Source organism: Nuphar pumila, chromosome 1 (assembly GCF_984573655.1).
Source record: "Nuphar pumila chromosome 1, dmNupPumi1.hap1.1, whole genome shotgun sequence".
Taxonomy (NCBI): domain Eukaryota; kingdom Viridiplantae; phylum Streptophyta; class Magnoliopsida; order Nymphaeales; family Nymphaeaceae; genus Nuphar; species Nuphar pumila.
Window position 1 is genome coordinate 5,865,086 of NC_143249.1, and position 119,240 is coordinate 5,984,325.

General features: G+C 38.8%; 7 protein-coding genes and 1 pseudogene across 7 annotated transcripts; 4 read left to right on the top strand and 4 right to left on the bottom strand.

Annotated features, from left to right (window-relative positions):
• The first annotated feature begins 8,801 nt into the window (after positions 1–8,801).
• On the top strand, positions 8,802–11,609 carry LOC149847789 (gamma-glutamyl peptidase 5-like). Its single transcript, XM_090002201.1, has 4 exons — positions 8,802–9,128; positions 10,388–10,549; positions 10,901–11,068; positions 11,199–11,609. Exons 1-4 carry the CDS (start codon positions 8,802–8,804, stop codon positions 11,295–11,297), a joined length of 756 nt encoding a protein of 251 aa, XP_089858327.1. The 3' UTR covers positions 11,298–11,609.
• Positions 11,610–21,375: 9,766 nt separating this feature from the next.
• On the bottom strand, positions 21,376–23,450 carry LOC149847790 (pentatricopeptide repeat-containing protein At2g03880, mitochondrial pseudogene; annotated as a pseudogene).
• A 5,781-nt stretch (positions 23,451–29,231) lies between these two features.
• LOC149847791 (ubiquitin receptor RAD23b-like) lies at positions 29,232–47,571 on the top strand. Its single transcript, XM_090001154.1, has 12 exons — positions 29,232–29,435; positions 30,852–31,013; positions 31,507–31,545; positions 41,833–41,900; positions 41,998–42,060; positions 43,981–44,158; positions 44,254–44,412; positions 44,519–44,584; positions 46,029–46,076; positions 46,158–46,267; positions 46,808–46,886; positions 47,119–47,571. Exons 1-12 carry the CDS (start codon positions 29,370–29,372, stop codon positions 47,233–47,235), a joined length of 1,155 nt encoding a protein of 384 aa, XP_089857280.1. The 5' UTR covers positions 29,232–29,369; the 3' UTR covers positions 47,236–47,571.
• A 1,058-nt stretch (positions 47,572–48,629) lies between these two features.
• Positions 48,630–55,606, bottom strand: LOC149847792 (peroxidase 18-like). The gene is made up of 4 exons (XM_090002227.1): positions 55,400–55,606; positions 55,033–55,212; positions 54,781–54,946; positions 48,630–49,045 (listed from the first exon to the last, which is right to left on the bottom strand). Exons 1-4 carry the CDS (start codon positions 55,604–55,606, stop codon positions 48,630–48,632), a joined length of 969 nt encoding a protein of 322 aa, XP_089858353.1.
• A 2,734-nt stretch (positions 55,607–58,340) lies between these two features.
• Positions 58,341–70,715, top strand: LOC149847793 (protein TIC 55, chloroplastic-like). Its single transcript, XM_090001259.1, has 3 exons — positions 58,341–58,845; positions 69,225–69,327; positions 69,446–70,715. Exons 1-3 carry the CDS (start codon positions 58,421–58,423, stop codon positions 70,562–70,564), a joined length of 1,647 nt encoding a protein of 548 aa, XP_089857385.1. The 5' UTR covers positions 58,341–58,420; the 3' UTR covers positions 70,565–70,715.
• Positions 70,716–75,815: 5,100 nt separating this feature from the next.
• On the top strand, positions 75,816–78,642 carry LOC149847794 (mitotic-spindle organizing protein 1-like). The gene is made up of 2 exons (XM_090009480.1): positions 75,816–76,124; positions 78,301–78,642. Exon 1 carries the CDS (start codon positions 75,864–75,866, stop codon positions 76,083–76,085), a length of 222 nt encoding a protein of 73 aa, XP_089865606.1. The 5' UTR covers positions 75,816–75,863; the 3' UTR covers positions 76,086–76,124; positions 78,301–78,642.
• A 1,177-nt stretch (positions 78,643–79,819) lies between these two features.
• On the bottom strand, positions 79,820–81,749 carry LOC149847795 (cinnamoyl-CoA reductase-like SNL6). The gene is made up of 5 exons (XM_090002238.1): positions 81,590–81,749; positions 81,331–81,497; positions 81,065–81,253; positions 80,371–80,524; positions 79,820–80,276 (listed from the first exon to the last, which is right to left on the bottom strand). The coding sequence occupies exons 1-5, from the start codon at positions 81,747–81,749 to the stop codon at positions 80,080–80,082; spliced, it is 867 nt and encodes a 288-aa protein (XP_089858364.1). The 3' UTR covers positions 79,820–80,079.
• Positions 81,750–87,960: 6,211 nt separating this feature from the next.
• LOC149847796 (GTP-binding protein At2g22870-like) lies at positions 87,961–110,840 on the bottom strand. Its single transcript, XM_090001363.1, has 5 exons — positions 110,701–110,840; positions 93,465–94,010; positions 91,902–91,971; positions 88,647–88,809; positions 87,961–88,340 (listed from the first exon to the last, which is right to left on the bottom strand). Exons 2-5 carry the CDS (start codon positions 93,952–93,954, stop codon positions 88,122–88,124), a joined length of 942 nt encoding a protein of 313 aa, XP_089857489.1. The 5' UTR covers positions 93,955–94,010; positions 110,701–110,840; the 3' UTR covers positions 87,961–88,121.
• Positions 110,841–119,240: the final 8,400 nt, after the last annotated feature.

Consider the following 119,240-nt stretch of genomic DNA (forward strand, 5'->3'; position numbering starts at 1 on the left):
TCTCTTACTTCTTGTTACTTCTCACTAGTTTCTTCTACCCTTCATATATTTTTCATATTACAAAGATAATATTTTTTTTATAACAAGCTTGCATGTTGGTTTTATATTATTTTATACTTGTATTCATGTCAATTTTTGTTTGCTTATTTCCTTTTCATTTTTCATGTGCTTACGTAATCGCTTCTCCCCTTCCCGCTTCATACTACTTAACAACATACCTTCCTCGCTTCGGCTTCGGCTTCATGCATAGCTTCTCGCATCCATTTCATTTTCGGTGTTGCAACCACAGTGACTATTTTTGTCCACACCTACCATCTTTTCCAATTTTATAAATATGATGGAATATAATATTCCATTATAAAAAACATTGCTGGTGCATGGTGGCCGTGGTGCTTTCAGGCAAGGGATCCTGGTCATAAAAATAAAAAACAAATATGGTATGTGTCACCTTCCAAAATACTGGTAGGTACGAACTCAATCCATATTATTCTAAGGAGAGAGAGCATGAGAATCAGGTGCTTATATATGTGAACGTTGGTAGTACTCATTTGTTCCTTAGCCTGGTCCGTCTCAATGAACAAAATGGCAAGCCAGGTTTTCTTGAGCTGCTATAAGTCTGTAAACGGGCTGGATTTGGCCATTACCGAGTCCGACCTGATCGGATCTGACATAATTAGATTCGGAGGAGTCGGATAGGATCAGACAAAACTGAATCTGGATCCAACTAACTTAAAATCTGATAATTACACATAGAGGTAAAACTCAATACCGAATCCAGATCCAATTATTAATTGAATCCAAATTTGGCTACTCATGAATACAACGGATTCAAATTTGGTTCGGGTGTCAGATTACAACCAACCCTTTGACAACCCTGAGCTGCCATCTAGAACTGGTAATATGGATCCAGATCCAGGTCGGATCTTGACTCACAAACCGTGTAAGAGTATAGTAAACCTGAAGGGCTCCGGGCCAAGTTTGAGCCTGTTTATGAAGGAATTTTGACAATTGATTGACACACAAATGAATCCCACGTGGATGATACTCAAATTTTCGACCCTGATTTGATAGAGTCAAACAGATTGCCTTTGAGAAAATTTCTTACCCGGTGCATCAGAATCCCGCGAAGGTCAAATATTGGCCAGGCGGTGACGCTGACGTTGACTGAATGAAACGGGCCAGGTCAATGAAGCCTATAAAAACCTACCGAATCTCTTTGCCCCGTCAGTCACTTCACTTCACTTCGGAAGCCTCTCTCGACAGGATTCTCTTTTCCTGATTTTCTTCTCCATGGGAGATCGAGGGAGAGATGTAAGAGATAGAGTGAGCTTCATCAATGCCGTCCATGGCCGCGGAATCTGAAAAGATCTGGACACTCAGATCTGCCATCGCCAGACTCAACCAGATCATGTTAACTACACCCTTGCATTATTCATGATCTTCTTTCTTCACGATGAGGCCCATAAATAACCTCATTTTTGGACTATTTTATTTTATTTTATTTTATTTTTATTATAAAAAAAAATTGCCCTCTTTAAGCAAAATCATGAATCTGCCACTGGTTCTAGGCCCAGTCAACCTTGACACCCTAAGTCTGATTTTATGATTAAATCCTCTGGTTAACTCCAATTTACTCATGGAGTACGTAGTTCAACCTACATCCGGTCTCAAGTTTTGATGTGATCCTTCTTTATGCTAAGAAAAATATTTGTTACTAATGAAGGTAAGGAACTAATTAATGAGCTAGAAATCATAGGTGCAAGTTGTATCGACTCAATCTAACTACATAGATGTGTTCAGCATTGTTTGTTTGTTAGGGATTAAGCCTTGGATTGTGCAATGTAAAAATGTGATATTTTGAGTTATGAAAATTTGACACAATGTGGCCCGTTGATTTTTGGACCCTTCAAAAACTTAAATACTTGTCATAACCACATCATTCAAAATAATTTTCCTACTAAGCAAATCATGTAGATGGCATCCATCTACAAAAAATAAAAAATTATTGAAAAAAAAGTGATTTCTACTCATTAGTTCCTTACCTTCATTAGTAGCCAATATTTACCCTATATTTATTTATTGTATTTTGATATACTTATGTGAGAAGAGGATGGTCCTACCCCTTTTTTCCTTAGGTCCCGTTAGAACCCTCCAAAAGTCATACTTTCATGTATTTTTTGCTTGGTCCGAACTATTAGTTGTGTTTAGCATTGTTTACTCAATAGAGAACATGTCTTTGATTAAGATTTATTATTCTCAGATATATATTTCAAAGCTGTAAAAAATCAATAGTTGATATTATACTAAAATTTGATGATAAAATATTTATATTTTTACATCAAAACAATTTGAAAGAAAGCTTGTTTATTAGTGAATAAGCAATAATAAACACACCTATCAGTTCAGATTGAGGAAAAAATACTTGTAAATACAATTTTTAAAGGGTTCTAATGGGATCTAACAAAAAAAAGGAGTAGAGTCATCTCCCTTCTTGTTATGTGTTTATATACCATTACTTTCCCCACATTTTCCCAAGAAAAACTTGGCTTTTCAAACACTACAAGAAAAATGTGGATTAGCGATGGACGCTATCCGTCCCTAATCTGTCGCTAAACAATTTAGCGACAGATTGGTGACGGATTAGCTACGGATAGCGTCTGTCGCATAATCCTGGTCGCTAATTAGCGACGGAACTTATCTGTCGAGCCCCAAGGCGTGCGCATCATACGCCTTGAGGTGCACACCTCGAGGCGTGCGCATCATACGCCTTGAAGTGCACACCTCGAGGCGAGGCGCGCCTCAAGCCGAGGCATACACGCTTTGAATTTTTTAATCAAATGAGGGTCAAAGTCCTCATTTGACAAAAAATTAGGGTTTTTTTAATGCAGTTTTAACTAAGCTGCTAGTAAAAAATCGGGTATAATCCATAAGAAACCGGGTCTCAAACATAAATCCAAGAATTAATTTGGTCAGGGGGCGCTGCCCCCCGAGCCCCCCGCCAAGAGCGGCCTCCTCTGGACCCCCGCTGAGGGGGAACCCCCGACCCCCCTCAACAACCAAAAAGACGATAAAGTAATTGTTGTAGGGCAGCGAGCTGCTCCAATAATTCCTCACTATCCATGTCTCTTATTCTGTTGTGCCCCTGCCACTCAAGGAGTGTGATCATTGGACCTATGTAATTCCAAAATTGGCAGAAATCTGAGAACAAACCGGAGGAATTGCAATATTTAACAAGTGTACCTTCTCTTGCCCTTGTACAGGCCTTAAACGCTCTGTCTCGACATCATACCTCAATATTCTGAAACATTCTAATCTTTCCTCCAGATAGAAAGCATAGGTATGAACCCATGCAGAACAATCTCAAGCTGGGAAAGAAAAAGAAAAAGAAAATGAAAGTGCAAAACCACAAATTTATGCCAATTATGTATTCCTATACAGGTGAATAGTGGATATAAATATTACTTCACTAACCAATAGGACTTGAATCATCCTTGAAATTAGACATTTGGAGAATGTGAGCCTTTTGTGAAAAATTTAGCATTCTTCCTTGAAAGTAGGGTCACCATCTCTTAGCATCCTATGGATAACTATTAATGTTTTCAATATAACCTGCAAAATGCCACCAATTGTCACCAGAACAGGAAACCATATTAAAAGATGCATCTCATCAACCATTAGTTTGACAAAACAAGGGCTCAGAACAAAATGCCATCTCAAATTGTGTCTATCATCTGAAAATAAAAAAAGTCCAGTTCCAAAAGCAAACCTAAAACATCTCAAAAAACACTATCGTCCTCCCTTGAACTAACAAATCAAGACCTCTAGAACATAAGTTGTCAATGGACACATTATATGTCATCTAATCAACTTCTCATATGACCAGCCAAAAGGTTTAGAATTGTTTAAAGGCTAAAGCAAGGAAACTCTAGACTTAAGCATCTTCGAATCTCTTAGCAACAGGGGAGTAAGGAGCATACTCACTTTTAGTGTGAGTATAGTAGCACGGCCTATTTATGCAAAATGATCTAGACAAAATAGGCAAAAGGATACACAAAATATAGATGCACAAAATCTTGTTTTGAAGTACAAAATAACATCGAGCAAGAGCAAAGCCATCACAACAAGAAAATACCATCTCAGGATTAGCCCAGTGAATCCTACACGCAAATTGCCACAAAGAAACACTTATTTTATATACAGGTAAATAAAAATTATTTGAGGGCACAAGTAAGCGAAGCATTTAGCACAACCAACTGAAAAGAGCTAAGACTTACCTTTGGCAAGCTCTCAAAGTAGACATCAGGTATCTCCATTTTTGCTAGTACACTGCTATTTATAGCCAAGGAAGCCTTTAGAATTTGAGTCAAGCAATTTTTTGAGTGTTGCAACTTCTTTCTTGCATCAGCAGACAACCCACTGAGCGGGACTTGCGGACATGGAAGGCACCATTTTTCCTCTTGTTGTTAGTAAGACCTCCTTTTGGAACAACATGGATCACCACCATCATCAACCAGTATCCCGCGATCAACGTACCAAAACTCTGTTTCTCGAAAACTATCGAGTATTCTCTACAAACCATCAATTGTGATATCCAATCACTTCAATTCCACATATATTGAATTCAAGTAGGAATTAATCACTATAACCTTACGCAGGGCATCACTCTAGGATCTTATGAGTAACATTGCATCAAGCTTCCTAAGTGTAGGTAGGTTAATGTACAAATTCGATCGAGGGCGGGTTATCATCACCTGAATTCACCACACACAAAATGAAATCCTCAATGATCCAATGCTGCTTATTTGGATGAGATCAAGAACAAAACACAGAACCATGAATGTGTAAAAACCTCTAAAGTCTTGCCACCAGGAAACTCCTGCAACGCAGGGATAAGCTCGATAATGGAGTCGCTAACACATAGTAACCAATCCATCTTGCGGTGCCACAATGCCTTCTTCTACAATGGCAATGGCTCCAGCCTCCACAGCTTTCCAAACACCGTTTCTATTAGCACATGCATACGGTTTCATCATATCAGTTAACAAAAATCCAGAATATGCAAAAGTCTTCTAAACAACAACTACCATCACCTAGGAGCTAAGTTTAAATGGAAAATCAGGGTTTCCAGCAACACAAAAATGCCCATTCGATGGTTGAAATGCGATGCTAAAACAGATCTCAGATTGATGACGATCGAACGAAATTGGCACGAAAAAGGGGAAGAGAAAAAAATGCAAAAGAGTATGTGGGGTGAAACGACGTACCAGAGAGGTTGGTGATGGCGTTGGAGATGGCGAGGGTCGTACCAACTTTCTTTCCTCCGCCAGACATGTCTTTCTCGAGGAGAAGCTTCACGAATCGCTCATTCATCATCTTGAGCTCTGCATTTTCCCGCCAACAAAGGACTTCTTCAGAGCAAAAAGAACAAAAAAGCAAGAGTTAGCCAGAAAAGGGACTAGACAATGACATACCGGATGGATCGATCTTTGTCTTCTCCCTGAGCTTCTCCCCCTCCTCCCCCCACAACCCGCCATTTCCGCTGTCGACAACCGAGAGAGGAGGCACCATGGCAGGATGACTCGACGGATCATCACGATCATCGGATCGGAGGGGAGGGGATCATCAAGGGCATCAAGGAAGAGATCGGGAAGGGATTCCTCCTCCCCTAGGGTTTCCACCATTGACGGTATGGTGGAGGATCTTCCAGACAAAAAGGGAAACACAGAAGAAAGAAAGGAAGAGGGGAAAAGAAGAAGGGAAGGGAAATAAGAGAGGAAGGAGGGGAAGACAAGAGTCAGCCGATGGGGGTCGGTAACGATGTGGATTCGACCGGTCTGTTGACGAGGAAGAGAAAGGAGAGGAAGAGAAGGCTCGGGGGGCGGTTGCTTACAGTGAAAGGGTAAAAAGTGCAAAGGGGGTGGGGGTGAAAAAAATTTACCCGGTTTAAACCGAAAACTAGCGACGAAACAATTCTGTCACTAATCTGGCATAAAGTTGCGACAGAGTTTGACACGAAACTTTTTCGTCGCTAATTAGCGATGGATTTTGAGACAGGATTGTTTTCGTTGTTAATTCCGCATCGAATTTCAATTTTAGCGATGATTACTTTTCTGTAGCTAATCCGTCGTAAATTTGCGACGGAAATAATCCATCATAAATTTTCGTCTCTAATTAACGTTTTTCTTGTAGTGAAAAATATTGCAAGATTTTCCCTTACTCAACGAGATTTTCGTCTCTGATCTGACCAATTGACGAAGAAGATGTTCTTTTCTTATATGCTGCTAAGACTTTTTTTAATATTTACACACCGCCCCCAAAATCAGAGACCTAGCCACGGGGCCGTACTTACCATCAATGTCCTGGCAGCATAAAACTTTGTGGGCTTGCCTCTTACCCCCAGGGAGTTGCCACTCTTTGGCTTGGGCAAGGGGTGATGCCCATGTGATTTGAACTTAGACTGCCTGCCTAGCGGCCTAGGCCTCATCCCACTACCTCAAACCCCTTTGGGGGCCTGGGGCTATATGCTGCTCAGACCTATTATTCGCTATTCTTACTAAGCCTGGTTAAGAAAGAGTTATGGGAATTAAGGTGTTAATTTGTTTCACTGGACAATTATTTCCCATATGGAAATAAAGCAATTAAGCAGCTCCATGCAGGGACAAAGTGGTTCCCGTGAGGATCGCTTTGTCCCTGCCATTATATTTTTATAGAGGGAGCGTCCTGGACAAGTGAGTCTTATTTCGAGGGGTGTGACTTATGAGTTTTAGACAATTGCTGGCCAGTGCATCTGGGATGTCTTGGTCCTGGCAATCAAACACTACGTAAAATACGGGCTGGGGCACTCACTGGGGTTTACTATCTAGGAGGGGAGCCGTTCCTAGGCAGGTTCCTCGTCATCCAAAAAAAGGAGTCTGGATCGGGTGCAATCACATGGCACAATTTTTGTGCATTAAGCACCTGATCACCCTCCATCAGGTCTTGGCCCTCAACACCTGACAGGCCCTGTGCCAAGATGGAGGGTGATCAGGTGCTTAATGCACACATTGCCATGTGATTTGCACCTGATCTTTTTACCAAAAAAGAGATAATATTGTGATAAAAACATGATGTTTTTAAAATGAGTGACATTCTGAAATATCATATTCTTTTTTAAATTATATTGGTTTTTGAAAATCTCATGATGAATCGCAAGATTTTCGGGACAATTTTTTACTACACTTTGTAGTGAGCCCCTTGTCTTGCACATAACATTTAGTTTATGTTGTTTCCGGATCTACTGGTGAATATGTCGTCAGATGGAATAGTTCTTTAGATGCCATCCACCTTTTTTTTTGAGAGAGAGAGAGAGGAATGTCATCCACCTTTATTATTAGAAGTTATTCGCATAGCATCAAAAATTCCCAACAAAACTTCAACCCCAACAATTTGCTAGAGGTAGGCATACCAAACAAATTCTTGTGGTGTGTACCAACGGGGGCTCAGCTTGTCTGGTAGGAGCAGCTAGTTCACGCCACCTTGTGTTGAGACGTTGCAAGTTCGAATCCCAATGGTATCATTGTATAACTGGTAGGAGTCTGCCTAACCCCAGCTTGCCTTTAAAAAAAAAACCTGTGGTGTGGTACCTCTCATGGTTACGGCTAACCAATTAAACAGGACCTGTGTTATTCATTTCTATGAGTATTTGCTGCTATTCTTCCGGCTGTCTAAAGGCAGCAGTTTAAGAACTAAGCAGAAGCAGAGTATTTTACCCAAAGATGAGCCAGCTTAAGTCTTCGGCACGCATGTCCACATGGTGTTAATGAGTCGAAACAAGTTGTTTTGACTCGATCTGACACTGTAGATGTGTCAAATTGCTAAGGATCAGTCCTTGGACGTGCATAGCTCAAAACCCCGGGTGGGGCCCCACGACCACCCATTATTAGACGATTAATGTTCCCATTCATTGTTATATGAAATTTATGGTAAAGTAAATCCACTGTGAGAGCTAAATTAGCAGAGTTGCATTGTGTTAACTGGTGAGCAGTCTAAAGTTCGATCACAGTAGGGCCTAACCCAATTGTTGCGTAGCAAAATAATAAATGAAAGAAATGAAAGTTGTCAAAACTAAACAATTCCCAGCTTGGTCATTCAAAATAATAATCATACTTCCATCTTTAATTCTTACGTATTTTGATTGGAAGTGAATAGTGTCGGTGCTATCACCCAACTTGGATAACATAAATTTAATTAAAGGAGAGAGAGAGAGAGAGAGATCAAGGATATGTTTGAAATTTTAGAATGGGTAAAGGGGCATGAAAAGAGTTCGGATCCACTCATCCCTATAGTCATCCCTATCTTCATACCCCTCTTTGGGATTTCATTGATTCAAGTGGTTTTGAACAAATTGGACTCCATATAAATGTGATCTACATAGTCCGTTTAGTGAAAATCAAATTTGAATCGGGGAATTAAAATCCGACTTTTTTGCAGGATTTTTGTGACAATTTAAAAATCAACGTCTGAGAAAATGCAAATTTTTGTGATTTAAAAAATCATATTTTTTTTTATCAAAAAGTAGATCCAACGGCAGATTCTTATTAAATCAACCATGCTGAATCCATCTATGAGGTCGTATTTGATCAGAACAACTTGCATCAAAAAGATTCAGAGGGGTATGGAGGTGGGTGATGAATCGAACCAAATTGCACCGTTGACATCTTGATCGCTTTCTTTTCCTATATAAGAGGCACAGAGTTAGACCTCCCACATCCTCAATTTATCTGTGTGTGTGTGTGTGTGTGAGAGAGAGAGAGAGAGAGAGAATGGTGATTGAAGGGGTCAATGGAACCAAAAAGTATGCACTTCTATTAGCTGCTGAAGACTCTGACTACGTGAAGAAAATGTATGGTGGCTACTTCAACGTATTCTTTGAAGCCTTCGGAGAAGAAGGCCAGCAGTGGGATCTTTACAGGGTTGTGAGGGGAGAATTCCCAGACTTTGAAAGTCTTGAAGAGTATGAGGGGTTTGTTGTAAGTGGCAGCCCTCATGACGCCCATGGAAACCAGGCCTGGATCCTAAAACTGTGCTTCTTGTTGCAGACTTTGGATGCCATGCACAAGAAAGTCCTTGGCATATGCTTTGGTCATCAGGTTATTCTTCTCTTCTCTCCTAGTTTTGGCAATTTTTTTGAGTTGGTACCTGAGAGGGCCCCGGTCATCTGGTAAGGGCGACTTGTAAATTGTCACCAAATTGACAGGATGTTTCAGTTTAGGAAGAACTATTTATTTCTTTCGCTTCTATAAATTGAGGGAGCGATACTCCTCCCGAAACTAATCATCATTATCGTCATCTTCGTTTTAGCTGTCAGATAAGAAAATATTTGAGAAAAAATCGTGAAAAAAAAATCATTAGTTGACAATGCTTTGGTGACATGATTAGGCAACGATCATCTGATTCTGTATATAGATTTATTCAAAATTCGGGTTGCTTTCTGCAAAATTTTATGATTATCTCCTCTTGAACCTAATCGTTCATGGTTTCTTGACTTCAGTTCCTGGATTTTTCTTTATATGAAATTGAGCGTTGAGGCTTACTAAAAACCATTGACATATATTCTCTCCATTTTTTTGTTTCGACATTTTCATCATATGGGTTGCTCTGGTTGCCAATGATTTATCTTGGGGCATATATAGCTGCTGTTCTGAAAAATGATAAGCGGTTTGTGTTGAGTGGCTTGCTGCCATGAGATGTTCAGTGTTGCTGGATATTTTATTGTCGAGTTGAAAGGCTGGATTAGTGCATTAGAAATGAATTGGCCACACGATATGATCACATGAAACATGCTTCGACCTCTCTGATTGTCAAATGGTTTGTTAAAAAATTGAGTGCTTCCTGTATTAGCATTTTTACTGTTGAATATCGTTGTTAGCCTGCATTTTTGCAATGAATAATATAAAATTTCAAGTAGCCTAGATTGCCAGTGAAGTTTCTGCTTCATGTAACTATGGATCCTCTAGAAATAAGAATTGACACTGCTGAATGTCTCCAATTAATGGCTTTCATCTAGTTTCTCGGTACTTGAAATAACCAAACTTAAGGTAAATGATTGGTCAATAGTGCTGTGTATTGTAACATGTTATGTTGTGTGTGTGTGTATGTGCATGTCTGTACTTGAGAAACATTAAACTTATTTGACTTAGCACATCATTTGAAGTTGACTTGGGTAAGCCGCTTACTGGTATGGATTCAATGACAGTTTGAGCGAATAAGGTGGTTTTTCCCGGTTATCCAAAAAAAAGAAAAAAGAAAAATTGAGTTAGTGAAAGTTGGTATTTTTTTTACTGATCTTTTAGTCTTGTCATATGGTTTGATGCATTGTCAGTGGTATATGCTTTCTGCTACTTTTTAGGTACTATGCCGTGCATTAGGGGGTAAGACTGGGCGAGCCCAAGCAGGATGGGATATTGGGCTAAGAAGTGTCATGATAATAGATGAATTGCCACAGTACAACTACCTGCAAGGATCTAACATCCCCCCTTCGATTTCAATCTTAGAGTGCCATCAAGACGAGGTAATGACATTTCAATTTCAAGCTAATTTGATATTCTGCTTGTCTTCGTAATGTGCACATTAATTGAATTGGTAGATATGTGGCTATCAATGATAAGAAGAAAAACTTATTTGTTTATATAGAGCTTCAAATAAAATTAGCCTGTTTCTTAAGCCAACTCTAATACAGTGCTCATTTTAGCTACCGCAAGAGTGATTAAGTTGGTTAACAGGTCACTTAAGGACTTGGCCGAGTCGGTCAGCGCCCGCTTGCAAGTGTTTCACTCATGACATTCCCATGTCAATGGCTCATGTAATTAGGTTAAATCATCAACTCATATCTAACTACTAAATGTTCTGATTGAATTAATAGGTTTGGGAGGTTCCTGTTGGAGCAGAGGTGATCGCATACTCTGAGAGAACAAATGTGGAGGTGTTCACTTGTGGAGACCATATATTGGGGATTCAAGGGCACCCTGAGTACACCAAGGACATTCTGTACAGCCTTATTGATCGGCTTCTTAACAACAACGTTATAGAGGTAAATGATTCAATTTATGTAGCTATTACCAACTTGTCAATATTGAGCTCAAGGCTTTAATATTAGGAAACTCTTGTGCACTATATAGTGAAGTAATCTCACTTGTAAAATATAATTGATTGTTTTGTAGGAATCAGTTGCTGAGGAAATTAAAGCCAAGTTGGAGGTGAGAGAGCCTGATAGTGATATATGGCTCAAGATATGCAGGAGTTTTCTGACCAGCTGGTAGTTGCTCTCGCTTAAAAAAAAAAGGCTTTAGCCACATTAATATATATATATATATATATATATATATATATATATATATATATATATATATATATATATATATATAAAGTGCCGGCAAAACAGCTTAGCGGCAGTAACCTAAATGCCGCTCCTATGTCGCTATAGCTACTATTTCTTGTACTGTTTGTGACTTCCTTGCAGATTAATTCGGCATAGAAATACTCAAAAAATCAACTGTTGTATATATAGCGTGAAGGCCATCATGTGCGGGTTGCATTGTAACTTTTTACTTGAAGGAAACCCATTATTAAAGTCAAGTCTCTCTCTCTCTCTCTCTCTATATATATATATATATATAGAGAGAGAGAGAGAGAGAGAGAGATATAGAGAGAGAGAGACTTGTAAGTATAGTTCATACAAAGGAGTCTTGATTGATAATTGAATAAGCACACACAATCAATTCTTTTTCCATATTAGAATCCTCCAAAAAAATACCTACAAGCTCTAGTCAAATCCAACTTTGAAGGATTTTGTAGGTTCATTGATGAGGATTTGATTGGAGTTACAAATCAAGAATTTCAATCAATGTCATGAATCGTGGGCTGAATCTTTTTGAATCGCTCAACTTTTAACCACAAAAGACGTGTCAAAATAATATTAAAATAGCTCACAAGGGCTCAGCTAATCTCGTATGAGTGATTTGTGAACCGGACATCACAAGTTCTAAACCCAAGGGTGGCATCCCTTGCAAAAAGGTCTAAGCTAGGTCCAGTGGGCAGGGGGGACCTCAAGGGTTTTACCAACCTGAGGCCTGACAATGTGTGGTACTTGATGGGGGTTTTCTTTTGGATTGTTCAAAAGAAATAATATTAGAAAACCTTTTTTTAGCATTTTTCAGATTTTTTTTTTAAAAATTAGACAGTTCAGGCCAGTTTTGTATTCATTTTCTGATCAAACCGATTCGCACCAATATTAATTGATCTCAATTACTTGGGGAATCATATCAGTTGGTGGAACCTTTTTATTAGAAAAAACAATGTTGTGTATGAATCAATTGCATATTCCTGTCAAAAACTTTTTCTTCATTAGATAATAAAAAAAAATCGAATATAGTATCTAAAGATACAATCTTGATCTCGAAAGATGAAAAGATATGGAGTGCCTTGCACGGCTGCCATGGAGGTGCCTAAAACGTGGATTACATAGAACCATCAGCTGAGGCTTCAACCTTGACTTTCAGTAGGGTGCTTGGACTTTGGGATCTATTATGCGAGTGCCTTTTGTTGGCTCCAAATCAAACCTCACTAAAAGCTTTATTGCAGCACTATTTTTAACTTTATTAGACGTAGGAAAGTGCCTTTTTTCCACAAACATAATTGGTACAATAGGACAATCATTACCAATTCCCATGAAGTAGATTTCTTTTTATATTAGGCATAACCTGTTAATTAGTCAACAATAAACTATCACTCAGCAAAAAGCTGGTGAGGTTTAGGACTCGAGGATTTTTTTTAGACTGCAAAGAGTACAAGTTCCAAATACAACAAATCAGGGTAGGCAATGGGTGGGAGTGATCCTGGTCTGACTCATTTTTTGCATCTGCTGGATCCTGTAGTTTGTATCTAACAGGATCATGACATGGATATATTTTTTGGGCATAGTTACTCATATCTAAGTCCAGGTAAGGCCTATTGAACAAAGAGCTGAATCCACTAACTTTTATTGAAAAATTTCACCTTATTTAGTAGGTCACACAACCGAGATTGAACCAGTGAGCTCAGAGGCACGCGTAAGAGTGCGGTCTTTCAAGCGATAGTTGCCCCACTTAGGATCAAGTACTTGGTGCAATGAGTACTCGTGCAACTATGCTCTCAGGATACAATTGAGCTTTTGCCTACTTGCAAAAAATCGGTCCACGCCCTGGACTGAGTGAGATAGATAACCTCGACATGAATCACTTTGAACAACCTCTTGACAAGGATATGAAGATCTAGATTCTAATTGGATATTGATCCTAGGTATAGATATGGATCCCAATTGCAACTGGATATGGATCTGAACTTCAACTAAATATGGATCGGAACTATAGCTGGATCTAAATTTGAACATCAACTGGATCAAGATCCGAACTATAACTGAATCTAGATATGAATAGCAACTAAATCAGGATCCGAACTGTAATAGGATCAGGATCTGATTTGCAACTGGATCTAAATCTTGAGTAGCTTCTGGTTTCCAACCTTTATAGTCATCATTTGTAGAACTATCGCATGAAACTTGTTGAAAAAATTTACCTTACTTAGTGGGTCAGACAACTCAGATTGAACCAGTGAGCTCGGAGGCTTGCATAAATGGGCTATCTTTCAAGAGATAGTTCTCCCACTTAAGATCAAGTTCTCGATGCAATGGGTATTCATGCAACTATGCTCCCAGGATACAACCGAGCTTTTGCCTACTCACGAAAAGTCGGTTCACACCCTACACTAGGTTAGACTGATAACTATTAAAGTTAAGATTCGATTTTTGGACAATTAAGACTATTAAAGTTTTATGCAAAAACGTTAGGCATGGTCTTAGATCCGTACCAAGTATTAAAAAGATAAGTCAAATCCAAAGTCCAAAGTCCAAAGTCAAAAGTCAAGAAAAAAGTGATGCATAAGCCCAAGATCTAATGCACTTGGCGGTCAAGAGTCAGGAGTCAAGAATAAAGTGATGCACAAGCCCAAGATCTAATGCTCTTGCCGATCAAAAGTTAAGAATCAAGAATAAAATGATGTACAAGCTCAAGGTCTAATGCCTTTGTCCGTCAAGAGTCAAGAATAAAGTGATGCACAAGCCCAAGATCTAGTGCTCTCGTCGATCATAAGTCAAGAGTCAAGAATAAAGTGATGCACAAGCCTAAGATCTAGTGCCCTTGCCCGTCAAGAGTCAAGTGATGCACAAGCCAAAGATCTAATGTCCTTCCCTTTAAGGCACCAATCCTCTATATAAGGACAAGAGTTTTCTCAAAAGCCTTCAATGTGGAACTAAACTTTTGGCGAGAACTCATTACCCACAAACCTAGGAGAAAATAAAAAATAGAGAGAAAACTTAAAAATTGTTTTGAGTCAAATGCCAACAACTTTTGTACATATGTGCTCTTTAACGAAAAGAATTGATCATGCTAAAGAACCTTAAGATGCATTTGTCCACTTAGATCTTATTCTTGATATCTAAGGATTAGAGACGTGAGTATCTCTAAACCAACCCCAGTGTTGGATGAGAGCGTATATGTAAGCCCCAAAATTGGTGCCATAGTGTCTCACAATAGGAACCCCAAGAGACACCAACGTACATTAGTTTGTAAACTGTGGGAATTAGCATTAACGGGGGCTCCGCTTGTCTGGCAGGAGCAGTTAGTGCATCACCTTGTGTTGGGAGGTTGCAAGTTGGAACCCCAAATGGTATGGTTATATAACTGGTAGGGGTCTGCCTAACCCCAGCTTTCTCTGTCCAAAAAAAAGAAAAAAAAAACTATGGGAATTAGCAGAGGTCTTATGCGAAGCCATAACTCTCATGTTAAGTGTTAAAAACTTGGCGACTACCAAAGGCTCGCATATATGCCATAAAGTTGGACAACACGTCTCCCTCTCTCTCTCTGAACGAGTTTTTTTTGCTTTTAACAATGATGCAGATGGCACTCATTTTTAGCACAATACCATAACTTACCACAAACTAAAAAATATAACAAAACATGATCAATTTACTGTTTTCTTGACAATTTTGTTCTTTTGCTTGCTCGAAATCATGGGGTCTGATTTTTTCAGGCGACAACTTACATAGCACTTGATTTTTTCGAGTGACAACTTAGATACGTGGTTCGACTAAGGTGCCTATTTTTTCAGGTGAAAAAAGGGTAAAACCGTCAAGAAAAAAATCAATTGAATAGATGTCATATTCTTTCGGTCCCAGCCAAAACATGGAATGGTACCAGCAGTGAGGGATATTTATACATCTCTGTCGATTTTGTTTTTGGAACAGACGAGACGACATTGTGAGATCATAAAAATATTTCATGGACCAATGTGTCGGTGAAAAATATTGCTAAAGCGTCTTCTTTATGGGGAATGTGGTCTAAACACGAAAACCACTCAAATACAATGGAAGACCTCTTTTTAGAGACTTTATAAAGATAATTTTATTGGCAAGCATGGAGGTTAAAAAGTGTTTGAAGTTAGGCATATGACGCACGATTTGGCTTTAGGTACAGGCTTGACTGAAAGGTGCCCACTATCATAGTCCACTCACTTTCTAAGGTTAGCCTAGTCCAGGTCAAGACGAATATGGCAGGCAGTACGATTGTTGCCGGCCACAGTTGTCCGGGTTACATTCGATCACGTTAAGCTTCATTTCTTTAAGCTGATCAGGATTAGACCAATTCAATTAAGACTGGACCACAGTCATTTTGAGTAGGTGCAGGAATCCTTGCAGTTCCAAGAGCCCGTCTTTTGTTTGATTTGGTTTAAGCCTCATTTAAGTTGCATTTATTTGCCAATAGAAATACCACATATATTGTTGGACCATTGATATGGACGTATCACTGGAGGAAGCAGATCAGGTCATGCTGAAAATGAGCGTTTTTGCTCATGCTGACATCGTGGCCATCCGATTTGCATTTTAAAAAGCTCAAAAGTTAACAAAACCACGTGGCATTCATCCAAAATGCAAACAGACGGCCACGATGTCCGCATGAGCAAAAACGCTCATTCTCAGCATGACCTGATCTGCTTCCATCACTGGAGACATATCCACTCTAGTTCAGTTCTTTTGCAGAAAGAATTGTTGACAACTGGTCCAGGACAAACTTGTGCTAAGGCAACCTTGTCTTGAACAAGCTGTCCTTAACCAGATTTTTATCGTGTTTGAGTTGACAGGAAAATTTGTCCCAAACAAATAAATCTTTGTTCAAGTTGGCAGGACAACTTGTACTGGACAATGTAAGTCGTAAGGGAACATGCTCCCCTCTTCAAATCATGCATTGTCCTCGGCGCCATCTGTTTCGTGATAAGCTCTGACTATAGCCCGCACGTTGGTTGTTTATTCGGAATGCAGGCTCCCACGTTGGTTTCATGTTTTCTCCCACTGCACCAAGTATTTCTTCGCCTCCCCCAAGTAGTTGACCTTGTGGCGAAGGATCTAACTGAGGTGCTTTTCGGCCCGTTGTGTTGTCAGGGCCCTCTGCATGATGGGAGCGTGTTGTGGCACACTGTGTTCCGGGTCTCCATCATCCGGATGGAACTGCTTGAGGTTGCACACGTGAAACACTGGGTGCACCTTGAAGTCTGGGGGCAACTCAAACTTGTATGCTAGATTGTCCACCTTCTTTGTGATGGTGAATGGTCCTTTATACTTTCTGAGCAGTCTGCGGTGTCGCCCGTGGAAGATGCATGTACGACAAGGATATAGCTTCACCAACACTTGGTCTCCAACTTGGAACCCCGCGGGTCGACGATGCTTATCTGCCCACTTCTTTATTCTCTTTGCCGCCTTGTATAAGAATGTCTTCGCCAACTAATTCTGCTTGTGTCAGTCGCGAACAAACTGACAGGCGAAGGATGGCATTCCCTTTTCTTGTACGGCAAGAGTGTGCGGGGTTAGTGGCTTCTGCCTCGTGGCTATCTCAAACGGGTTGTGGCCTGAAGACTCGCTCTTTTGCAGATTATAACAAAATTGTGCTACATCAAGGAGCTTCACCCAATTTTTCTGATTGGCACTAACAAAGTGCCTAAGGTACTGCTCAAGTATCGTGTTGATGTGCTATGTCTACCCATCTGTCTGTGGATGGAAGCTTGTTGAAAATAGCAAATCAAAGCCAAGTAGCCAAAATACTTCATGCCAGAACTTGCCCATGAAGCGAGCATCGCGATCACTCATAATGCTCTTTGGTATGCCCCAATGCTTCACCATATATTTTACGAATAACTCTGTAGTCTTCTCTGCAGGGCACTCCTTAGAAGCTGGGATGAAGGTGACATACTTTGAGAAATGATCCACCACAACCAAAATAGAACTGGGGCCCTCTATATTTGGCAGACTAACAATAAAGTCCATGGAGATGCTATCCCAAAGACGTTCTGGAATTGGTAGAGGCTTAAGGAGATTGGCAGCCTTCTGGTTTATCCCCTTATCTTGTTGGCAGATGAGGCATGTCCACACATACCCCTCAACGTCGTCTCTCATCTGTGGCCAATAGTAGTCGTGCTCAAGGAGTGCTAAGGTCCGCTTTTAACCAGGATGGTCGGCCCATAGTGTATCATGGCACTCCTTAAGTAGTTCTCGACGAAGGCTTCCCCATCGCGGTACGAAGATGTGTCCCCCTTTTGTTACGAGGAAGCCATCATGTAGCCAAAAGCACCAAGTCTTCCCTGCCTGCGCTAGAGAAACAAGGTGTTGTGCAGTTGGATTCTGCTGCATACCTTCACGGATGCAGCTCAGCAATGCGCCCTCCAAGTGCACTTCAGAAGGCTCCGCGCGTGCAACTGCCAGTTCGTCCTTACGGCTCAGAGCATCTGCCACAACATTGGTCTTTCCAACCTTGTACTTAAAGGCAAAGTCAAACTCAGTCAAAAACATCTGCCATCGGGCTTGTTTAGGCGTCAACTTCTTCTACGTCTAAAAATAGCTCATGGTCACATTGTCCGTCTTGACGACGAACTCAACGCCCAAGAGGTAGTGCCGCCAGATCCTGAGCCAATACAAAATGGCAGTCATCTCACGTTCATGCACTGTGCAACGCCTCTCTGCATCTTTCAACTTGCGGCTTTCATATGCGATCGGATGGTCATCTTGCATAATAACTCTGGCAATGGCAAAGTCTGAGGCATCTGTGTGGACTTTAAAGGGTCTTGAATGATCAGGCAGTCGCAGCACCGACTCTCACTAAGGCTTTCTTCAAGCTATCGAAGGTATCTTGGCACGCTCTTATCCAGAGTCATACCTGATTCTTCTTTAACAAAATTGTGAGAGGTGCAGCAATAAGGGAATAGCCTTTGATGAAACGCTGATAATTGTTTGCCAAACCGAGGAATAACCACAATTCTGGCACTTTGCTTGGCGGAACACATTCCTGGATAGCCCTTATCTTCTGTCCATCCATACACAGCACACCATGCCCCACAACGTAGCCAAGGAAGCTGATCTCCTTCTATCCGAAGAGACACTTCTCTCGTTTGACATAGAGGTCATTCTCCTTCAGCACTTGAAACATTGTTCGCAAGTGCCCGACATGTTCCTCCATGTTGCTGTTGTAGATCACGATATCATCTAGGTAGACTACCACGAACTTGTCTAAGGGTAGAAGATCTGGTTTATTAAATTCGTTAATGTGGCTGAAGCATTTGTCAACCCGAATGACATTACTAGAAATTCGTAAGCACCATAGCAGGTGACGCAAGTTATCTTCGGCTCATCACCTTCAACAATCCTCACCTGCCAGTAACCCGATCGCAGATCTAGCTTAGAAAAGATACGGGTACTACCTAGCTGATCGAATAAGTCCGCTATCAGTGGCAATAAGTACTTATTCTTTACTGTGACCTTGTTTAAAGCACGGTAATCCGCACATAACCATTTGGAGCTATCATGTTTCATCTGAAAAAGGACTGGGGCACCAAATGGGGCTTTTGATGGACGAACAATGCTTACGTCCAACATCTCGTCTAGCTTTCTGCGTAGCTTCTTTAGCTCAGTTGGCCCCATACGGTATGGAACCATTGCGGGAAGCTTTGCTCCCGGGGTCAACTCAATCTTGTGGTTGACCTCACATCTTGGTGGAAGATGCTTCGGCAATTTCGGAGGCATCACCCCTCGAAACTTCTCTAATAGTGGGGCTAGAGTCGGCGGCATTGCTGCTTCTACCTTTCTTTCTTCTGTGCGCACTGCAACTAAGAATGTTTGCTCCCCATGCTTGACACCTTTCTTCAGCTGCATTGCCGATAACATTGAAGACTTGCCTTTCTGCGTAAGGCACTGCATTGTGTGGGACAGGTCTGACCCCCATGATCGTCAACGTGTTGTACTTTGGCAGCATCATAACATTCTGACTTCGCAGAAACTCCATACCCACAATCACCTTGAAATCGTCTAGGGGCACCACAGAGAAGTTGGCTTTGCCGACCCAACTCCCCACTTGAGCAGCCACATCTTTTGCTTCGCCAAGGATGGGCTTGGCCTTAGAGTTTACTGTCTTGATGGTCCTTTGCTTTGACCCAGGCTTCAAGCCCAACTGTTCTGCCTTTTCTTGCGAGACAAAGTTATGTGTGGCCCCGGAGTCTATCATTGCTGAAGTAGACTTTCCATTCATAATGACTTTCAAGTATATAAGTTCCTTACTGACCTGCATGTTCTTAGTCGTGCAACTTCTAGCCACGTTAATCAATCGCATGGCCGCCATCCTTGGTTGCATTGCTTCAGTGTCACTGCATTCAGTATTGCAGCATTGGCTTGCTCGTCATCCTTTATGAGGCACTTTGGGCACTGCTTGGCGATATGTCTATCACCACAGAACCAACATGTTGCAACCGCACCCTTGTTGTTGTTGTTGTTATGCTTTGTGAAGTTCTATTTCTTTTCTGATTAATGGTGTATCGATGTCTCACCTTTATCATTGTATTGCTCATCCTTCTTGCTTCCGTGGTGAGGCTTTTTCTCAACTTTAGTTGATGGGGTGAAAGGCTTGCGTTGAGTGTCAACTAAGCGCTCGGCCGCCACATATGCATCTTTCAAAATATGGGGGTTGCTCCTTTCCACTTCAGACTGTGCCCATGGCTGAAGTCCCACAATGAACCAGTTGAGCATATCATCTTCTGGCATGTTAGGTATCTCCAGCATAAACTTTTGAAATGTTCTAACATAGTCTTACAACAAACCAGAGTGTTTGAGCTCACAAACCATCTGGTATGCCTGCCTATGTGCATTTCTTGGCATGAAATAGTTGTGTAGCTCCATTTTGAAGTCGTCAAAGGTGTCTATCACACATTGACTCTTCTCCTTGTCGTTACGCTTCTGCCTCGACCAAGCGATAGCATCTTCATCAAGTAAGGTCATTGCAGCCTTAATCCTCAGATCTTCAAGGGTTACATTTTGGATATCCAAGTAGTCTTTTACTTGGAACAAGAAGTTCTCAATGGCCTTGCTGTCACGAGAACCATTAAATTTCGTGGGTCTTGGCACATCAATCCTTGATGACCTCTCACCATTTTTGCCATTTAAAGTCACCTTCCACTGCAACGTACGATTTTTCAACTGAAGCTCTCCTACTTCAGTCTGCAAGTCGGCCACTCTAGTCGTCAACGAAGTGACCTGCCCCATTAGTAAGTTTACCTGCTCTTGTAGGCTTGCCACCACATCATTTAGTCCACTGAATGATTCACATGCGCGTGAAATCGCTTACTCGTGCGAAGTCACATCTTCCACCAGCTTGTTAATAGTTGCAGCCAACTCTTCTTGGCCCCGAGGTGAACCCATCTCCTCAGTTTCGGCAACTGCCTTGCCTTTGGTGTTGCGCAAGTTTTGATAAGGCACCATGATATCTTGCTCACAAATCTCAGCTTGTCGGTGTGTCTGTCGACACCGACTCCGGAATCCCTTCACCAGCACGAGAACAAGCTCTGGTACCACTTGTCATGGGCCTATTTTCTTCAATGGGTCAGCACGACGCGACGATCCTTCCTCACCACTGCAAGCCTACTTATCAGCTCGCTTGTCGATCGCGAAAGTTTGTAATCAGAGAGCAAGAGAAAATAGAGGGAGAAAAATTATAATCAAAAGAAGCAATCACAACGAGGGTGAACAAAAGAAAGCTCAATGCATTTAATTAATTCACAATTTTGCCCGCAGGCTATTATAGTTCAAGTATACGGGCTTCCCCTTCGGGGTATTGATTCACCTAAACTGGGCAGCTTACATCAGACTCAACAAAAGCAAAACAAACTCTAAGCGCAACTGTACAATGTAAGTCGTAAGGGAACAAACATATTCATGTATATTAGTTCTATATATCCAATCCTCTATAAATATGCATATTGTGCCCAATCAATTAACTACCAATAGTCCCCACAAGAGCAAGAACCACTTTTGAAATGGTGAAAGCGATTTGTATCTCTCATTACTATGTCCCTGCCAATTGCTTTACTTAGGAACATGAAAGTTGTATGGCAATCCCCACAAGTCCGAAGGTTCGTCATGATCCGAATGGTATCCCCACTTGGAACATTCATTATTGCAAACACCATGGCAACTTTCTCACTGTGGTAAGAGAGATCCTTCTCTTTAGTCTCTTCATCCAGATTATGCAACACAAACTCAGTATCAGGAACATAACCCATCCCTCTAATCTGCTCCATTAATATCTCAAGTTTCTCATATATCACTTTTGCCTGAGGATGTGACCTATCTTCAGCATTGAATGCATGCACTCTGTTCTTCACCTCCACCCAGCTGCATCCAGCTACCTTCCTTAGGCCTTTGTCCAGCATTATCCTTTTCAGTTTTGCTCGATCATCCCATTCACCATGAACAGCATACATGTTGGAAAGTAGAATGTATGTTGAATGCTCTTCTGGCTCTAATTCTAGTAAGAACTTGGCAGCCTATGTCACATGGACTCGGCAAACTGGGTGCCACACCCGTGTCGATGCGATGCGGGTGTGGGTGTGGCACTCGGTGCAGTCAACCTGACCCTGGGTGTGTTGACCGCACCCAGGGTCATTTATGTTCAATTTTTGGACTTTATATATATATATATATATATATATATATATATATATATATATATATATATATATATATATATATTTGCCGCACCCTCGCACCCAAGTTTTTTGAAATTGCCGCACCCCGCACCCGCACCCATGTGACATAGTTGGCAGCATATTTGGCCAAATCCATGCCTCGATGCACCCTGCATGCACCAAGCAGAGTCCTCCACACCATTGCATTAGGTTTAAATGGCATAGAATCAATAACCATTTTTGCTCTGTTGAGCGGACCAGCACCACCAAAAAGATCAACTGCACAGGCAAAGTGTTCCATTCTAGGCTGAATGCCATATATAGTATCCATAGACCTGAGGTAGTATGATCCTTCTTCAACTAAACCAACATGACTACATGAAGACAGAATACCAACAAAGGTGATGTGATCTGGCTTTACACGTGCTTCTTGCATTAATTCAAAGAGATGCAGATTTACACAGTCCATGTTGTGCATAAGCAAATATAATTGAATTCCATGCAACTGAACCCTTTTTGAAGCTTCGTCAAATGCCTTGACAATTGAAACGTGAATCTGTTTTCCCCATTGTAAAGTTGCTACGTTAGCACAACATCGAAGCACACTAGAGAATGTGTATTGGTCAAGCTTGACACTATGAAACAACATTTGGGAATAAAATCTCATAGCTTCCTCAGCAAACCCACTTTGAGAATACCCTGATACAATTGAATTCCATGAGACACTATCTTTGCAATGCATCTTATTAAACATTTTAAGAGCATCATCCGTGTAATCAAATTTGACATACATGGCTATCAACGCATTTGAAACCGGAATTGGCTCCTCTAAACCAACTTTTATTGCTAACCCATGGCAGGTTTTTACCTTGCCCAGCATGCTCAAATCTGCAACCTGCACCTGCACTTATTATGCTAGTGTAGGTATACACGTCTGGTTTGACATCGTGGTATTACATTTCCATAAAAAGTCCCAAGGCCTCGGTACCTTGATCATTGCACACGTAACCTGCAAGAATGGCATTCCAAGTCACCAGGTCTTGGATCTCTATTTCATTGAAGACCAATCTGACATCTTGAATTGACTCACACTCAGAATATGCAGTTATTGCAGAATTCCCCACAACAACATCAAAAGTAAGTCCATGTTTCACAATCTTCACATGGATTTGTTTCACTACCATAAGTAATTCAGGATCACCCAGTGATGAAAGAACGCTTGCAAGTGTAGCTTGATCTGGAATCATTTCTTCATGCTCCATCTGGTTAAAGATCTGCTGAGCTCTTTCTCCTTCATAATTCTGAACATAACCATAAATCATGGTGTTCCATGAAACCGAATTTTGTTCCGGCATCAACTTGAACACCACTTCTGCATCCCCCATCCTTCCACATTTTGCATACTTATTTTACATTCAATCATTTATTAAATTATCATATATATATATATATATATATATATATATATATTATGAGCGACAAGGCAAACAGAATGATTGTACCTACCACGTGCATCAGTTCTACTGGTTCCAAGCACACCAGTGATTTCTGGAGGATGCAAATGACATGTTTGATTATATGCATTTCCAAAAATTCTTGAAGATCACACCATAAAAAATCAGTCACCCCCTTATAGAGGTTGTTGTGCAATTATGGAATGTAATAGCAACGCATTTCAGTTCAGAGATATTTAGATGACCATCGCATTTGAAGACGTGACACAAATCACCAGATTTAGGTGTCATGGAGAACTAGTGAGTGAATATCGATGGGGAGACACATGTGTGATATTTATTTGGGAGTGAAGGATGATGCGTTCCTAGGGAAAAGGTTGAAGTTATCATGGCTGAGGAATCATTTGATCCCAACAAAACAAGGAGAATGAAGAAGAAACTATCATGTATTGGAGGGAAGGTCGGTACCAGAAATATCTTAGATAAGAAACTGAGAGCATTCTTGATCTAATTCATTGATACATGTATATTCATCGATAATGGTGGAGAGTCGATCCATAGTTCATATATTGAATTGGTGAGAGACTTGAATCACATTGAGCAATACATATGGAGAGTTGCCGCACTTGCACACCACTATGTATGAGTAAGGACTTGAAGAATAAACATCACTGACATATTGGTGTTGTTGGAGGTAGTTATTTCATCATTTATACCTAAATTATTGATTTAAATTAAAATATTATTTAACATTTTATGTAATATTTTGTGTATTAATATGTGTTAATCCTTGTATGAATGCTTACAAGTTTAGATATGAGAGAACATATCTATTGAAAGGCCTCTAAGATGACACATTCTCTCTAAATTTTTGTGTTGTAATGTGAAGTCGGTCAAGCAACAAATAAGAGATTTATCGAAGAGCGTCTGGTTATCATATGAACAATGCTCATTACTTAAAAATTATTGTGAACAATGACTAAGGCAAATGTAATTTTTTTTATAATATTTCATACTTATTTATAAGTAATACAATATAGGACTAACCATAGATGAATATTCGTTATGTAGATAAAGTGGTGCCCCTACGAAGAAAGCAGAAGAAGGAGAATCAAGATGTGGTTGTGTAAACAAAGACCATCATGAGAATGAATATTTGGTTGCACAATATGAATGAAATTGAGTGTCAAATGACCAACAAAATTGTTTGATAATTTGGCTATGTTCAACAACTAATTGGTCACCATTGCGCAATTAGCAAAACTGGTTCGCTGACAATAAAGGATAGGACAAATGATTACCTTATCATATTCTTCTCTGAACTTGAAAACAAGCGTGATGGCAGTGAAGATATCAACTTGTCATCCATGGTACTTGCCGACAATGACAAGGATGTAGTTGCTTAATCCTAGCATTTTGCTAATAATCCTTGCAAAAAAGAGGGCCATTGAAGAGGAGGATGAATATGGGATGATGAGTTAAAAACACAGAAGGATTGCATGTGAAGCAGATGCAGAGTTTACCCTTGCACAGAACAAAAATCGTGTGTTGAAGGATATGCTTATTGTAAATGAGTCGATTATATGAAATCAAATTGAGCTTATCAATAACTATGCTAAGGTCATCGAGGAGCTATGAGTGTGTCCGAGGCATCTACAACCGTGAACATTGTTTTGTAATTGTAAATCATTGCAATTAAGTAAACAATGCTTTATAAATGTCTGTAAATGCAAATGTTTATTGAATTATAATAGAAAATGTCTGCTAAATGTTAGAGTTACAGAGGGTTGAATAAAGAAATATATAGCTGTGTATGTATTATGCTTTAAATGTTATGTTTCTTGTAGGGCTTTAAATGTAAATGTTGGAGTTATGGAGGTTCATTGTTTAATGAATAAAGTGAATGTGAAGTATGGTTTAAAATTAATGACAAATATGATTTAGAATAAATGAATGTCATAATTGATTCATATTGAATGCAAAAAATGAATTGTTAAATGTCAAGATTTTATGATTTTATGAACATAAAGAATTTTGGGACTTTCGTAAAAAATAATTTGCGAACAATGATGATTATGCTAATTTTTTATGTTTTTTACATGTCCTTTACAAACATACAAAATTTGCAAAATATTAAACCTGAAATATTCAAATAACAATGACAAAACTCATGATTTATATCCTTAAAGTTTGACAAATTTAAACTCATTAAACATGAAAATTTTAATTAGCTATAAGTTTTGGACCAGTTAAATATGAAATATTTAAAGAACAAATTTAAACTCATAATTTATATCCTTAAAGTTTAACAATTCATAAATTATAATATTAATCAACAAATAGTCCACATAGTTGCCCACAAATCCAAATCATCCACCACTACATCATCCATCTTTGTAGCATTCATTTCCACTGTATCTGTCTTTGCAACCTCCACCTTTTTAGTATTTGTTATTTTCTGCTGAGATATTTTTTGTTCTTTGTCTTAGCATTCTTTTTCATTTTCTTATAGAATAAGATCAAATGATTTATACAGTTTGTGTCATAATTCTAAAAAAAAGGTTATTAGTAAAAACTAATATAGCTTAACTCTCATAAACATCAGAGACAAAGACAAATAAATATATACCTTGGATGATGGTCAATTCCTTGTTTTTGCCCAAATACGACATTTATAAAAAGATAAATATACCATTATCATACCTATAACAATCATATTCCAAATAAACATGTACAAAACATTAATTAAATTAACAAACCTATAAACAAAATAACTACTCATGTTTTTTTACTGAGGAATATCATCCACAAGTAAGCCCATCAACTCGGAGTAACAATTGTAGTCCATCCATGTTCTAGAAAATTTAGTCTGCAATAAAACATTGAACGCTTTTGCCTAAGTATCTTCATAAAATTCATACTCTTTCAACTTATTTTGGCTTTCCTCACCAATCTTTACAAGTATCTTGGGCACCACAATTGCTTTCTTGCTTGGGGATAGGGGTTTGAACGACTTTTTGCTGTGATATTTTCGGTATGGTTTTATAATTATTCATCTCGAACTACCTATGATATACATACAAGACATAAGATGTTGAAGCGATTCATTAAAAAAACTACATAGATATAAAGAATAAATTCATTAAACAACTCCTAATAAAAACAAATTTTGCAAACCATCCTTCCACCCGTTATTTATGCTTCTGCAAACCATCAATACAGATTTACAAATAATGACAAATACATGTGATTTTAACCTAATTATGCTAATTTTCTATGTTTTGCAAAAGCTAATATTTTTTAAGACAACTAAAAATCTTCAACTACGATTATTAGCCAGACGATAGTAGTTTAACAAATACTAAGGTCATCATTAATTACATACTCAGAAAACAAATAAGCATTACACCAACAAACTCAACCCTAGCCCCATTATACCAACACAAAAACACTGAAAATTAAATAAAGAACAAGCAAACACACATAAATTATCTACAACACACACACACACACACACACACACACACACACATATCCCTAAACATAATAAATCCTAAATGTTAAATCATATGAAAAATATTAAATAAAACACAAGAGAAACAAACAACCATACATAAATATGCATGGGCCTAGATAATGCTCATTTCTACAAAAAAAAAGAAGTTCAGAATGAAAATAAAATAACACACACACACACACACACACACACACACACACACACACACACACACACACATATATATATATATAGAGAGAGAGACGTAGTTGTGCAACCCTTAGGTGCGCAACTACCAATGGGATGTGTGTGGCCTTCCATCAAAAGGCGTGATGGATGACCATAGTCAAAAAAATGCAAAAGGGGCAAAAACATAAATTTATGCATTTTTGCCTCTTTAGCAACAATTTTTTACTATCGCTAAATACAATTTTACTAATGATGCCTACATCCTTACGTGAGCGTTCAACGAAGGTCGAAAATCATCGCTAAGGGCAAAAATGTATAATTTCACATTTTCCCCTTTTTTTGCAGTTTTTTGGGTGTCAGTTCATCATGCCCTGTGATTGCATCCAATGTCGTTCCACTGTACCTACACACCTAAGGGTTGCACAACTACCACTTTATATATATATATATATATATATATATATATATATATATATATATATATATATATATATATTGTTTGTTTGTATGAAACTCACCTTTCGACCTAATCGGGGTTGCAACCTCGTCGAAATGCAACGATGAAGTGCTGCCAATCAATCATAGAAAAAGAGTAGCCAAAAATAGTTTTTGAAAAGGTCACTGGATTTTTTGCAGAAGAGTAAGCAAGTTGTGGACCACAAAAAAACCTTAAAAAATGCAAAAATAGCCATGGAGTGTAGATAATCGCTTTTTATACTATGAAACACCACAAACATAAAAATCACATTCTATAAGTACCAGATATATGTTATTTTACTAAGGTATTTGCAAAGTTACGATCGTAAGGAGGTTCACAAAACTTATTTTTACTCAAAAAAAAGTATGAACCTCCTTTTAAGTGGGAGTTTGAGATACTCGATGAGCGAAGTGATATATCGCTTGAACTTTATGAGTTTCACACATGCAAAGAGTAAAAAGGTCTTAATGAAGTTGGCTATTTGTTGTTTTGGTCGTTGGGCAAAATTTTAAAAATTAAAAGGTTTTTAGAAAAAACAAGTCATTTTTATTTTACACTACGATTATTTTTTGTTTTTTTTAGAAAGAAACCAATAAGAAGTAAAAATTGTAAATCTGCCTGTTTAGTACTTTTCCTTGTCATGTACGTTGAGGTTTTTCTTATGCTATGTAACTTTGATAAAAGGGCAGGCATAACATCTTGACTTGCTCCTTGTCAACATTATTTTTCACTTATGGCCTTTCATTGCACCTAATATAATGATCTCTTTTTTTTATTCTTTTATTTATTGGATATTTTAGAATCTGTATGCATTTTATTCCCTATTCTATTGCAACTGGGCTTTGCTGGTGAAAGTCAAGTTTCGCTTAAACTTATAGGCAAAACTCAGTTTTGCTGGCAGTCGAGTTTAGCTGAAATGTGAGATTCACTAAAACTATATATGCGAACCTCAATTTTGTTGGCGACAAGTTTCGCTGAAATGATGCGTTTCACTGTTTCATGTTGTGGCGAAGGCGTAAAATCATCAGAAATGCTCCCATATTTAGCAAAAATCAAGCGGGTGAGTATGCGACAAATATTGAGATATCTTGTGTTTTTTGTAAAATATCATTATTCTTAAGGGTAGTACGGTCACTTTTGGTAACATCAATATAAACTAGAGATAGATATTGTTAAGCATATTTATTATTTATTTGTTTATTTTTCCTGATAAGCACGTTTACCTAACTTTAGTAGAAATAAGTTCCGTCGTCTTTTGAAAGCAAACATATGATAGTGGTGATTAATGTGGATTTCCACTGGTTAAGGCTTGACTATGAGATCTAATTTTAAATTATTTATTTATTTTTAAAAATGCAATAAATATGATGGGAAATGTATTATTTATTTTTCCATAAAGGGCATATCATTGTGATATGAGCTTAGTGCCCAGCTGTCCTTGGAGATGTAGGGCCCCATGGTTATAAAGTTAGAATCCTCACTCACAGTAAAGAAACTCAAGACTCTCTCTCTCCCTCCGATCCGAGCGGTTCATCTAAGGTTTCGTTATCGGCGTTTTGGGTTTTGTGGGAATCGGAAGACAGCCCTAATCCGTCGATTCCGTCAGCATCCCGTTGTTTCTGAGAGGGGATCGTATCCGTTCGTCCGGCGGTTTCCGGCGACTTCTGGTGGTTTTCCGGCGGTCACGATGAAGTTGACTGTGAAGACGTTAAAGGGGAGCCATTTCGAGATCAGGGTTCAGCCTAGCGATACGGTGAGCTTTCCCCCTCCCTTTTCCTCAAAGAAAATCGTGGTTTTCGTTTAGTTCCATTTGCTTCGGGATCTCTTTTTGTTTTTGTTTATATAATTTTCGAGAAATATATATATTATTCTTTGTGGGTGTTGGGTTTTTAGATTGGTGGTTGAAAATTTGGGCTTTCAGAGTCCCTTGGGTCGTGTGGTGTGAGAGCTATAATTAGGGCAAAGTGGAAACAGGAGAGTTTGAAGAAATTGTGACTTGGCCTTTGCTCAATTTTGTCGAATATTGCTTCCATTGCATTTCCTTTTCCTGTTTGAGAGATGGGATCGTTATATCTTTTTTCTTTTTGGTCCAATCCAAGCTGCGAGTGCCGGCCAAGAACCGTAATTAGTTGCTATACCCGATTGGTTGTTGTTTTCTCGCTGTTGAATTGCTTGCCCAGTGATTGCAAAGCGAAGAACTTGAAGTAGCCGAAGAGTCCTTGGCGGAGCGATTGCACGTAGTTTATGAATGTAGCAGATTGTGGCAATCAATTTCCATCTTTTTTACTACTACGGATGGCTTCGCATTTTGGTATCCGGTATGGTATAATGTGCCCAATTATCACTATAGTGTCTGATCATGTTAGATAGCTTACCAGAACACCAAAATTCTTCCCCTTGACTGGTCTCTCGAGCCATTACCACATTTTGCTGCTAACATCCTCGGGCACGCACTTGTCTCGCCTTAGCCTTAACTCCATGTAATTATTTCCATTTTCACGGATCCTCACTCTGTTATCTGATTTTGCCACTGTTTAGCTCTTTACACACTTGGGAAGGAATTCCCTTTCTTTGGAATCAATCTAGGAACTTTAGGTTTCTCTGATACCAAGTTAGGTACCTAACCAATGCACCAGACAACCATAGAGTGACTGAGAGGCATAAAGCTATACCCTTTGACTGTTAGCGTCATAAAAACTCTATTCAGGTCATATTCTTTGCCACCCCATGTAATGCCATACTCTTGTTTACATTGGTGATGTAAATTCATTCCGTGCTGGCATGGGAATATATTGATGAGTTCTTAGTACATGAGTGATTAAGTTGGATTACAAAGTTGATGGTTATATTTGTAATCATCTCTTTATACATATGCAATGTTCAGCAGTTCTGTTACATGGTTTATTTTTGCATTTTGTAGTAAAAAGATGCATATACTTAACAAATTAGTGCTGAATAACTGTAAAGTGTAAAAGGTGTATCAAAATGAACAAATTATTGGCAGGTTGACTGTCTCACCGTTTCAAATCTGAATCTGCGATTGATTATTCACTATTTTCCTTTTGGTGGCTGCATTTGTTTATCTTCTCACTACCTCTTTTTTTTTTGAGGTAAATCATGAATAATTTTCTCTTTTTGGTTGGATTTTAATCTAGTATGTTTCCTATAGGTTATTGCTGTTAAGAAGCATATAGAAGAAATACAAGGGAAAGACAAATTTCCATATGCTCAGCAGTTGTTGATTCACAGTGGCAAGGTCTTGAAAGATGAGACAACTTTGGAAGAAAATAATGTTAGTGAAGATGGTTTTCTTGTTGTCATGCTCAGTAAGGTATATATATATTTGGCTTTTGAAAGATGCTATTAGTCTGAATCCCTTTAAGCTTGTAAGATTCTACTATAATAAATAAGGCCTCTTTTTGTTATCATGTTATTTACTATAGTTAATGCATATTGTGCAAATTGGGATCTTCTTTTTGTTCATGTTCTATGAGTCCTGTTTAGGATACTTTTTTCTAACTTATTCTGTAATAAGTTGAAGACTTAAAGTCATGATTTGACGATCTTATGCACCCAAAAAAAAGCATAATATCTGCAGAATCCTTAGATGTGTGATGATTTCAACATGTCCCATTTGCATAACCAGGCTTTGATTGCAAATTTATCAGGATATCCCGACTTTATTTGATGCTTTTCTGCCTCAGCTGCATCAGCAATTTTTTCTCTCTGTGGTTTTGAGATCCATAATTATGTTGGTCATGTCATATATTCTACATTCTTTAACTTAGCTTTGTTTTACTCTCTCTCTTGTGTTTTTACTGCAGAGCAAATCCTCTGTGCAAGGAGGAGACTCTTCTGCTCAGGTATCTATAGGGGTCTCTGTACCCATTGATTATGATACATTATGTCCTTATGATTGTTAAAATATGTTCATGTATATGTAACATGTATATATAGATATAGTAATATATATATATACATATTGTTATGTACATATTTTTATGTTCATGTATATATATATATATATATATATATATATATATATATATATATATATATAAAATATTTTGTTATCTTATAATAGGAAATACCTACTAGGGGTAATTATGATCAATCTCTTGATCACCAACTAAGGGTTCTTCTAGTGAGGAGTATTTGTCTAATGCGTTTTGAGGTTTTTTTTGCTCATGCCGGGTATAAACACGTATATCTTTTGTAGGCCTTTCATCTACTTTATCACTAACTTTAGTAGAACCATCATTAAGTTCTGCACTTTCATCATTAGGATGATCATTAGTAACAATAACTTCATCATTCTAGGACTTATCACAACTAGAACCATATTTTCTAGGAGAGAGATCAAATAAAAAGGTATAGTCTACTCCCTCTTTTCTATTATCTTTATAAAGACTATTTTCATTTTCTAAGGTCACATCATCTATAGCCTTTTTGGCTTTTCCCATAACCAATGAAAACACATTCAATGGCTTTTGGAGATAACTCATTTTTTTTGTGTAAAAGAACAAAACATTTGCAATAAAAAACTCACAAACGTTTAAAATCAAGCAAATAGTTTTTTATATGGAGAAATATTTTGCAAAGGTGATGAGAGCATAATATTTATCGAATAGGTTGATGTTAGAATGACATCAGCTCAAAAACTCCTTGGAATATCTTTAGAAATGAGTCGGTCCTAGCTGTTTTCATAATATGCCTATGTATGTTTTCTTTCGGGGAGCCCATTTTGTTGAGGAGTTTTAGGACAAGTTTTTTTTATGACAAATTCTATTTTGTTTTAAACTATGTCAGAGGGACTCAACATAGAGGTTGTCTCACCCAAGTCAACGTGACGTAGGTGCGGCACCCGGTGTGGTCAATGTGACCTTGGGTGCAGTTAACCTGCACCCAAGGTTATTTTTGTCCAAATTTTAAGAAAATAAAGCGGCTCGAGAGTACCTCAAGCCTCCCCCCGAAGGGGTACCCCGAAAAGATGCTTCATGCCGAAAATTAAAAAATATTTAAAGTTTTTTTCCAGCGTCAGTCGCGTATTTTACAAAGCTTTGAAACATGCATTAAATGCTATGAGCCACATACATTCTTTTACTATTTTTACAAAGCTTTGTCATAAAAGTTGAGCCATCCCAACATCAGCCACATATTTTACAAAGCTTTGAAACATTGTGCATTAAATGCTCTCATCCACATATATTCTTTTATTGTTTTTACAAAGCTTTGTCATAAAAAACTGAGCCATGTACATTCTTTTATACTTTTTACAGAGCTTTGTCATAAGTGCATTAATAAAAAAAGTGAAAATTACATTGAAATAGATTTCTGTATTAAATGGGGAGAGGTATGCTCTAATTTCAAGCAATTGTTTTATTGTTGAATGGCTAAATCCACTGGTAACCCGATTAGGTTACATACCTGATGCAGTGAGAGAACCACAACCTTCACATAATGGGTGTCGACGTTGGGCTGCTCCTTCCAATTCACGATCGTGCGGCACACAATAACCCAATGGCCACGTTGAAGCAAAGGCTCAGATCAATGGATCTGAGCAACAATTTATTATAAGATTGATAATGCTCACAGTGAAAAGAAACAAATGACTAGCAGAAAACTGAACAAAGTAGGCTGGAATGAAAACAAAACAGAAAAGAAAGAAACAACAATTAACGTGCGGTTGAATGAAAAAAAATAGGAAAAGAAACTTTGAAGATTCCCACAATCTGTCCTGCACACAACCCTAGGTTGGGTATTGAAAGTGTTCAGCTGGATTCGGGTCTCGGGTCCAGCCCTGGACTCGAGACGAATCCTGTTTGTTGCTGGATCTGGGACGTCCAGGCATGTGCTCGTCTGGAGTAGGTGCGCAGGGGGACATCATCCCTGCGTCTTGATACCGTGATCTGGATCGGATCCACTACTTGGGTCCGATCCTCGATCCCTTCGTGCATGTCTGGTTCTCTGCTTGGGTCAGGTTGTATGGATATGGGTCGATCCTGGCTCTGCATCATTCTCTCCTGGTTGGAAAGAAGTCGGCTCTGACGACTTGTTGTCTCCACAGTAAGCATATAGATCAGACACATTGAAGATAGGCGAAATGTGCCAATCTTCGGGCAGTTCAAGGAGGTAGGCATTCAGTCCCAATCGTCGAACAATCTTGAAAGGGCCATATTTCTTAGGACTCAACTTGCCGTAAGTACCCACTGGGAAATGCTCAGGACGTAGGTAAACCCATACTAACTGACCAACTTGGAACTGAACATCGTGACGACCTTGGTCTATGAAAGCTTCGTAACTCTCCACAAGCTTGGCTCGGACTTGCCTATGTATATCACACATGTACTCAATGGCATCAAACGCGTCTGGGGCTAGGTCTGGGAGACTAGTCACAGGTGCTAGATCTACTACATGAGTGGGTGACCGACCATAAACCACTTGAAAAGGAGACTTGCCCGTGGATCGGTTGATGGCTGTTATACGCGAACTCGGCTTGAGGCAAGACTAGGTCCCATGTTTTGACATTCTCCCCCACTAGACTCCTTAACAAGTTCCCAAGGGTGCGGTTCACAACCTCGGTTTGGCCATCGGTTTGTGGGTGGTAAGCACTACTGAGTTGGAGCTTGGTTTTCAATAAGGCCAATAACGATTTCTAAAAATGACTCATAAAACGCGTGTCACGATCTAAGGTGATCGTGTGAGGCAATCCATGAAAACGGGCTACGTCCTTGAAGTAGTATGAAGCTACTAACAAGGCGTCAGTGGTTCGCTTACACGGGACAAAAATAGTCAATTTGGAAAAACGGTCAATCACAACTAAAATGGAATCAAAACGATGCGAGGTTCTGGGAAGGCCCATAACAAAATCCATGGACACATGTTCCCAAGGTCGCTCAGGGATGGGCAACGGAGTATACAAACCAATATTCTATCGTCGACCCTTAGACACTTGACACACTCGACAACTCTGAACAAACTTGACAACATCTTTGCGCATTTTTGGGCCAAAAGTAGCGTTCATCTAACAGAGCGAACATCTTATCATGTCCAAAATGCCCAGCTAGTCTCCCTTCATGTAACTAGGAAATCAGCTGGAGTTTAAGAGAGAATGCAGGCACACATAACTTATTACCTCAAAAAGGTAACTGTTATGTATATTAAACCGTGGGTCGGCTGTGTTATCAAAGGAGAGGCACCCTTCCCAGACTTGCTGGAAATCAGGGTCCGTTGGGTACAACTCCTTGCACTGCTCGAACCTAATGACCTGCACTGATATAGTCATCAAAAGGCTATTCTTCCTGCTAAGTGCGTCAGCTACCTTGTTCAGAGTACCTGATTGATAACGAATAGTGAATGTGTACTCTTGCAAGAAACTGACCCACTTGGCATGACGAACACTCAACTTCTTTTGACTATTCAAATACTTTAACGCCTCATGATCCTTGTACAAGACAAACTCCTTATAAATAAGATAATGCCTTCATTAACGAAGGGCTTGTACCATGGCATAAAATTCAACATCATAAGTGGAGTACTGACACCTGACTTGAGTCAACTTTTCACTAAAGAAAGCAATGGGTCTACGGTTTTGACTCAAGACTGCACCAATTTCCACTTTAGAGGCATCACACTCAACCTCAAAGACTGCGTTAAAATCAGGGAGGGCTAAGACGGGGCACTAGTCATTTTCTCTTTGATGAGCGTGAAGGCCTTTCCCGTGGCAGACGTCCAATGGAAACTAGTCCCCTTTAGGCACTCCGTGATAGGGGGCCATGAGGGTGTTGAAGCTTCTCACAAAACGACGATAGAAAGTGGCTAACCCGTGGAAACTACGAATCTCTCCTATAGTCTTTGGGGTAGACCAATCTACAATCGCACAGACTTTGGCGGGATCTGCCTTAACTCCATCAGGCGACACAATAAAACCCAAAAATACAACACTTGACGTCATAAACTTACACTTCTTGGCATTGACATACAACTTTTCCCTCCGTAAAATCTCTAAGACCTGACGCGAATGACTCAAATGATCAGACAAAGACGAACTATAAATCAGAATATCATCAAAATACACAACGACAAACTTCCCTATACAAGGACGCAACACTTGAGTCATCATGTTCATGAAAGTACTTGGGGCATTTGATAACCCGAATGGCATGACTAACCACTCATACAATCCATCACGTGTCTTGAATGCCGTTTTCCACTCATTCCCCTCCCAGATACGGATTTGGTGGTACCCACTTTTTAAATCAATTTTGGAGAAAATAGAGGCACCAACCAACATATCAAACATATCATCCAAACGAGGAATGAGAAAACGGTATTTGACAGTGATACGATTTATCGCTCTACTGTCAACACACATGCGCGCATGGACCCATCTTTCTTAGGAGTGAGCAGGGCGGGTAATGTGCAAGGGCTCACACTCTCACGAATAAAACCCTTTTGCAGTAACTCCTGAACCTGCCTCAACAACTCGGCATGCTCGGACGGGTTCATGTGATACGCGGCGAGATTGGGGAGACTCGACCCCGGGGCAAAATCAATAGCATGCTGCACCACCCTCATCGAAGGTAGACCATCAGGAAGGTCGTCTGGCATAATGTCGCGAAACTCCTCAACTAGGGGCGCGATGTCCGCGGGAACTGGCAACGACGTACTCATAGACGGCTTAGCCACCAGGGCATAACAATAGCCATCCTCCTGACAACGGCTCAAGAAAGTTCGGTAAGTTAGGCCTGCGGGCCGGGGAACTCGCTCAGGCTTATCCACAGTGGGAAAACCGATCTCCTTGATAGGGAGAAGGACTGTTTTATGACCCTTAAACATAAATGAGTACGTGTTCCTACGACTATCGTGAATGGTCTTGCGATCAAACTGCCAGGGACGTCCCAAAAGAATGTGACACACTCATAGGGGCTACATCACACCACACATCATCGTGGTAATGCTCTCCCATGGAGAACCGAACTAAACAACGTTGGGTGATAGGAACCTTGTTTCCTCTTTTGAACCATGCCATCTTGTATGGTTGAGACAATTTCTCCGTTTTCAGGTTCAAGGTGGACACGACACTCTCGGACACCATATTCTCACAGTGTACTCTGCTATAGTACGGGTACCTTGATGCAGTGGCAGGTACTCCTTGTAGGTTCTCTCAGCGTAGTCTGAAGGCATGAACTTTGATTGCATCAACATCTGCATCTCTTCCCATGTCTGTATGCGCTCTAGTTCCTGCCGCTCCCTCGACCTCTGCAGCTCAACCCACCATGTCTGCGCTAGGCCTCTCAATCAAGTGGACGCTAAAGAGACACGACGGTGCTCAGCTACAATGTTGTAGTCGAAGAAAAACTGTATGGCATAGGCCCAGTCGAAGAACTGCTCCGTATCGAATCATCCTGTGAACTCTGGAAGGTCTAGCTTCACCCCGTAGGTGGAGGGGTGCTTTGATGCTCTTTGCTGACGAGTTTCTACCATTCCTGCAGGATACTCATTCCATAAAGCGTCGTCATCCAACACTGCTTCATCACCCTCTTCGCGGTACTGCTCGCCTGGATGCTGGTGCTGATGAACTCCAACAACGTGTGGATGACGCTCAGGTCGCGTCGGTCCCTGCTGAATCTGCATGGCGGCTATTGGAAACTACCTTGATCTATCTCGCTCGTGGGTGGGAACCATCTGTGGCCAGCGTTGTGGCACCAGTATAACTGAATGTCCTACTAAAGGTGGAAGGGTTGCTCGGTTTGTGGGTTCTGGGTTGGTGGGAAATGGATAATGTGGGTTCAGGTTATGGGTCGGGTTAGGATAGGGGTAATGTGTTGGGTATGGTACTGAGTTCTGGATCGGGGACGGGTTAACAGATTGGGTCTGGTACGGGTATTGGGTTTGGTTGGTGTAGTATTGGGATGATTCACCCGATTGGATCTGGATCGGGTCAAGTCCTAAACTATTCGTCAGACCTAGAATGGGGTAGGTAGGATCATGGATCGAGTTGTGGTGTGAGAAGACCCAGTTTGAACTCGATCCTTGATCCGTAACAAGATGGGTCTGGTTTTGACTCGGCTCAAATTCATATTGGAGCTCCGTCCGGGTCCGATATGGGTTTGGATCGGTATTGGATATTTGTTGGGGTTCAAAACCAATGGGTTGAGTCTGGTTCGGGGCGACCCGCGAACCGGACCCAATTGGGTAGGTTAGGTGAAGAGGTTCGAGGCTCGGACCCGCTCCCTGGGACCCAAAGAATGGCCCCGAGATTCGGGTCTAGACCCCATTATTAAAAACTCGGGTCTGGACCCTCTCGGGTCCGGCCAAATCCACAGGTTTCCACCTCCCCCCTGCACGCTGGTGGGCTGCAGCAGTGTTCCCGCGTGCAGGCTTGGGAAGGTGGGTTTGACCGGCCCCTGCTCGGGCTGATGTTGTTGTGCTAGCAGCCTGGCCCAGCGTCACGCTGAGGCCTTGCGAACCAGGCCCGGACTGCGGCACAGGCACCGTAGCACGAGGCCAGTCCTGCGCACCAAAGCTGACGCTGGGATGCACGGCCAGAGCCTCGTGACTTGGCTGGCAGGCACCGGCGGCCAGATTAGCAGCCATGACAGTGTCCATCGTTAGGGAAGGTACCAAATTTGGGGCGGTGGCGCGACCACGAGAGATCAGCTGGCCTGGTTCGGCTGCGGTAGCATGTACTTGATTGTCTGCGCTGTCACCCAATCTCGCTCCCGTTTTCAGCATAGAAGCCACGCGCGCCTCCTCGGTCGATTCGATGACCATGATCCGATCTTCGATTCCATCTAATCATTTCAACATGCCGGCTACGTCCTTGCTTACGCGTAGCATGTTTTCTTGAATCTTGGTCATCATGTCGATCATCCGCATCATAGGATCCTCGTTACCGATTTCCTCTAGCTCTTTCTCGCTTGTAGGATCGTTCCTCGCTTCTTGCACCATGTCGTTGACGAAGGAGGAAGGCTGGGGCTCTTATACCACTTTGATACAGTGAGGGAACCACAACCTTTACGTAATGGGTGTCGACGTTGGGCTGCTCCTTCCAATGCAGGATCGTGCGGCACACAATAATCCAATGGCAACGTTGAAGCAAAGACTCGGATCAATGGATTCGAGCAACAATTTATTATAAGATTGATAATGCTCACAGTGAAAAGAAACAAATGACTAGCAGAAAACTGAACAAAGTAAGCTGGAATGAAAACAAAACAGAAAAGAAAGAAACAACAATTAACATACGGCTGAATAAAAAAAATAATAGGAAAAGAAACTTTAAAGATTCCCACAATCAGTCCTGCATGCAACCCTAGGATGGGTATTTAAAGTGTTCAGCTGGATCCGGGTCTCGGGTCCGGCCCTGGAAGACTCCTGATTGCTGCTGGATCTGGGACGTCCAGGCATGTGCTCGTCTGGAGTAGGTGTGCAGGGGGACATCATCCCTGCATCTTGGTACCGTGATCTGGATCGGATCCACTACTTGGGTCCGATCCTCAATCCCTTCGTGCAGGTCCGGTCCTCTGCCTGGGTGAGGTTGTATGGATCTGGGTCGATCCTGCTCTGCATTAATACCAGATTAACTAATCAAATCCTGATTCAGTATGAGTTTTTTGCATCTGAATTCAAACCCAAATCCGAATCTCATTAGGAGCTTGCTTTATGGATAAGTTATATATATTAAAATATATATACCCTCCCGCACTCCCGCACCCAAGTTGTTTCAAAGTGTTGCATCGCCGCACCCGCACTCACACCTGCACCTATGTGACATTGGTTTTAAATAATTTTAAAATTCATTGGATAAGTATTCCCCATTCGAGTCGAATCAAAGTATGAAAATGTTTCTTTGAAATTGATTTTTGACAATCATATGACATTCTTTAAAAAAGGTAAAAACATCGGATTTAAAATTGAGGAAGTAGACCCACACATATATAGTGAAATCATCAATAAATGTAACATAATATGAATAACCCTCTTTGGATATGACCAAAGATGGCCCCCATACATCCGAATGCACTAACTCAAAAAGTTTTTTTTAGAAACAACGGTTCTATTAGGAAATGAAATGGATTTCATATTTTCAAGAACACAATCTTTGCAAATAAAATCTTTTTCATTACAAAATTTTTTCCCAAAAGGGAAGAGATACATCTTTTAATAACTTGGATGTCTAAGTCTTTTATACTAAGTTTCAATATCTTTATCTTGAAAATAATTACAAAAAGATTTTAAATGAAGATTCAGAGAGTCCATAAAGTTGAGATTCATCTCTTATGGCCTTGCCCATTCTGCTTCTTAGACCAGAGATCTTGCACATGGCAACCCTTAGACGAGAAGGAGATTTCACATCCATGGTAAAAAATTTGAGAAACCAAAAATATGTTTAAACTCTATTTTGGAACCACCCTAATTTTTGGAACATAAATTTTTTGAGAATTTTTAAAATCTAGGGCTCCAATGATTTTAATTTGCAAAGAAGATGCATCAACGGTAGAAACATAAGATAATTTTGAATTAATGTGGATATCGAATAGAACATTGTCATGCAATGTCATTTGAAAGAAGTTTCCGAATCAAGAATCCAAGAACACATACTTGGAGGAGATGATGAAGCTATGACGGCACCTAAAGTTGATGGAGATTTAAGTAATTGTTGAAGTTCTTCAAATAGTTGAGAAAAAGAAAAAGTGTATTTAAAATCTCCGCCTCTTTTGCTTGACTCTTTCCTTTTGGGTGTGAATTTTTCAACGAAAGCCACCTTGTTTTTGAGCTTTGGACAAACATGTTTGAGGTGCACCGACTTATTACAATAGTAGCAAATAACTCTTCTACCACTTTCATAGTTATTATTTTCACTATAATTATTATGACCACTATAGTTATTTTGCCTTTCAAAGTGTTGAAGCTTGCAGTTCTTCACGTTGTTGCCGGGTCTAGATACTGCCGGCACTTCATCTCCTTCTCCTTTAGTCATACCAAGTCAGGTCTCCTCATAATAAGCTTCGGCAACGACATCTTCAAGTGGTAAGAAGAAATATCTATGGAGAAGAGAATATCATACTTGTTCAAATTCAGGTCGTAGACCATGTAGAAATTGAAAGAAGTGTTCTTTCTCCATTTGTTCTCATCTTAGTTCAATGTCTTCAATGGCAAACCATTTAAATTCAAGAAGTGCCAACTCATCCCATAAGAGGGATAGGGCACTAAAGTAATCCTGAAAATTCATGACCCCTTGCTTAGTAGTTCATATTTTTTCTTGAAAGAAATATCGTCTTGCAAGGTCCTTTTGCATACATATGCTTTTCACGAATGATCAAGCGTCATTGACCTTTCTAAATTTTGCAATGTTGGCACATATTTTGATGTCAGCATTGTTCATAAACTATGCAAGAACTTTTGCATGATTACTCTTTCAACCCTCTACCTTGATTGATAATCACATATGGCTTTGGCAGGATCATCTCTATCAAGAGCTTTAACTTTATTTTCTTCTTTCTTGGTGAGCACAAGTTGAGCTTTAACTGTATTTCCTTATTTTTATGTTCATGTATATGTATACACAATATTTTTCTATCTTGTAATAGGAAATAGCCATTAGGGGTATTTTGGTAATTTTACCATATAATAGAGTCTGTCCTGTAGGTAATTATGTACATGTAATAGGCTCTGCCCATTAGGGGCAGAATGATAATTCTGTACATGTAATAGGCTCTACCCTTTAGGGGCAGAACTGACCTTTTTTGTCTTTTAGTCAATATAACTGTTGGGAATCTCCAACAACTATATTCAGTTTTGTCTTTTAGTCAATATAGCTGTTGAGAATCTCCAACAACTATGTTTCTAACTGTTGGAGCCTTTCCCAACAGTTGTATAGGTCCTCTTGGCCCTCTTGTTTATATATAAATAGGGATCTCTTGTCCCATTAAATGCTATGCTTTTTTTTAATGCATTCTTTGTGAATTCCTTTCTCAATAATATATATTTTTTAAGTGTGTTTTTGTTGGCCCTTAGTGACTTATGTGAGTGAACACATTTTGAGTGTATTTTGTACCTCTTGTGTGAGGTTTGAGTGCTCTTTTTACTTCATTACAATGATTGTTATTTTAGCTCTCTTTAAACTCTTTTTAAACCTTGAACAGTCTTCAACTACCAGTTCTGTTCCTGCTCCCACTCCAGTTCCTGAACCACAGCCTCCTTCACAAGCAGTGTATGTTCCCATCTTTTCATTTATTAAATTGATAATGGCTTGCAGCTTTGGTTTGGTTTTAATTCCGTGATCATATTCTGATATGATGTTGTAACAGGACCCCTGTGAGTACTGCAGCAGGTTCTGATAGATCAGAAGCAGGTTCTGGTACCACAAATGAGTATGAGTTTTTTTTTTATTTCCTTTTGTTTTAGAGTTCTTTTGCTTACTAGATGGGCGTTGCTTTCAAATTTATCACTAATATTCCAAAACTTTGGTGTCATTTGAATGTGAACTTGGTCTCTTAGTTGCTTTTTTGTCACTTATTTTGAGTCTGGGTTTGTTTACTCATTCTTAATCTGCAGTGATTTTATTGCCTTGCATATGATTCAAGTTCTTCATTCACCACCAACAATGAACAACTTTAGTTGCATTATAGATATAGCAATCTTACTCTAATGATGTAGACACATATTGATTGTTGGGCTGTGAACCATAATAGTTTTGCATGAATGCATCACTGAAAAAGATGGCATTGGGTTGTGTTTTAAATTGCTAACATTCCAATGTAGTTGTCCTTGTATAAACATGAACTTGATAAAAGAGGCAAATTTCACAGAAATTTCTACTTCTGCTTAGCCTTGAATGGTCAGGCAACTTACACCAGCTGTTTTGGATGTGTTCCTATTTCAAGAATACATTCTGATTGCCTTGGCAGATAAAATTCTGAGTTATGAAGTTTACCACCACCGTCTTAAGAATCCACATAGGAATCCACATAACACTAATTAACCCCACAATTAGAGGCTAGTCAACCTCATTATGTGTTTGAATTCAGGATATTGTGTATTGCCAATTTTGAATACCTTAGTAGTCCCAAAATGAACTTGTTTCTGAGAACCTGTTGTAGGTTCTGTTTGTGACACATTTGAAATATTTGCATTTTCCCCATGACTTTACTTAGGATAGGTCTTAATTTGGTCTAGAACTGACCATGATACACATGGGGTACAAATTATCCCACTTAGTGCTCATAGGTTCATTAAATTATGTTTCCTCCAATCTCATGGCTTATTGGTAGGATTTAAGATCTCTAAGATATGCAGGATTGTTAACTTGTAAGCTGTTAGATTGGAATTTACTTTGAGAAATGCAAAAGCCAAAACCATAATACGACTGAGATATAAAGCATCATAGCTTGAACAAGTGTATGGTAAAAGTCTCATGCACCGTGCTTCACCTCTTTGAACTATGGTGGTCGTGATACATCGTCCATCAAGGATGGGATTTTGGACTGTTGAACACAAGCATTTATAGCAAACATTAACACTGAATGCTTTAGTATTCTCTTGGAGAGAATAGATGCCAAGTTGTTTCTCTTTTCTTTTTTTTCTTCTACTTGTGCCATGCTTCTATTTTCAGTTGTTTATGTCTGATGTTGTACTTTCAGTAACTTCATGCATGCATTTCCAGTATCTTCAATGTGTCTTCCATTCATCTTGTATAGGGATGGGCATTGTGCCAGGCCAATAAGGCTTTTGGGTGCCTAATTCAGAAGGGGCCAAGCTTGTGCCAAGTTTGATCAACCTGGGCCTAGGCTTGGCTTACACTAAAACAGGCTTGGGCTTGGGACTTGCAGAATGTGTGCCACTGTGCCCAACCCAGTCTGGACTCTCTTTCCTGATTCTTTGTATAAATTGGTCCATATTCAGCAGTAGGCCTGATAAGAACTATACTAGGCCTAAGCTTGTTAAGAGTCAGGCCAGTACTAGATCCATCTCACCATGTATCTTCCTCTATGGCCTCTATGCACACTCCTGCAATTTATTCTAGTATTTCTGCAACAAAGATGACACTGTTTTCATGAGTTCAAATACATGGTCAGACTGGCCTGCTTGACTGGCAACTGTTAATGCATAGATGCTTGAAATTTCTTCTAGTATTTTTGCAACAAAGACAACACTGTTTTCATGGGTTCAAACACATGGGTGGAACACCCTGCTAGACTGACAATTGATGAATGCATGGATGCTTGCCTACATTCGTCCTATCAATTTCTGTGACATTCTCTCTGCATGCTTCTAATTATCAATAATTACAGGGTGACTGCTGATCCATATGGTCAGGCTGCTTCTAACTTAGTTGCAGGTAATAATCTTGAGCAAACCATTCAGCAATTAATTGATATGGGTGGAGGCAGCTGGGACAGGGAGACAGTTACACGTGCACTCCAAGCTGCTTACAACAATCCTGAAAGAGCTGTTGATTATTTATATTCTGTAAGCTACACCCTCTGCCAGATATTTAAGCAACTCAATTTGGACATTCTTCACTCTTAGTTGTGCATGCAACTCATACACAGCTTATTTTGCAGGGTATTCCAGCCGCGGCAGAAGTTGCTGTTCCTGTAGCTCGAATTCCTTCAAGCCAAACACCAAGTCAAGTGCCAGCTGCTGCCACAGATGCAGGCATGGGGGAAACTGCACCCCTCTCTGGAGGACCTAATGCTTCTCCACTGAACTTGTTTCCTCAGGTCTAATTCTGCTATGATCCTATTTTCATGTGCTTTTGAGATATTTGTTCTTTGTTTTGAAAGAAGAGGTGACATTTGTTAACTTTTGTCTATATTGTGTATACAGGGATCGACTGGTCTTGAAACTGGGGCTGGGGGTGGCTCTCTTGATTTCCTTCGGAATAATCCACAGGTGTGCATATTGTGCTTGATGTTCCCTATCTTCCCAGTATTTATGCAATGCACCAATTTGTTTTGCTTTTTGATGCCCTGTAGTATAAAGAACAAGGGCAAAGTGGGCTGTTAATAATGGGGCTTGGTTATAGTGAAGCAGGGATTTCCATCATGGATAGGGCTGGGAAACAAACTGAGGAGCTCATGGTTCAGCTCGTCCAAAACTCGTTCATGATCGTCTCGTTTAGATGGCGAGTCGAGACACAAACTGTTCATTTAGCATATACGAGCCGAGCACGAACAAAGGGTGTTTGTCTTGGTTCAGCTCGCATGAGCTCGTAAAAATATATTATATAATAAATATGTAAATTACGTCATAAAAAAGTGGTATTGGATGGGTGGTCAATGAGTGTAGCTGAGATGCGGATGCTTAGATGGATGTGTGGAAATACAATAAAAGATAAGATTCGGAACGAGGAGATACGTAAGAAGGTAGGTGTTGCACCCATTGAAAATAAGATGCGAGAGAATCGTTTATGGTGGTTTGGACATATTCGGCGAAGGCCTAATGATGCTCCAGTTAGAAGGTTGGAGAAATGGGAAAATATATTAGTTAAAAGAGGTCGGGGTAGGCCTAGGAAGACTTGGATGGAGATGATAGGAAAGGATATGAATGCTTTGAACCTCACCGAGGACATGGCATTGGATAGAAATGATTGGAGGAAAAGGATTCATGTGGAAGACCCAAAATGAATTTCTTTTTTGGTTCATATCGCTGACCCCAATTGTTTTGGGATGAAGGCGTAGTTGTTGTTGTTGTTGGATGGGTGGTCAGGTGCTGTGGCTTATATCTCAGAGGTTTGGAGTTCGACTCAGGTTGTTGGCATGTTACTAAAACAGTAATTTTTTTTTGCATGAGTCCGCTCTGACTTGGGTCACCTGACTCGGGCTTGGCTTGAGCTCGGCTCATCTAGACCCGAGTCCAAGCCCGAGCCTGAGCATGGTCTACTGGTTAACAAGCCGTGTTCGGTTGGTTTGGCTCATTTACAGCCCTAATCATGGATCCTGAGTTGGTTCATTTGGTGAATATTGTTTATTATCCAATGAATTTTAAGTTGGAATATATCAAGTCCATGATTATTGGTATCAAATAATTTATGCCATACACTTCGGTATAACCTTTGGTGACAATGATACTCAAAGGAGTTGATAAGAGATGCATTTATTACACTTCCCAAGTGAAGGAAGATAATGGTGCTCTTTGTGTGTAATGAACTTTGTCATGTCCCTTCATTAACTTGAAAGTGTTTGGCATGTCCCTTCTTTGTGATTTCAAATTTTGACAAATTATGTTGGGACCATTGATGTTTCAAATGGCACAACTTTGTCACACGTAGATATACTTTTTTTTTGGATGTATGTAAATTGAAATTTAATATAAACCTTTGTATGTGTTCTTTCAGTTCTTAGCTTTACGTTCAATGGTCCAAGCAAATCCTCAGATACTACAGGTATATGTTCTGTGACTCAACTCTTACATTTGAAGTTTTCCTACATGTTATCAATTTCTGAAGCTGTTAGTGTCCTTCCAGCCCATGCTTCAAGAGTTGAGCAAGCAGAATCCACAGCTCCTAAGACTGATTCAGGAGCACCAAGCAGAATTCCTTCAACTGATTAATGAACCGCTAGAAGGGTCTGAAGGGTGAGAACATTATGCACATTTGCCAGCAGTAGTTTACTATGTATTATGAATTTATGTTGCTTGGCAGTTGGCAGTGACACTGGTTGATGTTTTCGTTCATATTATCACATTATCATTTATATCTGCAGTGTCATGCTAAAAAGATTACTGGAGATAAATATCTATTGTACGCATTGTCATAGACCCTGCATTTTCAGGCCTCGTATGGAGTAAAATTCCCTAAGTGCATAGTGACTAGCATTCAGGAGTCAAAATGAGTCTTCTGTTTGTTTTGCTTTGTTTCAATTTTCTTGTCACACGATGCTTCCCTTATTTTTCTTATTTCTCACACTTCTTATAGACTTGCTTCATAATTTATCTTCTGTTTATATATCAACATTGTCAATTTCATATATCTATTCGATAGACACTTTCAGACCCAAATTGTTTTTTAACATTATTTATTTTTAAATGCAAGTTGTTCTCAGATTGGCTGTTGTGCTTAGACCCAGTAAATGCAAGACCCAAAACTGCAGCTACTAACATTGATGTTCATTTCAGAGATATATTTGGACAGCTTGAGCAAGACATGCACCAATCTATAAGCGTTACCCCAGAGGAGAGGGAGGCTATCGAACGAGTAAGTATCCTGCCAAAAAGAACAAAAAAAGCATGCAAAATTTGAAACCAGGGGCCTGTGGTGAGCCTTGGGGGAAAGACTTGGGTAGGTTGTATTCTTCCCAATTTCCTCCCCATGGCTTGGCTTGGTCCCGTCTCTGATTAAACAGCTTCTGAGTCTTGGTTCTTTAGTGTCTGTAAGCATTGATTTCATGGAAATCATTTTTTTAAAATTGGTGTTTAATTTTGTTCAGCTTGAAGCAATGGGGTTCGACAGGGCACTTGCCATTGAGGCTTTCTTGGCATGTGACAAGAATGAAGAACTTGCAGTGAACTATTTGCTAGAAAATGCTGGTGACTATGAGGAATGACGGGTAGAACAGATTGGCATGTTGGCCTTCCAACTGTATCTTATTGGTTCAGTGGCCAATCTGGTGGCAGAATGGTTTCTCTGGCAGTGAACTTTTGATAGAGTGAGAATCTCAGATCTCTGCTGTTAAACTGTTTTCAGTCTGCTTTGTCTTTCTCAGAGATGCTTCTTTCATTTTTCTTTTTTGCACAAGTCGCAGAGGCCATCCTTGTGTGAGGAACTGCCAAGTGTCCAGATTAATATCTTTAGTTTTTTTTTTCTGGGTATATCTTTGTTTGGTCTCACACATGGAATCACTGATGGAAACTCTATGCTAATTAAATAGAATTCCACTAAATAGTACTTTGTCCTAGTTGATCGAGGTAACGACTGAGGACTGATGAATTTTGTGTTCCTTCGAGATTAGAATTTCCTCCTGATGAACATATGCACCCACGTTACATGCAGTTTGTTGTGGAAACTGGGGGCACATTCTCTCTGTCCTGACCCAGCCAGAACATGTAATGTGCAGATTTTTGCCGTAGTGCTTTAGACGGAACAGCAGTTTTGCTTGCTCCTATGTCTATTGCTTCACTGATGGTGGTCAGTATCAAGACCTCATACTGCCTTTGACTGCAAAGCTAATGATGTCAGCAGCTGAGAGCTTGATTTTGGTAATCCCTACAGAAATTCAATTAGATTGCCTTTGTAGGTTTTAATTTCTAGTTAAGTTGAGTGGGTTTTGCAGAAAAAATTTCCTGCAGTGCCTTTTGGTGCTCAGATAAGAACTGTTAAATGCACTATTTCCTGTGATTTGCATCATATTCACTAAAGAATAACTGGACGATAATTTTCATCCCAAAAATATATATCTGGACGATATTGCTTGGATATTTTTTATTTTTAATAATCAAAATGAATAACTATGTTATAAAAGGAAACATTAAAATGACGTAGCAGCAGAAAACATAACTGATTGGTAGCTGTCCATAAGAAAATTAAAGAAAACCACTAAACTTGCTAAAAGAAAACGAAAGAAAATACTGAACTTGTTTGATAGATGGGAGAATTCAATACATCTATATTTGTGACCCTAGCTTGGATAAGCTCGTATTCTTGTTAAACCCATGCATTATTATTTATTACCTCTCCTCAAAACTAAAAAGATTATTCCACATAATTGCTTCAAATAAAACTTTCTTGTCCGTCCCATTTGGTTTTGATTTGTATTGATTTCTAAAAAATGCTAACCCCATCCCTTGTGCATAATCAACGCAAGGTCCAACATTATTACTTTCCAACAGCACAATACCATAAATATTTTTCTAATAATAAAAAAAAAAACAGAAAAACTCCCCATTGAAACTATTTGTTTTCTTTTGCCAAGGGAAACTCTACACAAGCTCTCTGTTCCTTTCATGGGTTGATAGCTCCGCATGTTCTTCGTATTTCACCTTCGTCTTCAGTCTTAATACCCACGTTGGTGAGCTTCACAAACGAATTGGCCCAGCTCTCAAAGAAGCTCTCTTGGTTCTCTGCAAAGGCTTGCACTTGATCCCTTGTCCTTTCATCAGTGAACAACTCTGAGTCAGAGTGGAACAACCCTCTTCCCCTCATTAGGTTTTGGAAGTACACATTATCAAAAAGCAAAGATGTTACAGGGTCATTGTTAACTGTTACAGTTGGATTTGCATTGGTTGGGCATTGGCTAATGAGCTCTGCTGCAAAATCCTTGTCTAAGGAAGAGTCCACTGGAGTGAGCCTTCCTATTGGATCCACCCCAAATCTGTCACTGAAGGCACGACAATGTGCAGTTCCTATGGTGTGTGCTCCTGCAAAAAGATCAATAATACAAATGAAAGTGTGCCTATTCTGGACTACCAGGAGTGAGATCCGAGGTGATGTCAGATTCTAGGATCTAAATAAGATTCTCCTCAGCCGTCTGATCAGGCGTGTTACATGCCAGATTAGAGTCTCAGATCTGAGATTTGAGTCTATCAAACGCACTACATGACAGTGTTCATGCAGTCATCATAAACTTATTCAGCATTTGGTGTTTTGAACCATAAAATTCATAAGTTGGACATGCACATTCTTGACAGGACCACATCTAAGATTCTAAATTATGGTTCTAAAGTAACATGTCAGTGCTCCTTTTGGAGAATGTATACAAACCCGTGGTGACGTGTACCGCGAAACCATAAATACCTACCAGCTATCTGCCAACGTGTCTGGTCCAAGCTATTTTCAGAAGAAATAGGGGCGCCATTACTCTGGATCATTTCTTTTGTCACGCTACATTTATTTAGGGAGCGTTGGATGCCGTGGACAGTTTGTCCTGGACAAAGTCAGACCCCTTGAAGGCCTCGCCGAACGGACGCAACTAACAGTTGTGTCCCATTTTTTCTGTGACACAAATGCCCCACGTTCGACGTGGTGCCCATGCACGGCGGGACAGAATCATTTCAACAGACGACTGTCCTACCAATCAAATGCCCCCTTAATATAACACACGATAGGTCCCTTTTATACACACACACACACACACACACACACACACACCAATTCTCAAAACAAAGGTATTCTTTCACATACACGATCTGAGATTTTAGGATCTTGATTGTGTATCTCTAGCCCAACCCCCTCAAGGTCCCGACTGAAAACTGAGATTTGCAATGGGAAATGGGGATCTGGAATTGACATTAGGTGCAATGTGATTGCACACTTTAAGTCTGCTGCCGCACCTGATTGCCCACCATCTGCCGTTGAGCTCTACAGCTGACAGACTGTATCTCAAAGATGGGTGGCAATCGGCTGCAGCAGCTAACAAAAAGTGTGCAATCATGTTGCACCTGATCCTCCCTCTGGGATATGAGATCTCCTTTTTTGTGTAAAAGGTCGGATCTGGCATAGGCCCCAATGATAGATCCGATAATGAACCATGTGTTCTAGGCCACACGCAACATGGTCTGACACCTGTACTGTAGCACGATTGTCAGTGTGGACACTGACTGGGTTGGCTCCTTAACTATACAAGCCTTAGTGTCATGCATGGTTCAGATTTGGGAAGCTGAATCAAGCCAAGGCTGGCCTAAAACAGACAGTGCATGTTAGGCTCTTTGAGCCCATCTCATGTGGTCCATCTTTTGGGCAACAGGCCCAGTTACACCACTTGCACCCTTTGCCTACAGGGTTAACGACTTGCAGTGGAAAGAACAGTCCAGAAACACTACCTTATTTTTCTTGGTTCAATAGGTGGATGAATGGCTTATTATTTGACAGAAACAGTATCCAGCTAGATAGACCAGTGACTGTCAGCATCACAGTAACAAAAAACTCGAGAAAAAATGTGAGATTGAGTAAATGCTTTAAACGGCAACTTGTGACATTTTCAAAATATCATGATATTAACAATTTTAAAGATTTTTTTCATGATTTTTTTTAAAATTTTATTTAAAGTTGCAGATATTTTATCAAAAAATAATATATATATATATATATATATATATATATATATATTTTATTTCTCACGAGATTTTGGCTGTTGTGGTTTGCTATTTTAAATGTGTCAACTATGAATCAGCATGGCTTTTGGACGAGAGACATCTGTCGACAGTTCTTAATTTTTACTGTCCTAATTCTCAAGGGCACAATAAGAAGAATCATTCTTCGGCATTTTTATTTAAGAATCAACTCCGCCTGTGTAGTTATACACTGCCGGTCCCAAGCCCGGATAAAGGAGGAGGGTTGCGGTAGGCCTGTGACAGCCAGCATAAAAACTTTGTCATATCCTATGAAAATGAACCAATATGAGAATTTCGTTGGGGCGTTCCCTACTGAGCGACGCGCTGTACTCTCTAGGCCCGGAGGCAGTGATAAATGTGCAAGGGTTGCTAGGTCGTCGCCCAGAAGCGACGCGTCACACCGGCGCCCGGGTGTGGTGTCAAATAGGCAAGGGTTCCCTCACTTTGTTGGACGGGTGGGGGTAAAGAAGTTAGTCCAAGACCATAAAATTAGGTTAGCCACTTGGAACATAGGGTCTTTAACTGGTAAGTTGGTAGAGTTAGTAGATGTTATGTGTAGGAGAAAGATTGATATTTTATGTCTTCAAGAGACCAAATGGGTAGGTGAGAAAGCTAAGGTGATAGAACCTTGGGGATATAAGATTTGGTATACAGGAATAAATAGGAATAGGAATGGAGTAGGGATTGTTATGAGTCGTCAGTTTATAGATAATGTAGTTGAGGTCTGTAGGAAGGGTGATAGAATTTTACTTATTAAATTAGTATTAGGTACGGATATTATTAATATTATTAGTGTTTATGCACCTCAAGTAGGTTTACATGATTCCATTAAGCATCAATTTTGGGAAGATTTAGATGGAGTAGTACAAGAGACATCTTATGGAGAAAAGCTTTTCATCGGCGGTGACCTTAATGGACATGTAGGCATTAGTAGGGATGGATTTGAGAATATCCATGGAGGCTATGGTATAGGAGAAAGAAATGAAAGTGGAGAAAGGATTTTAGATTTTTGTTTGTCCTATGATATGATCTTAGCAAACACTTGGTTTAGGAAGAGGGAGTCTCACCTAGTAACATTTAAAAGTGGGGTTAATACGAGTCAGATAGATTTTTTCCTACTTAGAAAGAGAGATAGGGGTTGTTGCATCGATTGTAAGGTTATACCAGGAGAAAGTGTAGCTACACAACATAGAGTCTTAATTTTAGATCTTAGAATTAGACAATGCCACAAAAGGGATAGACATAGGATAGATCCTAGAATTAAGTGGTGGGCACTGAAAGGAGCTAAACAAGGAATGTTTGTAGAGCAGGTAGTTAAGGAAGTTGATTGGTGTCTCGAGGAGGATTCAGAATCAATGTGGAATAAGATAGCGGGTGGTATGAGAAAAGTAGCTAAGGAGGTATTGGGTGAGTCTAAAGGCGGTGCACCACTAGGTAAGGATACATCATGGTGGAACGAGGATGTCAAATTAGCTATTAAGGTTAAAAGAGAGTGTTATAGAAATCTAAGTAAGAGTCGTGATAATGAGAATTTGGAGAAGTATATGATAGCAAAGAAGGAAGCTAAAAAAGTTGTTCGAAACGCGAGGGCTAAGGTATATAAGGAGGTTTATGACAAGTTGGATACCAAAGAAGGCGAGAAGAATATTTATAGGCTTGCAAAGATGAGAGATAGGAAATCGAAGGATTTGGGTATGGTTAGATGTATCAAAGATGAAACGCAAAGGGTTTTAGTCAAAGATGAGGAGATTAAGGAGAGATGGAAAGATTATTTTGATAAGCTATTTAATGATAGTCATGCTCAAGATCTTGGAGACTTCTCCATTCCTTTTCATGAGATAAATCGTGACTTCATGCGCAAGATTCAAAAGAAAGAAATTGCAGAGGCTTTGAAGAAAATGAAATCAAGAAGGGCAGTTGGCCCAGATGGTATACCTATCGAGGCTTGGAAATGCTTGGGAGAGAAAGGTTTAGAATGGTTGACAAATCTTTTTAACTTGATTTGGCGAACAAATAAGATGCCTAATGAGTGGAGGAAGAGTACTTTGGTGCCTTTATATAAGAATAAGGGTGATATACAAGATTGCACAAACTATCGTGGTATAAAACTCATGAGTCATACTATGAAACTTTGGGAGAGGGTGATTGAGTCTAGGTTGAGGAAGGTTGTCATGATATCGGAGAATCAATTTGGTTTTATGCCTGGAAGATCAACTATGGAAGCTATACATCTTCTTAGACAACTTATTGAAAGATATAGAGAGAGGAACAAAGATTTGCATATGGTTTTTATTGATTTAGAGAAGGCATACGATAGAGTACCTAGGGACGTTCTCTGGTGGACAATGATGAAGAAAGGTGTTTCTCTCAAGTACATTAGTATAATTAAAGATATGTATGAAGGAGTAGTAACCAATGTCCGCACTTGTGGAGGGGTGACAACCAATTTCCCGATAACGGTTGGGTTACATCAAGGATCTGCTTTAAGCCCTTTCCTATTTGCTATAGTGATGGATGAGCTTACGAGATCAATTCAAGAAAATGTACCGTGGTGTATGTTGTTTGCTGATGATATTGTTTTGATTGATGAGTCTAGAGCTGGGGTTAATGCTAAGTTAGAATTATGGAGACAGACATTGGAAGCTAGAGGTTTTAAGTTGAGTAAGAGTAAGACTGAATATATGGAATGTCGGTTTAGTAAGCAACGAAGTAGTGATGGGAGTGTAGTGAAGCTTGGTGAGCAAGATATACCGGTGAATGATTATTTCAAATATTTGGGATCCATCATTCAAAAGTATGGAGAAATTGATGGAGATGTAAATCATAGGATAAAGGTTGGGTGGATGAAATGGAAAAGTGCTACTGGAGTGCTGTGCGATCGTAGAATGCCATTGCGGTTGAAGGGAAAGTTTTATAGGACGACTATTAGACCCGCTTTACTATATGGTACGGAATGTTGGGCTGCCAAGAGACATCATATTCAAAAAATGAGTGTAGCTGAGATGCGGATGCTTAGATGGATGTGTGAAAATACAATAAAAGATAAGATTCGGAACGAAGAGATACGTAAGAAGGTAGGTGTTGCACCCATTGAAAATAAGATGCGAGAGAATCGTTTACGGTGGTTTGGACATATTCGGCGAAGGCCTAATGATGCTCCAGTTAGAAGGTTGGAGAAATGGGAAAATATATTAGTTAAAAGAGGTCGGGGTAGGCCTAGGAAGACTTGGATGGAGATGATAGGAAAGGATATGAATGCTTTGAACCTCACCGAGGACATGGCGTTGGATAGAAATGATTGGAGGAAAAGGATTCATGTGGAAGACCCAAAATGAATTTCTTTTTTGGTTCATATCGCTGACCCCAATTGTTTTGGGATGAAGGCGTAGTTGTTGTTGTTGTTGTATTCACATTATATGCAGCGACTTGCTTGACGGCCATACATCTTGGCATTTCTTGACATGGGTGTGATGCTCATCTATGAGATGGATGGGCATCAGCAGCGGAGCCACTGCATAAAAAATGACATCTTTTATTTAAATGTTGTTGGTTGGACAAGGATATTCTCCGCATTTGGAAGTTGGTGATACGTGAGAAAATATTTTCATTGAGAGGAAAAGAAACAAAAGAAAGTTCAAAACATACAATAGTTGTTGTATATCATAGCGGTATAACAAGTATTAACAGAAATTTTCTTAGCCACCTTAGGTTTCAAATATTTAAGATGAATGCTTAATTTAAAAAAAAACAAATGGATGGTTCGCTTGGGTTACTTTTTATCTAATTTTAACTGCAAAACTACAATTTTATACTTTGAAATGAAATCTCTTATTTACATTGTACTGCTAAACGAGTCTCTCCCTCTCTCAGGCATTTAACTAGAGTTGTATGAACAAAAACTAACCCAGGTGGCTATTCATCAATTTTTTAAAAATGTAGGATCTTAAACATATGACAATTGAGACAGCAAAATACATGATAATTGAGGCAGCACAGCATAAATGTTCCACAAGTTTTGGGATGTAAATTTAATTGAGAGATACCTGAGAGTGCTACTAGATCATCTATGGACAACCCTTTTGAAGAAAAAAGTTGGGCCATCTGCTCCAAGCTAAAAACGGTGTCCACAGTATTGGCTCTCACATTTGAGACAGAAGAAACCCTTCCATCTCTTCTTCCTGTCAAGATCCCAACAGAGGGCCCCCCAGCCTGCAGCCGACCAAACCAACAAAGGGAAAATGTCAAATATGGAACATAAGGATAATAGTTAAATACTCAGAGAGAAAAGATCTTACAATCTCTACACCATCTCTGGCAGCTAAAGCAAGAATATCTGCGCAAGAAACAGTCCCTGGACAGAACATCTCAAGCATGTTTTTTATTGTGTCCACTACTTGAAAACTCCCTAAAGATGCATTTGCAGGGTCAGATCTCTCTGTTCCATTCCCTTCCAAAAGCACTGACCCATCACAGCCCTGAAAGATTAAAGAGAATATAAACAAAGATGTGAAATATTGAACTATTTCTGCACTTTGTGGCAGTTGGGTGTGTTATCAATTTGCAGATGACTACCCAACAAGGAAAACAGTGACACAGAGACAATGACAACCATTTTCTAGATTTTGGGCGTCTGGGTATTCCCCAGAAATTGCAACATCTTACCTCTACCATGCAGTCATGGAAGAGTAAGCGCAGGAGCTTAGCAGGAACAGTCTGATCAAAGGCAGCTGCTGATCTGACTGTGTTTTTTACCAGGAGTTCTACATTTGGACATGACCCTGCATAGAAATCAAAGGAGAGGCTAGAGAAAGAGGGCTGTGGAATGGAGATGAATGCTAGGATGAATAACAGTGGATTGATTGTGGACATTATGCTTGGTGTGTTCCTCCCCATGAAGATGAGAATGTTGGGTCACAGTGAAAAACTGACAATTCCGAGGGAAGGGAGAGGAGCAAGGCTAGCATTTTGCATGAACATTGCGGGAGGGGAAGGGTAATGGATTAATGGTGCTGTGTTTATGACAGCAGTAAATGGCCATCTGCTTCTCTTACACATCATTTATGTCTCCCAGACAAGTGGAACATGGGTTGGCTTGTTTGCTGCATCATGAATCAAATCACGCTATTGATTTACTGTTCCATTTTTTTTCTCTTTTTCTAGAATTTGCTTTGGCGCATGAATTATGAACTCAGTTCATAGGCAAGAAAAAAATACTGACACTTGGAAAAATTTGGACCTATGTCACAGATATTGGCGATATTTTGAAAATATGGAAAGTGTTTTACCACAATATTATTCCAATAAAACACTTTCCATATTTTCTGTATCATTCATGTTTTTTTTCATATATATATATATATATCATATTTTTATATATGCTAATATTTTTCTCAGTTTTTCTCGAAAAAAACTGGATTTTTTAAAATATCATAAGATTTTCCTGAGAACGATATTTGTGTCCATGAATTGCACTAACATTCACTAGGGATGGTTCATGACTAAACCCAGGCCTTGCTAGTAAATAAAGACCAATTTTAGAAATATGCAACTTTCTTGTTTTGCAGTTTTCATAATCTTTAGGACATTAATGCCTGCAGGATTAAAACTTAAAAGAATGATTCAGATAATGTCTAAATGAACCTTGCCACTTGATCAACCACAATCAGTGAGGATATCAAGTCTTTGAAAGCAAATCCTTGCACTTGCAAGTGGATAGTTACAAAGATAGGGTCAATGGGTATCTCTGGAAGCCTTTAACAAGCATCATGAGTTCATATATACATGACAGAAAGGTAGCGGATACACTGTGAGCGATCCTGCAGTTTAAGGCAGAGCAGATCAGCACAAAACTACTTCCACTTGTGTGCTTTGGTGCCCATAAGAATGAAATCCGGTGGGCGGGTTTGGATTGCTCTGTATGTCAGAATTTGGCCTGACAGACTTGGTGGACTTTTGTTTGCCTGGCAAACTTATTAACAAGAAAATTATTCTAGTTTTCACCCATTAGGTTTCAATGGTTTTTTTGGCATCAAGTCAAGTCAGTGCTTGGTAGTTTTTCCACCAATTTACACGTCTACACTTGTCCTCTCCTTTATAGAATTGTTTTGAGTATTGAAGGGCACCGATAGTAACACTCAAATGCTTGACCAGGGAATCATGTATGGTATTGCAAAGTCTCACTAGCAGTATATTAAAGTGGAGTTCAATGCAGTGTACAAGTGCACTTGCACAAATATGATTCTGACTGTAGCAACTCCTGCATAACAATTTCTCATACTAAAAAAAAGCCTCTACTGTTAGGGATTTTTTATACTACCTGTTAGTACTAATCCCTAGCTTGGATAAAGTAAGAAAGTTGCTGTCAGTAGCAAATGACCATGAAACTCTGGCCTTATCATATGAATACGAGTCCTAAAGAATGAAGAAACATGACTTGTAAAGCTGCCCAATGTAGTTGGAACAAAGCCAAGCTGTCATTTTGAGGCAATGCAGTAACATTGACCAAATGTGGTGACTACTTTGAAGCAGCAAGAAGCACCATGGAGCTTAAAGTTTTAATTTAAAAATTGGCTTTAACAGATCTGATTTTGGAAAATTATGACGGTGCAATAAGCAGTAAGTACATACTTTTATGGGAAAAGAAAATGTATTTGGATCAAAACACATTTGTGTCCTAAGGCCCTAGCACATGAATGTCTGTCTTGAGTCTGTCCTGAAATATGAAGGACAAGGATGTTGATGGTCATAATGGTTAGCTGCCTTAGTTTTGAAGACATCACTTTGAACAATTATCGATTTTGTGTGAGATTAGGGGTATAAAAGAACTCGGGTCGGATCTAGGCATTACCGAAGATAGGAGTTGGATGTGCATCAACTAAAACCGAATCGTGATCTCACTACCTTAAAATTTGACATTTGCATGTATTCAGATTCAGATTTTGTGCAGACTCCAATTCAAATTCGGGTGACAAACTCTCAATATATCTGATTATTAATTAGATACAACTTTAGCTACTAAATCTGATTAAATGGATTCAGATTTAGTCAGATATCCAACCTGAATCCTAACCGTTTACATCCTTCAGTGAGATATCCATATCCAAATTCATATTTAGGCTACCCTTGTCTGGTCTCGAATATTTTAATGGCAAATTTGCAACTAGAAATATCTTATCCATGGATGCAGACAAAAAACAAATCTCCACATTTTCTAATATTTTACCCTACAAAACCAGAAAAATATAAAATCCTGGAAATGTTTGTACTGTTGGGCCTCTTCCAAAAGTCATAACTGTCTGTTTCCCTGTGAAAAAGTGGTTGCTTCTTTGACCAATAAAACTTAATAACCAGCAAAAAGGCCACAGTGGTACCCCAAACATCAAGTCTCCATCATTTTCTGATGCCACTTTTCCAAAACCACGTTAGTTTTGCCATTTAGGAAAATCTAAGGCTATTTCATGAAAGAAAGACTTCATCACATGGACGTGTCAAATATATACGTAAGTCTTGTTTTCAAAATTTACATCCAGAAAATAGGAAACCGTTCTTCTTTCTATAATTTGGTCACCATTAACTTGTGGCCATGAGTAGCTAGCGTGAGCTGCCAGAACCCCACCACTGGTACGCTCATTTGATCATTCATGGCGACCATTCCACCTCCAACCTTATTCGTTTCCCCCCAAAATGGCATCCTTCTACTCTCTCACTCTCTGCTCTCTTCCCTTCCCTTCTTTCCCCCATAAACCCACTTCATCCCCAGCATTTGTTTCTATCAGAAACACCCATCTTTCTTCTTGTTGTTATTCTTCATGGAACCCAAGAAAGGCAGAGCTGAAAAAGCTTCTGTGTGGCGCAATAGCAGACGTGGACCGTGGTGTCTTTGCCGACAGAGAAGAAGATGTTGTCATTGGTACAGAGGAAAAAAGCTCTTTGGGTGAAGAAGAAAGGGCGGTGAAGTATAACTGGGAAGAAGAGTGGTACCCCCTCTACCTCACTGATCAGGTGCCTGATGATGCCCCCGTGGGCCTCACCGTGTTTGATAGGCAGCTTGTTTTGTATAAAGATGGGAAGGGTACACTTCATTGCTATGAGGATCGTTGCCCACATAGGTATTTTTTTTTAGCTGTTGTTGGTTTACACTGTTTCTGCAAATTTTTTATGTGGGTATTCAGATTTGAGATTTATGTGTTTGAAATTTTAAAATTAGATTTATGGGTTTTGTTCCTCTTTTGATAAATTGATAGTACAAAACTGATACATGACATGGTTGCCAGTTTGCTAGTGTTTACCTTGAGGTATGTTTTGTTGTTTTCATGTAAAATCATGAGATTTTTTTTTTTAATTTGGGAATAGTCTAACTATAGACTTGATGAAGAAAAATCACACACACGACACCAAGAATTTTTAACGTGGTTCGGTGTGGCTAGCACCTATGTCCACTAAGACAGACACCACTCCATAAACCTCATGAGTGGACCTTACCACTATATATAATATTTTACATTGTGTTAGGAGTTTTACATCACATTTTCACCAACTCCTAACGTTAACCATAGGGATAAGATGAGTTTCATTTGAACGACCCATCTGGGTCTCTAGGATTGTCGCCATTTGTGGCTCTCCTTTTCTCATTAGGTCTATCCTCATTTGAGATAACCTGATCATGCCTTCTCTTTGATCTATCCTTAACTTGAGTTTTACCTTGGACTCTATCTTCATTTGAGTGGACTCCTCTTGATGGTAGGACTCTCTTGAAACCATCCTGGATATCTTCATTTGAGTCATTTGAGTGGACTCCTCTTGATCGTAGGGCTCTCTTGAAACCATCCTGGTAGTTTTCTGGATCCGGATAATTAATGAGTCTGGATCATCTTGCTCTCATGCCTCCCTCAAATTGGGCACGGGAGGAACAGAGAGTCCCAGTTTGATTTTGAGATCGACAAGGTGAGCTTGGGGGAGAGCCTTGGTGAAGATATCAGCAATTTCGTTGGAGGAAGTCACAAACTTGGTAACAAGAGTACCCAAAGCCACCTTTTCCTTAACAAAATGATAGTCAATGTCAAAATGCTTCATCTGCCAGTGAAAAAAAGGTTTAACACACGGATTCAGCTATAAGGTCGATGCACCTGCGTCGATACGCCCTAACACACAGGTGCGGACACGGGTGTGGTCACAGGGCGGACACGGTCAACGAAGAGTCGGACACGGTCAATGCACCGGGGTCGAGTCCGTCTACATTTTGGACTCGATCAACTTTGACCGAGTCTATTTTTGTCCATTTTTAAAAATTAATCTGGACTCAGGTCGGGTCCGAATCTGGACCTGACCCGGATCCAAAACAGTCGAGGGGTTGGGGCCTGACCCTCAAGAGGTGCAGGGGGAGGGGAATACCCCCAAATTTCTTTTTACAGAATTCGAGGGTTAGGGTCCTCTCTTATCCGATCTCTGGCAGGCCACCGACGACCACCGTCACCGGTGACCCTCGACCCTCCCTTTTTTCTCCCGTTTCTTGGCCACCCGACGCCAACAGCCATCGACTCTCCCTCCCGCTCGTCATATTCCAGCAGCTGACGCCAACACCCCCTGTGCGCCATCTCCCAACGCTGACGACTCCTCTTTTTCCTACCACCTCTCAGGTAATCTCTCTCTCTCTCCCTCTCGTTGTCTTCTTCTTCTTCTTCTCCCTGTTTGCGCATAGGAGGGGTCGAGCCCCTCCCTGCCATCTCGTTTTCGCAGGGGGAGGGGTCGAGCCCCTCCCCGGTGCCTCATTTTCGCAGGGCAGGGGCTGAGCCCCTCCTTGCTGCCCTATTTCCATAGGGGAGGGGTCGAGCCCCTCTCTACCTCCCCGTTCCTTCTGTACGTAGGAGAGGGATCGCGACCTCCCCTCTGCATCTCTTCCCCTTCCCCTCTTCGTCCTCTCCTTCATTGTCGGTAGGCAAGGCCTGCCGACCCTCCTTATTGCAGGATAGGCTGGGGCTCGACCCCCCCCCCCTTTCCTGCACCCTTTGCTCACAGAGGAGGAGCTCGGCCCCTCCCTACGCCTCTTATTCTACAGAGGAGGGGCTCGACCCCTCCTTGTGTTCAACAAGGGGCTTCGCCTCCCCTTGTTGCTCGTTTGCCCAGCATGGCAGGGGCATCACTCCTATCACATGTGGGTCTTCGGCAGAGGCGATGTCCTTTGCCGATTGGGGTTTTTCAGCAGGGGTGATGCCCTTGAGCACCCTTAGGTAGGCAGGGGCCTCGCCCCTACCTCTTCTCCTTGTCACAGGTAGGTAGGGTAAGGCCCTGCCTCCCTCCATCTCATCCATTAGGGGCTTCGCCCCTACCGCTCAATTTTTTCAACATTGGCAGGAGCGACACCCTTGCTAGTCGCTCTCTCTTCTGCAGTGCAGGCAGGTGCAAAGGGCCCCTGCCCCTTCCTACTTTTTCGATTTTGTGTTCAGTTTTCAGTTTCACTTTCACTTTTCTTTTCAATTTTCAGTTTTTCAGATATAATGGCGAGTTCTAGTGGCAGTGTCAATACAATTGGTTCAAGTTCTAACTCTGAATTAGAAGTTTCTCAACCACTTTGAAGGCTTGTGACAAAAAGGATAAAAGCTAGTGGTAGTGGTGGGAATGTGCAATTTCTTTATAATCTATGTAAGACTGTTTTCACAGGTTCTTATATGCGTGTGAAAGCACATCTTTTGCATATTCGTGGTCTAGGAATTAGGCTGTGTTCTAGGATTGGCAAAAATTTGTTAAAGCAATTAAAGAAAGAACAAAAAGAAACTGAAAATAAGAAAATTACAGAAATAAGAAGCGATTCGATTAATCTACCTTTTGCTATTGCTAGTGATGAACAAGAAGAGCTTTTGAAGAAAAGAAAGATGGAAGGCAATAAAACAATACAAGGGTCATTCAAAAACATGGCAAGAGCAGAAATTGATAAAAAGATTGGTCGATTCTTTTACTCAAGCTCAATTCTTTTTAATGTAGCTAGAAGTCCATACTGGAAAGATATGATTACATTTTTGGCTAATTGTAATTTGAGTGGTTAATAGCCTCCTAGTTCAGAAAAACTAAGAACGAGGAAAAAATAGAATTTAAGACTTGTTAGAGACCCAAAAATTTGCATGGAAACGACATGGAGTGTCTATTGTTTCTGATGGGTGGATTGATATACAAAGGCGACCACTGATAAACTTCATTGCTTACTCACTTAATGAGTCAATCTTTTTAAAGACTGTTGATGCATCTGGGGAGTATAAAGATGTTGAATATTTAAAGAGATTATTTGTCGAAGTGATAAAAGAAGTGGGTGAAGAAAGTATGGTGCAAATCATTACAGACAACGCTCCAGTTTGCCATCGTGCAAGAATGAATTTGGCAAGTGAAGATACATATTCACATATTTTTTGGACTCCTTGTTCAGCACACAGTTTAAATTTGACGCTTAAGAGTATATGCAATCCATCAAAAAATGATGCATATGCACGTGAAATGTGTTTATGGATTGAAGAAATAGAGCATGATGTTCGAAATATTAGAAATTTTGTTGTAAACCATCATCATGCTCTTATCTATATTTAATAGGCATTCTGATCTCAAGTTGCTGAAAGTTGCTGAAACTCGTTTTGCTTCTCTCATTGTTATGATGAAAAGAATTAAGCAACTCAAGAATGCATTGATGATGATGGTGGTTGATCAAGATTGTGATTTTTATCGTACTGAAGCTGATGTTAAGGCTCAAGCTATCAAAAATGCATCTCTGATGATTTTTGGTGGGATAAAATTACATATTTTGTTGAATTTACAGAGCCTATTTGGGAAATATTGATAGAAGTTGACAGAGATGTACCCATGCTTCATAAAATTTATAAAATGCGGGACAATATGATTGAAAAAGTTCAAAGTATCATTTTCAAACATAAGAAGAAAGATGTTGCACTTGATTATTCAGAATTTTACAAACATGTACATTCAGTTTTAGTAAGAAGATGAGATAAAAGCAATACATCTTTGCATTGCATGGCATACTCTCTCAATCCAAAATATTATGCAAAAAAATGGTTGACAGAAGGTCTTGGTCGTGTTTCTCTAAATGAAGATCCTGAGATATCAAGGAATAAAATGATATGTTTGGGAAGACTTTTTAATGATCCTTACATGTTTAAGGTTGTAAATAGTGAGTTTGGAAAATTCTCTACTGGGAGATTTGATTCTTTAGCAACACTTATGGTAAAGGGCCGAAGAAGATTCCTTTAATTTGTAGGCAACATATGGATCAGAGACACCAAATCTGTAATGTCTTGTAATGAAGTTGTTAGCCCAACCTGCTACACCATCGTGTTGTGAAAGAAATTAGAGTACATATGCTCAAATTCACAACATTGAAAGAAACAAACTCACTAGTAAAAGAGCAGAGGATTTTGTTTATGTTCACTTTAATCTACGATTAATTTTTCGTCGTACTAAAGATAAGTATAGGTACTTTTTTTTCTTTTGTATTCAAAGTTCGTGTTTAAATATTTATATTCAAAGTTTGAAGTTAGATACTAAGTTAGTCATACTTTAATGCAGTTGTGGATCATCCAAGTATTGTGATGTAAATCCAGAAGATTTTGACTTGGGGGGAGAACATGATTTGCATACTCTCAACATGGACTACCTCGATCCTGTTCTTCCCTCTAATTCAGACGATGAGACAAATTTATGATAAGTTTTGTTGTTATCACACTCACAAGTTTCTTTATGTGTTATATTTTGGTAAGTTTGTGTTGTTACTTCAATAAAATTACTTTTTTATTTTTGCTTTAAAATTTATAATCTTATTATTGTTATATATATATATATAGTTGTGTCCCCGTGTCCAAAATTTTTGAAATTTGTCCGCACCCATGTCACACCCGTACCTACACCCATGTGATATAGGTTTAATAGTAGTGTGCAAGGCAGAAATATTATCACAAAATAGTGTTGGTGGTTGCCGGAGATAGACACCAAGATCATGAAGTAGGAATGACAACCAAATTAATTCAACAGCCATTGACGCCATAGAACGATATTTTGCTTCAGAGCTGGATCGGGCAACTATAGGCTGTTTCTTTGCACTCCATGAGATGCAATTTTCACCTAAGAAGGTACATAACCCAGATGTGGACCGTCTGGTAATAGGAGAAGGCATATAACTCAAGAGAAGATATGAAGAAGAGCCGAATCCCATGATCTAGTGTACCATGAATGTATTGAAGGATCCACCCTTATTAATACAAAATACAAGACTAATAAATGGTATTTTAAGAACATAATATATAATAAAATACAATAGGGAACTAGGAGACGTGAAGTGATGCATACAGTAACATCGTGAATAGTGACGTGAACAATGACGTGAGTGATATGAATCTGGATCTGACCACCTCAAACCTCACGCTCTAATAGTTCCAAGGTCCCATTGCTTTTCAACTTTGTCTTGTGCACCCATTTACAATATATAACATGCATATATGTAGTTTTAGGAACAAGTTCCCAAGTGTCATTGATGTGTAAAGCATGCATCTCCTTCCTTATAGCATCATTTCAACCATTGTGGGCAAGAGCAACCTTAAGAGTCCTGGGTTCAAGTGGAATAATGAGAGACAAGAAATATTTGGGATTCTGTTTTACGATCCCATCCTTCATGCGAGTTACCATGTGGTGAGTTCCTTGACTAGAGTTTGGATCATTAGAACCCACTGCAAGCTGGCTAGATTCAGTTTCTTTTTTGACCCTCTCATTGGGAACATATAAGATGACAATATTCTCACTATGTTGGGCTGAGTCATGAGGAGAGTCCTCACTAGGTTCAGTCTGGTCACGATTTTCAACATTTTGAGCATCATCACTATTGAATAGCCGAGCTAGCCGACTTTCTTCGTTACCATGATCAGACTCAACATATGGATCATGATCTTCATTCAAAACCTATTTGTCCCACTCCTTAATGCTGACCAACTCATGTGACTGCTTGCTTGAAGAGAAGAGACTGACTGATTTCAAGGAATAATAGATTCGTCAAACACTACATGTCGGGATGTGCATACACATCCAGTAGGAGGGGACATACACTGATACCCTTTATGTTGATCAGTGTAACCCAGAAAAATGCAAGGGAATGTTTTGGGTTCAAATTAATGGTTGACATAATCTTTAAGGTATGGAAAACATCGACATCCAAATACTCTTAGGCAAGAGTAGTCTGGTTTTTTGCGAAAAAGGATCTTGAAGAGAGATTTCATCGCAAGTTTGGGTGTAGGCAGTGTAATGAAATGCACGGAAATAAACACAATGTCCTATAATGGACATTCACACATAGAATGCAAAGATCAAGTCCACAATGGACATACACAAAAGCCAACAATGGCTTGCAAACATAATGTTATAAAAGCAAGAAATGGGCTTCAAGAAGCATTACAATATAAAGGGGTCTACCCCTTTATTTATAGGAAAGAGAGTGAGAGAGAGAGAGAGTGAGAGAAAAAGGGAGGAGTGAGCATTGGGGGGCCCAACAAGGAGTCGTTGGGCCCCCAACGGTCACATTTGTGACCGTTGGGGGTCCAACGACTCTTGGTTGGGACCCCCAATGCAACATGCATTTAATGCATGTACAATAAAAAGAAAAAAAGAAAAATAAAAATAATAAAGGGAAAAAGAAAAAGAAGAAAAACATGGAAAAGATTAAAATGCCCCTATTGGGCAGAATTACAGAAATACCATTGGTTGGGTATGATGGGATATATATATATATATATATATATATATATATATATATATATATATATATAACAGGAAACCGGTTTATGATTCAAGTAGCAGTCAAGAAGGCTTCGACCCAAAACCGAACTGGAGTTTGGGTATGAAACATTATGGTGAGACCCAATTCAGTAATGGTTTCATGATGTCGTTCAACCATATTGTTCTGTTATGGCATTTTGGGTCAACTTTTGTGGTAAAGAATACCATTAACTTTTAGGTAGTCTCTTAAATCATTGTTGTTAAACTGACCATCTTCATCAATTTGAATTTTTTTTCTCTTACAAATTGAGTACGCACCAACTTGTGAAGTTCAATAAATTTAGAGAATAGCTCAGTTTTTTGTCTTAGGGGAAAAAACCAGGCATATCGAGAGCATTCATCAACAAACACTGTATAAAACTTAAATTTTTTATAAGAGATAACAGGAGCAGGACCCTACAAATCACAGTGAATTTTGCCAAAAATTTCTTTGCAATGTTCTTCAACAAGCAAGGAGAGAAGACAACACATTTTTCACATTTGACAGCTAGAACAAATATTATTGCTAACAGGCTTCGATTTTATTGAAATAAAATTGTTTTTAGAAAGAAAATCGACAACTTGAGCATGAGTATGGCCAAGTCGTTGATGCCAAACGTCCCATGTAGTATATCTGAATCTCGAAGAAAAGAATACCTCATTGACACACACTTCTTTATTTAACGATCGATTTAAGCCATAAAGATCCCCTATCCTATTCCTGGTTGCCACCACTTTGTGCGTCCTCTTGTCCTTAATCACAAAACCATCCGATGAGAACTCAAAAACACAGGGCATATAAGAAGTTAACTGTCTCACAGAAACAAGATTTTTCTTAATCTCGGGGACCATAAGAACGTTATTAAGTCTCAGAGATTGAGACTCATTTCTTACTTTGGCAGAACTGACATGCATAATATCAAGATTGGCCTCGTTGCCAACCATTATTTTTTCCAAACCATAGTATTTAGAGATGGATTCGAGGTTATCTGAGTCGGCCGTGATATGAGATGTGACTCCAGTATTTGGGAACCACGTTTGGTCCTGACTATCTGCCAACTTCATAGTCGCTAAGGCCTGGAGAACATCCTCCGCCTGATATATATCATTGAACATTTGCCAGAAATTCAGATCAGTTCAGATCACTCTGATTGAGTTTATTGCAGATCTGGCATAGAACTCATTTTTCCTTGCCAGCATTTTCCCCAGATTGTTTAGAACCTTGGTTCTCGGGTTTGGATCCATCCTTGTTTTGATTGGTCCGACTCCCGGCTTGGCTGGCTTGCATAAAGCCACATCCCTTTGAATTGAATTATTGCCGCCCATTATTGGATTTGAACCATTGATTTTCTGCCCTTTGACTAATGAAGGCAACATTTTGATTGATTACATCCTCAGTAGTATAGATGAATCACATGGTCCCTCTCTCTCTCTTGTTAGAGATCCACGACATCATTATACGATGGTGTTCGTAGTTTGAGCATCGTAGTGACGAAGGCATCATACTCTGAACCTAAGCCATTCAACAGCCAGAAGACCATGGTCTAGTCCTCAATTGGTTTTCCTATGGCAATCAGCTCATCACAAATCTTCTTAAACCATTGAACATAGTCGGCTACAGACTAATTCTATTTCCGATATGATTGAAGTCTTTGAGTTAGAAGCACGTTCTTTTGATACGTGAGCAAAAGCGTTCACCAGGGTGTCACAGACCTCCTTGCAAGTTTGAAGGCCAACCACAAGTTCAAGCACCTCTTCGGACAAGGTGCCAGTGATCCAGCCTCGCAGAAGTTGATTTGACTTCCTCCATGCCACGGATTCGACATTGGGCTCTTCACCATTGTTACTACTAACAGTAGGCGTTGGAGGTGGATGCTCTCCATCGATGAAGCTACCCATGTTTTGGTTCTCGATCAGACCCAACAATTGCATCTGCCAAAGAAGAAAGTTTGAGCGGTTTGACTTTATTGTAACAAAATTTGCTATATTCAAATTAAATGGGTAGGGAAACTTGACAGTGCTCTCGACTGAAGAAGGAGAAGCCTTGACTGCTGACGAATTTCTCTCACCCAGGTCAATGTTCTTTGATACCATAAAGAAAAATCAAACACACGACACCAAGAATTTTTAATGTGGTTCGGTGTGGCTAGCACCAACGTCTACAAAGACAGACACCACTCAATAAACCTCATGAGTGGCCTTACCACTATATATAATATTTTACATTGTGTTAGGAGTTTTACATCACGTTTTCACCAACTCCTAACCATAGGGATAAGATAAGATTCATTTGGACAACCCATTTGGGTCTCTAGGATTGACACCATTTGTGGTTCTCCTTTTCTCATTAGGTCTATCCTCATTTGAGATAACCTGATCATGTGTTCTCTTTGATCTATCCTCAACTTGAGTTTTACCTTGGACTCTATCTTCATTTGAGTGGACTCCTCTTGATGGTAGGACTCTCTTGAAACCATCCTGGATATCTTCATTTGAGTTGACTCCTCTTGATCGTAGGACCTTTTTTAAACCAAAGTTGTAAGTAATTTATCGTTACTCATATTGGTCGGGCCCAAAATAAGATATGTATCATAAAAAATCATAATTTTTTAATAAATTTTTTTTTTAATTCCAAAAAAAAAAACAGAAAAAATAGCATTCTAAAAAAAATTATAACACATGAAATAATGATGAATTTCACAAAATACAACCATAAAATCACATATGAAGCATTTATGTCTTTATGAGTTGCATAAGATATCATCAAACATCAACTATCTCACAAGAACAATGCAAAATATTAAATATCTTGCAATTAAGAACATATCACAAGACTCATACTTTTATATTACATGAACAAAAATATTATGACAATAGTTGCACTCGATTTTCAATTGGTTTTCACTCATGACTTGAGTGCCTCATTGCCTTACTAGATCACCTTATGTCATCTTTGTTGGAGGAGTATAGAGCCTAATTTCTACCTTGATATAAATCCCTAATTTCTGCAGATCCAACTTTGTTATAAGTTGGCAGGGGTTGTAGGAGGTAGCACCCCCTGCATGTAAGGTGGGGGTTTGGGAGCATGAGCCCCAAGGCAGAATTTTTTTAGATGGTAGTTTTGTAATTTTACATATAATAGAGATTTTTTACCTTAACCCACTTCATTGAGTGGAAAATGATGAAAATGTACTCTTACTTGAGCAAACTGCAAAAACCCTCTCCCTTGTGCACAGATCAGCCTCGAGATTGCTCTTACGACTCCTAAGGTGCGTGGATACCTCTCTAATGACCTCTACACAAATGATGAAGTCGACCCTCAAGAGGTCTTTAAAACTCAAAAAATAAAAAACAAGTTTTGACCCTTTTTAAAGTGCATTGAAGGTGTGTCGTACAATACACCCTATATCGTACGATACTGCACGAATTGCATGATACAAGGTTGTATCATACGATACATACAATATAGATACGATATACACTCGCATAGCAATACGAGTGTGTAACATATTGTTTTTCCCATAGTAACGATATGTATCATACGATACAGTAAGATACTTACAATATTGCTTGAAACCATCCTGGACGTTATCTGGATCCGAATCATTAGTATGGGTCTGGATCATCTTCCTTTTGACTTGCTAGTATGAACTACAAAACTTCATTACTAATGCACTCTTTGGAACAATTGCAGATTAGCTAAACTTTCTGAAGGCCAATTAATTGATGGAAGGTTGGAATGCTTATACCATGGCTGGCAGTTTGAAGATGATGGTAAATGCGTAAAGATACCTCAGGTTTACCTTACAGGGAAAATTGATCTATGCTGAAATTCTTATTGAAATACTTACATTACCTTCCTCATTGAACTTTATCAAATATCAGAAGATTCTAATTTTCTATATTTGTGTGTAGCTTCCACCTGGTGCAAAAATTCCCCAAGCTGCGTGTGCCAAAAGCTATGAGCTCAGAGACTCTCAAGGTGTTGTATGGATATGGATGTCAGGTCAAGTGAAACCAGATGACAGCAAACTTCCCTGGTTTGAGTACTTTGCCATGCCTGGTTTTCAACACATTTCTTCCATTCATGAGCTCCCGTATGATCACTCTATACTCCTTGAAAATCTCATGGACCCAGCCCATATCCCGGTTTCACATGACCGCACAGATTTTAGTGCCAGAAGGGAGGATGCTCAGCCATTATCTTTCAAAGTTACCGAGCGAACTGATAGGGGGTTTGCAGGTGAATGGTCAAAATCAAAAGAAACAGAGTACCCAAACATTACGCGATTTGAAGCTCCATGTGTCCTCCAGAATAACAGAGAATTTGTTGATAAGGATGGCAAGAAACGGTACTTCTCGGGACTCTTTCTTTGCTGTCCTGCTGGGCAGGGGAAGTCTCTTCTCGTACTGAGATTCGGGTTCAGTGTACGTTCACCGCTACTGAAGTTGTTTCCACAATGGTACCTCCATCTGAATCAATGCAAAGTTTTCGAACAAGATATGGGTTTTCTTTCATCACAGAATGAGGTTCTTATCAAGGAGAAAGTACCCACAGGTAAATTGTACCTCAATTTAAAATCTTCTGATACTTGGGTTGCTGAGTACAGAAAGTGGATGGATAAAGTGGGTCACGGAATGCCCTATTACTTTGGTCACAGCACTGTCTCACCCCCAAAGAAGCCCGCCGTCGTTGAGCAAGCACCGGCAGGTCTGGTGGCTGGATTATCTGCTTCTTTGCCTGCTAAAGGTGGAGTAGGAACTCTACATTCTCCAAATCCAGCCAACCGATACTTCAGACATGTGGTCCACTGCAAAGAATGCCGCAGTGCTGTGCAAGCTTTCGAATTCTGGAGACGGGCACTCTTAGTTCTAGCTCTTGTTTCGGCTGGCATTGCAGTTCTAGCATCAGGAAGACAGTGGAAAGCCCTTCTTGTACTCTCGACAACCATATTTCTGACTGCAGCATATGGATGTTCTAGTGCACTTGGGCTGATCACAACAAACTTTGTCAGGAACCACAGAAGAATTTAGATTAGAAGTGCATACAATGATCCACAATGGGCTTCTTGGTTTTATTTAAGAGAGATTTCACACTCCAAGTGAGGATGAGACCTGGAAGTGTAATTAATATTTTTGCCATTTCATCTAGTATGATCAATGTGAAAGATTTCGATTTTGTGCATGGTAGTTCTCTTCAAATATGAGTGAGTTTCTTTTGGAGGGCCATCCATATTTGTTATGGTACAGTGCTTTTTCCTTGGAATGACATTTTAATTTGCGTAATTTAGGCATAGTCGGGCTTTTTATCTTGTTTTTTGATATAATTGCTGTAGCAGATTAATTTTCTCCGAGTGACACCGCAATCCCACTGCATCTTCACGAAAGAGTTGTCTGTGACACGAAGCTGAACCTTCATCTCTGCACCCCACAAAGGATTTACAGATTGCACTGTTACATAAAATGCACCAAACCCGACGCAAGCCACCTCAGATATAATATTGGTTGGTATGAGTGTCTTATGACTTCATGAGTTAATCAAAGCTTATTGCATTTTCATCCTGTACTCTCTAATTCTCAGCTATAATATTGTCACTTCTAACCATAATTACTAGAGAAAGAAATGGATATGGGAAACAATGCGTGAAACGGAAGCGGGGAAGGGAGATTAGTTTTGGAAGCAATTGTGACAGCATGTAAGAAACCAAAAAGGAAATGTGGAGGAAACAAGGGAGAAACAAGTGGGAAGCAAAGAGAAATGCAAGGGAAAATAAAAAATATCAATATTGACTTAAAAAATACAAAAAACAAAGAGAAAGTAAGTAGAAAGTGATGAGAATCGAGTGAGAAACGAAAGGGAAGCGAGTGTGAAGCATGACACACCTTGCTTCAAAAGTGCTCTTCCCCCTAGAAAGGTGCTTCCGGTAACTATGCTTCTAACCAGTTAATCATGAAAATTTTTCACTTGTTCTGATCAGTTTAGAGCATTCAATTTTATAAGGCCGCATAACAGCAAACCATACCGCTGCACCCATGAACCGAACATTGGTTCACCGGGTTCTTCATGCTTGTTTCTAACATTGTATTACTGCAGTCCTGATGGCATTGGTGGGAGACACAAATTTCATGAAAAGCCATCATGGCCAATAACCAAATCCTTTATTAACAAGATCTTGTATATAGATCGTTCTAAGAAAAAGCATGTCAATGCAATAAGACATTTGAACACAACCACTCAAGAATTTAAAGATTTCAAGAGCTAATAAGGGCTAAAAAATGACACCTTGAACCATAAAATCCAAACATGAAGTATCTATGCAAGGCTACTCATCTTCACAAGAATACATTTGAAACTAGGAAGAAAAAACTTGAAAATTTGCAAAAATTTATAAGTGGCTGCAAAAAGTTTTCATAACTTATTTTTTAAGCCCCTTATTTTTTTATATTTATAGAGGAAAACCCTGGTTCAGGTGGTAGAGCCCAGGAAATATTGATACTCTACCATATGACCTGCTCCAAGCAATTGAAATGCGAGCTCGAGCATGAACAACCAATGTTCGTCTCAGCTCAACTTGCATAGACTAGACTCGTTTATTGATAATAAATATATTTTACATATATATTATTTTATAGAATAACTGTGCCTGTGTTTAACTGTTTAGTTATACATTGTCGGTCCTAAGCTCAGATAAAGGAGGGTTGTGGTAGGCCAGTGACAGCCAACATAAAATCTTAGTCATACCTTATGAATATGAACCAATATGAGAATTTCGTTGGGGCGTTCCCTACTGAGTGACGCGTTGTACTCTATAGGCCCGGAGGCAATGATAAATGGGCAAGGGTTGCTAGGTTATCGTCCAGAAGCGACGCATCACACCGGCGCTCGGGTGTGGTGTCAAATAGGCAAGGGTTCCCTCACTTTGTTGGACGGGTGGGGGGTAAAGAAGTTAGTCAAAGACCATAAAATTATGGTTAACCACTTGGAACATAGGGTCTTTAACTTGTAAGTTGGTAGAGTTAGTAGATGTTATGTGTCAGAGAAAGATTGATATTTTATGTCTACAAGAGACCAAATGGGTAGGTGAGAAAGCAAAAGTGATAGAACCTTGGGGATATAAGATTTGGTATAGAGGAATAAATAGGAATAGGAATGGAGTAGGGATTGTTATGAGTCGTGAGTTTATAAATAATGTAGTTGAGGTCTGTAGGAAGGGTGATAGGATTTTACTTATTAAATTAGTATTAAGTATAAATATTATTAATATTATTAGTGTTTATGTACCTCAAGTAGGTTTAAATGATTCCATTATGCGTCCATTTTGGAAAGATTTAGATGGAGTATTACAAGGGATATTTTATGGAGAAAAGCTTTTCATCGGCGGTGACCTTAATGGACATGTAGGCATTAGTAGGGATGGATTTGAGAGTATCCATGGAGGCTATGGTATAGGAGAAAGAAACGAAAGTGAAGAAATGATTTTAGATTTTGGTTTGTCCTATGATATAATCTTAGCAAACACTTTGTTTAGAAAGAGTGAGTCTCACCTAATAACATTTAAAAGCGAGGTTAATACGAGTCAGATAGATTTTTTCTTACTTAGAAAGAGAGATAGGGGTTGTTGCATCGATTGTAAGGTTATACCAGAAGAAAGTGTAGCTACATAACATAGAGTCTTAATTTTAGATCTTAGAATTAGAAAATGTCGCAAAAGGGATAGACATAGGATAAATTCTAGAATTAAGTGGTGGGCACTGAAAGGAGCTAAACAATGAATGTTTGTAGAGCAAGTTGTTAAGGAAGTTGATTGGTGTCTCGAGGAGGATTCAGAATCAATATGGAATAAGATATCGGGTGGCATGAGAAAGGTAGCTAAGGAGGTATTGGGTGAGTCTAAAGGATACATCATAGTGGAATAAGGATGTCAAATTAGCTATTAAGGTTAAAAGAGAGTGTTATAGAAATCTAAGTAAGAGTCGTGATAATGAGAATTTGGAGAAGTATATGATAGCAAAGAAGGAAGCTAAAAAAGTAGTTCGAAACGCGAGGGATAAGGTATATAAGGAGGTTTATGACAAGTTGGATACCAAAAAGGGCGAGAAGGATATTTATAGGCTTGTAAAGATGAGAGATAGAAAATCGAGAGATCTGGGTATGGTTAGATATATCAAAGATAAAACACAAAGGGTTTTAGTCGAAGATGAGGAGATTAAGGAGAGATGAAAAGATTATTTTGATAAACTATTTAATGGAAGTCATGCTCAGGATCTTGGAGACTTCTCTATTCCTTTTCACGAAATGAATCGTGACTTCATGCGCAAGATTCAAAAGAAAGAAATTGCAAAGGCTTTGAAGAAAATGAAATCAAGAAGAGTAGTTGGCCCAGATGGTATACCTATCGAGGCTTGAAAATGCTTGGAAGAGAAAGGTTTAGAATGGTTGACAAATCTTTTTAACAAGATTTGGCGGACAAATAAGATGCCTAATGAGTGGAGGAAGAGTACTTTGGCGCTTCTATATAAGAATAAGGGTGATATACAAGATTGCATAAACTATCATGGTATAAAACTCATGAGTCATACTATGAAACTTTGGGAGAGGGTGATTGAGTCTAGGTTGAGGAAGGTTGTCATGATATCGAAGAATCAATTTGGTTTTATGCCTGGAAGATCAACTATGGAAGCTATACATCTTCTTAGACAACTTATTGAGAGAAATAGAGAGAGGAACAAAGATTTGCATATGGTTTTTATTGATTTGGAGAAGGCATACGATAGAGTACCTAGGGACGTTCTCTGGTGGACAATGATGAAGAAAGGTGTTTTTCTCAAGTACATTAGTATAATTAAAGATATGTATGAAGGAATAGTAACCAATGTCCGCACTTGTGGAGGGATGACAACCAATTATCCTATAACGGTTGGGTTGCATCAAGGATCTGCTTTAAGCCCTTTCCTATTTGCTATAGTGATGGATGAGCTTACGAGAACAATTCAAGAAAATGTGTCGTGGTGTATGTTGTTTGCTGATTATATTGTTTTGATTGATGAGTCTAGAGCTGGGGTTAATGCTAAGTTAGAATTATGGAGACAGACATTGGAAGCTAGAGGTTTTAAGTTGAGTAAGAGTAAGACTGAATATATGGAATGTCGGTTTAGTAAGCAACGAAGTAGTGATGGGAGTGTAGTGAAGCTTGGTGAGCAAGATATACCGGTGAATGATTATTTCAAATATTTGGGATCCATCATTCAAAAGTATGGAGAAATTGATGGAGATGTAAATCATAGGATAAAGGTTGGGTGGATGAAATGAAAAAGTGCAACTGGAGTGTTGTGTGATCGTAGAATGCCATTGCGGTTGAAGGAAAAATTTTATAGGACGACTATTAGGTCTGCTTTACTATATGGTACGAAATGTTGGGTTGTCAAGATACATCATATTCAAAAAATGAGTGTAGCTGAAATGCGTATGCTTAGATGGATGTGTGAAAATACAATAAAAGATAAGATTCGGAATGAGGAGATACGTAAGAAGGTAGGCGTTGCACCCATTGAAAATAAGATAGAGAGAGAATCGTTTAGGGTGGTTTGAACATATTCGGTGAAGGCCTAATGATGCTCCAGTTAGAAGGATGGAGAAATGAAAAAATATATTAGTTAAAAGAGGTCGGAGTAGGCCTAGAAAGACATGGATGGAGATGATAGGAAATGATATGAATGCTTTGAACCTCACCGAGGACATGGCATTGGATAGAAATGATTTGAGGAGAAGGATTCATGTGGAAGACCCATAATGATTTTCTTTTTTGGTTCATATTGCCGATCCCAATTGTTTTGGGATGAAGGCGTTGTTGTTGATGTTGTTGTTGTATTATTTTATAGAATGAAGATGGTTGAAGTGTTTGGGCTGTGAGCAAAATAAGTTTAGAGGTCAAATCCTATAGCTTGTAAGTTTTATTTTGTAAATGAGTTAGTTTGAGCTTGGCCTTAGTAGGTTTAAGTCTAAATTGTATTGTTTATAACTTTTTAAAATATATATTTTGTAAATGATTTTGCTCGTGTTCGTCTTGCTTAGTTCGGGCTTTTCATGAGCTGAAGCTGGCTTCGGCTTGATGCAAGAAATGAGTCAAAGCTTGAGCTGGGTTCGGGTTAGTTCTTCTCGTTTTCCAGCACTACCCGCAGAAGTGTGGGCGTTTGACACTTTAATTCGGCGGTGTTTTCTTTTTCGGCCGTTTCTATTTTCAAATTCAAATCCGATCAAAGCACCTCGGCTTACCAGAGGGAGAGAGAGAGCCTTGGAAAAGGGGAAAAAATAAAAACCCTAACCCAGAAACGGATGGCATCCATGGATCCAGCGGCCTCCCAGAACGCCCGAGAGTCGTTGGATCTGGCGTTTCACATGTCAAACTTCCTCAATACGGGGCTCGATCGGCACACGCTCTCCGTCCTCATTGCCCTCTGCGAGCGAGGGGTCAATCCCGAAGCCCTAGCCGCCGCCGTGAAGGAGATCCGCCGGGAATCCTCCGCTCTCCCCCACCACTACAGGGATCAACCCTAGCTCCGACTCGCCGTCGGTCGCCCCCTCCTTCGTCATCCGGTAAATCCCTCAAAAACTCTATTTTTAGCGGACTCTCTGCTGATTCCGCGATCGTTTTAGCGTTATCCGTCGAAAGACGACGTATGAATTCCTTCTTTTTTGTGAGAATTGGGATTTGGCATTTAATCTGAAAAGAAGCAGGGTTTGATCATAGGACTACACGAGAATTTCCTTCCTTTTTGTAAGAATTGGGGCTTGTCATTTGATCTGAAAAGAAGTAGAGTTTGATCTTTGGACTACGAGAGAATTTCTTCTTTTTTGTAAGAATTGGGGTTTGGCATTTGATCTTAGGTCTTAAAAAGGAGGGTAGTGTTCAATCTTAGGTCTTGAAAAGTAAGAGCAGAATAGGAAGCTAGGGTAATGCAAACAGATAACCATACTGCCATCTCGATGATTTTTTGCATGAAGAAACGATAAATATTGATTTTTGATAAGTCCCTGTTTTCCACATTTTAGGAGTATTGTTAATTTGATGGTCATCAATTAGGGTTTGGTTAAGAATCGGTAAGAACTAAGGCATCTGTTTACCGAGGATATCTCTGTGTAGTCAAAAGCCCTAGGAGGTGCCTAGTCGGTAGACCCCTAGAAAGACTACTCGTGGACTAGGCGGGACTATTGGAGGACTAGTCGGACTAGTCTGACCCCAATTAAAATATACAAAAATACACAAAATATACATACATAAAAATATGTTTAATTCTTTTACTAATAAGATGTTTTCATTACACAAATACAAAATTACATATGCTTTCACAAAATATATTAATATAAGTAACCAGAATATATATATATATATATATATATATATATATATATATATATATATATATATATTTCAATTACATATTCAGTATAATTAACAAAATATGCTTTCAACCTTTCACAGAAGCACAATAACACTTACATATATAAATAACATACATAATTCATAAAAAAACACACATAAAAAACATAATCAATTAAAATTAACTGTGCATTCTTTCAATGTTTTACAGAAAAAAATCCCAAAAGCAAAGTAGCACACACACACACACATATATATAATAATTATATATACAAAAAAAATAACAATATATATAAGAATAATAAATGGCTAAACTGTCCTCGTGCTTAGGCGGATGCAGCTTAGTTGCCCACTAGGCAACTTAGTCGGTGTCTAGTCTGCAAAATTGGTACCTTTTAAGTATCCACATAGAAATTGCAAAGCCTAAGCGTTTTACTTACATCTATGAACTAGTTGGTGCCTAGTCGGGGCTTTTGACTACATAGGATACCCTGCATGAATATGCTTTCTTGTGGCATGAGATTTGCATTTTCATATGAATCACTTGTTCTTTGCATGAAGAAACACCTTGAATGCAACCATTCCATAATTCTGAGGTGTTGGGTGAGTCGAACAATTGCTCGGTAGGATCACCTATCTCTGTTTTAGTTGTGAACTAGTGAGGCCAATGCATTCAGGTTTGCAGTTATGTTGTCGCTGATGCACAGATCAATAGTTACAGGTAAGGAAGTAATCCATGTTGGGGAACAACTCAACACACTATCGATAGATCACACTATCGATAGATTGAAGAAACAAAAATGGGAAGAAGAAAAAGAAATCAACCACACAAAGAACAAAGATTTTACGTGGTTCGGCAAGAGTTGCCTACGTCCACGGCCGCAATGAGATCCTCTATTAGATTGAGAACACACATGCTCATGCTGTTTACAAAAGACGGATTGTCTTTAAATACAAGGAGTCTAGGGCAACCTGTATAAAGGTAAAATTACAAAAATACGCTCCAAATATTTTCGCATTGGGGGCTTGCACCCCCAAATCCCCACCTTACAGGCAGGGGCGTTGCCCCCTGCAACCTCCTGCCAATTTACTGCAAAGTTAAATATGCAAAAATTAAGAATTTATATCAAGGTAGAAATTAGGCTCCAGATAAATTCAGAAGACACAAGATGACAAGAACATTTTGGAGATTATACAGTTGGGAGTGTTTTGCCAAGTTTTTGTTATAGTCTACTTTGGGGAATCGCCTGGATCACTTCTAGTGGCATGAGATCCTTGCAACTTCTAGAATATTCTTTGTAAAATATATTGATTTTAAAAATTGGAATTAGTTGGAAGTTAGCTACTTGGCTCTTGCCTTGCTTTTCGTATGACTGGTTTGTGGTTTTGTAGGATTTCCTGTGAAGCAGAAGAGTAGTGAAGACAATAGCAAATTGGAAAATGGTAGCTGCCTCCTCTCCCTGCGATACTGGAGAGTGTTCCAGCCTCCTGCCTTCTCAGTATTCTAATGAATTGATGCTTCCATTTCTCTGCATTGTTTTGGATGGCTTCAGCACCTTCATGTACTGAGGAAAACTATTCCGATGTTTAGTACTTCGAAAGTATTCATAGTGAACTGTACCTGTACTTTTCAGTAGTCCTTTTGTTTTTATTTCTTGATAAAAACCTGATAATCCTTGTGACTTTAGATGTCTTTTTTGGTATATCTAAAGAATTTCTTTGCTATCGTTATAATTCTCTCTTATGGAGCCATAAGGTTTGGAATGTGAATTCTTGCTACAGTTAGTTGAAGCATAGTTTATCTACTGTTTTCGGTGTGCTGCTCTTGTAGAGTTTTCAGAACTTACCCTTGTTTGGTTTTCTGCTTGTTTTGATCTGTTACTGTGTGTATCATTTAACTAGTTGAAGCTTCTGTCCTTATCCAACTGTTGCATTGAATCTCCTCCACTATCTTCAATCCATTCCCTTATTCGGCTCATTGAGCTTCTATCATATTTCTCTTTGTTTATTGATGGAGCTCAGCTTCATTCTTCACAACAATCCCATTCTGCTATCTAAGATTTGCAACGATATAACCTTTTTTGGGTTTTTACTATAGTAGTTCAGCAATGATTTTTTAGTTGCTGCCCAATAGGGATAATCGAATCTATAGATTTCATGAGCACCAGGGTGCCCTTTATTGATAAAAGCAAGAGGGTATCTGTTCAATTCCCTCGGGAAAAATATATACTGTTATGGATATCTTGGAACACAAGGACTGCAATTTTTGCCAGTGCCCCTGTGCTTAAAAGGAGAAAAAAATTATTGATGGTGCTAGTTTATTAGCTACTTCATGACAGGGGCTTCAAGAGTATGGTACTCTGCATTCACCATTCGAGAGAACCCTGTTGTCCAAACAGCAGTAAGGTATGTTTGAATCGCTTTCCATAGTCATTGCAACCTTATGGTGATAAGGTGAATATCTGATAGCATGCTTGGTACCATCCAGGTTAGCCCTGGTCATGGTTGCTGGTGCCACCCTTTGTCACACGGATTTTGACTGCCGTTAAGTATCCCTTTATATACAAGTCATACCGGAAATTTCATAAAAATGGCTGTATCCCTGTATCTGCAGCCGTATCCATGTGACATGGGTGCGACCCTACTGGTTGGAACTCAATCTGATGTTAAAAATGGTCAATCTAAAGAACGAGTTTTTTCTGGTGAAACTGTATAAAATCATCGGATCCATTTATTGGTGCCAAGGGTATTTACGCTTTGAGCATTCTACTGTTTGTTTTCAGTCACAGCGAGGCTGAATACAGATGGAGGAAAGATTACCCTTCCAGATGGTCGCTCTTGCTGGAGACCGTTATGGTGTGTAATAAGGCCCCCTATACTCTTGGGCATACACTAACTCCCCCAATATACCCCCACGGAGGCAGATTTGAGGTGAAGTAAATTGGAAAATTTTGCATACTTTCAAACATGGAAAGAACGAATTTACATCAGCACATTGTCTAACATAACCATTTTCAGCAAATTTTCAGGGTGAATTGGCTTCCAGCAGTTTGTTCAACTTATTTTTCCTTAATCTTTGTGGGCAGGTAATTTTTCCTTGAGATTCATATCTGCAAGACAGAAATTCTTGCTCAGATCCCAAAGAGATGGAAAAAGTGGAAAAAAAAATTCTTACCTCTCTGGTAATGTGATTAAAGGCATGATGGTTTTGATTAAGTTGATGGCTTCTTCCTCATTATTCACAGCATTGCTGAAGCAAAAATATCTTCCACATGCATATGGGTCTTCTAAGGCACATATATGTGCATTGACGAGGAAGCCTATGTCAACAAAGGCTAAAAGTCCATCTTCATACATTTGAGGTGCTCCTGAGAAAATTGCGACTCAGTTGTAGTAAATATCAAAACTGCATGATTACAGTATTGCACCAATACCGAGTTTAATTCCCATGCATATATTGACCTTTGAGATAAGAAATTGTTGATCCAGAGTTGAGTTGAGTAACTCCTTGTCCCATGATTAGAGCTGCATTGATAGAAACCATGTTAAGCATCCTATCTGCAGCCAGAGCCCAAGCAGCTTTCTCTGCCAGTGTTTTTGCCAAGGCGAACCATAACTGTATTTCAGAAGAATTAGAAGCTTAATGTGACCATGTTGGTTTTTCTGGAAAGTGAACAAATTCCCTCATCTTCATAATCCAAAGCTATAATCCATGGTAATGGTATTTTCTTTTCACAGAAAAGTTATTCTACAGATTAAAAGGAAAAGTTTCCAAGTAATTTTTTTCTCACATTAAACAAAATAAGAAACAAGAAAGTGATGGCAGCCTGTGAAAAGGGAAGGGCACAAAAGTTTTTTCCCGGTTCACTAGTCTAAGGCCTCAAGGTATGCCACCGTGGTGGTTCACTGTAACCAAAGAAAGAGAATTTACACACACACAATGCTAAAAAGAGTATTCCACACTAATATCAAACAAGAACAAAAATTGGTAAGGTAGGTTCGCCCTACCCTCTTTGGGGAGCTTGGTAACCAGGTTAGTCTCATCCCTGAATCCGTTATATAAAACAAAATATCCAACAAGAACAAAAAATTACGATAGCTTTTGATGGTGATGATGATGATAACAATGATCTGATATTCAGTTCCTGTTAATTACCTTCTTCTTTCTGCAAAACTCGGTATCAGTCCATGATCTCTCATCAACATCAATTTCTTTGCATATGTTCTCCCTCCAAATACCTGCAGCTATGGAAGAAGTGTAGACCACCTTCTTTATACTCTCTGTCTGCACACATGCTTCCAATGCATTGATTGCCCCTTTCACCTCCAGGTCCGCCATTGTTTCCTACCCAAAAACCCCAATTCAGTCCTTCAGCAAGAACGACATGTCAATAAAAAAGAGATTCCATTTGAGAGTTTTACATGGTATCCACATGAACCATGGGCTTGGTCCACAGAGTAGAACAAAGCAGAGCAACCCTTCAATGCCTCATGGATGCTATGATAGTCCAAAAGATCTACAACGAAAACCTCAATTTTTTCTTCAATCCTTGACATTTCATTGATCTTCTTTGTTATTTCTGTCTCCCCTGAAAAACCAAGAACCCCATATCAAGAGGCCAAATGAAACGTTTTAAATAGCAAAATGTTAGAGCAGGTGACATCGGTGATATGGTCTTACCACTACTCTGAATTGCTGCACGAACAGCATACCCTCTGCTTAGAAGAGATTTCAGAATGTGGAAACCCACGTAGGAAGAAGCGTCAAGAACGCATATTGTGCCCTTCTGCTGCTGATTTCTCCTTCTTTTGGCCTCTGTTGCTGGTGAACATATCGTCATGCTCTTGGATTGATTTCTCAGTAGCAGAAGTGGACTTCTGTACTTTTTCCCTTCTGTTCTTGAGCTCTAGGGTTTCAGCCCAAATAGTGTGAGAATGTGTCTTTATTTATTGAGAGAGAGAGAGAGAGTTTGTTGAGGTTTTGGTTCACGAACCTCATCTACCTTGGTGACCGTTTGCGTGGTTAACTTTCAAAAAAGGCTAACCGAATGCCCCGAGGACCATTTTTATTCTAGGGAAGCTTTCATTTGAAGATCCGCCTTTTGCACGTCTTATTTATGTTTATGCAATATGTGATATTACAAAATAAAACTCATTCTAGGGAAGTTAAACATAGTTGGGTTTTTTATCTTGCTTTTTGATATAATTACTGTAGCAGATTATTTTTCTCCGAGTGACACCGCAATCCCACTGCATCTTCACGAAAGAGTTGTCTGTGACAGGAAGCTGAACCTTCATCTCTGCACCCCCACAAAGGATTTACAGATTGCACAGTTACATAAAATCCCTCAAACCCGACGCAAGCCACCTCAGATTTAATATTGGCTGGTATGAGTGTCTTGTGACTTCATGAGTTAATCAAAGCTTATTGCATTTTCATCCTGTACTCTGTAATTCTCAGCTATGATATTGTCACTTCTAACCATAATTACTAGAGAACGAAATGGATATGGGAAGCAATGCGTGGAACGGAAGCTGGCTTTTTGGAAGCAATTGTGAAAGCATGTAAGAAACAAAAAAGGAAATGTGGAGGAAACAAGAGATAAACAAGTGGGAAGCCAAGTGAAATTGAAGGGAATGAAAAATATCAATATGAACTTTAAAAAATAAAAAAAAACAAAGAGAAAGTAAGTAGAAAGTGATGAGAATCAAGTGAGAAACGAAAGGGAAGCGAGTGTGAAGCATGACACACCTTACTTCAAAAGGGCGCTTCCCCCTAGAAAGGTGCTTACTGTAACTATGCTTCTAACCAGTTAATCATGAAAAAATTTCACTTGTTCTGATCAGTTTAGAGCATTCAATTTTATAAGGCCGCATAACAACAAACCATACCGCTGCTGCACCCATGATCCGAACATTGGTTCACCGGTTCTTCATGCCCAAACATTGAAGTATCTATGCAAGGCTACTCATCTTCACAAAGAATACATTTGAAACTAGGAAGAAAAAAAACTTGAAAATTTGCAAAAATTTATAAGTGGCTGCAAAAAGTTTTCATAACTTAATTTTTAAGCCCCCCTTATTTTTTTATATTTATCGAGGAAAACCTTGGTTCAGGTGGTAGGGCCCAGGAAAGATTGATACTCTGCTTATGATCTGCTCCAAGCAATTGAAATGCGAGCTCGAGCATGGACAACCAATGTTCGTCTCAGCTCAGCTTGTATAGACTCGTTTATTGATAATAAATATATTTTACATATATATTATTTTATAGAATGAAGACGGTTGAGGTATTTGGCCTGCGAGCAAAATAAGTTTAGAGGTCAAATCTTATAGCTTGTAAGTATTTTGTAAATGAGCTAGTTTGAGCTTGGCCTTAGTAGTTTGAGCAAAATAAGTTTAGAGTCTCATGTTTTCTCCGTGGGCATTTCAGGTCCCTTTCACTAAAACTGCAAAACAGACTTAAAATTGATTTGATGCTTAACATCTATAATAAAATACTATTTTTAACCTTTGAGTTGAAAAAGATGAGTTTTTACCTCTTCTAGGAAAGTTTTCATTTAACAATTATATATATATATATATATATATATATATATATATATATATATATATATATATATATATATATATATATATATATATGTCTCTAACCATCGCTTAAAGAAGATTTTGTACAGTATCTCATGAATGTCGTATTATATATATATATATATATATATATATATATATATATATATATATATATATATATATTTGTGAAAGTCTTTGATGATTTGGTTACGTCAAGAAGATTCACATGATAGTTCATAAATATCGTGCTATATATATGCAAATGTTACCATACATTTGAGGAACTCTTTGACGGTGAGTTACTTAAAGGAGATTTACATGGAAGCTCATGAATATATATGTGTGTGTCACCACACATTTGTAGACTTTCTTGATGATTAGTCACTTAAAAGGAGATCATTTTATATATATTCTAATGTCACCACACATGTGTGAACCGGTCTTATACTTAAAAAAGATTTGCATGGTAGCACGTGTAAGGGTAAAATGTTCTAAAAAAGTGAATCATATGTGATTGTGGACATTACTGGATAAAGCAAATTGTGGGGCATTTAAAAAAAATATATCATTTTTGCAAAGATATTATATGGTTATTTTTTTGTATATTTTTATTGATAATGATACTACATGTGGGCTGCTTGAGCGTGAAAGTTACTACTTGCTTGTGAAGATGAAAAGCTTGTCTATGAGAAGCTCCCTCAAGTAGTTGCTTGTTGGTAAGTGGTAACACAAAAATACGTCAACATATTTTATTGCATTGAATGTATTTGATGAATCATGTAAACTTGAAGCGTTCACTTTCTTGGTCGAAAACAAAGAATATCTATATGTGTACATGAATATCAATCTGTGTTACACCATTAGAGGAACATTTTTATTTCCAAGTGTTGATGTCAAATTGCTAAAAAATAATGGCAGTGTCTTCTCCTTTTCTTGTTTACTTTTTTTATTATCTATTACCCTAGGAAACTGTAGCCATACACTTTATTTTGAAAGGTTAGCAAGTTTAGAAATACGTAAGAATTTTTCTCTTTCAGAAAAAAAAAATTATATGTGAGGAACACGCCAAGAACCTTCCCATGGTGTATTTCACATTCTAGTTCTTTCCTTGAACCAGAGTGGTCTTTTTGAGTCGGTTGTGCAATTGCAATTTTATCTATGTACCCTCTGTGAATCATCCGCAGGTGCGGTTCTAGTTAAGAGAATTAGTAAAGGCATTGAATAAAAATCGGACCATTAGGATATTCAAGGTACATGGTTGGTTGTGTTTCCATGATTCATGGATCATTAGAATATCCATGGTTCATGGTCCACACTGTTACCAATTCTCTTAACCAGAACCACTCTACTCTAGACATGGCAATTTTTTTTTGATAGTCTAAGAAAAAAAAACCCTCCATCACTTAAAATTAGGGGTGTCAACGGGTAGGGTTTACCGGGACCTTATCCGTACCTTACCCGTACCAAACCCTATAGGGTCTTGGTATGGTGATAAATAAGAAGACCCGATTAAGACCTCGGTCCGGACTCAAAGGTCTGATTAATATTTGGACTTGGGTATAGTTTATGAAATTTTATACCAGACTTGGGGCCGACCCGAGTTTCGATTAAGACCCACATTTTTTCAATGTAAAAATGATAAAAAATATTGCTTTACCCGGTCTGGTTCATGTAATTCTTATCAGGTCCAGGTATGGTTTTTCTTATAGTGGGTCTGATTAGACCCAGATCCAGACCCAATACCATACCCAAAAATTGGGGCCAGGTCTGATTCCACATGGGTCCGAACCAAACCCAACCCATTGACACCCCTACCTAAAACCCTTGAGGTCTCATCTGCCCACCAGGGAGTACACCTAGCTTCAACCTTGAAGAAAGGGACGCCCCTCTTTGGTTTCGAACTTGTGATGTCCCATCAACTTGGTGACACTCACAAGCCACCCCTACCAGATGAGCGGAACCCTTGTGGGCACCTTACATGGCAATTGGTCATCATGGTAGTTCAAATACATTACAAACTATATATTTATGAAGAGCGAGTCAAAATTTCAGAATTCACATTTTATCCCCTAACTACTGTATTTAAAGTCCACTGTCCATAAGCATGTGCATTATAATTAAACTTCTAAGCCTCTACGAATGCATTCAAAGATTATGTTCTCAATTTAATAGTTACTGTCAAACAAGTGGTTTGTAATTTTATAGTATCTCTTTGTGGACAAAAGGGAAAAGGGGCAGCATCTCCCATGTTTTTTCAGTATATGGGTAATGCCTGCTGTGAAAGCTACTAGAAAATGAAGGAAGTTGACAAGTGAGAGTTTCATGGTAAAATTAAGGTACCAAGTGGAGTTGAATAGCGGTTAAATGAGATAGTTGGATGGTTAGGTCATACTATCATAATCGAGAAGTCTCGTGTTCGAATCCCAGGAGGTTATCCACTAAATAATTGGCAATTAAAAAAAAAAGAGAGAAGGGGATAATGGGGATGGCCAACAAAGATGACCATGTGAGATACGTTAACTAAAAGCCCCCATAGTCATCACGCCTCTTCTCTTTCACACCCATCTTCTTCTACCAAACTGTGACCTACTTTCTCTTGATTCTTTTAATATCCTCAATGCAAGGCCAAGTTTGAAGCTTTTTAAGGTTAAGGCTTGCAAGTTAGGAAAGGAATCATCGTAGCTCTCTGGTGGTGTTCACCTACAATTAATTCTGAAACGGTTCCTATTCAAGGTTCAGCTCAACATTTGTAGTTGGGGCTCAAAAATATATGATGGACTTAGAACTAACTTTGAGGGCTCCACACACCTATGACCTAGCTATGCCAATGTGGGTCAGCTTATAGTGTCCAAATTGAGGACGCCTACCCAAGGTGTGCATCCTTTGCCGGAAAGTCGAAGCTAAGAGTGCTGCTGGAAGGCGCAATGAACCTCAGAAGCTTTATCAGTGGAGATGTCAATTGATAGGATATATCCAATATTTGACCTGATTCCGAACCTGATTAGTTGGATTTGGTTAAGAATACTGAAATCTGATAAGTAAATCAGATTCAGATTCGGTTTACCATCTCATGGCCGAATCAGACAGACATCCTATTCCAACAGATATCCGAATCTAATTACATGTATTAACTTTTCTTCCAAATCCGAATCTAAATGTAAGTCCGATTAACCAATATTCAATTAGCAGATTTAGTATTAGCTACAACTGACCCAAATCCAAATCGTATACATCTCTATTTATGAGTAGAGGACCGAGCTAGGTTCACGCCCATCCTGATCACAACTGATGAAAACCGGATTTTACCTTGGCTTAACCAAAAAAGAAAAAAGAAAATGCTCAACTTATAACCTTTGGTCCTTTACGTAGAAGAAAATGGATCTATCGATGCCCCAGCCTGACCACTTCTTTTGATGAGCCACATGCATTTTTATCGAATATTTGTTTTAAAAATCACCAGCTCTGCTTTGAGGACAGCTCCAGCAACATAAATGTGAATGGCAATAAAAAGCAACATATAAGAGCTACCTTCATTATTGCATATGCCAAAATTAGTGCCACGGTTGGAATTGAGCAATTTTCATTTTTCAAGAGCTAGTAACCTTGTTGAGAAAAGACAGAAAAGCTCATAAAATTATTATTTTTTTGTTAAAAAAGTATGATCCAACAGTCTATTCTTACTAATGGTTTATGTTAAACACAATCTGCGGGGTTTATCAAACAGCTTGGAACATTGAACATCAGTACTGTCCACACCATATGTACGTTTGGGAGGAACCAATTCTCTCTCTCTCTCTCTCTCTCTCTCTCTCTCTCTCTCTCTATATATATATATATATATATATATATATATATATATATATATATATTATAGTACATGCTAAATGAAACGTGCTAAATGGGTTTTTCTGATCTTTCGGTGTTTTTTTCGCAGTTCTGACCCCATAAATGTATTGGGCATGGACGATTTACGAAGAATCCACACCTGAATCATGTATTTTTCATGAAAAAATGATATTTGGAGCCTCAAAAATTTACAAAAATTTTGGACCGTTAATTTTTTGAACATTATACAAACCCACCCATTTGTCATAATCGAAAACTTCAAGAGCTGAGCCCTATAAAATCAAGTACATAGATCACATCTGTGCGGTCATAATTTAAAAATAAGACGAAAAAATCCTGAAAAACTTGTTTAGCATATTTCATTTAGAAGTACCCATTACTCTCTCTCTCTCTCTCTCTCTCTCTCTCTCTCTCTCTCTCTATATATATATATATATATATATATATATATATATATATATATATATATATATATATATATATATATATATATATAGCAAAACAAAATTGTGCATACATTCACAAAGAAGCACCTGCTCATATGTATGACAAGAAACCAAAAACAAGTGCTTTTGAGATCACACAATCACAAATAACCTGTGCAATCAATCATAAACAAGCACCTGCTCACAACTACGACAAGAACAAAAAACAAGCATATATACATGATCAAAAAATCTGTATACACATGCACGATCAATCAATTTTTCAAATACAGGCACCTGCTCATATTTTATCAGAGATCTAGACTGTCAGAGGTTTTAGTTTTTAGAAGGTGCTGAATTATCGTACTTCTAGTGCTTTTGCCAATAGTTCCTAAGCTGAGCAATGTGTAACAGGATTTCATCCCGACCTATATTGGTGATGCTGCTTGTCATGATCCAAGGAGGAGCCTGTTGGAAGAACTCTGATATCAGTGTCTGAAAATCTTCCATGTTCTCTTCAGGTTTCTTGCCACCATTTTTCCTCTTCTTCCGTTTGTCACATTTGGTAAAAACTAATGTCATTGGGATCTGAACAATGAACAATGAACAATGAGCAATGTTAGTAAACATTCAGTTTCTCATGTCATTTTTTTCTAAAACAGAAATGACCAATCTGACTTAGTTTCAGAAAGTTTGGAAAGGTAAGAAATCAGAAATGAATCGTAACTATGAGGGGCATTTTGATATAGGAAACCTTATGAAAATGATTAGATGCTCACAAATGATAACGTTGTTCAAACTTCAAACATTGTTTTAAACTTCTTGTATTGCCACTATATGTGAAAAGAGCCCTTAAAGATTTGCACGGTGCTCTGAACTAAACCAGTGGATTACCTGACGTTCTCCAAGCCAGCGTGCATATTCCAGATCAATCTGTTTTGCAGGTATGCTGGCATCAATCAGGAGAAAAACAGAAACTAGAGTTGATCGATTGAGGAAGTACTCTCTAGTGAACTCACTCCAATTAGTCCGGGCTTGCTGTGGTGCAGCTGCATATCTATCAAATTCATATGGATATTATATCAACATCAATAGCTACAAGGATTTACATTGACAAATACAAAAATTTTAATTTTATAAAAACCATGCATGATGCTGATGTCAAACTGACATTCCAAATATTAACAATGTAGAGTGAACCCAATAAGGAAAAACATTTCACACAAACATTGCACTTGCTTAAAAGGATTTCTTAAAGTCATCATAGGAACCGGTGGGCTCCATAAGGGCTTGGGTGTCAGTGACCCCACTCAGAGTTTACCTTGCAGGGAGGTGGGCCCATTAAGTGACTCGGTTCTCGGCAAGGGTTCCTTGTCATTAAAAAGAAAAAAAAGTCATAGGAATTGTTTTCAGATTCTTCTGTTAGCTATAATTGAGAGCCAGAGAGACGTGCACCATGCCAAGAATATCTTAAATATTCTTATCAATTGGAGATCTATAACGAACTCAAACAAGTCTCAGAATAGGCAATCTTATCTGGACTCTTGCACACAGTTTCTCTTATATGTGGTTTGCATATGCTCATGCCTTGGAATGCATTTATAGGTAATTTTTGCATACCATAGAAATGCTTCTCTTAGCATAGATCAAATTGTTAACAACTTTATTTTCACTCTTTACTAGAGTTTCTTTCCCTCTCAAAACTCCACTTCTTTGACAAGGAAGCAATACCCACTGTTCTCTCCAAATCCATCAGAGGAGTGCATGCTTTCAGTGCACAGGCATTAGCATAATTCTAGATTTCACTTTGTTTTCATAGGAAGAAACTAGATGATCGTTCCTTTAAGACATTTTTCTAGTAGTCAAGTTGAAGTGTTGAACAATCTTGTCAATTAGACAATCTCTGTCCTGCCTCTGCAGGAATATCATCTAATCCTATGCTTTGTCTTTTCATCAGGTATTTATGAGAATTAACAAAAAGATAAGGGTGGTGTTGAGAAGAAAACCATCAGCCTTCTGAGAATTAAAAGAGAAAGGATGAGAAAAGAAAAACCATTAGCATCTTCCATGTGGCCATAAAATTTGGTAGGGGATGGACAGTGAGGTAATTATCTTGTTCTGATCTTAAGAGTCAACTTAGAGGCATATTGCCATATTGGTTTTGCCTCAACTCTCAAGATACTCTCATCTTATCACATTAATTAAAAGAAATGAAAGTACTTTCTAGTCATCCATGACATATTCAATTCTCTGAACTTGTGATAAAATTTTATTTTTTTAATCTCAATAAGAAACTTCTCAGGCTGATAGCGTGGAGATGTGGGTTCTAGACTCTAGTCTTGAAAATGGCCACTTCTTACAGAAGGCAGAAGGTTAGGACTCCCCCTAGCATGCCTCTTCCCAGTACCTAAAATATGGGACACAATGGGTATGGTAGCTATGTCTGTTACTTCATAGGAAGAAAGGATATCAGTCTACTAACCTATTAATTGTCCCCCAGTATGGTTCCTTTTCTAATTACACTTGACTCTTTTTCTTAATTAAGAAGTTGGTCAAATAAATGGTCCACCCCTTATTAAACATTTTGTTTTGAATATCACTAGAAAATCTGATGATTAACTGTCTGTGTGTGTGTGTGGTGAACGCACACATGAACCCATATTCACACACACACACACACACACACACACACACACACACACACACACACACACACACACACAGAGAGAGAGAGAGAGTTCGTTTTGTTTCAGAAAACTTTTGTACATCAGCTAATACCACTGCCATGGTAACATGGGCTGATGATGGTTTGATATTCATCAAACTAACCAAGAATATATCCCTCTGATTACTGATGAAATATAGATTACATTCTCTTTCTTTTCAAGGATAAACAATAAATATAGAATTAAAGTAATAGAAAAAAAAACTGTATTTTAAAATCATCCACAACTTGGATAGAGAGCAAATAAAAAGACAAGTCCATTGGGGAATTGATTATCATCAAGCAGCCAATATGCACACAATCTGGAAGAAACAGAAACACTTGGCATTGGAGAAATCTTGCACAGCTGATCAAACAAAGAAACATGAACTTTAGAAACAATGTTGTGTGCAAATACCTTCAGTACAAAGTGTTCTCATTTTTTATTTCTACTATCAACATCATTTCCCAATTTTTATTAAGGTCGTCAAGTTGTCTTTATGTATGTCATAGGGACACGCCATTTTGGGTGTGTGGCCCTGGTGACACGAGTGGACATGCTCAGACACACCGACACATATGGCCATTATTTTTATAATTTTTATTAATATTTAATACTTTTTGACATTTTTAATAAAAATGCATTTTACTCTACTAGAATATTAAAAAAATAGTTTTTTATTGATTAAAAAATTCCATGTCCTCATGTCCTATTTTCTAAGAAAGATTCAAACTTGTGAGTCGAATGTGTCACATATCCTCGTGTCCACGAATCTTTGTGACATAGCTTAGGAACTATGTCACCTGGGTATGGGTGCGGGTGCGGGTACGACACGGCAATTCCAAAAAATGTGGGTATGGGGACATGGCTATATATATATTAAATATCACATAAATACAAAATAAACTGAATATAATCTAAATATATATGCTATATCTAAAATATATATTATATACTGAAAATATAAAGTTATAAACTGAAAATATAATTATAAATTATAAACTGAATACAAACTTGTATGTACGGAGGGTAAAATGGCATGTCCAGGTGTCGACGTGTGTCGACACGGGGACACGCGTGTCAACACGGGTACGGAGGGCAAAATGGAGTGTCCGTGTGACATAGCTTAGGAATATAAACAAATTGAACCAGATGAGATTTGGTCCATTTTATGATTTATATTAAACTTTGAATTGGATCCAAGCCTAGAATCAGTGGAAACTCTAGATCAGACACATTGGGTTTGAGTATAAGCATTCATTAGGAGTTCCCTATTGAAATGAATAACCAATTAGAGATTCATACAGATGGAAAAGTGAACATTACTTGTCAGGTCCTGTTCCATGATCTGGTTTGATCTTGTAGTCCAAATAATCCCATACCATGACATGCAACAAAATAACAAGAAAGGATCACATTGGAAGGAAATCATTCTTGAATTTACCCGTATCCAGGCAAGTCCACAAGGTACCATCTATTGTTAATCAAAAAATGATTGATGCATTGTGTCTTCCCTGCAACAATATGTTGGTCATAATGAGATCAACTTACATTCCACTAAAAGAGAATGAACACCACCTTTTTTTGTGTGTGTGATTGAAACAGTTTGATCCAAAGCATGTTTTCTAGTAAATAAATGCTGGTAAACACATCTAGGAAACCAGATTAAGCAAAAAATTCCTGCAGCTAGACTTTTTGAAGTGGTCTATAATGAGCCCATAATCAAATTGAGGAAGACATCAACATCTTGGAATATCACACAATTAGGTCAATAATATATATATATATATATATATATATATATATATATATATATATTACGGAAATACTTACACAACAAGAAGATGATTATATTGACCTAGTTTTTTGTGATATTTTACGATGAACAGAAAAAGTCTTGTCGATGAGCTTCTTCTTAAGAGTGCCAATGATTAGGGGAATGTTGGTAATTTAGCAGAGTCAAGAGGGTCATAAGTTATGGCGCTATAAGTGCTAAAAAAGACAGAGGTGCACTAGGCTACAATCACTTGAACTGAAACAAAAAGGTATTCCTGATCATAAGTCATGACCCACCATAGGAAAGCCTTTAATTACGATATAGCACTCTTGCATAAGTGTTACTGCAATCGTGTGTTTTGTTTATCCATAAGCATGCTCAATGCGCCCTACTTAGAGCATATGACACTTCCAAGTTCCAATCTTTCTTTTTCTTCATACCAAAGGGTGACTGAAAAGTCTGAATTGCCAACAAGTTTGGTTCTTCATTCAAAGTCTGAGACTCTGAGTGTGTTTGATAGATCAGTAGTTTGTTGAACACAAGGTTGAAGATCAAGAAATTGAGTGTCCATTCATAGGAAGAAGCTTGAGATTATTGTCACAAAGGCTCTCATTGTGATGCTTCATTGGATGTTTCTGCTCTTAGCACCTTACCTGTTGGTTGTAATCTCTATGTAACTTAATTGTTCATTTCAAGCTTTACAAAGAAAGTTTTATAGTTCAACGGAGTAAGAGAAACTTGACTACGCTCTGCCATCTCTTCTATTTCCTTTTTTCTTGGTTTTTGCTTTTTAAATGCTGATATCATTTCATCTCACCAAGTAGTTGATTTGAGTCTACCCCAAGTACCAAGGAGAATTGGAGAGAGCAGAATTACTTTCTATCTATTGTTTCTACCGGCAAATGATTCACATCCTGAGCACCAAATATTGTATATTGGTCCAACCCTCCATTGGCAAGATGAGCACCTCCACTACCATATGGTATTTTGTTCTAATACAAGAAAAACAAAGCCAAGCAGTAGAAGGATGCCCATCCTGCACCTCTCTGTTCCATTTACTGCCAACTATTACAAAATACCCTTTCTAGTGGAATCTAGCTTACCCTCACTCTTGCATAAAATGTGCTATCGGCCTTGGCAACACCCTCTTGAACTATTTATTGAATCTTACTCCCTTGAAGAGACAAAAGAGGGAAACAAGATAAAGAAGAAGAGGAAGAAGGGACGAGCCTGGTTTCTTCGAGGTGAGGGCAAGATGCTTCCTGCGGACTAGAGAGTTGAGAAGGGAAGACTTGCCGACATTGGAGCGGCCAACAAAGGCGAACTCCGGCAGCCCGTCCGAGGGGCAATCCTTCTGCCTGGTGCTGCTCTTGACAAATTCTGCCTGGGAAATGTGAGAGTCCTTGGTGTAAGGGCCCAGTACGATGTTGGAGCTGTTAAGGATCCGATAGCTCGAAGGATCCGTAGCTGAAACGTTGACTTCAGGAGGGATGAAGAGCTTCTCCAATGGAACATGTATTGGGGCTGGTGTGAAACCACCACCATAGTCGTGTGGGAGCAGCGGAGTTGGGAGGAGGGACAGTTGTGGAGTGGTGGAAGTAGCAGTGTGGCTGCAGCGAGTGACGGAGAAAGGTGGTGTGATGATGTGAAAGGGTTGTTTGTTGCGGATGGGGATGGATAAAAAGAGATGGCGGGGAAGATGGTGACATAGAAGCATCATCAGTTACGCATAAATGCTATTAGGAGTCGATTTTTGAATCGAAGTCCCGAATCCGCCTGAATTACATCAAACCGAAATGATTAGAACCAATCTATTTACAAGACCCATATTTTAAATTAAAAAGTCAGAAAAATTCAAAAGATCAGAAAGATAAGAAAATTCAAGCAATTTTATTATAAAAAGAAAAATACAGAAACAAAGTGAATGATGACTCATAGAGTTCAATCAAGTTCTAAAATATGCATTCGATGCTTAAATTATATAAACAAAATATCATAATTACCATAAATTCACACAAACCTCACAATTGAAACAAAATTCTGACACCAACCCAACCATAATACTGAAAGAACAGAGGGAAAAAAAGAAATATATACCTTATCTGCACTAATAGGCAGCAGAAAAGATGATACATCACCAATTCATCCCAGTTATCCCACACCGGCGGATTGCAATTATCAGCAAAACATTATGATCCTAGCCGATCCCTACTATTTTGACCATGTTGAAAACATTGATAACGTCAGATTTGGTTAGAACAACCTCACCCTATGAGTTCTAACGGGGAGGTGGGGGGTGTTAAATTGTGTATATATATATATATATATATATATATATATATATATATATATATATCACATCATGTAACCCCCAAGGGTATTTCGGTATTTTCCACTTTTTGCGCATATTCACATTAGTGAATATGTTTGTAAACTTTTTCCCTTTTTCCTTGTTCTTTCTTTTCTTTTCTTTTTTTTTTCTTCTTTTTCTTTTTTTTCTTGTTGACTTAGTCAACTCTTGGAGGGGGTCCAACACTAGACGTTGGACCCCTCCAACGGTTAGATTTCTAACCGTTGGAGGGGCTCCAACCTCTAGTGGGAGCCCCTCCAAGGGTCCCTCTTTAGTATAAAAAGGGGTGAACCTCCCTCATAAATGTATTCAATGCTTGGAGCATTGTTCTCCAATTGTTCAATAAAATTCTTTATATTTTGGCATTTGTGTTCTCCATTTGTACCTTGTGTACATTTTGTTCTAAGTGTTCTAGTGCCCTTGTGCACATATCCCTTTGTGAAGGTGGTGCTTATTTTGCATATTATCTCTTTTGAGATATTTTCACATGGTATCAGAGCAAGGTTGAAGATCGAAGATTGTGTGATTCTTCGTATTTGCAAGTGCCTTGAAAAGCGTGTAATGAGATATTGCAGAAATATAAAGAGTGCATACAAGCATTTACAACAATGAATAAAAGAGACAATATCACAAGTCCACAAAGGGACAATACAAGCACAAGCCTTTAAGAAGGCAACAATATAAAAAGCCTCTTATCGAGAAGAGAGAAAGCTCTCAAGGATGAAAAATATACAAGGGGTTCACCCCTATTTATACAAGAGGAAGAGAAGAGAAGGAGAGGCCAAAGGCCTAAAAAGGAGAGCCCAAAAGGAGGCTCCCATAGAGTCGTTGGGAGCCCCCAACGGTCACATTTGTGACCGTTGGGGGCTCCAACGACTCTTTAGTTGGAGCCCCTTTTGGTCCTCAAAAATAACAAAAAAAAGAATTGTAAAAATAAAAAAATCAAAAATAGTTGTTTTCTAAAACAACTATGTGAAATTACAAAAATACCCTTATCAGGTATTGATGTAATATATATATATATATATATATAAGAGATACATTTTAACACCCCCCCTCAAACTTTACGGGGAAATGACGGAAAGTTTGTCAAGAAGAAACATGAAGCGAGGAGCCGGAAGAGCTTTAGTGAAGAAGTCCGCCAACTGATATTCTGAAGTGACATATGGTAGAGCAATAGTTCCTCGTAAGAATTCGTCACGAACATAGTGGCAGTCCATTTCGATATGCTTTGTATGCTCATGGAAGGTATGATTGCTCGCAATGTAGATGGCACTCTTGTTGTCGCAACATAATTTTGAGGCTTCGGTAATATCAACCCCCATGTCTTTAAGCAGACTGCGAAGCCATACAAGTCCTATTGTCGTGGTTGCCATAGCCCGATACTCAGCTTCAGTGGATGATAGTGAAACTTTCTGTTGCTTCTTGCATCGCCAGGCAATCAAAGAGTCCCCTAAAAAGACACAAAACCAGTAGTTGAGACTCGATCATTGGGATTACCTCCCCAATCGGCATCAGTATAAGCAAGAAGATTCAAGGAAGAAGAGGAGGATAGAAAAAGCCCTTTATTGATGGTATTCCGAATGTAGCGGATGATTCGGAGAACAACACTCATATGCACAGTTGTAGGAGCATGCTGAAATTGGCTAATAGAGTGAACCGCATGGGTGATATCTGGTCTGGTGATGGTTAAATAGGTAAGAGACCCAATGAGTTGTCTGTAAGGCATGGGGTCTTCCAGAAGAATCTCATCCTTCAACCGTAATTTGGCATTAATAATCTCGGGAGTCTCTACTTTTTTGTCATCAGAAATCTCAGACTTAGAACAGATATCTGCAGCAAGCTTCATCTGTGACAAAATATATCCTCGAGAAGAATATGCAACTTCAATTCCAAGAAAATATCTAAGAAAACCTAAAACAGACATATCAAAATTATTTTTTAACATATTTTTAACATCAATAATACTATTTTGATCATTCCCAGTGATAATCATGTCATCAACATAAAGCAACAATATTACGATACTAGTACCTGCATTTTTAACAAAAAGAGCAGTGTCAGTATAACAAGAATGAAATCCTAACTTTACCATGATATCACTGAAACGATCATACCAAGCCTTAGGAGCTTGTTTAAGACCATACAATGCCTTCAAAAGCCGAAGTGTTTGACCTTGCTTAATATTAATTCCGGGTGGCGGATCCATGTAAACTTCTTCACTTAAACTTCCATTTAAAAAAGCATTTTTTACGTCAAATTGATAAATAGGTCATTTTTGGTTGATGCGACAGTTATTAAGGTCCTGACACTGGTCATTCGAGCTACGGGAGCGAATGTTTCTTCATAATCAATGTCATATTCTTGGGAGTATCCCTTAGCGACTAATCTAACTTTATATCGTTCTAAAGAGCCATCGCTTTTTGTTTTAACTTTGAAGACCGAGCGACAACCAATAGGTTTTTTGTGTGAGGGTAGATTAACTATTTCTCAAGTATTGGCCTTTTTTAAAGCATTTAGTTCAACTTGCATTGCTTCAACCCAATGTGGTATAGATTTAGCTTGATTATAGTGAGCCGGTTCAAAATAAGAATGTAGGGTTATTAAACACGCCCGATAGTTGGGGGTTAAGGAATCATAGGATACAAACCTATTTGGGGGTATTGATATTCTAGAAGAATGTCTAACTTGTGGTTCTTCAGTGGATTCAGAAATTTGAGAGTATTTTTCGATGGCACTAATAGGATTTTTTTTATTTCTTCTAGAGTAAACATTTATATTGGTATCACTATCATAAACATTTATATTTGAATCACTATCATTTGAGGGTGTTATGTCAAGAGGGGATACCTCACGTTGTATCGTCTATGTTTTCAAGAAAATCTTCTTGTATGTCATCAATAAGATCATATAAGAATATATAATCAATTTCATTTGTTTCTTCTATTTTATCAAAATCGTTCTCTTCTTCTAGAAATGTTACATCTTTTGAAACATATAGTTTATCATTCTTAAAATCATAACATCTATACCCTTTTTTATTTTCACCATATCCTAGAAAAACACATTCAATTGCTTTTGGAGATAACTTATCCCTTTTATGTAATAGGACAAAACATTTGCAACCAAAAATACGAAGACGATTGAAATCGGGTGAAAATTTAAAGAGTTTTTCATAGGGAGAAGCATTTTTTAACTTAGAAGAGGGCATTCTATTGATTAGATAGGTTGAGATTAGAACGGCTTCGGCCCAAAACTTCTTTGGAATATTCCTAGAAACAAGTAATGTTCTAGCGGTTTCTATAATGTGCCTATGTTTCCTTTCCGCTAGGCCATTTTGTTGGGGAGTCCTAGGACATGACTTTTGATGGCAAATGTCATTTTGGGTTAAATAGTTTTGGAATTCGTGAGATAAGTATTCGCCACCGGAATCGGATCTTAAAATAGATATGTTATTTTGAAATTGATTTTGAACCTTTTTATGAAAATATTTAAAGAAAGTAAATACTTCTGATTTATGACTAAGAAAATAAATCCAAACATACCGAGTAAAGTCATCAATAAACGTAACATAATATGAATAGCCCCCTTTAGACATAACCGGAGAAGGCCCCCAAACATCCGAATGCACCAATTCAAAAGGTCTTGATGAAAGAAAAGTTCTAGTTGGAAATGGAATAGACTTCATTTTTCCAAAAATGCAATCTTTGCAATTAATTTCTTTTTCCTTACAAAATTTGTTTCCAAAAGGAATGAGATACATTTTGGAATAACTTGGATGACCAAGTCTTTTATGCCAAGTTTCCATGGTTTTTTCTTGGACATAAGAACAAAAATAATTTGTAGGGAGATCGAGATGGTCCATATAATAGAGGTCTCCCTTTCTACGGCCTTGCCCAATCCGCTTCCCGGACCGGAGATCCTGCACAAAGCAACCATTAGATGAGAAAGATATTTCATATCCATGGTCGGCAATTTGAGAAACCAAAAATAGGTTTAAATTTAGTTTGGGAACAACTCTTACTTTTGGAACACAAAAATTTTGAGAATCTTTAAAAGAGCCAATACTTGAAATTTTTAAAAAGGTTCCATCGGCCGTAGAGACACAAGAGTCCTTTGAATTGGTGCAAACATCAATAAGTGCATTTTCATGAGGGGGTCATATGAAAAGAAGCTCCGGAGTCAAGGATCCAAGAATACGTACCGGGTGATGATGTCGAGGCAATAGCCGCACCCGATGTGGAGGAAGAAACTTTTAGTATTTGTTGGAGAGCCATAGATATTTGTCCAAGAGTTTCTTTGATGTCATTGTTATTGCCTTCATCTTCTTTGGTGGTGGTTTCTTCAAGAGAGGTCACCTTAGGCTTGAAGGTTCCAATAAGCTTTGGACAAGCGGGTTTAATGTGACCCGGCTCATTGCAATAATGACAAACAATCATTTTTCTTCCTCCATTGTAGTTTCCTTGTTTCCCAAAATGAGGAGGCTTATAGGTTCTAACATTGTTACCCGGTTTTGATACGGCAAGGACTTCATCAACATGCTTACTCATGCCAAGCCTTGTCTCCTCGTGAGTGATTTCGGCAATAGCATCCTCAATAGGAGGAAAAATAGATCTATGGAGAAGTGAGGATCTCACTTGCTCAAATTCGGTACGTAGCCCAAAAAGGAATTGAAACAATCGCTCTTGTTCCATTTGTTTTTGCCTTAAATCAATATCTTTCATAGAAACCCATTTTGGCTCCAAAAGAGTCAATTCATCCCATAGTGGGTTTAGGGCACTATAATAGTCTTGAATGCTAGAATCACCTTGCTTGGTGGTTCTAATCTTTTCTTGCAAGAAGTATGCTCTCGCAAGATCCTTTTGGGTATACATACCCTTCATAAAGGACCAAGCCTCATTGGCTCTACGAAATTTAGCTATATTAGCACATACCTTAAGCTCAACATTGTTCATAAACCACGCAAGGATTTTTGCGTGATTGCTTTCCCAATCTTCCACTTCTTTTTTATGATTTTCAATGGCCTTTAGGCGAGCATCTCCTTCAAGAGCCTTTTCTTGACCTTCTTCGTCCTTTGTGAGCATAAGCTTAGGTTCCGGAACGGTACCCATGACAAAACCCCAAAGCTTTTTTCCTTTGAGATTATTTTCCATTGTCGATGCCCACATCATATAATTCTTTCCATTGAGCTTGAAAGATAGGTCAACCTTTGCCTCCATGATGTTGCCAAGAAGTGAGAAGATATCCACTAAATATGAGATACACGAACCACACCTTTCCTTCAAGAATCGAGTGGCTCTGATACCATGTAATGAGATATTGCGGAAATATAAAGAGTGCATACAAGCACTTACAACAATGAATAAAAGAGACAATATCACAAGTCCACAAAGGGACAATACAAGCACAAGCCTTTAAGAAGGCAACAATATAAAAAGCCTCTTATTGAGAAGAGAGAAAGCTCTCAAGGATGAAAAATATACAAGGGGTTCACCCCTATTTATACAAGAGGGAGAGGAGAGAATGAGAGGCCTAAAAAGGAAAGCCCAAAAGGGGGCTCCCATAGAGTCGTTGGGAGCCCCTTTTGGTCCTCAAAAATAACAAAAAAAGAATTGTAAAAATAAAAAAAGAAAAAATACATTTTATAAAAAATCGAAAATAGTTGTTTTCTAAAACAACTATGTGAAATTACAAAAATACCCCTATCGGGTATTGATGTAATATATATATATATATAAGAGATACATTTTAACAAAGTGTGCCTTTGGATTCTTGGTGAAAGGCGTGGAGGCATCTCTTCCCTCTCTAATGGGTGAAAAAGAGTCATTTTTCACTTGGTTTCAAGTTAAATGGCTTCAACTACCATGTTTGGGCCGGTAATATGGAGGCTCATATCAAAGGGAAAGGTCTTTGAGGATACGTCAAAGAAACCATTCCCGAACCCGAACTTAAGATCACCATTATTGAGAGAGGTGAAATAAAAGTTCTTGATGGTGAAGAGAGAGAAAAAACCTTTGAAGAATACAACAAAAGGCATGAAGAATGGGAGATGAAAAACAACAAAATTCTTTCATGGTTCTTTTCTTTCGTTGAAACAAAAATAAATGCCAATATTTTGAAGTTCAAAAAAGTTTTTCAAGTATAGGAATATCTTGAAAGAATGTATACTTCAAGAGATTTGTCCTATAAGTATTATCTCCAAAAGAAGGCGTTAACCCTTCAACAAGAGAAAATGACCGTTAGAGAATATTTTGCCGAGTTATCCATGATTTGGGATGAATTTGCTCTCCAAGAACCAAAATGGAGTGGAGAGACAATTGAATTGAGAGCCAAACAATTGGAAGATGATCACTTCTTAAACTTTTTAAATGGGCTTAGACCCAAGTTCGAACAAACTAGGTCCTCTCTTTTGTCTTATTTCTCTTCTCCTCCGTTAGAAGATATGCTTACCAAACTAAGTGGAGAAGAAACTAGATTGAGGATGAATAAAACCAATCTAAATATGTTGGTTGTTCCTTCTAAGGATGAGGGTGCTTATGCCGTCTCAAGACCAGAGAATAATGTCAAAACATATAAACCCCCTCACTTCAACAAAAATCAAGGAAGAAGAGAAAATGGTGGGCATTATGGAAGAAGAGATTATAGTAAGATCATATGCCACTTTTGCAAAGAACTGAGATACATTAAACCGGTATGTCCTAAATGGAAAAAGATGGTGGCTATGTCTACAACTTTCCAACCAACCAAGGAGGAAGGTCGTTCAACTTCCAACAATGCTATTTTGTCTCTAAATCAAATCATGGAAGCTCTTCAATCTCTCCTCAAGGGATCCGTTTCCGGAGCCGCCATGACCACCTTCTCTCCTCTCGATAAGACTCTTTGGCTCTTAGACTCGGGTGCATCCTTTCATATGACTCCAAATGTTTTTGCACTTTCTAAATACTCAAAAAATTCTTCACCTTCTTTTGTCTCTACCGCGGATGGAGCTTCTCTTGAAATAAAAGGAATTAGAGATTTTAAAAGACAAGATTTTTTTATTCCTAAAGTTAGATTTATCCCAAAACTAAATTTAAATTTGCTTTCCGTCTCTCAACTATCGGATCATGGGTGTGATATCAAGTTCTCATTCAATAAATGTTGGATACAAGATCGTCGGTCCGAGAAGTTGATTGGGGAAGGTTCTAGGAAGGGAGATCTATATTTTATGGAATTTCTTCAAATTCCAAAACAATCTTTTTGTAATATTGCCCAACATAAAGATATAAATGTTTGGCATAAACACCTTGGGCATCCAAATATTGCTAAGCTTTCATATTTACATTTTGCTAAAACTTTATGTAAAGACAACTTCAATTGTAATGATTGTATTCTTGATAAAATGAGAAGCTTACCTTTTGGACAAAGAACTATGTTTTCATCTAAGCCTTTTGAAATTGTGCATTTGGATGTATGAGGACCGGCACCCTTAGTGTCTAAGGGAGGTTTTTCATATTATGTTATTTATGTTGATGATTTCTCAAGATATAGTTGGATTTACTTCCTCAAACATAAACATGGGGTTTTCTCTACCTTTAAGGTTTTTCATATGATGATACAAAATCAAATTTTTAGAATCGATTCCGGAGGAGAATATCTTTCGAATGATTTCAAAACTTACATTGAAAATAATGAGATTGTTCATCAAAGGTCTTGTCCAAAAACACCTCAAAAAAATGGATTAGCCGAACACTAGACGTTGGACCCCTCCAACGGTTAGATTTCTAACCGTTGGAGGGGCTCCAACGTCTAGTGGGAGCCCCTCCAAGGGTCCCTCTTTAGTATAAATAGGGGTGAACCCCCTCATAAATGTATTCAATGCTTGGAGCATTGTTCTCCAATTGTTCAATAAAATTCTTTATATTTTGGCATTTGTGTTCTCCATTTGTACCTTGTGTACATTTTGTTCTAAGTGTTCTAGTGCCTTTGTGCACATATCCCTTTGTGGAGGTGGTGCTTATTTTGCACATTATCTCTTTTGAGATATTTTCACAGGGGGGACCTTACCCACAAGGGTATATATGTATATGGCTACTAGAATATGAGAACTACAATGTGAACTAGGCCTTTCTGATATTTTTTTGCAAATCCGACTCTACAAATGTGTTCAACATAAGGTTGACTAACTAGGAACAAGAGCAAGAAACGAGACGGAAAGCGGAAGCGAGACATTTTAAAATTTATAGGAAGTGGGAAGCGAGGAATCAATTAGAAAGTGAAACAAGAATTGAAAAATAAGGTGATATGAGAATTAAATGGGAGGCGGATAAAACTAAAGTAAAATAATTAATTTTAGATTTCATAATTTTTAATGTAAGAATTATACTTTTTTCAAATCTAAAAATGATGGTTACCAATTTAGAGAAAGCACATGGAAAGTGCGCAGTAAGCCTAAGAGGAAGCACATGGACAACATTAAAAGAAGTTTGATAGAAACATATAGAAAGCATGTAGGAAAGCTTGAACAAAATGTGCAGGAAGCATACGAAAAGCATGGGAGAATCAAGATTCTCATCAAGTTTCGAAAGCAAGGAGTATCGCACTTTCGAAGTGAGGTTATGAGAAGTGTGCTTCCCACTATCTGAGTAGCTTCTGGTAACTTTAGTTCAGCATCGTCCATTTGCTAGGAATCAATTATTGGGTCATGCTTTTTTGACAAAAAAAATATGGTTTTTAGATGCTTGAATATTTTTGAAAATTCCGAGTCATCGATTTTCAAGCCTTAAAAAATTCTGCTTATGCATCGCAATCAGATGATTCAAGAGCCCGTTCCTCTAAATCCAAGCATGTAGATCACATCCGTATGGTCAGATTTAAGAAACAATCTATGAAAATCTTAGTTCACACTTATATTTATATTTATATATAAAACAAAGAACTGTGTTTTTTCACTAGGAGAAGTGATTCGATTAAACCAACTAATTGGCATATAGTATATACATGTGTGAGGTGGGAATTTCAATTGTGTCCATTGATTGCGAAATTTCGCCACCATGAAAGCTTTGGGGAATGGACTTGTGAAAAAACTGAAAAGGTGGTGGAGTTGAAGGATAATTGTGAAGGTAAAAGAGAAGTTTTCAATTGAAGTGAACTTCCAGAAGGATGTTAAGATTCACGATAGTTGTTGTTGACTGCAGAAAAACAGCATGATATTGGGTTTCTGTTAAATATGTATATGTAAATGAATATATTTTTGTACTGTATTGTACCACTTGTACAGCATATTGTACTGTATTGTACTACTGTACTGTATTGTACTGTATTGTACAGCATACTGTACTGTATTGTACTATTGTACTGTATTGTACCACTCGTACAACATATAAATATCAATGGAAAGGGGAGAAGACATTATTGCCGCCCAACATTTTTTTCTCTCTTCCCTCTTACCTCTCTCTATCTCTTGCTACGATAGTAAGGTGACTCCCACATCTGATTTCTCACATGGTATCAAAGCCAAGGGCGTGGTAATCACGATCATCTGGAAGGCCCCTAAGGACCTTGACGTGCGTTTTTTGGGCGTTCTCAAGGAAAGTGTTTTTTTTTTCATCTTTTCTTTGTTGTTTCTCCGTTGAATCACTATATTTCGACGTCGTTTCTTCATTTCCTCATATCGTGCATCTTTTCCTTCTTACATATTCTGTTATCCCCAATTTTATCAACCCTAATTTCTGTTTTCCCCAAATTTGGGAACCCTCATTTCTCAAAAGTGCCTCTTTTCTCAAACTTCTTGTGATTTCTTATCTATTTCTTGCAATATAGTTGATAAATCGTACATTCTGCACGATTAACTAAAAAAAAAATCGTGATTTCCAAAACTCAAAAATTTCTGTCCGTACGGTTCTGTCCGTACAACCTACGAATTTCTGTCGTGTTGTTTGATTCATCTTTGATCTTCTTCCTTATGGATTCTAAAATCAGCCCCGGATTTCTTTCTCAACTTGTTTCTCACAAATTAACTCATGATAACTACTTACTTTGGAAACGCCAAATTCTGCCGTTTATCCGAAGTCATGGTCTTTCCGGGCATCTGGATGGGGGATCACCCGCCCCACCTATGACTATTACGCAAGAGGTAACTGGTAATGATGGGAAGGTGAGTTGCATTGCTATTCCAAATCCTGCGTATGATGTTTGGTTTCACAAGGACCAATCTGTGGTTGCCTATTTGACTGCCACGTTATCTGATCGTATATTACAAACTATCTCTGACCATTTTACTGCTGCAGAACTATGGAGACATCTTGCTCACTCTTATTCACAGGTTTCTGAATCACGTGCACTTCAACTGAAATGGCAGTTCCAATCTATGCGAAAGGGAACTAAGACCATTACTGAATTTCTAGGGGATATCAAAATTATCATTGATCAGTTGGCCGCTATTGGATATCCTGTTTCTGACAGAGATGTTGTTCAGCAGGTATTGGGAAGCCTTGGGCCCCAATATCTTATGTTTTGCACTGCATTACAAGTTGCCTCTACACTTCCATGCTTTGAGGATTTACAGGCCAAACTCCTACAGTATGAAGTTAGTTTGACTCAAGATCATCTTATTGATGATCATCATCCTGTCATGTTTACATCTGGGTCTACCTCATTTCGTCCACCTGCTGCTCATATGGGCCGTGGAGGACTCCTTCCTACTCCTACTGCTCCACCTGCCACTAGAGGTACCCGTGTCCCTACTTGCTTCCATTGCAACAAGCGTGGCCATGTGAAAGCAGATTGTTGGCACAACCCACAGAATCGCAACAAGGCAGGGAGGCCAGGACCAAGAGCTGGACAGATGAATGTTAGACAGTTTCAGGGGCAGCTGCAGGGAAATTTTCGAGCACATCAGGGTACTGATCAGGGACAGAGTGCAGGGTTGCCACATGATGTGCAACAAATTCTGATTACTGCATTTAACAACATGAATTTGCGTCAGAATGATGATGGAGTTTGGTATATTGATTCTGGAGCAGCCGCACATGTTACTTCTTATGCAGGTAAACTTTCCAACATGGTTCCTTATATTGGCACTGGCACTATTGTCACGGGAGATGGTTCCCACCACCCTATTTCTCATACTGGAAATGCATCTCTCTCTTTGTCACAATCTACACTACCATTGAAAAATGTCTTACTCACTCCTGCCATTGAGAAAAACATTTTATCTGTTTCTAAATTGATTGATGAAACAAATTCATCCATGGAATTTACTCCGTCTTCTGTTTGTCTTAAGGACCTTCGAACCAAGAAGATGCTCGCTAAGGGTGAACGACGCGGAAACATGTACGTCTTCGAAGCAGCCCCCGGGACTTTGAAGACGTCATCTACCGTGTCTCCATCTTTTCCTACTTATTTGAGTCAGTCTTCTTCTGTTATGCAATGTAATAAGCCAGTTTCTTGGCATCGTCGGTTAGGTCATTGTAGTCAAGGGTTCCTTGACAAATTGTCTTCTCAGGGATTTATTCCCAAAGTCAAATTAGATCATAAGTGTCCTAGTTGTAATGTCTGCAAGAGTCATGTACTTCCCTTTCAAAGTATCAATAAAAGAGCTTCCAAGCCATTTGAAATTATTCACTCTGATGTTTGGGGCCCAGCTCCTGTTTCATCTCTATCTGGCTCTCGTTATTATGTGTTATTTCTTGACTCTTTCACTCGTTACACTTGGATTTACTTTATGAAATCTAAATCTGAAGTGTTCAAACTTTTCAAACAATTCCATGCTCTTGTTCAGAACCTTTTCAATTCAAATATCACTTATTTCCAGTGTGATGGTGGTGGAGAATACATATCTCATGATTTTAGTGAATATTTAAAGGACCATGGCATCACACGTAACTCCTCTTGTCCTTACACTCCACAACAGAATGGAGTAGCAGAACGTAAGCATCGGCATATTGTTGAAACCGCGTTAAGTATGATGCACAATATTGATATTTCTTTCTCTCTTTGGACTGAGGCCTTTCACACTGCAGTGCATATCATTAACAGGTTGCCTATGGAATTATTAGGAGATCAGTCTCCTTATTATTTGCTTCACGGTTCTCACCCTTCTTATGATGATTTGCATGCTTTCGGATGCATTTGTTATGTCCATGTGGATCATTCTTTACGTAACAAGTTTCAGGACAGAGCAGTTCAGTGCAGATTTCTGGGATATGCCGATGGGTATAAAGGATATAGATGTTATGATCCTATTTTGGGTAAGATTAAGGTGTCTAGAAATGTTGTTTTTGATGATGACCATTTCAGCACTTGTGATACTTCTCAGGTATATGAGCAAACTACTTATGATCCATGGCTTTGTGATACTTTGCTATATGACTCTATCAGAGATCCTGTTGTTGATGAACCAATTCAGTTTGAAGCAGACAACTCCATCATCCACGATGCACCTTCACGGTTTTCAGGTTTGGTTAATGCCCGTCGAGGAGCCCCTTCAACTCCATCTCACGAGGCTCCCCCTCTTCGACGATCCACACGTGAAAGGCATCCTATCCATCGTTGGGTTAGTTACAACAATTTTTCTCTTGACTTTCAGTTGTTTCTAACCAATGTGGCCAAAGAGAAAGAGCCGTCTACTTTCCATTAGGCAGCCCATTCTCGAGCTTGGGTTGAAGCTATGAACGAAGAAATGGCAGCACTTCATGAATGTCATACATGGGATATTGTTCCTCGACCTGTTGATAGAAATGTTGTTGGTTCCAAATGGGTTTACAAGATCAAGCGTAAACCAGATGGTAGCATTGAAAGATATAAAGCTCGCCTTGTTGCACGCGGATTCACACAACAATATGGGCAAGATTATGAGGAAACTTTTAGCCCTGTTGTCAAAATTGGCACCATTCATGTGATCCTCACTTTCGCACTTCAGCATGGTTGGTCTCTTAGCCAGTTGGATGTCAAGAATGCGTTCCTACATGGGGACTTGAAGGAAGAGGTGTATATGGAGCAACCTCCTGGATATAGTGAACATGATGCGGCTACATGGGTTTGTAAATTGAGAAGGTCTCTTTATGGTTTAAAACAGGCATCTCGGTCTTGGTTTGAGAGTTTCTCCATGGAAATTCAGCAACATGGCTTTTCTAAGAGTATACTTGATCATTCTTTATTTATGTATAAGAATGATCATGTTACTACTTGGGTTCTTATATATGTTGATGACATCATTATCACTGGGAGTGATGATGCACATATTGCCTTGGTCAAGTCTTTACTCATGGCCAAATTCAAGATGAAGGACTTAGGCCCATTGCGATACTTCTTGGGAGTTGAAGTCGATAGACAAGATGATCGACTCACTCTAAGTCAACACAAGTATACTCTTGACATTCTTCACACCACTGGTATGATTAATTGTAAACCTCTCAGCACCCCATCTGTCTTAAATCATAAGTTTAGTGCAAAAGAAGGCCAATTATATCATGATTCCACTTTATATCGCCGCATTGTTGGTATGTTGCAATATCTTACATTTACAAGACCTGACATTGCTTATGCTGTAAATCAAGCATCTCAGTTTATGCATGCTCCCACTGATTGTCATATGGAATGTATTAAGCGTATTCTCAGATATCTGAAAGGGACTATTGGAGATGGATTGCTCTATCACAAAGATGAAAGCTTCACTACAGGACACCGTTTACTTACATATTGTGATGCAGATTGGGGTGGGGACCCTGATGAGCGTAGGTCGGTTTCAGGATATTGTGTTTTTATTGGCCCAAATATTGTCACTTGGAGTAGTAAGAAACAAAAGGCCATTGCTAAATCCAGCACTGAGGCAGAGTACAGGGCAATGGCAGCAGGGACAGCTGATGTCACTTGGGTACGGCATCTTCTTCGAGAGTTGAATGAACCTATCTCTTCCTCTCTGCTTTTATGTGATAATCAAAGTGCCATTAATATTTCTTTTAACCCTATTCATCATTGTCGCACGAAGCACATTGAGATTGATCAGCATTTTGTTAGACAAAAGATTGAAACAGAAGAAATTGAGGCTTCGTATGTCAGATCAGAAGACCAAGTAGCAGACATCTTCACCAAAGGATTGGTTAGTCATCAATTTTGGTTACTTAAGGGCAAGTTGAGCATGATTGAAGATCATCCTCAACTTGAGGGAGGCTGTTAAATATGTATATGTAAATGAATATATTTCTGTACTGTATTATACCACTTGTACAGCATACTGTACTGTATTGTACTACTGTACTGTATTGTACTGTATTGTACAGCATACTGTACTGTATTGTACTATTATACTGTATTGTACTGTATTGTACAGCATATTGTACTGTATTGTACTATTGTACTGTATTGTACCACTCGTACAACATATAAATATCAATGGAAAGGGGAGAAGACATTATTGCCGCCCAACATTTTTTTCTCTCTTCCCTCTTACCTCTCTCTCTATCTCTTGCTACGATAGTAAGGTGACTCCCACATCTGATTTCTCACAGTTTCTTATATATATAAAACAAAGAACTGTGCTCTTTCACTAGAAGAAGTGATTCAATTACACCAACTAATTGGCATATAGTATATACATATGTGAGGTGGGAATTTCGATTGTGCCCATTGATTGCCAAATTTTACCACCATGAAAGCTTTGGGGAATGGACTTGTGAAAAAACTGAAAAGGCGGTGGAGGTGAAGGATAATTGGGAAGGTAAAAGAGAAATTTTCAATTGAAGTGAACTTCCAGAAGGATGTTAAGATTCACCACAGTTGTTGTTGACTGCAGAAAAACAGAATGATATTGGGTTTCTTGAACAGATGAACATGTATAAGTTCCCGCTGCTCGACATCCTTTCACCCACCAGCTTCTTGTTTCCAGCATCTGCTGTCTTTTGTCATACGCCACTCAAGAGATAATCAGTAGCTACAGTAAAAAGATTTTCAAGACTAAAACTGTAATGAAGGGCATTTATGGACATTTTGTTGAAGAGGGTAATGAGCCACCCCTGCACCCACCACCAACTCCTCCTCCATAATAATATCCTGCAACCACAATGGGATACTCACATCTTTGAAAACTGTTTTTGCCCTGAATTCCCATCCCTAACCCGAATCCACCAATCCCACCACCAACAACAATGGCCCCAATACCCTCATAACTTAGCCCTATTCCATTCCTTCCATCTCCAATGTTGCTTCCAAAGACAGCGTGATAGGCACTGTTCATCCTAATATTTGCCCCACCCCTACCTTAGACAGCAATGAGGAGGCATAGTATCTACTGTTTTCTATTGATCTCAAGAAGGCAGTGATCATGACGTCCCTATCAACTTGTTTCAATATGAATCCATGAAGGATCAAAACAGAGAGCCTTGCAGAATTGGAAGGCTTAAGCATCATATAGCAGCAGAAAACAGCATCATAGCTTTACTCTGTAGATGTCTCTCCATGTAGAGAAAATTGCCTATTCTTTAATAGGTTGATATCACATTATTATATGTGAGGCTGCAACATCTATGGTGTCTGAAATTTCTTTTTTAGTTCAAGCATGGTGGTAGCAGATTGGGTGACAAGAAATGTGCTTTTGGGTAGCATCCTCCAAACGGTGTACTGGTTTAGTGTAGGATAATCACTTTACGAGGTTTGCCATCTTGATGTCTTCCTTTTGTTAAGAAAATGGTACATCAACACAGCTTAATTATCACAGGACACACAGGAATCTAAATGAAGCCAGAATTGTAATATGACTCGCTCAAAACCACAATCCAATGGCATCCATAGCACGAATTAAAGAGAACAACCTCGAGAATCAGACACAAAAAACATGACTTAAAAGCTTTAGCTAGTAATTTTCACAGTGCTTCTAACAAAAGCACAGTTAATGCATTACAAATTCATAAGAATCCGCCCATCATCACTTCCTTTGAAACTAAGATATGTGCGAAAAGAGAGAAAAAAAAGTAGGGTTTCATGATAGCAAGAGAAGATGGAACGAGATCACAGAAGATAAGGATGCACTAATTAACACGAATGACAAACGAAGATCGTGAAAATTTTCACAGAAATGAAGAATAAAAATGATAATAAGTTTCTATACATTGAAATTTTAGAGAGAGAGAGAGAGAGAGAGACCGCCGGATAAGGAAATGAGGCCGGCCGGAGACCACGCGCGACGCCGGAGAAGGAGATGGCCACGAGCGATGCCGTACTCGAAGAATGCCGTAGCGCGAGAAATATCGGGCGAGGGGATAGGGCCTTGTTTTTGCCCTGGACAAAAATGTCCAACCCTTACTGTCCGGGACTATGGACTTTTTATTTATCTATGTGAGGAGGACACGGGACACGTCATTTATGTGTAATCTTTTATTAAAATAGGCATACAAATGGGACACGACACGGGCATGTTGGTGTATATTGTGACAGCTTTTTGGACTAAAGTGTTCTCGTTTTTTAAACATTTTTGTACGGTGTTTGTGTCAACACGGCAGGCTCAGGACACTTTTGAACATTGGAGTCCATGGGCGGGATATTTTGAGTTATAAAAGTTTTGGCACATTGCAGGCCATTGATTTTTGAAGCCCTTAGAATCCCATCCCGTTCCCTATTAAAAAACTATTCCAATATAATAAACAACCCGTTATCTGAAAACTCCTATCCAAGGTAGGCACAAAAAAAATAAGGCACGTACCCTTGTTTCTAAATATATAAAGAGAAAAATGGGTAGGTGCAAAATTGATGCGTGTTAAATGAGTTTTTCTTCCCTTCCATGTTCTTTTCACAGTTCTGGCGTCATAAATGTGTTGGGTATGATCGATTTACAAGGAATTCACAGTTTCTGATGAAAAAAATAAGATTTGGAGCCTCAAAATTTACAAAGATTTTGGACCGTTGATTTTTTAAACCTTATAAAAATCAACCCATGTGTCCGAATCTAACACTTCAAGAGCTTATCCCTATAAAATCAAGTAGATAGATCACATCAGTAGATTCAGTACCATCAGAATTTAAAAATAAACTAAAAAACCCTGAAAAACTCATTTAGTATATATCATTTTGCACCTCCCCATTACTCTCTCTCTCTATATATATATATATATGAGGAATGAAATCGTACTCATTAAAAACATGCTAAACCTACCCACTACACGATGTTTTTTTCAACTTGAGGTTTAACATGTTTTTTAGTGGGTAGGTTTTCATATATATATATATATATATATATATATAAAAGAGGTGAATTGTACTTGATAGCTCCTTAATAGTTTTATATCTTCATTGGTAGCAAATATTTACCCATTGGTATGGTGTCAGATATCTTTCTTGCGACTCCAAATCAAATTTGATTTTAAGTCATGATTCAGAATCACAAGAACCCTCCTGTGATTCTGATTATCAAGTAAATGAGAGTTCTCACCACTCCTTTTTAGATGTTTGGTTAGCCAATGCTAGTGACGTTCATCCTCTCATTTACATGAGAATGAATCTCATAAGTCACCAAAGATGTCCAAAACCATATTCACGTGAAAAATCTAAGGGCAGATCTGGGCCTGAAAAATCCACGAAAAATTAGGACTCACCCGGAGGTGATTATGGATTCAAGTTCCATCTAAATAAAAGCTAGGCCCAAAACCATATTTGAATACTTTGAACCACTTGGATCCTAGATTGGGATGATCAGTCATTCTATTTTGGCCTGGATCCATGCTCACTTACGTCAATCTCAAGAGCCAGATCTAAAAAATTTAGGTTTGGGCCAATGAGCCAAGATGGATATGGTTAGGCAAATCTAATTTGGATATGGGATTTATTTGTCCAACGAGATTTTCCTCTATATAAAGTAAAAACCATGAATACTAGATTAACGGATTGTCCTCACGTACGGGGTAATAAAAAAAAACCTTAATCCAATCAATCCAAAAATATGTTCAATACACATAAAATTTAAGAAAAAAATAATAGCTATTATGCTCTCTCTCTCTTTTGTATGTGACCGGCATTATGATATAACATCTTTGGATTTTTTTTTTTTATATCTTGAAGAAACCACATCTGGCATGAAGAACCGGTTGTGCTGGCTCAACCTACCATACCTATGATCGTCCTGCCAGCGGCATAAAACTTTGAGGCTAGAACCCAACCCTCGAGGCCTACGATGGCCATCGTCTTGCGAAGAGAGAAGACACCCATGAGAATCGAACCTTGACCACCCATCTAGGGGTCAAGGCCTCACCCGACTACGCCAACCCCCCTTATGGCCAACATCTTTGGCATTTAATGACATTTGACCCAATAAAACTTTTATGTAATTTTCAAAAAGTTTCTAAAACCAATTATTTTGGTGCACCAATGCCACTCTTTCATCTTTAAGTATTAAGAAAGGACAACTTGGATTTGAACCCGTATTACCACTTTAGCTTTCATTTGCGGGTAGTCGACGATCCAAATGCTTAGGCCTACTGAGGGTTGTCAAGTGGATGTTAGAAAAATAGCGGATCACACAATATGATGACAAACTAAACTTAAAAATAGTTGGCTTGGTGATACGGTAGACGCATTGTCTTTAAAGCAATACTAAAGATATATTATCGATATAGAGGATCTCACGTCAATCTCCCTTCTAGAATATAACTTTGTGTATAATTTGGTATACATCAATGAGTTCGAAATCTTCGATCCGACCACATTTGAATAATATCTTAGTTCGAAATCATTGCCTACAAAGGCTCTGTACACCTGGTTAGGTGTGGGTCAGCTCAAGGCATTCAAACTGAGAGCGTGCTTTCCTTGTTATAGGGCTAAAGCATGGGGGACAACCGACTGATCTTAAACTTCTTAAAGACGAGCCATATACGTAGGGATCGCCATCAGGCTGAGTGCTATGGGCTGTTGGGTACTCGACCCGTTTCTGATCGGACTCGGACTGCAAAATTCAACTTGAGCCCAATTCAACTCAGGCAGGATCCAGCCCAATTGCTTAATCTGGGCCCAGGTGCAAAATGCGTAAGGGTCCCAGGTCGTCCCATCAACTAGGTCAGGCATAAATGGGCCCTGTCTGAGCCTGGTTATGACCAGATTGGGCTGAGCTCAGGCCGGAATGTGACTCGAGCATGTCAAGCCCTAATTGGGACTGGGCGGGCCAGCCCGATGGCCACCCCTAGCCATATGGTGTGCCATTACTCACTTCTGAGCTCCAGCCACTGAACCTAGGCTTCTTTTTGGTAAATGTAAACTAAAAAGATATGCTTAGTTTTGAGGGCACTTGTGAATGCCAATAAAAAGGGAATGCATAAGATCTATCTACCCTCATTATTACTATGCCAAAATTAGAGCTATGGTTGGAGATCAGCAATTTCCATTTTTCAAGAGTTAGAGATCATGTTGGTAGAAGTGAGAAAAGGCAGCTGGGCTCTGAAAGAATAAATGGCTATGATTGAAGTTCAGCAACTTCCAAGAGCTAGAGATCTTGTTGGTATAAGTGAGAAAAGCCAGTTGGTCTCTGGGAGAATAAATGGCAATCTTCTTGTGTTAATTGACAAGCAACTACCACCAAAGAAATTTGTTGCCACATTCCTACAATTACTAAAAGCCTAGAGGGCCTTGAAAAGTTTAATCAATAAGAGGCCACTCTTAGCTCCTGGTTAAAATGCATTGATACTTACCAAGGTGGTATCCCATGTGGTAAGCGGGGTCCTGTGTCAAGCTGAAGGCCCAGGATCGAATCCCTCTGCTACATGGGGGCGGCTGTTGTTTTGGTAGGGGTCCGCCTAACCCCATTTTGCCTTTCAAAAAAAATGCATTGATACTTCCATGCATTAGATGGCAATTATATTTTATGTTGGTGTTTATAAGTAGTGCCTTCGAAGCCACTCTACCTAGCTTACATAAAGGAATAAAGAGGTAAGAATTTGTAACTTTCGAATTTGCATGATAAAACACATTTTTTGATCTAGACTTCGAGTGCATTTCATTGTACTGTAATTAATCAATTATAATAAGATAAGCATATGTTCCTTTCCTGCATGTAAACAACAACACAAATATAAAAGAGGAGAATTTGCATAATACATTCATTTGATAATCTAGACTTTCAAGTGCACTTCCTTGTAAGTAATCAATTAAAACAAGATGCAAAGGGGTTTGGCATAGTGGGATGGGCCCAGGCCGCTAGATGGTCAGTCTAGGGTTCAAATCCTGCAGGTGTCAGCCTCTTGCATAATAGCCACAGCAAGGTGACTCCCTGGGGTTTGAGAGATGTGCTACCATCCAAGAAGCGACCGTAGGTTGGCAGGCATAGTCCAGTGCGGCTAGGTCTCTTACTCCAGGAGCGGTTTTTCTTATTCTTATAGAGAAAAAAATGCCATCTTTCGTTTCCTTGATGTCAAGGGACTCGTGAGGATCAAGCCCTAATTGGTCCCATGCTATAGTAGCAGACCCCGGGAGATTGGACCAGCCCCAAGTGCTGCTCCATACTAGTCACGAGAGGTATCCAACATTCCAACGATCACCCTAACCAATTAGGCGATGCCACGAGGGCTAACTAGATGTTGTCTTAAAATAACATTTTTTATTAAATGCTCTTCTTCTTCTTCTTCTTTCTTTTGATAATCAAGCCAAGCGACTGTCATGAGTTGAACTCGAGACCCCTTGGTTACCATAGTACAACTCTAACATGAACTGGGACCATGAGTACAGGGTGTGAATTCACAAAGTGTTTAAAAAATAGGATATAAAAGACATGGAATTTTTAGTTATTTAATCGTTTACAAAATACTATTTTATTTTTTATTCTAATATATTGTTATTAAAAATATAACAAAACCCATAAAAATTATTAAAATTTTAGTAAAATAATTCACATGCATCATAACATGTCATGTGGTACGTGTGCCAAGTCGCATCGTGTTCCCTAGATATGAGACCCTAAATGGCGTGCCCAATGACATTTATAGGTGCAACTTCACTATCGAGCAATCTCATTTGATCCTTCTTCTTGTTTATATATACAAGTAAACTCTAAGTTTATCTACATATATATATATATCAAATTTACATACGTGTGAGCCCCCAAAAAATGGCAAAATAGTGAAATATAAAATACTATACAATTAATTAACATTGAATTTTTGTTAATTTTCAAATCACTATCGAAACCAATGAATCGGAGTTTAAATCCCATGAGGGTTATCCCCTCTTGCTTTAGGGGGAGGAAAATTTGGGTTTTCCACAAAAACGCATCGACGGACATTTGTTTCTGCGGTTCCAACAATGACAAAACAAACGCAGGCTTCCCTTTCCTCGCGGAAGAGGAGCCCAGATTTAACACTGGACACCCCTTTTCTACGGAAAGTGTTCCGGTGAGGGTGAGGTTGGGGTCCGATTCTGTTTCCGCGAAAGAGGTGTCACGGCTTCCTCTTTCGTGACATGCAAACGGACCCTTAAAAAAATAAAAACAGGAGTTTTACAGCACCCTTTGTCTCATTCTCGAGTTTTGTTCAATGAAGCCTAGATCTCTTCACCTGTATGGTAATTTGTTTCCGCTGCTTCTATTGATCAAAAAAGCCCTAGCACAAAAACGATGGCCAAAACTTGTCTATAAGTAAATGAAGTAGTATTACATTCACATCACCTATCTATCCACTCCAAATATATATATATAAGAACTGAACATATTAGGCTTCATTTCTCGTTCTGCCCCATAGGTTTTAAGTGTTTTATGATAGATCTAAACCGTTAGATGTGTTTAGCATGCTTGATTTAGTGGAAAACAACTCTTGGATCAATGTTTTTTTGACAAAAAAACATATTTTTTTGAGTCGGGAAAAACTGGTACCTTCGTGGCCATTGATTTTGGATCATTGAAAAAACCTATATACAGGTCAGATTCTAGCCATCCAAAAGCTGGTTCTCACTAAATAAAACTTATAGATCACATCTAAAAAAATACTTAAAACTACTAATTTTGAAGAAGCCTAATGAGACCTAACCAAAAAGGGAGTCTAAGGAACGCATTACTATATATATGTGTGTGTGTGTGTTTTGATCAAATATAACCCCAATAGTGTATAAAAAATGGCCCTACACAACAAAAATAATGTGCTTTTGAAAAACTCTACAATTTGCAAAAATTTGCCCATGTCTAAAACCGTAACTTTTTGCTGTAAAAGGATTTTTTTCATCTTTTGCACATGTGAATTTCCTCCAGGTATATGAACTATCCTTTCAAATATTTAAATATATGAATTTTCTATTTTATTTATGAATTTTCTCCTATACATTTGCAAATTTTATCTCAAAATATGAGAATATGTGAATGTCCTCCTAAATAGGTGATTTTCTTTTAAAATATGCGAATGTCGTATTGTATTTGTGATTTTTCCCAAATATGTGCTTTTGAAGCATAACTAAAGGCTTTAGCAACGCTTTTGAATTATTGCTAAAGGCTCATCGTGCTTTTGAAGCAACTTTAAAGGCTTTAGTGGCGCTTTTGAAGTATCACTAAATGCCCATCACGCTTTTGAAGTGTTAGTTTTTTCAACACTCCTTTTACTAAAAATTGCATAAGGTGGATGTTCACAAATGTGTGAGGTGAAGGTCAGACATCACAATATGTGGACACAAATGTGTGGGAGGAAATTCACATATTTGATAGAAAATTCATAAAAATGTGAGGGAAAATTCGCATATTTGGATATTTGAGAGGAAAATTCACATCTCAGATAAAATTTGCGTGTGCGAAAGGTAAAAGGTCCTTTTATAGCCGAAAATTTGTGGCTTTGGATATGAGACGATTTTCTAAAATTGTAGTGTTTTTCAGAAAAAAAATGCATCGTTTTTTTCTACATTACGATCATTTTTTGTTTTTTTCACTTCTTTCTTAAATCTGACTGTATAGATGCGATCTAGTTGCTAAAATTTAAAAGGATCGGTTCTTGAATCACCCGATTGTGATGCTTAAGCATGGTTTGTAAATGAGGATTTATAAATGGACTATGCTAAATGCATCTGCAGAGTCAGAGTTGCAAAAATAGTATAAAAAATGCCTAATACGCATTCTATTGGCCCCAATAATAAGACCTCAATCAGAGTAGCGTATAGCGCTAGGAATGACTAGATCCCATATTGGGCTACAATTATACTTGACATACTTAACGCATGAAACTGCCCACAAGAGCTCACAAACGTGGGTAGGTGCAGAGCCGTACCTGTGTTTTATGGGGCTTGAGGCGGAGGGAAAAAAATGGGCCCCTTATTAATAGTAGGAGTTTAGGGGCAGCGCCTCCAGATTTTTTTTAAAGAATTAAAATAACAATAAAATTTGCATTCAGATTAAACAAATATAATATTCTAAATATTTATATTATATTAAATAAAAATTGAAGAAGACGAGGGGGCGTATGGGTTTTTAATGTTTAATCGGATCCAGGTTGGGTAAAGGATCCGAGTCTAATCCTTTAACCGAACATTTTCTAAACAAATGGTAAGCTCAGGCCTTAAAAATGGGCTCCTAAATTTTTTTTTGGGCCAGGGGCCCTGAGGCCCAAGCCTCATTGGCCTCTTTACAGGTCCGGCTCTGGGTAGGTGGATCTGCTTAATCAACCCATTCAAGCTGAAGGATGTTGTGAGTTCGATACCCAGCTGGTGCAAGTTGTTTTTGCGAAATAAATGAAAAAATTAATGCATGGAACTGCCATTCGATTCACAAAGCAGGTGGAATAAACGTTTCTCGTGCCCATAAGCCATTCAACAATGAGCTTCTCTTGAACTTGATAATCAGACAAGGCCCATATCATCCCCAAATGGATACACATGCTGCCTTTAATTTATAAAATCATGCAGGAAAATAGATAGAAATGGGGAAACCATGTGATACCTTTGCATTAATACCAACATGGACAGTTAACAATATGGGGCTACCATGTATATACAATGCGTAATAAATGAAACCCTAACAGTATGTGGTAAATAATGTTGTATCGCGTATTGGCAGAAAATTGATACGATACTAATCTGAATCGGTTATTTTTTAATAAATATAAAAATGCATAAATTTATTTTTAAATATTATTTTAATTTTTTCAATACGTGTCACATTTTGATTGACACAAAATATTTTTTTATTATTTTTGGCCAATTCAGAACGTACGGTTCACTTGAGAATCGGTATCGGTCGGGCCAATTAATTCACCTGAATTGTTGGCCAAACGATTCAGGGCCAATACCGATCCTGACAACATTTACTCTATTGATTTCAAATTTACCAATTAAACTGAAGTTTTGCGTACTCTGTCTCTGTGGACACATGCCAATTTACCAATTCAGGGCTGCATCTCTCTATTCAAACTCAGACATTGATTTCCAAATTCAAGGGCCGGGATGGATAGAGACTGTTCCAAACTAAGGGTGCAAATGGATCGGATTGGGGCTGTACAATGGTTCAACTGCATCCAAATATGGATTTTAATGGGCCATTCGTATCCAAGTTCAGATCTGAATCTGATACCAATGATGTAGAGTTGAATATGGATCCGAAATATACATGGTAAATCTAGTGACTATTTGGGGGAGGGGATCCGTAACATCATACCATATATCTACCTAGGGATCTCATTTTTGTAAGCATTTTTTCATCAAATCTGACTCCGTAGATGTTATTTAAATAGTTCATTTAGTGA

Bases quoted from the DNA above. Each gene is read 5' to 3' on its own strand.
- LOC149847795 (XM_090002238.1), bottom strand. From the start codon at position 81,749: ATGACGATATGTTCACCAGCAACAGAGGCCAAAAGAAGGAGAAATCAG. The intron at 80,525-81,064 runs GTAATTAACAGG...TCTGAAATACAG, and splicing joins AGTTTTGCAGAAAGAAGAAG to TTATGGTTCGCCTTGGCAAA. The intron at 80,277-80,370 runs GTCAATATATGC...CAATTTTCTCAG, and splicing joins AACAATTTCTTATCTCAAAG to GAGCACCTCAAATGTATGAA.
- LOC149847793 (XM_090001259.1), top strand. From the start codon at position 58,421: ATGGCATCCTTCTACTCTCTCACTCTCTGCTCTCTTCCCTTCCCTTCT. The intron at 58,846-69,224 runs GTATTTTTTTTT...GAACAATTGCAG, and splicing joins GAGGATCGTTGCCCACATAG to ATTAGCTAAACTTTCTGAAG. The intron at 69,328-69,445 runs GTTTACCTTACA...ATTTGTGTGTAG, and splicing joins AATGCGTAAAGATACCTCAG to CTTCCACCTGGTGCAAAAAT.
- LOC149847789 (XM_090002201.1), top strand. From the start codon at position 8,802: ATGGTGATTGAAGGGGTCAATGGAACCAAAAAGTATGCACTTCTATTA. The intron at 10,550-10,900 runs GTAATGACATTT...TTGAATTAATAG, and splicing joins TAGAGTGCCATCAAGACGAG to GTTTGGGAGGTTCCTGTTGG. The intron at 11,069-11,198 runs GTAAATGATTCA...ATTGTTTTGTAG, and splicing joins TTAACAACAACGTTATAGAG to GAATCAGTTGCTGAGGAAAT.
- LOC149847791 (XM_090001154.1), top strand. From the start codon at position 29,370: ATGAAGTTGACTGTGAAGACGTTAAAGGGGAGCCATTTCGAGATCAGG. The intron at 31,014-31,506 runs GTATATATATAT...TTTTTACTGCAG, and splicing joins TTGTTGTCATGCTCAGTAAG to AGCAAATCCTCTGTGCAAGG. The intron at 46,268-46,807 runs GTGAGAACATTA...TGTTCATTTCAG, and splicing joins CCGCTAGAAGGGTCTGAAGG to AGATATATTTGGACAGCTTG.
- LOC149847792 (XM_090002227.1), bottom strand. From the start codon at position 55,606: ATGTCCACAATCAATCCACTGTTATTCATCCTAGCATTCATCTCCATT. The intron at 55,213-55,399 runs GTAAGATGTTGC...TTAATCTTTCAG, and splicing joins TCCATGACTGCATGGTAGAG to GGCTGTGATGGGTCAGTGCT. The intron at 49,046-54,780 runs GTATCTCTCAAT...ATCTTTTTGCAG, and splicing joins TGATCTAGTAGCACTCTCAG to GAGCACACACCATAGGAACT.
- LOC149847794 (XM_090009480.1), top strand. From the start codon at position 75,864: ATGGCATCCATGGATCCAGCGGCCTCCCAGAACGCCCGAGAGTCGTTG.
- LOC149847796 (XM_090001363.1), bottom strand. From the start codon at position 93,954: ATGATGCTTCTATGTCACCATCTTCCCCGCCATCTCTTTTTATCCATC. The intron at 91,972-93,464 runs GCTCGTCCCTTC...ATATTGTTGCAG, and splicing joins CCTCACCTCGAAGAAACCAG to GGAAGACACAATGCATCAAT. The intron at 88,810-91,901 runs GTAAATTCAAGA...TGAATTTGATAG, and splicing joins GTGGACTTGCCTGGATACGG to ATATGCAGCTGCACCACAGC.